Source organism: Narcine bancroftii, chromosome 4 (genome assembly GCF_036971445.1).
Source record: "Narcine bancroftii isolate sNarBan1 chromosome 4, sNarBan1.hap1, whole genome shotgun sequence".
NCBI classification, from domain to species: Eukaryota; Metazoa; Chordata; class Chondrichthyes; order Torpediniformes; family Narcinidae; genus Narcine; species Narcine bancroftii.
Genome location: NC_091472.1, coordinates 267,901,986 through 268,046,164, shown reverse-complemented (window position 1 = coordinate 268,046,164; position 144,179 = coordinate 267,901,986). Strand labels below are relative to the sequence as shown.

At 39.8% G+C, this 144,179-nt stretch overlaps 1 long non-coding RNA gene across 8 annotated transcripts; it reads right to left on the bottom strand.

Moving 5' to 3' along the window:
• Positions 1 to 46,502: 46,502 nt before the first annotated feature.
• On the bottom strand, positions 46,503 to 117,274 carry LOC138761951 (uncharacterized). Of its 8 annotated transcripts, XR_011356647.1 has the most exons (4): positions 116,994 to 117,274; positions 116,527 to 116,608; positions 52,002 to 52,202; positions 46,503 to 48,655 (listed from the first exon to the last, which is right to left on the bottom strand). It is a non-coding gene; the product is annotated as an uncharacterized lncRNA (long non-coding RNA). The 8 variants fall into 8 exon arrangements; XR_011356645.1 differs by lacking the exon at positions 46,503 to 48,655 and having other exon boundaries at positions 48,688 to 52,202; positions 116,994 to 117,268; XR_011356649.1 differs by lacking the exons at positions 46,503 to 48,655; positions 52,002 to 52,202 and adding an exon at positions 70,689 to 70,811 and having other exon boundaries at positions 116,994 to 117,269.
• Between the last annotated feature and the right edge of the window lie 26,905 nt (positions 117,275 to 144,179).

Here is a 144,179-nt window from a genome sequence, read left to right as displayed (position 1 = left end):
AATGATATGCCATCATCATCAACAATCAGAATTAGAATTTATTGTCATGAACAAGTCACAAAATTCATTGTTTTATGACCACATCACCGTTCACACATTCACATACACAATCTTACAACAATAAATAAAAATAATAATGCTCAAAAAGTAAGTCACTGGCTTTGGTTCATTGATTATTCAGGAATCTGATGGCAGCGGGGTAGAATCTGTCCTTGTGCCAATGTGTGCTCGTTTTTAGGCTCCTGTACCTTTTTTCCAATGGTAGGAGAGTAAAGAGGACATGGCCTGGTTGGTGGATGTCCTAAAGGATAGAGGGTGCTTTATTAAGGAACTGTCTCATGTAGATGTCCTCGATAGAGTGGTCTGGTCTCTGTGATGTTGCAGGCCGAGTTAACAACCATCTGGAGTTTTTCCTTTTCCCTGAGTTTTGGCACCTCCCATGCCAGGCAGTGATGCAACCAGTCAAAATGCTATCCATGGTACACCTGTAGAAGTTTTCAAGAGTCTTTGGCGACATGCTAAATCTCATCAAACTACTCACAAAGTATAACGGCTTGTGAGCCTTCTTTGTGATTGCATCGACATGGAGGCTCCAGGACAGATCCTTGGGGATGTTGACACCTAGGAATTTGAAGTTCTTGGCCCTCTCTACTACTGAGCCCTCAAATGTAGTCTATAGCTGGATGATTTATTGAAAACTTTAATTGTGATTGTAATGAGATGTCAGTGTTGAATTTCTCAGCAAAAGGAGGTGTAAGACTCTCCTTCCATCTGATAGCCTATAGATCATCCTTGGTTAAGGCATTGTACCTGTTTAGCCTCCAAATCAGGGTCATGTGAAGGCATAAATTGCTGATGGTGGATAGTTTTTATAAGCAGATTCTACAAAGTGTTATTTATGGTTGTAAAGCTAAAGATGTTGGGCAGATGAATCTGCTGATCAATGACCATGCTTACCCATCCAGTATGGACACTGCACCTGAAGAAGGCAACGGGAAACCACTTCAATATTTTTCCCCTTGTTTAATATGAACTCAACATCGACTACAGTTTCAGCTCAAAGATGGAGCCTTCACCGAAGGAGAACAGGGGAGGCAACAACTACAGTTTGGAGGGTGGAGAGATCGTGATGGATGGAGAGACATGATCACCCATGCCGAACGGCGAGAGACCTAAATGAATGAAGATGTTGTGAATCACATTAATGCCAGAAGGATGACCTTTATAAAAAGAGGAACATTACATTTTGCTTAAGGTAAAATGATGTCCATTGGCATACAGTGAAGGATTGAACTTTCTATTTTTTATCCCCTTCTGAAGATGGTGATCAGTGCTGGAACACGATTGATTTCCAACAGCTCTCCATTTGGAAACTCACCAAAGATCACTCCCTTCAGACGATGTCAGGAGACTTGATAATTATCCCAAATATGAGCATCCAGCAGGAGGTCCTTTATCTCTATGCTCTGCAGAAATAGATTTTGAAAAAAATGCCAGCCACTTCACTTCACACTACTAACTTCTGAATAGGCCTCTTCTATAGACATTTAAGTAGTTAAAAAGAGCTAATAATACCTATTTTCGGTGATTGCTTGAAATGCCTAAGAACAAAAGCAGAATGAATTCATCAGCACGACCAACATCTGTGTTTGATTGGCACAGGCTGCCATTTGGTATGCTTTCCATGTCCCCCACCTGATAGTTATCTCGAATTGTACATTGTACAGATGGTTTTGTATACAATAAAGGAAAGCTTTGTCGAAGCAGCCGTGCCTCTGAAGCCATGCTGCACTATGACTGAGTAATGTTGCAGAGGGATAAATACTTCTGGCAACCAGCTGTCCTATTTACAATGCCACAGTTGGCAGGCTACAGCAATAAATATTGGCTTGCCTTTTGAGACCATAGGTTTTAATTCTCACTCATGTTTGGTGACTGGTCTGTGCAGAAAGTCTGTCTTGGCCTCATGAAATGTCTGGAAATGAGTCTATGATTGACACAGGGATTAAATATCTCTCTGAATTTTAAACCAATTACTCATGTAACTTGTATTGCCCATATTTAACTCGGACTTTTCTTTCCAACCAAAAGCATACAATACATCTTTGTTTCATTTCAGCCTCTATTACATATTTCAACTCAATGTTGAATCAATTAATTCTCATTGTAAATTAAACAACTAGAACCCTCAATCTCATGAGTAAAATGAGATTTCATTCTGGGTCTCATCACAAGCACTTTTCATGAACCAAGGCCAGATGAGAAATTGCCATGTTAATTGTTCAACATTCACCCAGCAATTATGAAGCAGCACAAGTCAATATGCCAAGTCTGATTGAAAAGCTCTTTGGGCTGATTCTATGGAATTGACTTGGCAGCATTTTAATTGGACACTGAGGAAGAATACAACAAACAAAGCAAATTCAACAATGGTCTTCATGACTCCACTTCCCTGTGTGCCAGCATCAGTAATTGGAAGGAGATTTTGGCAGAGTGATCGGGGCAAAGCCAATCCTCGTGGAGATTTAGTCTATTGACCGAACAGGTCAGAAAATAATTGCATTTCAGGGTGAAAGACCTTCACGCTACACAACCCATTTCTTTTAAATCCTTCCATTTGCTTTTCAATACTTTTATAGCGCTGATAGAAAAAGCATAATTGGTAACAACATGAATAGCCAGACCCCTTTTAAATTGGATTTATAAAGGAAAATAAAATACTCTGATCACTTTAAAGATAATTCCAGATTTGCTTGAAATTTTTAACATGATTATGATGCACATTGTTCCGATGGCTTTTTTCTTCCATAGTAATTTTTGGATAACTGCTTTACATTGAAACATTACTGATAATTGAAAGTATCTCCCATTCATTTACACGGTCCTGCTTTTCTCAAAAGAACAGGTCACATGAGTGAATCCAGATTAACGTAATACAATTGAGTGTTTCTAGCAAGGTGGAACTCATCTACTGTTGGATGTATTAAATATATTATAAGATTTGTCATTGAACCATTTCTGAAATATATCCATTGCCATCAATGGACTGAATGCCAGGAATTCAACGTGCATAAGTCATTGTATTATGTACTTAGTGTATGTGCCAAGGATAATTTTTTTCTTTGCCTTTTATAGTACTGTTCCTTATGTCTCTTTTTTTTTATTTTAGAAGTTAAATGAAACCTTGTTTGGCTTTACACACAACAGTTTAGGCAGAAAGAGGCATCACAATTTTTTTTAATAGGAGTTTCCCGAGTGCAAATTGCCTACCTTTTCTTCAACATGAAAACATTGACTACACTTCAAAAGTTTTAAACGGACTGCAATGTGCATTGAGTGCAGTGAAGTTGTAAAAAGAAATATATTTTTATTCAAAAATAACAAAAAATCTAGGAAATTATAGTCTAGCAAGTCTCAAATCAGTGGGAGGGAAACTGTGGGAGAGGATAATTGGTGATAAGATTTATGCACATTTGGAAATATCATTAAGATTGGTCAGATTATAAACAGTCAGCAAGACATTGTGTGGAGCAGGTCATGTCTTACAAATTTGATTGAGTTTTTTGTGGAGATGAGAAAGGTGGTTGATGAGGGGAGACAGTGGCTGGTGTCCATAGTGTAGAGGCATTTGACAAGGTATCTCATAGTAGGCTGATTCAGATGATACATCTGCATAGTATCTACAGTAAATTGGGAGTTTGGTTGGTCCATAAAAGAATGTGCATAGCTGTAGAAGGGTGGCAAGTCAAACAGTGTCCTTTATGTAGCAAGAGCAAGGATACATAACCAATGTTTCGGACTGGAGCCCTTCATCAAAGTATGAGAAAATGCTGACAATCATCCAAACAAAAGGGTTGGGGGGGGGGAAGGAGAAGAGAAGAGAAGGAGGGGACAATATAAATGAAGGGGAGGAGGATGGTAGAGCTGTGTGTGTGAAAGAACTGGAATGACAGAAAAGGAGGGGGATAAAAGGAAAGCAGGTTTAATAAAAAGCAGTTATGTCAATGTTCATGCCATGTGGTTGGAGGGTGCCCAAATGGAAAATAAGGTGTTCCTCCTGCGGGTGGTCAGGATGCAGGTAGGGTGTCTACAAAATTTTGTTATTTTCTTTCTGTGATGTTGGTGATGGGATCTCTGTGTGTGATTTATATTAATGACCTGGATGTGGTGGCCTATCGAGAAATGAAATAGAATATAAATCAGTTACAGATATGGGCTCAGAAATGGCAGACAGTATGAGGTGTTGTAATTAGGAAGGTCAAATATAAGGGGACAGTATATATAAATAACAGGACTTGTAAAAGCATTAATAAACCAAAGGATCTGGGGTTTTGCACAATAGATCTTTGAGTTAAGGTGGGAAAGCATTGTGTACAAAATTAATTAATTGTCTATGTGAGGCAAAGACTAAGATATAGAAGCAAAATCATATTAATCAAGCATTCAGAACAATTTGAAAGTTGTGGCCTCTTTGCAAGTATGTATGGCTTCAGAACTCTGAATTCCCTCAGTAAAAGCAGATAACTTTACAAAATCGGCAGATGGTGTTAAAATCAAAGCTCACTGGCACAGGAACTCAATGCAAACCTTAATTGGAGGAAATGGATTCGCTCCCGAAATTCCTTGCACTGCACATTTTTGTTTTCAGAGATCAGGAGCTTCCTCATAAGAGAAGTGAGGAGTCTGGAGCACAACATGTGTGCCTGCTGCCAACGAACGAGTCGCTCAATCCACCAGCATTATCTCCTTGTTATCTTAGACTCATAGCATGAGGCTTAGGCCCTGATCCCATTGCAAGGGAAAGACATACTGTTCGACTGAGGCCTGATCGTATAATGTGAAAGGATATTGGCTTATGGACTTCTGAACTACTTTGGGATATCTTGAGGCACCATATTAAAGCAAAATTAATTCAGAAAATGCTGGCAGCATTCAGCATGTCAGGTGGAATCCGTGGAGAATGAAACAGGGTCAGATAAAATGGAAGGAAAAGAGGCAGCAAATACAGAAGTCTGTGAGAACATTGAAGGCAAGACCAATTGATTTCAGATTTATTGTCACAGTAAATACATGACATCACATACAACTCTGAGATTCTTTTTCTGCAAGCTATGCAGAATTACCATTTATTGGTAGTGCAAAATAAAACTACACGCAGCGTAAAGAGTAAAGAACTCTGAACAGATAACAAATGTAAACAAACTGTGCAATACAGAGAGAATTTTTAAAAAATCAATAAAGTGCTCAAGTAAGAGTCCTTAAAAAAGTCCCTGATTGAGTTTGTTGATCAGGACTCTGATGGTGAAGGAGTAGCAGCTGTTCCTGGTGGTACGAGTCTTGTGGCACCTATACTTCTTTCCTGATGCCAACAGCGAGAACAGAACATGTGATGGGTGGTGTGGATCCTTGATAATTTCAGCTGCTCTCCAACAGCAGTGCTCCCTGTAGGTGTTCTCAATAGTGGAGAGGATTTTGCCTGTGATGTCCTGGGCTGTGTCCACTACCTTTTGCAGGGCAGCACATTTTCCACTACATATCTGTAATTTTCCAGGGTTTCCAATGTCATACCAAATCTCCGCAAACTCTTGAGAAATTAAAGGCAATGACGTGCCTTCTTCACGATGCCTTCAGTATGTTAAGTTCAGGAAAGATCATCCGATATAGTGACTCCCAAGAACTTAAATTTGCCCACCCTCTCCACTTCTGAATCCCGAATGATCATTGGATTGTATACCTCTGGCTTTCCCTTCCTGAAATCAACAATCAGCTCCTTAGTTTTTGTTGACATTGAGTGCAAGATTGTTATTGGTGCACCATTCAGCCAAGTTTTAAATCTCCCTCCTATATGCTGACACATCACCTTTATTTATACAACCCACTATAGAGGTATCATCGGCAAATTTGTAGATGGTGTTACTGTCATACTGAGCCACACAGTTGTAGGTGTAAAGTGAGTAGAGCAGGTGGCTAAGAACACAGCACTGACGTGACCCAGTACTGATGGAGATTGTGGAGGAGATGTTCATACCAATCATCACTGATTGTGGTCTGAAGGTGAGGAAATCAAGGTTCCAATTACACAATGGGGTGTTGAGTCCCAGGTCTTGGAGTTTGCTTTTCAGTTTTGAGAGGATGATGGTGTTAAATGCTGAAGTGTAGTCGATAAAAAGCATTCTGATGAATGCTGTCCAAGTGTTCCAGGGCTTTGTGTAGACGTAATGAGATGGCATCATTATAAACCTGTTGCTACAATAGGTGAACCGTCTCTGTTCCGACAGGAGCTGAAATGCTTCAACATCAGCCCTTCAAAACACTTCATCCTGCTGATGGAAGTGCCACTGGCTGAAGTCGTTATGACAGGTTACTGCACCCTTCTTGGGATCTGTAATGATTGATGTCTGCTTGAAACAGGTGCGTACCACACCCTGCCAGAGTGAGATATTGAAGATACCCGTGAATACCTTGGTAAATTACTCAGCGCAGATTGAATATCATATCTCGTGATTGAGAAGGGTGTGAAAAACTGGTGTATTTAAATGTGACTGGGGAGAGGTAAAGATAAGACAAATACTGATGAAATTGTCAATAGAAGTGTTAAAAATGTTAAGTCTTTAGAGCAATAATGCAGACAAGAATTGTAGTTTGAGTGCTAAGTCTTCGCACGTTTTTGAAAATAATCTACTAATCAGAGAGAGTGTGCAATGGCTGACACAGTGCTACACAGATGTTGTGTAGAATCTTTGTGACTGATATTTTCTGTGGAATTTGAGCAGAAACAATTTGACACAGAGCACTTCACACTATTAAGACAGGTCTCAGGCTACCATACAAACTGATATCAACTGGTTGCTGTCTCAATAGTATGGACAAATGGAAATATAAATATACTGTGGTAATATAATATAAAAGGTATGTTAATGGACAAATAATCCATAAAATATCTGTTCAAATCTCACCATTTCAGATTGAGAATAAATTCATAAGAGCCTCAATACATAAGAAATGAGAGCAGGAGTTGGCCATCTGTCTCATCGAGCCTATTCTACCATTCAACGATATCGTGGCTGATTTGGCTGTGGATTCAGCTCCACTTACCCGCTTGCTACCCATAATCTTAATTCCCTTACTGTGCAAGAGAATCTGTGTCTGTGTCTTAAATACATTCAGTGAGACTGTCCCTTCTGTTTCATTGAGCAGAGAATTCTACAGATACTGGGAGAAGCAGTTTCTCCTTATCTCTGACTTAAATCTGTTTCCTCCCCCCCAAATCTTGCTGCTCTATCCCCTAGATCTACTGTCTTTTGCAGTAGAAATAACCTCTTTACTTCCATCTAAGAATATAGCTGATTGTTGATTTCAGGAAGGGAAAGCCAGAGGTATACAATCCAATGATCATTCGGGATTCAGAAGTGGAGAGGGTGGGCAAATTTAAGTTCTTGGGAGTCACTATATCGGATGATCTTTCCTGAACTTAACATACTGAAGGCATCGTGAAGAAGGCACCAGCCATACAGTCCCTTTTAATCAATTCCTTTCATAATTTTATGTTTATATCACATCCTCCCTCCAGAAGGATGACAAGGGACTTTATAAAAACATATAGAATTATGAGTGTAATCCAACAAATGTAGTCCAATGAAGGACCACACAAGATGGCATAATGGCAGCGATCAGGACCAGTGTTTGAATCACACGCTGTCTGGAAGGAGTTTGTACATTCTCCCCATGTCCTTGGGGGTTCCATTTTTTCCCCACCATTCAAGACGTACTGGGGGTGTAGATTAATTGGGTGTAAATTGAGTGGCATGGACTCGGGCTGAAATGTCCTGTTTCTGGGTTGTAGGTCTAAATTTAAAAAAAATAAAAACATTGCATTTGCCTTCTTAATTACTTGCAGCACCTATAATTAAACATTTTTTTGCTTTGTGTACAAACACTCCCAGGTTTCTTTCCACACACATGCTGTGATTTTTCATAATATAAATCATTGATTAATTTACTCCGTTATTTTCCAAAGTGTATGATTTCACTTTCACCATTGTTGATCTCGATCTTCCAGACCATTGCCCACTCATTAAGCTATCCATATCTCTCTGGATCCTCTAAACAATTGTTTTTTTCTACTCAATTAAGTGACACCAGCAAATGAACAAGTGATACACTTGGACCCTCCTCCAAAAATGAGCAGTTGATTCCTGCAGCACCAGCCATTAACAGCCAACCAGAGAAACAGCTATTTATCCTCAATCATTGAAATGAATGTTGAAAATGTAAATAAAAATGAATTTGAGAATGTATTTAACTCTGTACGTAATTTGGGGATAGAGTTATTTTATTTATTCATTTACAGCCATTTATTATCCATCCCTGATTTCTCTGTTGAACTGAAGAGGCATTTTATAGTTAACCATATTGGTCAACAATATATTCACAAGAATATACGAGCCACACCATGTAAGGATGGCAGTTTTTCTTCCATGAAGGGAATTTATTTTGAGAGCATGGTAATGGGCCTTTTTGGCCCAAGCCATCAACAAACACCTATGTGAGCAATGAACCTACTAGCCCTGCATGTCTTTGGGATGTGGGAGGAAACCAGAGCACCCAGAGGAAACTCACACAGACATGGGAAGAACAAACAAACTCTTTACAGACAGCACCGTATTTGAACCCCTGTCGCTGGCATTGTAATGGGGTTGTGCTAGCCAGTGCACAAACACAGACTGGATAACTGCATTGCACAGCTCCCTGTTGCCTTTTATTCTCTATCCCACTGCTGCTTGTTTGTAAACCATGTCCATCATAGGCTTGAGGAACAGTATGTTATGCTGTAGCCTTTACAACATTGGTAGGTTGAAACAAAGAAAATCTACAGATGCTGTGATGCTAGTTAATACACAAAAGTGCTGGAGAAACTCAGCAGGTGCATGACAAAGGGCTCAGGCCTGAAATATTAGTTATATATCTTTGCCTCCTATGGATGCTACTGCATCTACTGAGTTTCTCCAGCACTTTTTGGTGATAGCTTGCTTTCTCTGTCTATATCAGAACTAGCCATTTCTGTTGTAAGTCAATCATCTGTAATATTGGTTCAGTTTCTCTCTCAGGATATTTACATATTATCACAAGGTTAGTTATGTATTTTGCAGACATTATTCTGGCAGCCATCAATAAGGTTTTATATTTCTTCAAGCATTGTTGTTTTTTATTGTTATTGCTGCTTAATTCAAGGTTATCAGAGATTTTAAAAAATGAAGCATCCACAGGGGTCCACATAATTATAGATGTTCTTCCTAAATTTCTCCTAATTGGTGCATCATTGCCTCATTGGACCATGCAGACAATAAGATGAACGCTTTACACATAGGAAATTTATTTATTGCTGCTTTGTATGTAGGAAGTCTGACCATCTGCAGATTTCTTGAATTTTCTCCAATTGTGTTTTCACTTTGGCAGCATTGTCCTTGGTGAAAACCATTCAAGAGAAAGATCAGCAAGTCCACAATTGAAAAATAAATATATTCCCCAATCTTTAAAAGAATCCTTTGTGAATTCAACAGATCTTGTGCTTTCATGCAGCCGTTGCCTTGGCAACTGAAAAGACTTGGACTCTGCACAACACAGCTTGTTAGGTATTAAATTTGATGCTGTCTGGAAATAAACAATAAAGAATAGGTACATCGTCTGCAAAATTTAGTTCATAAAATGAATATCAGGTCATGATAAAATGAATAGTTTAATTAATTAGTTTTCTTTGACTAATTCAAAATGCTAATTGCTTTCAGGATTACAATTCTGCTGAATTTAGTTGACCACAAATATCCAAATCCAATAAGGTCAGTAAAAATTAAGCCTTGTAGATTGAACTACAAAGGGACAACTACACCTTGTCAAGCATATGATAAATTACACTGGACAGCAAAATTTTTCAATAGGTTGCTTCTTGAAAAAAAATGGGGGATTGTGATAGACAACTTCAACCTGAACACAAATAAAATGCACAAAATATTAGCCTGGCAACTTAAAACAGAACAAGCTAAAAGAACTGTATTGGCATCAAGGAAAAAGGACAAACAAATTACATATAATCCAATGGAGATTAATGAGAACTTTAAGGAATTTTATGAACAATTATACCAAACTGAGAACGAGGAGAAAGTAGACAAAATAGAAGAGGTTTTAGCTAAAATTGAACTGCCAAAATTGCAAGAGGAGCAAAACAAGTTGATAAAACCATTTGAAATAGAGAAAATAGAGAAAATAAAAAAAAGCTGCCGAACAATAAAACGCCTGGAGTGAATGGATTCCCAATAGAATTCTATAAAACATTTAAAGAGTTATTAATTCCTCCTCTCCTGGAAGTAATGAACCAGATAGAATAAACACAAAACTTGCCAGATTCATGTAAAACAGCAATAATTATAGTAATACCAAAGATGGGGAAGGATCCACTAACACCAGCATCATATAGACCAATATCTCTACTTAATTCAGATTATAAGATAATAGCAAAACTATTAGCAAACAGATTGGCCGACTGTGTACCAAAAATAGTAAAACTAGATCAAACTGGATTTATTAAGAAAAGACGAACAGCAGATAATGTCTGTAAGTTCATTAATTTAATTCATGCAGTTCAAGGAAATAAGATATCATCAGTGGCAGTAGCTTTAGACGCAGAAAAAGTGTTTGACAGGATAGAATGGAGTTATTTATTCAAAGTATTACAGAGGTTCAACCCCAACAATGAAGACGCTGTTTACATCCGGTACCGCACGGATGGCAGTCTCTTCAATCTGAGGCGCCTGCAAGCTCACACCAAGACACAAGAGAAACTTGTTCGTGAACTACTCTTTGCAGATGATGCCGCTTTAGTTGCCCATTCAGAGCCAGCTCTTCAGCGCTTGACGTCCTGCTTTGCGGAAACTGCCAAAATGTTTGGCCTGGAAGTCAGCCTGAAGAAAACTGAGGTCCTCCATCAGCCAGCTCCCCACCATGACTACCAGCCCCCCCACATCTCCATCGGGCACACAAAACTCAAAACGGTCAACCAGTTTACCTATCTCGGCTGCACCATTTCATCAGATGCAAGGATCGACAATGAGATAGACAACAGACTCGCCAAGGCAAATAGCGCCTTTGGAAGACTACACAAAAGAGTCTGGAAAAACAACCAACTGAAAAACCTCACAAAGATAAGCGTATACAGAGCCGTTGTCATACCCACACTCCTGTTCGGCTCCGAATCATGGGTCCTCTACCGGCACCACCTACGGCTCCTAGAACGCTTCCACCAGCGTTGTCTCCGCTCCATCCTCAACATCCATTGGAGCGCTCACACCCCTAACGTCGAAGTACTCGAGATGGCAGAGGTCGACAGCATCGAGTCCACGCTGCTGAAGATCCAGCTGCGCTGGATGGGTCACGTCTCCAGAATGGAGGACCATCGCCTTCCCAAGATCGTATTATATGGCGAGCTCTCCACTGGCCACCGTGACAGAGGTGCACCAAAGAAAAGGTACAAGGACTGCCTAAAGAAATCTCTTGGTGCCTGCCACATTGACCACCGCCAGTGGGCTGATAACGCCTCAAACCGTGCATCTTGGCGCCTCACAGTTTGGCGGGCAGCAGCCTCCTTTGAAGAAGACCGCAGAGCCTACCTCACTGACAAAAGGCAAAGGAGGAAAAACCCAACACCCAACCCCAACCAACCAATTTTCCCTTGCAACCGCTGCAATCGTGTCTGCCTGTCCCGCATCGGACTGGTCAGCCACAAACGAGCCTGCAGCTGACGTGGACTTTTTACCCCCTCCATAAATCTTTGTCCGCGAAGCCAAGCCAAAGAAAAAGAAGAAAAAAAGATTACAGAGGTTCAACCTACCAGAAAAATATATTAATTGGATTCTTCTTCTTTGGCTTGGCTTCGCGGACGAAGATTTATGGAGGGGGTAAAAGTCCACGTCAGCTGCAGGCTCGTTTGTGGCTGACAAGTCCGATGCGGGATAGGCAGACATGGTTGCAGCGGCTGCAGGGGAAAATTGGTTGGTTGGGGTTGGGTGTTGGGTTTTTCCTCCTTTGCCTTTTGTCAGTGAGGTGGGCTCTGCGGTCTTCTTCAAAGGAGGTTGCTGCCTGCCAAACTGTGAGGCGCCAAGATGCACGGTTTGAGGCGATATCAGCCCACTGACGGTGGTCAATGTGGCAGGCACCAAGAGATTTCTTTAGGCAGTCCTTGTACCTTTTCTTTGGTGCACCTCTGTCACGGTGGCCAGTGGAGAGCTCGCCATATAACACGATCTTGGGAAGGCGATGGTCCTCCATTCTGGAGACGTGACCCACCCAGCACAGCTGGATCTTCAGCAGCGTGGACTCGATGCTGTCGACCTCCGCCATCTCGAGTACTTCGACGTTAGGGATGAAAGCGCTCCAATGGATGTTGAGGATGGAGCGGAGACAACGCTGGTGGAAGCGTTCTAGGAGCCGTAGGTGATGCCGGTAGAGGACCCATGATTCGGAGCTGAACAGGAGTGTGGGTATGACAACGGCTCTGTATACGCTTATCTTTGAGGTTTTTCAGTTGGTTGTTTTTCCAGATTCTTTTGTGTAGTCTTCCAAAGGCGCTATTTGCCTTGGCGAGTCTGTTGTCTATCTCATTGTCGATCCTTACATCTGATGAAATGGTGCAGCCGAGATAGGTAAACTGGTTGACCGTTTTGAGTTTTGTGTGCCCGATGGAGATGTGGGGGGGGGGGGGGGGGGCTGGTAGTCATGGTGGGGAGCTGGCTGATGGAGGACCTCAGTTTTCTTCAGGTTGACTTCCAGGCCAAACATTTTGGCAGTTTCCGCAAAGCAGGACGTCAAGCGCTGAAGAGCTGGCTCTGAATGGGCAACTAAAGCGGCATCGTCTGCAAAGAGTAGTTCACGGACAAGTTTCTCTTGTGTCTTGGTGTGAGCTTACAGGCGCCTCAGATTGAAGAGACTGCCATCCGTGCGGTACCGGATGTAAACAGCGTCTTCACTGTTGACGTCTTTCATGGCTTGGTTCAGCATCATGCTGAAGAAGATTGAAAAGAGGGTTGGTGCGAGAACACAGCCTTGCTTCACGCCATTGTTAATGGAGAAGGGTTCAGAGAGCTCATTGCTGTATCTGACCCGACCTTGTTGGTTTTCATGCAGTTGGATAATCATGTTGAAGAACTTTGGGGGACATCCGATGCGTTCTAGTATTTGTCAAAGCCCTTTCCTGCTCACGGTGTCGAAGGCTTTGGTGAGGTCAACAAAGGTGATGTAGAGTCCTTTGTTTTGTTCTCTGCACTTTTCTTGGAGCTGTCTGAGGACAAAGACCATGTCAGTAGTTCCTCTGTTTGCGCGAAAGCCGCACTGTGATTCTGGGAGAATATTCTCGGCGACACTAGGTATTATTCTATTTAGTAGAATCCTAACGAAGATTTTGCCTGCAATGGAGAGCAGCGTGATTCCCCTGTAATTTGAGCAGTCTGATTTCTCGCCTTTGTTTTTGTACAGGGTGATGATGGTGGCATCACGAAGGTCCTGAGGCAGTTTTTCAAGCTTAATTGGATGAAACCATTATATAATGGACCATTGGCGAAGGTGACAGTAAATGGATATGTATCGAACCAATTTAAATTAAGTAGGTCAATGAGGTAGGGATGTCCACTATCTCCCTCACTGTTCGCTTTAGCAATAGAACCATTGGCAGATCTGATAAGAACAGAAAATAAAATAAAAGGGATAAAAATAAAGGAGAAAGAATATAAAATCAGTTTATTTGCAGATGACATCATAGTATATTTAACAGAACCAGAAATATCAATAAAAGAACTACGTAAGAATTTGAAGGAATATGGAGAAATATGGGGGTACAAGATCAACACAAATAAAAGTGAAGCGATCCCAATGAGTAATGGGGATTACACAGAATTTAAAAAAGAATCACCATTTAAATTGCAAACACAAGCAATCTGATACCTAGGTATTAGATTAGATAATAATTTAAGATACCTATACAAATAAAATTATCAACCATTAATGAAGAAATTACAGGAAGACTTAGAACATTGGAAAGAATTGCCACAAACATTGATGAGGGAGGGTAAATTGCATTAAAATGAACGTCTTCCTAAGGATACAATACCTATTTCAATCATTACCAATTCCCTTAACAGAGAAATTCTTCAATGAACTAAAGAGAATAATAAGGAAATTTTTATGGAAAGAGGGGAAACCGAGGATAGCATTAGATAAATTAACAGAGTGGTACAAACAAGGTGGTTTGCAGTTACCAAACTTTAAAAATTATAATAGAGCAGCACAATTAAGGTATTTATCAGATTTTTATCAGACAAGGGAAAAACCAAATTGGACTAAGATAGAGCTAGATAAAATAGGGGAGAAGGTACCGGAACATACACTTTATAAGTGGAATGAAAAACTGGTTCAATATAAAAGTTCACCAGTACTGCATCATTTACTCAATATATGGAAGAAGATTTATTTAGAAAGGAAAAAAAAAACAAATTACCAACTACCAAAATTATTATTGATACAAAATCAACTAATCCCTTTCACAATAGATAACCTTTCTTTTATAGAATGGGAGAGAAATGGAATTAAAAGAATAGAAAATTGTTTTTTGGGAAATAATTTATTATAATTTGAACAAATGAAGTACAAATATGGAATAACTCACGGTACAATGCTTGCATACCATCAACTGAGAGTCTACTTAAAGGACAAATTGGGAAGCAGACTGAGATTATCAGAAGGAAGCAGCTTTGAATATGTGATTAGAGAAACAACGATAATAAAAAGATTTATAACAAACACGGACATCAAGCTGCAAGAGAAGGAAAATGATGAAATAAGCTATAAACCCAAACAAAAGTGGGAAAAAAGATTTAAACATAAAGATAAAAAATGAAATATGGGAAAAGTTATGCTCTGGAACTATGAAGAATATAATAAACATGAGGTTACACATGATACAATATAATTGGTTACATAGGTTATATATCATGCCCCAAAAGTTAAAACAAAATGGGATCCAACATTATCAGATAGATGTTTTTGCTGTAAGAAGGAAATGGAAACAAGAGTACATGCCATTTGGGCATGTGAGAAAGTGAAAAATTTTTGGGAAGATCTAAATCAGGTATTAAACAAAATCACAAAAAATAACATACCAAAAATCCAGAGATCTTTCTTCTAAGTAATATAAGAAGTAAAGAATTAGGCCTCAAACTGGATGAAGCGCAAAAAAGATTTATTATGATAGCCTTAGCTGTAGCAAAAAAATGTATAATGTCAACTTGGAAATCAGAAGAGAGCCTGAGAGTACAGCAAGGGTACAAGGAAATGAATAAATGTATTTCATTGGAAAAAATAACATATAATTAAAAAAATAAAGTCACATTATTCGAAAAAATTTGGGAACCGTACATGGAACACAACAGAGAGGTCTTGCCTCGGACCTCCACCCCCTAAAATGATAAGAAGACAAGACAACTTGATCCAGTGTGCAAAAGTAGATGACACGACACAATTTTCTTGTTTATTTTCATTGTGTGATGACATTGTTTAATGGTTTTATTGTATTGTATATGTTGAATGTTAAATGGGTTTGGAGGGGGGTGGGAAGGGGGGAGGGAAGGTAGGGGGAAGAAAAGGGGAGTAAATGCCGCTGTGTATATTTAAGAGGGAAATGTTTGTATGTATTTTGATTGATATGGTTCACAGTGTGAAAAATTTAAAAAATTTAAAAAAAACCTGAACACAAATATAATTTCAGATTTTCTCTATCACATAGGAAGTTGGAGAAACATCAAATTAGCTTTTATTTTAGCATGTTTAATTGCATAATGATGCTGACACATTGCATTAGTTCAATTGATCTGAAAATGTTTTACTGTTGATTTTCATTTATCAGTGTCCAACAATAGTTGGCCAGCATTGATGGATTCCACTTGCCTTGAATCCACATTTCCATCTTTGCCATGTCATGGTGAAATCTTCACCTTGTTCATTGTTAGGCCTTTTCGTAGTTGGCCTCTGCACGGAGGCTGGCTAAAAGCTGAATGAAAAGGTATTTCTTACCTTTTCATGCAGGCCCAGGAAAACCTGCTCCGATGTCCCATTTCAGCTTGGAGGCAGCTGGGGTGTTGATGGCCAACTTTATTACCCATAATTCTCTAATGCAGCTAAAACAGCTCTGCATTTCCCAAAATGGTTCCAGCTGCATGGGGGATTATGAGTAGGGTAGGTGGCCATTGCTCTGCCGCGTATTGAGCCACTGGTGCTGACAAGTGACCCCAAAGGCCCTGTGAGGTGTCGGATGCCGGAGCGGCTGGCGGAGTTGTCATAGCCTGCCCCGACCACCCCCCGATGGCCTGGCTCCTGCTGCTCTTCCGGCCCACACTAGCCACCCCTGCCCTGAAGGTGTCATGGAGGGAGAGGGGTGAGTGAGTGGGAGAGAGAAAATTGAGATGGGTCACAGATTGATGGCATCATCATGACATCATCAGCCCATCCCTAGCCAGCCACTTGCTGCGGCATTACATTCATGCTGGGCTCCGCCACTGACTCTTTCCCCGAGAGGGATTGCAGTCGGCGCATTGGAGCCGGCCAGGGCACAATCATGGAGGCAAATCTCCTGAAATAAGGGAGGAAAATCTCTGCCTTTATACTCGGGCTTTTTGACTGTATGAAAGGGCCTACTGACGGCACCAAATCAGTAAGGAAGAATTCCAAGTGCGAATACAGAAAATGAATGTTGCACTTTGTGGTTTTTTTAAAACTTAAAATATGACAGGAAATCACAAAAGTAGGCTATATCTAAAAAAATGGTATGCAATAGGAAGATCTTGTGGTGATTTTCATGATCAGCAGCCAAAAATCCATAAAATGCACCCAAAAATATTCAAGAAGCAAAATCTTCATTGTCCAATGTTATGGTATTAACACAGCAAAGCTCAAAAATACCCGAATGAAAATCAAAGGAAATCAGATCTTTCTTGTATCACCTGAGTCCTAAATTTGACAGTCTTTAATTTATCCAAAATAATAATGTTAAAATGGTGAAATTGGTAAGAAGCAGGGCCATATGAATGGATGGAACCTGATATAAGGAACATGCCATGAAGAATGTGGCTGTACAGGAGTCAAGATGAGCTACATGCTCATACTTTTCCATCCTTATAGTGCTCTCCATTCCAGCTATGTACAGGACAGAAAGGAACAATTTAAATGTGATCTCTCTCAGGGAACAGAGGGGATGCTGTAAGTCATTGGTTGTCACAGGTTTCACAGTAATTTAAATTATGGAAGAGGCCACAAAGTCCATGAAATTCATGCCTGTGAGGAGCAGGTTTTTAAGATTTATCCCAATTCTCAAACATTGCTTTCTGGGATTCAAAATATTACATTGAAATAGAAGCTAGAGTGGCCATTCAGCTCTTCAAATCAGTTCTGCCATTCAATTAACTCACACTTTGTCTTTTACCTCAGTGTCACAATGTTGCATGAATCAAATATCCCTTGATCCCTTTGATTTCCAAAATTCTATTAATCTCTGTTTTGACCTTGCACAGAGACTGGGCTTCTGGAGCCCTCCTGGATACAGGATTCCACACATACGAACTTGAGTAAAACTTTTGACAAAGTCCCACATTGGAGATTGGTCAAGAAAGTTCAGTCATTCAGTATCCAAGATAAGTTTGTAAATTGATTAGGCATGGGTATTGCAGGAGAAGATAGAAAGTGGTAGCAGATGATAGCTTCTCTAACAGGAGGCCTGTGGCTCAGGGATTGGGTCCATTGTTGTTTGTCATCTATAATGCAGTAAACTGAATCTGCGAAATTGCAGATGGCACTAAGATTGGGAGTGCAGCGGACGACAAGGTTCAGCAGACTGAGTGCAGGTACTCAACAAAGTGATCCTTCAAGAAATCTGCATATACTGGGGTCCAGTACAGTACACAGGCCTCCCAATAGCTAACCACTTCAATTCCACACCCTATTACCACATTGACATATCTGTCCAAAAGTGTTTCTTGATTCACTGACTTGACTTAGAGGGGCTGCAGATTACATTACCGATAGACAAGATGTTAACAACAGCCAGATAGGGTTTTTTTAATTCAAAAATTGGACTCTGGTCCACATCTGGTCCTGGTAGCTGTTGAGAAAAATAATTGTCAACATTCATCTATATTTGCCTGGCCTATTGAATGGTGCTTTTTGCAATACTCAGCATTACTCAATCTGCTTATGCAGAAGTATAATACAGTAATCATTATAGGGTATTGTTTCAATACAAAACAGGCAACTTTCCATTACAAATAGTATCCTGCAAAGATACAGCAAACAGAGAAGTTGGAGGGACAAAGCAAGGCATCAAGGGAGGGAAATGGGCAGTAAACATTTTGAGGCAGGGTCCTCTTTCTCATAAAAACTTTATAAACTCAAAACATTGATTGTCCATTTCTCTCCATTGATGTTTCCTGATCTGCTGAGTCCTATGAGATTCTCTTTGTTTGCTCAAAATTCTACCATCTGCAGATCTTGATTTTCTGTTCAGGACTATTTGGGATAGTCAACATGGCGTTGTGTGGTAGGTTGTGTTTAACCAATCTTGTAGAGTTTTTCGAGGAGTTTACAGGAAAGTTGATGAAGGAAAGGCTGTGGATGTTGCCTATGTGGATTTTGGCAAGGCCTTTAAGAAGGTTCCACATGGGAGATTAGTCAGGAACGTTCAGATGCTTGGTATTCATGGTGAGGTAGTAAATTTGATTCAACAATGGCTATACTGGAGAAGCCAGAGAGTAGTAGTGGATGATTGCTTTTCAGACTGGAGGCCTATAGCTAGTGGTGTCCCTCATGGATTGGTGATGGGGCCATTGCAGTTTGTCATCTATATCAGTGATCTGCATGTTAATGTGCTAAATTAGATCAGCAAGTTTGCAGATGACACAAAGATTGGAGGTGTTGTGGACAGTGAGGAAGGCTTTCAAAGTTTAAAGCGGGATCTGGACCAGCTGTAAAAATGGGATGAAAAATGGCAGATGGAATTTAATGTAGATGCATGTGAAGTGTGGCATTTTAGAAAAACAAACCAAGAAAGAACATGGTAGGGCACTGTGGAATGCAGTAGAACAGAGTGAGCTGAGAATACAGGTACATAGTTCCCTGAAAGTCACACCACTTGTAAGTAGGGTGGTATAGAGAGCTTTTGGCATATTGTCCTTCATAAATTAATGTATTGAGTACAGGAGTTGGGATGTTATGGTATAAAGTTGTACAATACATTGGTGAGGTGAAATTTGGAGTATTGTGTACTCTGACAATAATTCTGAACTCTGAATCTGAAATTTGTGTTCTCTACGCTTTTTAAATTGAAACACACAAGATTTTATGATCATTGACAGGGAGCATTAATTCCCAGAACATTCCACTGGTTTCTGTAAACATGCTTCATTGCATTTAAGTAAGGAATTACTTATCTGATCATCTGATCATCACGAGGTCTCATTATGATGTAATCATCATCATCACGCGGTCTCATCTGATCATCACGAGGTCTCATTATGATGTAATCATCATCATCACGAGGTCTCACTATGATGTAATCATCATCATCACGAGGTCTCATTATGATGTAATCATCATCATCACGCGGTCTCATCTGATCATCACGGGGTTCTCATTATGATGTAATCATCATCATCACGAAGTCTCATTATGATGTAATCATCATCATCACGAGGTCTCATCTGTCCTGATCAGCATTTGTGATGAAGAATCATCTTAAGCAAATAAAACAGAATCAATATTTCAAGTTACTAATACAATGCCCCCTCTTCATATACTCACAAGCTCAAGAAAACTTGCTGTTTATGATCTATTGATATCTTTAGTTCTTAGGACATTTAGGTGATATCCTATTGACAAAAGTATTTCTTCTATCATTTACTCTATGAGAGCAATTGGTTAAAGGACAAATCTGCTCATTTTGAAGAGGGCTATAAATATGGCAAATGTTTCCAATATCTTGCAAGTAAAATAAGACACTGGGAGACATAACATATTGAATTATATTTATCATTTATCAATATTTCTTTAATGCAGGTAACAGCACTTGAAAACTGAATATTGCAGAATGATGGAAGACACCATGAACAGTTACGAATGAAATGTTGAAGAGTGCATCACATTATTAGAGGAACAGTTTGTATTTACATACTACAACAGAACTAAAATATACAAAGGTACGTCAAAGAAATATTATTGGATAAAATGATATTCTACCACCAGATCACCAATTCTTTCATAAAATGGAGCAAAGACACTGCAACATGAATGGTTAGAGAGATAAACCAGGCCTCAGAGCTGAAGCATGCATGTTAATAGGAGTGTGAAAAAAATGAAGTTCTGAGTTTCAGAGGGTTGTGGAGCCAAAGATAACCTAGAGATGGTGGATATACTGTCATTTTTCCTTTCTAAATCTCATTAGTAAACTACTTCTATTGTTTATATCATGCATCCTCTTCTCCACTTCTGTTTGTTTCACACTGACACTAATCTCCCACACTGCACAAAACTCAGTAATTAATTCTGGGGTCTATCAATTCAATTACCAGTGTTTTCAATGCTATGCAAATACAGTTTGGTTATTTTTCAAAGAGCAATATGATTTATCCAGTTTGGGTTTGATCATGTGACTCCATTGGATAAGTAGTTTGTCAATTGTCCAACTGGACTTTTTAATGGGTAATTTCTGATGGACAGTATTTTCTGTATTGAGTATAGTTATTAATCAGTAAGCATAATTAACAGCCTTCATACACATAAGTCATAATTTCAAGGAGCATAGATTGAAAGTTACAGTATAAAGAAGGTTATCTGATAATTTTATCGCCACAGTTAATGTAACACTATTACAGCACCAGCTACCTAAGTACAGATCTGCTGCTGTCTGTCGTGATTTTATACGTTCTTCCCGCGTCAGTGTGGGTTTCCTCTGGGTGCCCATGTTTCCTCCCGCCATCCAAAATTAATATACAGGGTTTGTAGGTTAATTGGTGTATTTTGGCGGCATGGGTCAGAGGGCCCGTTATTCTGCTGTATCTCATAATTAAAACAAAAATGAAATTATAAAAATATATGTGCACGCTGAAAATGCAAGGACTGTGTCCCAGTGGAAGAAAGTGTGATATAAGTGAAACAACTTGTGTATTAAATATCAATAGTTCTGCATGGTAGTTTCTTTTATAACTGTCAGCATACTCAAGATTCCTCACAAACAAATGCAGAACTCTTCCCAACTCTCCTGGCAAGAGCTCATCCAGCAACTTGTCAATTGTGTTCAGTTGTTGAGCTTCATAAGGACTCTGATGGGTCCTGAATGGATAGTTATGAGGTCAAATACTGGGGAATATGTCTGGTAAACCTATATAAGACTAGGTGGTTTGTCTGCAGAGGATAGGTTATGAAGAAGAGAGGTAAGTTTCAAGTCTTTTAGATTTTGTTTTTAATTGTTAATTGTATTAAGACCCTAAGACTATGAGACAGGTACAGATATAGACTATTCAGCCCATCAAGTCTGCTCCACTATTTAGCCATGAGCTGACCCATTTTCCCATTCAGCTCCACTGCCCAGCCTTCTCCCCATAACTCTTGATGAAAGGGTTAATTAAGAACCTATCAATTTCTGTCTTAAATACACCCGATGATGTGGCCTCCACAACTGCCTGTGCCAACAACTTCCACTGATCTACCACCTTCTGCTTGAATAAATTTCTCTGGGTCTCTGTTTTAAATGGACGTCCTTCAATTCTGAAATTCTGTCCTCTTGTCCTATATTCTCCCACTATGGGAGTCTTAAGCATCTTCTTATGTTTTTAGTACTTGTTTTTTTTTAAATTTTATCAAATTTAAAACATTATTCAAATGGAATTATCTTTTATTTTTTGAATATTTCTAAATGTTTGGATGTCAGAGACATTCACAAACATTTAATTCCTTGACAGCCAGATGAGATGGCGACATACCTTAAGCAGCCAGGGTTATGGCATATCTGGGCTCCCTCACTTTTTTTCAAGAAGTTCCTGCTTAAAGGTCTACTTCAGGAAAAGATAAGTGTAATTTGAAGAGGAGAGCTGAGTGAGGTTGCTTCATCACTGCCAGGAATATCCAAAGCATGAGTTAAAATATAAAATAAGACACAGATAAACTTAAAAAAGTAAAGCATCTTTATATCGACAATTTATTCATCTGAAAATATGGACATAAATGTTTGCATGAGATTTATTTGAAGGCAGTGTTGATAAGTCTGGACAATGAAGATTTTGCTTCTTGGACACTTTTGGATGTATTTTATGGATTTTGGGCTGCTGACCACAAAAATCACCTTAAATTTTTCCAATCACATACTGTTTTTTAGATACAACTTATTTTTGTGATTTCCTGTCATATTTTTAACATGTTTCAAGGATAAAAACTTATTAAGTGCAATATGTCATTGATAATTCATTTTCTGCATTTGCATTTGACTTATTCCTCCATGATCGCGGGGCAGTCAGTGACAAACACAGTGTAAGGTTTCACCAGGGCATTGGGACCATGGAAAAGCTGTATCAGGGCAACTGAAATCCATCAATGCTGTCCGACTATTGTTGGACACTGACACGAGAGGCATTAGATGCTGAATGCAAATGAAAATCAGCGGCAAATCATTTTTAGGTCTTGAGAACTAGCGCAATGTGCGATCATTATGTGATTAAATATACTAAATTCAATAAAAATTCATTTCATGTATCTCCAACTTACTACATGATGCAGCAAATCTGAAACTCGCTTTGTGTTCAGCTTGAAGTTGTCTATCATAATCCCTAATTCATTTTCAGGAAGCAAACCTTTTGAAAAAATGTTGTTGTTCAGTGTAATCAGACATAAAACACACAATATCACACTCAGCAGAAAGAGATCAGTCAGGTAAGAAATAACTGATAACCTTCTAATTATTTCCAACATTTACAATATATTTGTTAGTGAAACTATGTTGCTTGCCATCTATAAAAGCAGGTTTGCAGGCAAACCAGCATCAACTAGCAGCAGGAGTGAAAAGCCAATGCAATGCACAGTATACCTTGCAATTAAAAATTATGTCCAGCAATTTCAGCAGGGGGTGTGACTCCCAAACACAATCAAATAGGATAACAAAGTAAGTGAATGAATGAGAGTTTATTATACACATAAGTGCATTGTTTTTGCTTGCTGCAGCTACACAAATAGATTACAAATATCCACAAACAATAAATTCCTTCACAAAATCATGTCACAAGAAAAATATTGGACAGCAGACTGTGTAATTCACAGTTTTAATACATTACAGATTAATAGTTAATGTTTAAAAAATATTTTCTTACTGAAAATCCATATTTTTTTATCATTTTGATTTCAATGGGATGGTACTGGGGTGAAAACACCTTTTCAATCTCATCCACTTTTTCACAGCCCATTCACAGAGGGTCTAAATTGGTGAATAGAATAGCAAAGCACGTGCAGTTAATTCACATTTTCTCTCTGCAAAATAACCATTTTAAAGCTTTGTCTGCCCTTATACATAAATATTACTGCAGGTACAATTCCATTTACAACTGACACTCATGCAGATAAAATAATTACAGGGCCTGATGGAGCAGAAAGATGTATAACCTATTGAGTTACATGACAAGATGTTGGAAGACTAAATATTCAGGTTATCCTCATATTTACTCAGGATAGTTCAGTCTATTGACTGCTGGTTTGGTCTAATTTATTTTTTTTTTTTGCATTACCTTGAGTTAAAATGGGAGTTTAATCCTAGTTGTTTAATATTTCTTTAAAAAATGCATACATCCATTTTATATTAATTTTTGTCCCAAGGGAATTATTTATTCAATAACGTTGATGCGAGAAGCACCCCGCCACATGAGTACCCATGGAAAACATGAACAGTTCTATCATCGAAACTGATTTTGCCTTGTTATCCAAAGTGCTCCAGTTTCTGGTTGCTGCTTGCTACCAGTTTCTAATAGATATGCATTTTCTTTTTCATAGGTATTTGAGAGCTATCAGACTCTTGAACAGAACTCATTAGTGAAAAATGATACCTTGCACTGTTTAACTGTACTCTTTACCTCTATACCATGCATTTTTCAGTCATTGTTACATAATCCTCTGCACTTTTGTTTGTATCCTTTCTTGACTTGTTCGGCTGTGTTTAACATTGACATGCTTAGTGTGATAGTACAGATCTATCACCAATGTACATAGTGTATATAGTTACTGTATCTAGACTGTGCTTACAGCGATTGGCTGAGAGCTAAGCCACGCCTATTGACTGGGCCTTAAAGGGTTGTGTCCCTAGCCAGGTCGGATCATTCTGGACTGGTTGGCCACCTGTGAAGAGCTCCTGTCTTTTGCTAATAAAAGCCTTGGTTCGAATCAACAAGTCTTTGATTCTTTCAACGAGCTCTACACTTAGATAGCACATAAGATTTTTTTTTTCTGTGTTCATGACAATAAGCAATTCAATGTATTTATCCACTTTCAAAGAAGCCCGAGATTTGGCATATTGTTGAAAGCTCTATCGAACTTCTAGAGATGTACTGTGGAAAGTATGCCAACTGGTTGTATCAAAACCTGGTTTGGGAGTTTGAATGCATAGAAACACAGAAGGCTGCGGAAGTTGAAAACATAGCCAGGTCTGTCACAGGCTCCAACCTGCTATCCATTGAAGACACTACGTGAGGTGTTGCCACAAAAAGGCAGCCAACATCATAAAAGTTCTCCATTATCCTGGTCATAACCTCTTCTTGCTGCTACCTTCAGGAAGTAGGTGCAGAAGACAGAAGTCCAGCATCTACAAGTTCAAGAATAGTTTTTTTCCAAAGGTTGTCAGGCTTTGAACCTCCCATAAATCTAATTAAAAAGTACCCCAACACCATAAGAAAACTTATCTACACTATTGACACATCCCATTTCTTTCTTGCTCTGCTATGATTGTGAATATTTATTATCCATCTTTTATATTTGTTATCTCTTTCCACACAATATTTAACAAACTATTGCAGTTGGGTTTTCTTTACAATGCAGCTGTCTGGCTGCAGCAAGTAAGAATTTCAGCCATATGTACATTGTAGGTTTGTGTACAGTAATATGTATAAGTAAAATTCAATTCAGTTCAATTCACCAGTTTTAAATTGCCATGTGCTTATCCATAAGCTGATCTGCAATGAGATAAACTTTCCTGCAATTGGAAGTTTAGAAGATATAAGAAATCACTTTTGATCTCTGATACAAATTTAATAGCCTGCCATTATCTCCATCCCCATCTTTGGCATCTGTCTAAAGATGGCAAAATTGGTGCAACATTCAACCCCAGGATAAAGTTTGGGCCGCTGCTAAGGTCACTTATTTTCACCTTTGTGGCATCACTCAACTCAATCTTCATCACAATACCACTCCTGCTGGAACATTCATCCACACTTAATTCTCTGAGACTTAATTATTCCAAGCCATTCCTGCTGGCCCCTGTCACATTACTGTTTGTAAAGTAGCTTTTCAAGATTGGTTATGAACTACTGTCAATGAACTGGCTCTTGGTACACCATTAAGTATTGACACCCATTCAATAATGTTGAAATTCTCATCCTATGTTTTCAAATCTCTCTTCCCTTTCTCTGTTCTTGTCTTCCTCATCTCTGTACCTCCCCATCTCTACACTTATCTTCCCCATCTTTGGACTGCACTTCCATTTCTCTACATCCCTCCCCATCTCTGTCCTTCCCTCCTCCATTCCTGTCCTTCACTTCCCCATCTGTGTCCTTCCCTTCCCCATCTGTGTCCTTCCCTTCCCCATCTGTGTCCTTCCCTTCCCCATCTGTGTCCTTCCCTTCCCCATCTGTGTCCTTCCCTTCCCCATCTGTGTCCTTCCCTTCCCCATCTCTGTCCTTCCCTTCCCCATCTCTGTCCTTCCCTCCTCCATTCCTGTCCTTCACTTCCCCATCTGTGTCCTTCCCTTCCCCATCTGTGTCCTTCACTTCCCCATCTGTGTCCTTCCCTTCCCCATCTCTGTCCTTCCCTTCCCCATCTCTATCCTTCCCTTCCTCATCTCTGTCCTTTCCTTCCCCATCTCTGTCCTTCCCTTCCCCATCTCTGTCCTTCCCTTCCCTATCTCTGTCCTTCCCTTCCCCATCTCTGTCCTTCCCTTCCCCATCTCTGTCCTTCCCTTCCCCATCTCTGTCCTTCCCTTCCCCATCACTGTCCTTCCCTTCCCCATCACTGTCCTTCCCTTCCCCATCACTGTCCTTCCCTTCCCCATCACTGTCCTTCCCTTCCCCATCACTGTCCTTCCCTTCCCCATCACTGTCCTTCCCTTCCCCATCACTGTCCTTCCCTTCCCCATCACTGTCCTTCCTTTCCCCATCTCTATTCTTCCCTTCCCTAAATCTGTACATCCCCTCCCTATCTCTGTACCTCTCTTCCCTAAACCTGTGAGTCCCTTCCCTATCTTTGTACTTCTCTTCCCTATCTCTGGTACTTCAATTCCAGTCATGTGATCATGCTTGCATTTTTTTTAAAAAATCACTTGTGCGTGTAAATGCCTTGTCCTTTCCCCTTTATTCCCCATAAAGGCTGTTATGCCACAACCTTGCCTCCAGTTCGAGTGTGGGTCAATGTGAGCCAACAACTCAAGGGATGCTGTCCATCTTTAGCTAATAAAAGCCTTCAGTTCCAGTAACTTCAATCTTTTGGTTAATTGATAGAACATTATTTTATTAGCTAGATTTTGATTTCTTGGAGCACTGTCCTGCCAAGAATGCCACCTGCACCAACTGCTGGAAACAAGGGGCAATTTGTGAAGGTCTGTAAGTCAAAGCAAAGCTCCAAGCCCAGCAGCGCTGCGTGCAAATGGGGATCGCCACTTCCAGAGAACACGCACGCTATTGAGACCACCGACCGCTATGACATCATGTCTGTCTTCTCCCTTGTCACTTCCGGCAATGACGTCACCTCCACTTTCTCCTTCTCTTCCGGTGAACGAAGACAGGACCAAGTGCGAGTCATGGGGGCTGCCATCATGACTCTCATAAAGGCTCTGAACAACCTGTTCACATCATTTTCAGATACCCCTGCTATGTCCACAGAGGCAGGGGTTCGTCCTTCATGAGCAATGAGCTGCACCAATTTCTGCTGTCCAAGGGCATTGCCTCTAGAAGTACTACCAGCTATAACCCGAAAGGGAACGGCCAGGTTGTGGTGAATCTCTGCTAAGCTGTCTGTCTTCCCTTCGGCTAGCCTTGCTGTACTATCATTGGGTGTACATTATCTCTACTGTTAAAGACACTCCCCTTGGGTATAACTGTGTTTACACCCATTGTCTTTCATTATTGTACCGTTAGTTTCTGCTAATAAAAGCCATGATTATAGTTTGACCATATTGTCTTTGTCTACTTCATCAATTGGTACTTCACAGGTGGAGCAGGAGAACGGCACGGTCTAGAAGGCAGTTCTACTGACCTTAAAGTCCAAGGGTCTCCCCATCCCCCACTGGCAAGTGGCCCTCCCGTGAGGCCTTCAACGCCATCTGGTCACTCCTGTGTACGGCCACCAATGAGACACCTCATGAGAGACCCTTTGCTTTCCCCAGGGGATTGGCATCAGGAACCACCCTACCAATCTGGCTGACATCCCTGGGCCAGCACTACTGCAAAAACATGTAAGGACCCAATAGTCAAGAGGGTCAGGCTGCTCCATGCCAACACATTTGGGACCTGGCATGCACGGGAGCATCTGGACCCTCCCCCTTCAGTCAACAGTCAAGTCCCACTACCCCCCCAGTTTTCAAGGCCTCAGATCCCTACCCCCACCTCCTCGGCCAACCCTGCAACTGTTACAGACGCGCCTATCCCCCCACCTCAGCCAAGCATCCTGGCCAGGCCGACCGAGAAGGAACAGCCCGAACCGATGGGGGCCACCACACCACCGGGGGTACGTCAGTCACAATGCCAAAGGAGGCTGCCAGTCAGACTGAACTTATGAGGGCGCCTGACTGTACCACACCCCCACCGGGACTTCTTTTTTAAAAGAGGAGGTGAATGTTGTGAAACCACTTGTGCATGTAAATACCTTGACCTCATATGTTTGACCCTGCTCTCATTGGCCAGCTCGTGACTCCTCCCCTTTATTCCCCATAAAGCCTGTCATGCCTCAACCCTGCCCCCAGTTTGATTCTGGGTCACTGTGAGCCAGCAACTCAAGGGATATGGTCCATCTCTAGTTAATAAAAGCCTTCAGTTCTAGAACTTCAGTCTTTTGGTTCATTGATCCACCATTAGTGGATGCTTCAACTGCCAGAGCCCTATTTTCTTAATTTCCCTCCTTTGACCTGTTCACTTCCTTTTTCTCCCTCTTCCTTTAAGCTACTTCTTGACATCTTTGACCACAGTTTTCAGCTTCTCTTTGTGTGGATAGACATCTACTTTTATGTGATCATGCTTTGATAATATATAGGACAGGTTTATGTTCTCCAGTTGAGCACTGAATCTGTAAAGGTCTTCAAAGTTATGAAAAGGCTTGGTAGGTGACCCACAGACAATGAAGAGAGCCAATAATAAATCTAATCTCAACAACTGGTTGGTGTTAGGAGATTAAAAGGAAAGTGGAGGGAAATTGAACCAGAACTTGCCAATGATGCCACGGAGGGAGATTGAAAACTTCACTGACTGGTGTACCAACAACAACCTTACATTCAAAATCACCAAAACTGAGGAGCTGATTATTGACTTCAGGAAGGGAAAACCATAGGTATGCAATCCAGTGATCATTAGGGGAATCAGAAGTGGAGAGGGTTAGCAAATTTAATTTCTTGGGAGTCACTATCTCAAATGATCTTTCCTAGAGCCAACACACTAATGGCATCGTGAAGAGAGCACATCAGTGCCTCTACTTCTTCAGGAGTTTGTGGAGGTTTGGCATGACATCAGAAACCCTGGCAAATTACTTCAGATGTATGGTGCTAAGTGCACTGACTGGCTGCATCATGGTCTGGTATGGGGATTCCAATGCCCCTAAGTGTAAAGATCTCCAAAAGCTAATGGATACAGCCAGGCAAAACCCTCCCAACTATCAAGAACATCCACAGGGAATGTGCCATTGGAGAACAGGAGTGCACACTCTGTTCTCGCTGCTGCCATCAGGAAAGAGATATAGGAGCTACAAGTCTCACACCACCAGGTTCAGGAACAGCTGCTACACCTCCACCATCAGTCTCCTCAATGACAAACTAAATCAGGGACCCATTTAAGGACTCTTACTTGTGCACTTTATTCTCTCTGTATTGAAATTGAATGATTTTTAAAAAAACTTGGACATACTGCACAGTAAAGGCCATTTTGTACCACAAGTCTGTGCACAAGTCTTACACCAAATTAATCTACACCCCCAGTACGTTGTGAACGGTGGGAGGAAACTGGATCCCCGGGGAAAACCCCTACAGACATAGGAAGAACATACAGACTCCTTCAACCAGCGTGGGATTCGAATCCTGGTCCTGATCGCTGGTGCAGTAAAAGCATTGCGCTAACCCCTCTGCCAACCGTGCCGCCCCAAATTGCACAGTCCATTTGTTTACATTCATTATTTGTTTACAGTTCTTTATTTGTTTACATGTATGTTTATGCTGTGTACAGGATTTTTTTTTGCAGTACCAATAATTGGAAATGCTGCCCCCACTGCAGGTAAAAAAAATTACGGTTGTATGTGATGTCATGTATGCACTCTGGCAATAAATATGAAAATATGACTCGGCAACTGGTGAGTGTCAGGAGTTATACTTTGTTTCAAGGGAGTTTAAAGGTAAGTGGAGTGACAATTGGTTGGAGTGTGGGCTACAGACAGAGCCTGTAGCATGTTAAAAAGGGAAGCTCGTCGAGAATCCAGGGTGCGAGTGGCCCATTGTACGAATGGGATTTAGAGATTGTGGCTCAAGAGATTCAGCGACCAGAGTCTGAGGACGTACAACAGGTAAGATCAGGTAGCATCTTTGCATTGTAACAGAGTAGGCCATGGAAATGGCAACTAGGGCAGTAAAATGCTCTGATTGCAGGGTATGGGAAATCTGAGGGAGCACAAGTGTCCCTGCTGACTACACCTGCAAGAAACGTATCCAACTACAGCTGCTTACAGACTGTTTTGAGGAATTGGAGCTGGAGCTGGATGAACTCCCAATCATTTGGGAGGTAAAGTGGGTGATAGACAGGAGCTATAAGGAAATAATTGCACTCAAAAGTCAAGAGGCAGGTAACTGGGTGACTTCAGTTCAAAGCACCCCTGTGACCATTCCGCTCAACAATAAGTATACCATATTGGATACCATTGGAGGCGGATTGATATACCAGGTACAGGTCATAAGATGTTTTCATGCTGGTCCTCTGCTTCAAGGCCGGCTGCAGAGGTGGATAAAAATTTTAAACTTACCTGTTCATAACTGTTCCAATGTTGCTTTTATGCAGAGCGGCACCTTTGTACGTCGTCCGGAGCCACTGTAGGCACGGTGACTGTTGCCGTGGCACTGCCTGTCATAAATACGTATTAAGCCACTGGCACTGATGAGCAGCTCTGAAGGCCAAAGCACCCACTGAGGTGCCACACCAGCCGCCTACTGTAGATCTCCACACTGGTCACCCTTGCCTTGACGACCCCCTTTGGCCACCCCTGCCCTGACAGCCCCTATCAGCTGACGCTGGCCTGACAGCTCTCGCTGGCCACCCCTGACCTGTCGGCTCCCACCGTCTACCCCTGCCCTAATGGCTCCTGCCAGCCCCCCCTCCACTGATGGCCCCTCTATCTTGACAGCTCCCCATCGCACCCCCTGGCCTGATGGCCCCTGCCTGAAGGGGTCATGGAGAGAGAGGGTTGAGTGAGATAGATTGTGAGCTGACAACATCACTGCAATGTCATTTGCCCACCCCTACCCAGCTGCTTGCAGCGGCATTACATTCATGCAGGGTGACGGAGTGCAATGCTCCGCCACTGACTCTTTCCCCAAGAGGGATTGCAGTTGGCACCTCAGAGCTGGCCAGGGCACATTCATGGAGGTAAATCTCCTGACGTTGAAGGTAGAGAATCTCTTCCTTTACACTCATGTTTTTTGACTGTATGAAAGGACCTAGTGCAGTCAGGTCTCTGGTACAGAGTCTGTTTCTGGCCCTTTGGCTAGGGAGGGAACAAGAGGAGAGCTGTAGGGATCAGGAATTTGATATATAGTTTTGTGAACAAGATGGAGACCACTGGGAGGTATGTTGCCTCCCAGGTGCCAAGGTCAGGGACATCTCAGATCGAGTCCATAGCATTCTGAAGTGCCAGGGTGAGCAGCCAGATGTTGTGATCCACGTTGGTATCAGTGATATAGTTCAGAGTAGGAATGAGGTCCTGAATATTAGGGAGTGAGGAAGGAAGCTGTAAAGCAAGACCTCAAGGGTTGTAATCTCAGGGTTACTAACTATGTCACACACCAATGAGGGTAGGAGTAGTAAGTTGTGATCTAATGCTTGGCTGGAATTGTTGCAGGTTCAGTTTTCTTCATCATTGGGATCTAATCTGTACAAAAAGGATGAGCTGTATCTGAACTTAAGGGGGGACCAATATCTTGGTGGGTAGGTTTGGGGAGTCTTTAAATGTTTGTCAGGGGAGGGTATCCAGAACTAAAGAAAGGACTTAGGAGAGCAAGAAAGGGGCATGAGAAGGCCTTAACAAGTAGAATTAAGGAAAACCCTATGGCGTTCTATGCATACATGAAGAACAGAAGGAAGACAAATGTGAAGTTAGCGCTGCGTAAGAATAAAGGAAACAACATGTGCTTGGAGGTGGAGGATATTGCGGAGATCCTCAATGAATACTTTGCTTCAATATTCACTAGAGAAAAGGACATTGGTCAAGTTGAAGTCAGAATAGAAGAAGCTCATGTGCTGGACCATGTTGAGATAAGACAGATGAAGTGCTGGATCTTTTTAAAAACATTAGGATTGATCTCCCCAGGGTCAGACACGATATACCTTAAGTTGCTGTGGGAAGGGAGGGAGACGATAGCTAGAGTATTGGCTATGATTCTTGAGTCCTCAAGGGAAGGAGCTGGAGGATTGGAGAATGGCAAATGTGGTCCCCTGGTTTAATAAATATAATAGGGAGAATCCTGGAAATTATAGACCAGTGAGGCTTACGTTGGTGATAGGCAAACTATTGGAGAGGATTCTTTACATTGGACAGGATTTATGAACATTTAGAGAAGTACAGTCTTCTCAGGGAATGTTGGCACAACTTTGTGAGGGGAAGGACGTGCCCCAAGAACTTAATTGAGTTTTTTGAGGAGCTAACAAAAGAAATTGATGAAGGTAGGGTAATAGATGTGGTGTTTGTGGATTTCACTAATGCATTTGACAAGGTCCCCTGGGAGACTCTTTCAGAAAGTCATGAAGCTCAATTTTGCTAAAAATGATCTAATTTCCATGCACCTACTGTCAGTAAAAATCAGCTTACAGGTATTAACAAAGGTCAAATGAGTGATTTTCTGTTGTCAAGGATTTAATTTGCATTTCACATGTTTCACCTCTCTAGGTGGTTTTAAATGACTGTGTGAGAACATAGAATGCAATGCACGATGTTAGTAACAATTCATAGATGATGTAAAAAGAGTGCAAATGTTGGGAGCGTGCCCTGAAAGTAGAAAGGTGAGCTGAGACCCTTTGCTTACACAAAGTGGGAGGTCCTGATGAGTCGTGTGTGTCCTAAATTGCCAAATATGCAAGAAGTTGGTTAAAGTAAAATAAAGACAGTTGATAGAAATCTGCTACAAAAGCACATAAAACTGGAAGTGGTCAGCAAGTCAGATTGTGTCAATAGGGAGACAATCGGAGCAGAGCAGAACTCAGCAAAGCAATTCTCTCTTTCACCCTGAGCTTTCTCTTTTTGCCTTGTGTTGAGTCAATGATTTTCATCGTCAATGTCAATCAACAGCTCCTCATTTTGTGCTAGAACTGGCCATTTCTGAAGACAGTTCATCAACATCTCTGCTTAATTCAAGTTCTTTGCAGACGCTGTCTGATCTGTGGGCAATTCTATTATTTTCACATTTCTCTGAATCAGCAGTATTTTGTGTAGCACATTTCCCAAGTGCTTTATTTTTCCCTGGCAGCTCTGTCCTCCTTCTATTTACACTCCCAGACAATTTTATTTCTTTGCTCTGCTCAGCTGCCAATAACAACTTCTCTACCATTCACTTACTCTTGGTACCCATCCTATTGGAGATATTCTCTTTTTTCCTTCAGTCCCTTCCTCTTCTCAGCTCCCCAAAACACGGTCAATTTCTAGCTTGAGTGAGAAATGAGAAGCTGGCGGGACACAGCAGGTCAAGCAGCATCCATGAAGAGATCAGCGAAAAAGATACCCACCCTGAAACATTGATTGACCATTTCTCTCCACAGATGCTGCCCGGCCTGCTGTGTCCATTCAGTTTCTCATGGTTTATTTGTGATTCCACCATCTATAATTTTTACATTTCACAATTTCCAGCTTATTCCACCCCCAATGGAATGTAATCAATCTGTATTTCTCACTCAATTTTTCTGCCAAAAATGGCATCTTGATGAAGGGTTGCAGCCCGATATATTGACCATTCTTGCTCTTCCACTGTTGCAGCTTGACCTGCTGCATTCCTCCAGTGGCTGCTTTTTGATGTTATACAGTGTAGAGTTGGAGTTATGTCCAGTATGCAAAGTTGGGGCTGCATTCCATCGTCTGCCAAGCCTATTCGTCCCATGTGTCTGATTCCAAACTGTTTCCTTGACTTTTCATCTCCATCCAACCACACTTCTTGGTTAGAAATGGAATTGAATCAACTGTGTTGGGAATTTTAGGGTTGTTTTTAACCCTTTTCCTTTTCTAAATGGATAGATAATGAGGCACAGGCTGAAAATATGGGCACAATTTAGAGAATATTGTGGTTTTTGTTTCATATTTTGCCAGTCCTATTATATGTAATCATCTTTTTCACCCTTCTTTGTTAAATACAGATTTTAATGATTGGTATAGATGAGGTATTGAAAGTTTTAAAGATCTTTGCATTCGAGATAATTTTACTTCTTTTGAACAATTGATATCGAAATTTAAACAACCTAGCAGCCATTTTTTTCAGTTTTTTACAAGTCAGACATTTCGTTCAGTCCAAGTTCTCTGATTTTCCACATTCTTCATTTGTTTTTTTGACTTACAACTTTCTCAGAGAGGCTCATTTTCAATTATTTATAATAATTTTATGGACTTAAGAATAGATGCGCTAGTTAAGATCAAGAAGGATTGGGAACTTGATCTGAACTTTTTATTCTCAGTTGAGGATTGGGACACAACTCTTAATTTATTAATGAGTCCTCCTTCTGTGCACGTCATTGTTTGCTGCAATTCAAAGTGTTGCACAGAGTAAATATATCTAAAGTTAAATTGTCTCAATTTATAGAGTACATATATCTAAAGTTAAATTGTCTCAATTTATAGAGTACATATATCTAATGTTAAATTGTCTCAATTTTATTCTGATTTTGATCCATTGTTTGATGTATAAAATCTTTAAGGCTTCATTGATCCATATATTTTGGGTTTTCCCTAGTTTATAAAAATTTGGAAAAAAAAACATTTTTAAGATCAAATTGGAACCATGTCCTTTAATTGATTTATTTATCTTTTCTCAAGTGGACATATTATTGACTTCAACTCAAAAGCAAATTTTAGCTTTTACTTCTCTGATAGCGACTCATATTCAATAGTTACATGATATTATGCCTTACCTAAGTTTAGAGAAAAATCAGATACAATTTAAAAAATGTAAAATTTAATTTTCATAAGACATGGGGCCCTTTCATGGATTACTAACACAATTAAAATAATTAAGGTCTTTGGATGCTCCGGAGATGCGCTGTCTGGCTTCTGGAGGTCAAAATTCGATTCGTATGTTTACTATTTATATCATTTAACCTTGTTTAGAGGGAGGGGTTGATTATAAGGTTTTTTTCTAGAGTTACATTAGATAAATGTGTATTTAATTGAGAAATGTGAACATTGATGATATTATAGAAGATGAAGATAATATCTGAGACCCATAAATTCCCTTTTTTCATAAGGGACTTTTACTTTAAAATAAAGTATATTTTTGTCTCAGGTTTTTATTGTTTTTACTCTTCTCCTCTACTGGGGGGTTATCTTTTCTTTTTTCCTCTTTTCAATATTATCTTTAGATATATTATGAAGAATGTGTTAACTGTTAATTCAATCCAATCCGAGATTTAAAGTTGGATAAGATTAAGTTAAGAAAAGAATTATGGTTACATTTTCAATTTACAATTTATGAATCTTATGTATATGATATGGTTTATGTCATTTACTAGATTATTATGTGTATAGGTTTTTTTAAAATTAAACAATAAGAATATTTTAAAAAGAAAGACTTTGCATCCCCACCCAACAGTTCCATTTTCTCCACATACTTAATCCCATACTTACCCATCCTCTTCCTATTCCCCAATATCCGCTTCTAAGTTCAAAAGCCGTGAAGAATTTCTCATTGTACACAAACAAACAAGTCTTTGTTTACTAGTTGCTCTTTTATAAATGTTAGGGTCGATGTCCTGGTCGCAAGTTATGACACACGATTGCTTTAATCACCTTACAGCTTGCACAATTTTCTTTTCCTTTGGGAGTTATACTGAAGATCACTTATCTGATGTCACCATTCTTTTGGTACTTGCTGAAGGTGAATATCATTTTCAGTCCAGGAACAGAGTTAGCCTAAAAAAGCCTTTTCTTCCTTTCTAATTGCTGCAAAAAAAAAATTGGCTAGGGTGGGATTAGTGTAAAATTGGGTGATTAATGGTGGACAACGACTCAGTGATTCAAAGGTGCTGATTCGAATGCAATGTATTATTAGGCACTTTGGGTTTAACTGCCAGAATTACTTTTGTTGTGAAGTGCCATGAGATGGTAAAAACACCAAATGCCTGATATAAATAAAGCCTGCATTGCCACATTTATGAATAATATAGGTCAGTTGATCAGCAAAGAAAATCACTGCCAGCATCTGTTATCCATTTCATATTATTTTAATTTAGCACTTGACATGTCCATGACAGTACAACACCTGCCTTAGTATTACATGGTGGGACTTTTTAGTTCTTTGTGGGTTGGTGGTCAACACATGGTTTATAAACGTAGCCTGGAGCAAGATCTCCAGCAATGATCTCTGATTAGCAAATCCCCTGAAAGCAAGGTCAAAATCGTGAACACAAACAGTTGCACGTGTAACTGACACAGTCCATCGCCATGTGACACAGTGCACTGAAGTCCAGAATGCACACTTTAAATAAACACGCTGATTAGCGGGCTGCCTGGTAAGTGCCTTCTATTGCATTCTGTATGCCCAGAAGTGTGGAGGATCTGAAGGGAATGTGAAGCTCATGTTTCATTCACTAGTTCATCCATCACAACAGAAGTAGAATATAATAGTATGGAACACAGAGAGAAAAAAAAACTTTTAAGAGTGGAACTTGTTAATGCATGAGCCCTGGAGCCCAAAATGATCTCTAATTGCCCTGTAATTGTATTTCCTTGACTTTTATCTCTCCAGGAGCTATCACTTCTATAATTGTAAGTGAATTCTTTTGATGGTTATTGTTAAAACTGGAGTAAGCATTCGTGTCATTGTCGCTGCCTGTCACATGTTCAAGTGTCTACTGAGATATGAAGCAATGTCAGTTGCATATCTTGGGTAAGCACTCTGCAGTGAATATCAAAGGCTGCCACAATTGTATTGATTATGCTTATCAGATTATGGCAAGGTTACGTGCAATTAATCCATCAAGATTCTGTTCAATTAGCTGCAAGCAGTGCAAAAGTACTTTTTCTTCTTCACTCAGCTCTATTCTGGGCCTGCTGTGACAAATATCCTTATAAATCAGAAAAAATTAAAAGGAAGCAGTTTTTTATTTGACTTATAAATGGTTAGATTTGTTCTGCCTATCTTCTATGACCCTTTGATGTTTTTGAATGTCAGAAAAAGCCTTGTGGGGAACTTAATTATATTATTAAAAAAAAGAGGCACCTGGCCTTGACAGTTCTGAATACATTATTCATCACAAAGCCATGGCTGTGGTTTTTAATATCCAAGTGCATAATTTCCTAAGGTAAAGTTGTTGGCATTCAAATTAATTGACAGAATAATTCCATGAAATGTAGAGAAGACAGGACAAAGATGAATTCCATTGTAACATTATCCCAATTTTTATCTTGTCTAATTGTGCATGATAGGATCAAAATATTATAAGACTCTTGACAATAAGGAATAACAACAACATGTCCAACATTTGGTATAATTCCTATGGGTTAGGTTTAAACTTTAAAGGGCAAACAATATGTGATTTCAATTTCACTGGGCTGTTAGCCTTCAGACTCAGATCATTTCTCTTTGCCATTCTTGATGATGCTGCCTTTTGTGGGACATTGCGTCGTCGCTGTGCTATCACAGTAAATTGGCCTGCAACCTTTGTGCCCCATTTGTGCTATTCTCAAATCTCTTGGGAAACAATTGATTAAGATTTTGTATTCTTGAGCTGTCAGGTAACAATGCTGTTAAGTTCATCGTTATCATTCTGTCTAAAATAGGTTGAAATCTCCAAAGAAAAAGAACATCTAAATCAGGTCTACTCATTTTAGATTCACAAGGTTTATGATTTTTTTTCAACTGTAGTTGCATTAGACTTTAAACCAAGGCCCTGTCTACGCATTGTAAGATAACATACAAGGTCCCACAACACTTTATGAAGAAGACTATGAGAAGGCTGGCCAATATATGACAGGCACCATAAAAAAGATAATCTACTCCTATTCTATTGAGAGTTTGTTCTGTGCAAATGGCATGCAGTGTTTCCTGATATTACTAGAGAAACTATATTTAATTAGTTGTAAGATGCTTTTTACATTCCAAACTTATGAAAACGTTACATTAGTACCTCTCAATTCTTTCTTTTTTAATGTTGTGTTACATTCAAATTATGTTTGCATGAAGTCAGCAAGCTATTTGACAATGGAAATTTCACAATTTACTTCGCACTCAATGTGTGCAATTGGAAAATTACAGTAGAAATACAGTCATTGTGATCAGAATACGAGGCTAGTTTTCAAATAGACTGAAGGTACGGTGGATCATTCTCATTACCTCGAGGAACCACAAAATAAAACACCTAGATGTTGGGATAGCAAATGGCAGCAAATTGAATTTAATATAGATCATTGTCAAGTAACTCTAATAAAGTTTAAAAAAATCTCGATTTTTGCAGAATCATAATTAAGTAAGATTTTCATAAAATTACATATAAGAAAATAATATCAAATATTTTACTCTATAAAAGCATGCAGTTGTATACTTTGGTCAGACAATGCTTGCGGAAAGGAGGAACCTGATTATGTGATTGGATCACAAAATGATGCAATTTGTAGATGAATGCTACAAGTCTACCCAGGCAAGGCCCCTCAAATCCTCCTTCACTACATTGATGGCTACGTTGGTGCTGTCTCATGTACCCATGATAAACTCGTTGACTTCAACTTTGCTACCAATTTCCACTCCAAACTCAAATTCACTTGGTCCATCTCTAGCAACACTCTCCCTTTTCTCGATCTCTCTGTTGCCATCTCAGGAGACAAACTCTCAACGTACACCTTCTATAAACCCACCAACTCCCACAGCTACCTTGACCCGACCTTTTCCCACCCAGTCCTCTGTAAGGATTCTATTCCATTCTCTCAACTCCCCCATCTCTATCGCATCGGCACCCAGGATGAGGACTTCCATGCCAGATCATCAAAGATGTCCTCCTTCTTCAAACAACATGGCTCCATTTGCACTCTCACCTCCTCCTTCAGCACCATCCGGGGCCCCAAACAGTCCTTCCAAGAGAAGCAACATTTCACTTGTGAATCTGAAGAGATCATCTACTGCATCCAGTGCTCCTGCTGTGGTCTCCTCAATCTGGGAGATCACTTTGTTGAGCATCTCAGCTCTGTCTGCCTTTATAGCAAGGCTCTCCCAGTGGCCACCCATTTCAACTCTTCATCCCATCCCCTTGCCAATATGTCTGTTCATGGTCAGACTGAGACAACCTGTAAATTGGAGGAACCATACCTCATCTTCTGACTGGGCACCCTCCAACTGGATGGTATCAATATTGACCTCTGACTTTCATTAAACAACCCCCACCCCCTTGCTTCCCCATGGTCTCTCCATTCCCTGTCTCCTTTCACACAGACATGATAAATTTTACCTAATCCCTTATCACATTCAATTAACACCTTTTGTTGGTCTGGATTCCTCTCCCATTGTTTGAATTCTGAGTCTTTCTGATATATCCTGCTTCTGCCTTTCTGATTTTTCCTTGAAGAAGGGCTCAGGCCCCAAATATCAGCCTCTCCTTTAGATGCTGTGAAGAGCAGCTGAGTTCCTCCAGCATTTTGGTGTTTTTACTACAATCGCAGCATCTGCAGCCGATCGTGTTTTTCTCAGTGTGTATCTTAATGCTAATAGGGTAACGTTTGTCACATGGGAGAAGACTATTCAGTGAATGGTTAAGTCAGATTGCGGTGGAATATACAAACCCATGCATTTGTATATTTGGACAGTTCCTTGATCCTCTATAGAGGTGACTGACCCCCCTCCAGGCCTGTATAATGAATAAAGAGAAGTGGCTAAAGAAGAATCTGACTCTTTCAGTCTTCAAGGAGAGTAATCTGCCAGAATCTGGATCGAGGATCGACACCAATTCTGCACAGGGAACTCTATTTCTGAAATCCTGTAGGATGCATTCCATCAGGAAATAGGGGACTTTAAGCCCATTTGTTTGCTCAATAATGTTTGGGATTGCAGCAAGGTCTTCACTTCCCACAACAGCTCTCTTTGGCATATTAGAGGTGTTCTCTACTGTGAAGACTGACACAAAATAGTCATTCAAATCCTTGGCCATTTCAGCATTACCCAATATTAATTTCCCCTTCTCATCTTCCAAGGGACCCAAGTTTAGATTGTCTTTCTTTGTGGATTTCCATCCCCTTGCCACACTAGTTTAAAACCCCCCTCTAATAGCGCTAGCAAACAGTACTCCTGGGACATTGATCCCAGTTCTGCTTGCATGTAGATTGTTTGGTTTGTTTAGGTCCTACTTACCCCAGAACTAGTTCCAATGGTCCAGGATCCTGAAACCCACCCTCCTGCACCATTGCTCAAGCTACCTATTCATGCAAACTATCCTGTATTCCTAATCTGACAAACACTTTACATAATTAGCAATCTGAATATTACTACATTTGAGGTCTTACTTTTTAATTTATCTCCTAGCTCCCTAAATTCAGTTTGCAGGACCCCATCCTCCTTTTTCACCTGTTTAATGGGATCTACATGCTCCATGTCAACTGGCCATTCTCTCTTCCTATTCAGAATGCCCTGCAGCTGTTCCAAGGCATCACTGACCCTTGTACCTGGGAGGAAACACACCAACAAACAGCTCCACTTGCATAGAAGCTCCTGTCTATTCCCTTTACCATGAAGCCCTCTAGCACTACAGCTCTGCCACTCTTTTTCCTGCCCTAATGTGCAGCAGACCTACCCAGGGTTACACAATCTTGTCCACTGCTGCCTTCCCCTGATGTACCTCCCCCAAAAATATCCAAAGCATTTTGAAGGGAAATGACCTGCACTATCTTCCTGCCATTACTCTCAAAAAATGGAGTCCCAGAATGTTCAGTATTTCCTGAATGATAGGTACTCTTATACATCTTAGATACATAATAATATGGACATCTTTCCCAAACACAAAACCCTTGGACCTGGCTGAACCTTTATAAAAGATATTCAAATCTAAAATGTTGCTCTCAGATATCCTGCTTCAGGCAGAAAGAATTTTAAAAAAGGACCATTGTGTTGTGCATGCTAACATGTTGAGCTTTAACCTGCCGGTAATTATATTAACATCAAGAATAAAGTTCAGTGCTAAAATAATAGCTGCTGGGGGTTAACATCAGATACGTTTGAATGTGTTTCTTTTGGACCTCCTATCATGATCACTGAACTCAAATAATAGGTCATTATTCTGGAATGTGCAATTTGGATTAGATGATGAAAAGCAATGGATAATGTTTATTTCCATCTGGAGGCTGCAGCTGAGGAAGTTTCATGGAAGGAGGCTAAAAGTCAACTTCAAAAGAATTAATAAGCTTGATACAGTATATATAAAAAAATATTGTGGATCTAGAGAAAGAGGAATTGCTGGAAATACCCAACAGATTAAGCAGCATCTGTGAAATGGAATCAGTTCATGACCTTTCACTAGGATTGAAAAGTTCAAAATGCTATGGGTTTAATCAACAACAGAGGCTCAAGTTGCAAAAGCCCAAACGTATGCAAATTAGAGAATGACCTCTGAGCGATAGTTTATGATCAATGAGGTCATTGTCAGCTGGTATTTTCATAGATGTCGTTCTGAACACCTTAATACAGGAAATATGTGAGTGAAGCAAAAGGGAACCTTTTAATCAGAGGTTATTTTTAGATTTCAGATTGATTGTCAGAGCTCTCCACTGGCCACCGTGACAGAGGTGCACCAAAGAAAAGGTACAAGGACTGCCTAAAGAAATCTCTTGGTGCCTGCCACATTGACCACCGCCAGTGGGCTGATAACGCCTCAAACCGTGCATCTTGGCGCCTCACAGTTTGGCGGGCAGCAACCTCCTTTGAAGAAGACCGCAGAGCCCACCTCACTGACAAAAGGCAAAGGAGGAAAAACCCAACACCCAACCCCAACCAACCAATTTTCCCCTGCAACCGCTGCAACCGTGTCTGCCTGTCCCGCATCGGACTTGTCAGCCACAAACGAGCCTGCAGCTGACGTGGACTTTTTACCCCCTCCATAAATCTTCGTCCGCGAAGCCAAGCCAAAGAGAGATTTTTAGATTTCAGATTGATTGTCAGAGTACATACGCAGCATCACATTCAACCCTGATATTCTATTTCCTGCGGGCAAGACAGAATTATCACTTACTGGTAGTGCAAAAAAACTGTACTCAACATGCACATGTGAACAAATAAAGAAATGTAAACAACTGAATGTGTAATACAGAGGAAAAAAAAACAATAAAGTGCAAAAGTAAGAGCCCTTAAATGAGTCCCTGATTGAGTTTGTCTTTGAGGAGTCTGATGGTGGAGGGGTAGCAGCTGTTCCTGATCCTGGTGGTGCGAGTCTCTTTCCTGATGGCAGCAGCGAGAACAGAGGGCGTGTGGGGGTGGATCCTTGATGATTTCTGCTGCTCTCCGACACCAGTGCTCCATGTAAATGTTCTTGATGGCGGAAAAGTTTTGCCTGTGAAATACTGGGCTATGTCCACTGCCTTTTGCAGGTCTTTATGCTCAGGAATATTGGTGTCCTCATTCCAGACCATGATGCAGCTGGTCAGCACACTTTCCACCACATATCTGTAGAAATTTTCCAGTGTTTCTGATGTCGTACCAAACCTCCACAAACTTCTGAAGAAGTAGAGGATTTGACGTGGTTTCTTCATGATGCCTTTAGCGCGTTGGGTCCAGGAAAGATCCTCTGAGATAATATCACCCAAAACTCAACATCTCTACCTCTGATTTCCCAATGATGAGTGGTTCGTACACTTGGTGTTTCCCTTCCTGACATCATTAATCAGCCCCTTAGTTTTGGTAACATTGAGTGAAAGGTTGTTGTGGTGCACCATTCAGCCCAATCTTGAATCTCCCTCCTGTATACTGACTCATCCGCCCGGGGTTTGAGACTCATGTCTCCATTCTGGAAGGAGAAGCAAAGTCTAAATAGGAGAGATTGCCAAGGTGGGAATCTTAATGTCTTGCTTATTTTTAGTAATGGCTGCAGGGTGAAATGTCACCAAGAGTGCACAACCACCTTGGTGTGCTTCACTGAGACAGCTTGTAAAGCCCTTGGGAAGTTCTCACAGGTTAACACATCACTGTGTGACTGCGTGGCTCATTTTATCACAAGCACAGAAGTATGCCTCTTGTGTCAGATATAAACTTTGCTAACAACCTGCGCTCTGCATATCCATGGATTTGTACATGGTGCCATGTAGCCGGGAGTCATTGGGTGAGATTGTCTGACATTCTGTTTCTCCCAGCTGGAAAAGGACTCACACAAGAGATGAGGCCAAATGCAGGCTGATAGGTATCACCCATCAACTTTCCATGAAAGAGTGCCACAAGCCAATTAGGATAGAGGGATGCAATTATCAAATCAAATTGCAAGGGGTATAAATGATGTTGCACATATGTAACTGTTATGCATAGATAAGAATGCACCTGTTGAATGTTCAGAGAACACTTACCCAGAGGGAGGCCCTAGAGACTGACTTGACTATCTGTAAAATGCCAGAAATTGTTTGAAATCTGTCTTTCTGATTGAGAATTAAGGTCTGTGCAACCTGATAAGAACATTTTCAAAAATATGCATAATTCAGTCCTCCAAAATTCAGTCCATGAATATTTAAAAAACTTACTGGTAAGTCCCTGAAACATGACCATACTCTAATAACAAGTTGGCTACAGCAGTGAAAAATCTGCAGCTTTTTTTGAAACACATTTTAAAGCTTGACATATCACTTATATATTCTTAATTTGCTCTTCATGTTTAAAAGGCATTGAAACAATTGATGAAAAATTTGGAAAAAAATTGAACGCTTTCTATAATAAACTACAGCCAAAGCACTCAGCAAAGCTCCAGTGATGCAGTCATGACCATTAATCTTTCAACAAAGATATCATTATTCAATGTGTCATAAGTGTCCCCTGTGATTCGCTTAGTTGTTGAGAATGTAGAATTATGAAATAAAACTACTCTGCTAAAGACAAGAGGATCTCCAATGACACACTGTCCTTTCAGTTTTATGATATATTGGCTTGCAGAAAAAAACACCTCTTGTACCACATATTGCCATTATGTTATTGGGATCCTTGATTTCAGATGAACAGTGAAATTTCTTGTGATCAACTTGGACATTAATTCAATAATTGCTTGTGCATTCCTGGGGAAACCAAGTCAATAACCACAGAAATTGTATTATTCTTTTTGTTTAAGGGCCAAGGTGGAGGGGAAAGGATGATGAGGGAGGCATTTAACGATGAAAAATGGAAAGGAGGTGTTTGGCATAATATTGGCAGCAGTTGAAGGAATAATATATTGGGGATAATTGTAAACTGGATTCTTGTCAAGTTGGATGAATAAACTTCTGATAGAAGAGTTTGACTTGAAATATGAACTTTCTTTTTCTAGAGTTTGGTCCGAACCTGTTGATTTTTTTTCCCAATGTTTTTAGTTTTTTTGAATGAGAGAAAGGCCCTTGTTATGGCGGAAGGACAAAGCTTAAAGTACTGAAGGATCATTGAATTGAAAGCCACTGTTTTTGGCTTCATGGATGCTGGCCAATCTTCTTGTAATTTCCAGGCCTTCCTGTTTTTAAGTGAATTCTTGTGGAAGTCCTAAGAGCAGCAGGACACAAAGGTTAAGAAAAGACCTTCTTGAAAGTGGTTGCAGGATCTGGCATGGTTGCAGAATTACATTACAGGAATGAATCCAGAGGTGTGTGATCATTGTTAAAGGATTTCCAGGCTGTTCAAATCCTGGGGAAATATGGAGGAAGTGCTGGAAAAGAGTGGAGGAGATTGTAAGGGCTTTAACAGTGCAGATAGGCTTGGTTCCAAAAACATGATTTGCTTGGGAGCCATATATATAATTTTTCATGTTAGCATTAATCTTATTGAGAACCAGTCCAAAGGTGGTTAAAATTTTTTAAACGAGGAAATTTAGTAGTATGAAAGGAATTCCTATCCTGACATTGTTGGGGCTTGATTAAGCGGGTTCTTTACCTAAAGAACCATAAAACAGGTAAACCTCCAAAGTTGAACACAGCTGTACAAAAATTAGTCAAATAACGAAGAAGATTTTTGGAATATTTGCCTTCATTGAGCAGGGTACTAAGTACAAAAATTAGGACTTCATGATTCAGGCTGTACAAAACGTGTGTGACCACACTTGGAGCACTGTGAGCAGTTCTGGTTGCCTAACTGCAAGAAGAATAAGTTGAAAGGAGTACAGACGATGTTCAGCTGGATGTTGCTGGGAGTGGAGGACTTAAGTTGGAGGGAGAGATTGGATAGGATGTGTCTTATTCTCTGGAGTGTACAAGGCTAAAGAAGTTAATAAAATCATCAGTGAATGATCAGTATTTTTTTTCTAGGGTAGTTAACTTTTTAACTAGAGGGCAGAGATTTGAGATGAGGGAGAAAGATTTAAGAAGGACCTCTGGGTAACTTTTTCAGTCTGTATCTGGAATTAACTCCCAGATAGGAGAGGGTGCAATGATAACATTCAAAATACATTTGGACAGGTGTATGGAAAGCATGGGATCAGAAGAATATGGATCAAATGAGACACCCATAATGCCATCTGGGTGGAATGAACAGGTGAAGCCAATGACAAAGGGTCTGTTCCATCCTCTAAGCATTCCAATGTGTACCATAATGAACTGATTGTGAATAATTTGTAATAAATAGTATCTCTAAAAATGAATGCAGTTGTTGAAATAAACTTAAAGAATATTTAACACTGCTAAAGCTACTTTGTAAACAGTTGCAAGCTTTGAATTAACTTCCCTTGTTGGGGAAGTTGGTGATGATGAAATGGGAAAAATATGGCTAAAAATATTCTATCTCTTTTAATCAGGGTAGCTCAAGTTATCCCTATTGAAGAAGCAACAGGGCAGCACAGTAGTCGTAAAAAATAGTGGGAGCAATTCAAGGTGTTTTAAAATCTGATGTCCCCTGTTTTACTAAGTATGTATGTACAATGAAAAAGTATAAAATTGTACTCACAATTATTGCTACATAGCCATCACATCTATGAGCTCTTTATTTTGTGTTTGTCTGGGTTATCGTTTTGTTAGATCTCTGCATTCTTTGCTAAATGCTTAATTATTTATTTCCAATTGCACTTGATAATATCACTTAGTATTACTTGAAATTCCTTAATTAAAAACACATTTTCATTACTTTTCCAAGAATACTCTGGGTTATTCCCATTAGTATTTAAAGCCTTGAATAATCTTCACCATTGATTGCCTTAAATGGTATCATAACTCCAGGCTTCAAATATCTTCATATTAATGATGATACTGTTCATTGGAAGTTGAAGCATAAATTGGAAGGGGAGAACTGCCCGGAAAAGTTACTTGGTAAAGATATGCTACAATATCATGATTACACAAAGAAAATTTATTTTCAACAATTCAAAGTGAAGCAAACCTTTTACTTCAGACATTCATAATATTTTGCCAGTAATGAATATCACGACAGACTTTCCATCATGCATAATTTGTAATACTGGTAATCAGCATTTTATTTTCCCCTCACTGCAAGTGTGAAATATTTTTGAATGAGTTTAATCTTTCTTGCCAGAGCCAATTTAAAGATCCTTCAAAAATTAAAGCTTGGGGATATAATTTGCTGTTTTAGATCAAACAAATATTATGTAAAACAGATTGCTTTTAATCTTCTTGTACAGATGGGTAAATTCCATATTCATGAAACTATATTTCTTAAATGTAATTTAGCAGATTCTTTTGTCATAAAGAGGCATTTTTTTATGCAATATATCAAAAAGATCAAGGCTTTATAAGCTTTAAAACTTTTTCCATTTATTTAACAATAATAAACAATTTCCCTTAACTCTTTCAGGCTTCTTTATAATATTTATATCTGTAAACTGCCAGGGAATATGCTATATTTGAGATGTATCATATGATTACATCTTATAACACTGTTATAGACTGATAATTATTAATAACAATTTACTTTGCTTAATGCTTCATGTCGTAATGGTTAAATGAGTAATGTATTCTGCCTGGAGGTCAGTCAGCCAGGATCTTTTTCTGGGACTCCTGCTTTTTGTGATTTTTAAAAAATAAATGACCTGGATGAAGAAGTGGGAGGATGGTTTAATAAATTTTCAGATGACATGAAGGTGGATAGTGTTGAAGTTGTCATAGGTTACAAAAGAATATAGACAAGATGCAGAGTTGAGCTGAAAATGGCAAATAGAGTTCAATCTAGATAATTATGAAGTGCTGCGTTTTGGAAGATTGAATTTGAAAATTCGTACGTGGTTAATGGGAGAATTTTTAACATTGTGGAAGAACAGAGGGACATTGGGGACCAAATCCATAGATCTTGCAAGGTTGCCACACAGGTTGATAAGGTAGTTGAGAAGGCATATGGTATGCTGGCTTAATTAGCTGGAGGATTAAGTACAAGAGCCGTAAGGTGATGTTGCAGCTCTATAAAACTCTGGTTAGAACAAACTTGAAATATTGTGTTCAATTCTGGTCACCTCATTCAAGAAGGATGTAGAAGCTTTGGAAAGGATGCAATAGGATCTTGCCTGGATTGTAGAACTTGTCTTGTGGGGCAATGTTAACAGACCTCAGGTTTTCTGTTTGGAGCAATGAAGGATGAGAGGTGACTTAATAGAAGTGGACAAGATTATGAGCATTAGTCAAGACCTTTTTTATGGTGCAACAATTGCAAATACCAGAGGTTGTCTGATTAAAGTGAGGGGAGGAATGTTTAGGGTAGCGTCAGAGGTAAGTTTTTACAGAATTTAGTGGAATGCATTGTGGTAATGGAGACTGATACATTGAGGACATTTAAAAGACTCTCAGACAGAAAAATGGGGGGTTGTGGGTGTGAGGTAGGGAAGGGTTTGATTATTGAGTAAGTTTACATAGGTTGGCATGACATCATGAGCCAAAGGACCTGCACTATGCTATAATGTTCTAATTCTAAAGTAACATGATACTTTGTTCTTAGATGAGTTTAACTAAATCCACAATGTGGCAAATTAGGGAATGGGAAAATGAAGTCGCAGGATATTGACAGTAAAATTGGATGAGTTTGCAAATTACTTGAAGCATAACAAAATAAAAGGCATTTTTCAAAATTGCAATAAGATAATACCAATGCTGATGGAGATTGTGGAAGAGTTGCTCTTGACAGTCTTCACTAATTGGGTTCTGGAGATGAGGAAATCCAATTTCCATTTACACAGTTGGGTATTGAGGTCCAAGTCCAAGACTGCTGAACTGCAGTCAATAAACAGCATCCTGATATTTGCTTCTTTGCTGACCAGGTGTTGCAGGGTTTTGTATAGACCCATAGATTTGTTGCTGCAGTAAGCAAATTGAAATGGATCCATGTCACTGCTCAGACAGAAGCTAATACGCTTCACAGTAGTATCTTCTAGGGCACAGGTACAATTGAGGCCAGTTTGAAACTATGCTCTGTTGGAGAGAGATATTGACGATATCCGTGAACACATTGGCAAGTTTCTCAGCACAGCTTTTCAGTACTCAGCCGGGTACTCCATCCATACTAGATGCTTTTCTTGAATTCACTTTCCTGAAGGCGTGTCAAAATCTTGGTTTAAGGCTGAGAAGCAAGAGGGGAAAATAGGCAGCAAGACAGGAGGGAATAATGGATGATAGATAACCAAGGAGGTGAAGGATGACAGTCAGATGGATGCAAATGGGATGGAGTTGGGAGATGGTGACAGATATGTATGAGCTGCTCCAGGAGCTTGATTGATTGGTATAAGTTCCAGCATTGGCAGATTGATTCCACTGCCAGGGTGAGACTAGCACTTAGGTTCAGCAGAATTGATTTAAGACAGAGATAGAGGAACAGTTTTTCCCAGACGGTAATAAATCTGTGGAATTCTGTGCCTGACGAAGCAATGGGGCCTGCTTCATTACATTTATTTAAGATACAGATAGATTTGGTGATTAGGGGAATTGAAGGTTATGGAACCAGTGAGCAAGTGGAGATGAATTCCCAAGCAGATCAGCCAAAACTTATTGAATGGCAGAGCAATCCTAACAGACCAGCCGATCTACTCCTGGTCTTATTTCTTGTGTCCTCTGTGTCCCCAGTACTCTTTCTCACTAGTACAGGTCAATAATCTTCAAAATATTCAAAAACTCTGACCCACCATCCTTGGAGGGAGAATGTTTCAAAGGCTCACAGACTTTCAAGAGAAAATATTTTAACTTGTCTGTTTTAAATAAGCTGTGCTATTTTTAAAGGGAGTTCCCTTGATCTGGATTTTGCCTCAATGCCTATGTTGACAAAGATCCAGCAAATACAACCTTGGCAAATAGGAAATCAATTGTTATTTAAATGGTGAAAGATTGCAGCATGCTGTTATGCAGAAGGATTTGGGAGAGTTTGTGTATGAATAACTAAAAGGCTGGTTTCCAGGTGCCACAGACAATCAAAAGACAACTAGCATGTTGGCCTTCAATGCTAGAAGGATGAAATGTAATAGCAGAGAGGTTGTTCCGCTGGGAGTTAGAAAAATGAGAGAGAATCCTATAGAAACCTAAAATTATGAAAGGAATAGATAAGATAAAGGTGTATTTTTTTTTAACCGGGTGGTTGTGAACAAGGGTACATAGACTCATGATTCGGGGAACTAGATTTAGGACAGACATAAGGAAACACTGATTTTCCCAGAGAGCGATGAATATGCAGAATTCTCTTCCCAAGGAGTGGAGGATGCCTCATTGGTTAGATACATTTTTGCATTGTTGGGGAATTAAAGTTTATGGGGGGGGGGGGGGGGGATAAAGCGAAGAAATATAACAAATCCATAGCCACATCAACCACAATATTGTAAATTGGTGAAGCATGGCCTACTCTTGCTCCTATTCCTTGTGCTCCCGTAACGTGTCGAAGCTTCTACCCACCCTGTCCATCATTAATTATCAATCTGGTAAACTTGCCCTGACCAGCTTCCAGTCTATTTACATCCTTAAAATATGAGAGTGATATTATTCCAGATTATGGTCTCGCTGCTGCTTTGTGTAAATAAAACATAACACTGACGTTAGCATTTAATTCCCAAAGCAATAAAGAATACAATTCTATCAGTGTTCCTGATTATTGCATATTAGCCTTTTGCAATCATTGATCAGAGATTCCTCTGCATCTTTGAGTTCTTCAACACTTTCAGTTTAGATAATATGCTCTTTAATTTTTTACTGGCAACAAGGATATTTTGCATATGCCAATGTTATAATTTATTTGCTGGATCATCCCCTACCTTTATATCCCTTTGAAGCATCTATATTATTTTTCACAACTTATCTTAGCGCTTTTATGGCTTCATCTAATTGTCTTATATAAATGTTGAACAAAAATAGGCTGAGGCCTCAGTACTGATCTCCGTCACCCAATACTTATGCATCTCTTCAGACAAGAAATAAACCCATTAATTCCTATTCACTCATCCCTTCTTTCTTGTTGGGTACACAATATTTTATCCATGCTGATCTGCTATGTCTGAAAATATTAATTTTGCTATTTTCCACAAGACTCTTTGGTGTGTCACTTTAACTTTTCAATATCTAAGCATTGTGCATCAACTAGTTCCACCGCACTTCTTATTGGAGATTTTGAAGTTTGTCAAATAATGATTTTTTCCTTTCACAGAATCACACTGATTACCTGGAATTTTAAAAATTCTGTAACTTCATTTTTTTTGCAGCTTTGAATTTGTTTCCGTCAATAGGTGTTAAGTTAGCTGGCCTGGATTTTTCTGGTTTTGATTCCCTCTTTATTGAATATATGAGCTTTTCTTCCAACCCTTGAAAAGTTCCTCAAATGGAAGGAATCTTTTCCAAATTAAAAGCAACAAATCATCTTCTGCACAATCTATTTGGTTTAAGAGCCTCAGGTGAAAGCCTCCAAGAGAAAAGAGCTGGGGACCAATAATTAGTTCATTGCCTCTACCAACGGAGACATGACAATGAAGCAGAAGGGAGCACTGTACCAGTGGAGGAAAGGAAAGGGGTGAAGGGTGTATTGAATACTGCTTCTCAGTTGCAATTGCAATAGAATCCGCTGACTGAAAATGGGATCAATTGCTGATTAAATCTAAAAGGAGATTGGCGGATCTGAGAGGACAACTGAATGAAGAGGCTTCTGACAGGAAAACTAAGCACATTAGGGAATCAAAGAGAGTTGATAGATGTTAAAATAGAAATCTTCCAAAACATTAAATGAAGTGCAATGAAAACTGCCAGAGCAGTTTAAGAAAGGGGGAGATTCAAACTAGAGGACATGGTTTAAGATTGAAGGGGGAAAATTATAAGGGGAACATGAGGGGAAATTTCTTTACGCAGAGGGTGGTGGGGATGTGGAATGAGCTTCCGGCAGACGTGGTCGAGGCGGGATCATTGGTTACATTTAAGGAAAGACTGGATCGTTACATGGACAGGAGGGGACTAGAGGGGTATGGACCAGGTGCTTGTCAGTGGGACTAGGAGGGTGGGGATTTGCTACGGCATGGACTAGTAGGGCCGAACTGGCCTGTTCTGTGCTGTAAGTGGTTATATGGTTATATGGTTATATGGTAAAGAGGTCTGTTCATTTGTCACCACCCTAGCAATCGGATTCATATACAAGGCCTTAACCCAACCAATGTGAATCAGCGGAAAGAACAAATCGCATTGGCATCAAACTTCAAACAGCAAATTGTCGAAAAATCAAGGCAGGTTAGATGAATTGTTTTTCTTTGTTTGCAATCATGAAAACAACTGGCCTGATTACACACTCTGTGCCCACACAGAATTTACATTTGTTGCCAGTTTCCATCCTGCCCTTGTATTTATGTGGACCACCTGTGACTCCTTTCTTTCCTTGATCTTCTTTGTCTCCAGCTTATCAGAAAATAACAGATGACTGACACCTTTTACCATCCTAGAGACTTGCGTACCTACTATGACTGCTCATTCTCTTGTCCTGCCTCCTCAAAGGTTGGCATTCCTTTTTCCTCGGTTTCAAATATCTCTTGTATTTATTCCTATGATGACACCTTCCACTCTTGGTCCCTCTGAAATGTTCCCTTTCATGAAACCTGGGTTCTCTCTTCCAAAAAGAACAATGGACAACATTTTTTTCTCATAAGATTTGCTTCCTGAAAAAAAAATTTGGGATTATGATAAGTCAACTTCAAGCTGAACACAAAGATAATTTCAGATTTGTTGTATTACATAGGAAGTTGGAGAAACATTTAGTTAACACATAATGATGCTAACACATTGCATCAGTTCAACAGAATTAAAAATGTTTTGCCACTTATTTTTCTTTGCACTCAGCATCTGATGCCTTTCATGTCAGTCTCCACAATAATCGACCAGCATTGATGGATTCCAATGACCCTGATACCGCTTTTCCATCGTCGCAATGTCCTGGTGAAACCTTTCACCATGTTGGTCACTGACAGCACCAAGATCACCAGGGAAAAAGTCCAAGTCCGAATGCAAAAAATGAATTTTCAATGACATGTTGCACTTCATGGTTTTGTCTGCTTGAAATAGACTTAAAGTATGAAATGAAATCACAAAAAAAGGCACATAATAGGAACATTTTAAGGTGATTTTTGTGATCAACAGTCCAAATCTATAAAATACACCCAAAAGTGTTCAGGAAGCAAAATCTTAATTGTCCAGTGGAATCAATTATAATTGTAATTACTGTAAGGATGGCAATGTTGCCCAACATCATGACTCCAGTGATCCAAGATTGATCCTGATCTCTTGTGTGGAGTTTGCATGTTCTCCTTATGGTCGTGTAGTCATGTAAATTTCTCCTGGGTGATCAGGTCTCCTTCCACATCCTAAAGATGTGCTGGCTGGTTAGCCATTGTCAGTTTCTCTTGTAGGTGGATGGTTGGAGAATGGAGAGAAGGTCAATGGGGATATGAGAGAGGTAGATTTCTCATAAATAAGTGAGGGAATGGGATTGATGAGCAGTGAAACATGAAAGAACTGAATGGAGTGAAAAACAAGAGATCTGGATGCTGCAAGACCAGCTGAGTTCCTATAACATTTCTGTTTTTTGGTGGGATTGCTGAGACTGCTTTAAGAGATTTATTTGCCAATGGTTTCCTTCTTTGTCTTAGGAACCTATAAGAACCAGGAGATACAATGGTGCTATAAGACAACTTTTAAATTGCTCCTGGTTTGTCAATGAGTGGTAGAATACAGGGCGTATTGACGGCAATATGGGGAGGATAAAATGAGTTAGGGTGGGATCATGGTAAGAACGGACAATTGGTAGCTGGTGCAGATACAGTGGGTGAAGTGGCATGCAGTGCTCTTCAGTGACTCCATGAGAAGTCAGCTGAAGCTGAGGTGTTACAAAGGCATTCCACGAGACAGTGCAGGAAAGATCATTGGTATAATCAAGTAAAAGGTCAAATATTTTTGTCCACTCAGACAAACTGATCTGGTACAGGAACTTGTCTTCAACAGTTGCTGAGACATTATAATGATGGAGACTGGCCTTGTCAGTTGTGTGATTAATTAGAGGGAAGCTGATGGGCCCAATATGCAGGGAGGACAATGAAGAAAGAAGTTATAGAAGCAACAGAGAAACTGCTGGTGGAACTCAGCTTCTGTGGAGGTAGAGGGATAGCTGATGTTTCGGGTCAAGGCCTTGCGATAGGACTGAGAATAGAAGGAAGGTGGCAAATGTGAAGAGGTGTGGGACAGGAGCTGGCAGGTGATAATGGAACCAGGTGACGTGGGTGATGATTGGCAGATGGAGCCAGGTAGGGGTAGGGGAGGTTGGAGGTCGTGAAGAGATTAAAGGTGTTAAGTGGAGACCACAAAGGGCAGTAGATTCTGGAATTTGGACAGAAGAAAGGTGATAAATGAAACCAGACAAGAGAGGGATGATGACCTGTTAGAATCAATGGGGGAGGCGACAGGAGACCCACTGAGTAAAGCGCAGCTAAACTTACCTCTGTGCATTCTGGGGTGGCTAATGAAACCAGTGTAAGCACAGCAGGCACTTTCACAGATGGGACAGGAGGTGCCTGACCACTCCCCCACCCCCTAAATGTCAGACATCAATGAATATTCGCAGTCCTTTAAAATGTGGATAAAGACCAGAAAGATTGGTTTGATGTAGATGACCAAGAGGCTAGGAAGCCATCTAACTCTAAGATGAGTTATTGAGAGTGTGATAAGGGCCATAGGTGAGCCAGGAACCATGGGGTTAGCTGTGCAATTGAAATCGGGGACTGGTAATGCTCTGTGTATGGAGGAGCTGTGTGGTTGGGTGTGTGGCAGGAGATGAAGATGGGTATGATTGGGAATGTGGCTGGAGATAGGGATGTGTGCAGTTGGGAGTATGACCACAGGTGGGGACTGGTCTAGATAAGTGTGTGTCTGAAGACAAAGACCAGTATGGAGCTAGTGTGACTGATCTGTGGTTAGGTGTGAACATGCGGTCATGCCTAGTAAGTTGGTTAATATAAATATTACCTGTCATTTGTAAATCAGAATTTATTGTCATGAACAGGTCATAAAATGTGTTGTTTTGTGGCAGCATAAATTACAATTAAAACATATAAATAAATTAGTGCAAATGAAGAGAAAATTAGGTAGTGTCTGTGGTTCATTGTCCATTCAGAATCTAATGGCAGAGGGAAGGAAGCCATTTTTTGTACCATTGAGGGTTTGTTTTCAGACTCCTATACCTCCTTCTTCATGGTAGCAGTGTGAAGAGGGCGTGACGTGGCTGGAGGGAGGATGAGGCTGTTTTCTTAAGACATCACCTCTTGTAGATGTCCTCAATGGAGAGATGACTGATACCCATGATGCCACTAGCCGAGTTCACAACTCTGTTGTCTTTATGTGTTTATGTTTACCTGTTTACAGAGGTGCTTCACATCTTCTCTTTAAAAGAGGGAAACAAAACACATCTTCTCTTTAAAAGAGGGAAACAATGTTTAACTTAAGTGGATTGCTGCTACCTAAAGAAGCTGTTTCACTTGATTATATCTTGTAAGTGTTGTTGTCATTCTGGCTGTGAACAACAAAGGTTATTTTACTTCTTGCTTCATGCCTCAAGTGAGTACATGATCTTGACAGGTAATTCAAGAAGAACCCACAGAACACCACATTTATTATATATTCTTCAGTTCCCAGGTCATTTAGCTGAGTATAATGTTTGAACATCTACATTGAATGGTCATTTCCTCTTTGTGCTGGGTGACAATGGACAAGTTTGCTATGCTGAGTGGTATGCAGGTCAGCAAGAACCAATGAAGGGACGAATGAGATGAGCCAATAACCCAGAAGAGACTGGCATGGAAACAAATGGAATCTGACTCAGTGTTGACATGGAATTCAATGAAGTGTGACTGATTGACTATCAGTACAGGTTCAATTATGGCAGACCTGACTTATTGATAGAGAATGTTAAAAAAAATAGCTGCTCTATATATTAACCATCTCTCATCTCTCTCTCTGTTTCTGTCTGTCTGTCTCTCTCTCTCTCTCTCTCTTTCTCTCTCCCTCTCTCTCTCTCTCTCTCTCTCTCTCCCCCCCCCCACCCCATTTCTCTTCTGTTTAGGCTGGATAGAATGTGCATTTGATCCGTGTGTGCATTGATTTTGTATCCCTTAATTATTTTTTGCTAGAGGGATATTTATTGAAGAATTTCATCAAACCAGATCTGTATTTCTGTGAAAGAATCTAAACTGGATGAACCCTAGATGGTCCAATGTTTAAGGAATAAGTCTCGTTGGAAAATAAATTCCTACACAATATTGGAAGGCTGGATTCTGCATTTATCAGCAACTATTTAATGAGCTGAAATTCCCTTATGTTTTAATATTGACTTTTTAAAATATTTTTGATATTTGTACAATAGAAAAAATGAACACAATATGTACTATAGATCTAATAAAAAATCCCATAGTGAGTGATTATTATATAAAAATTCAGAAGCACAAACTTAATGTTACAATAAAATCTAACAAAGAAAAAAAAGCAAATACAAAAAAAGGATAAATTCTAAACCCCATCCCCTAAGTAAGATTGAAGTTTGACATTTAAAAAAAAATTCAAGTGGCATAATCCTAGAGAGCGAGAGAGAGAGAGCACCATGCCAAAATTCCAAATCAACACTAACTCTTGAGGTTATGATAGTAGTCTATAAATGAGCCCCATATTTGATCATTGAATTAATGTCAGCATATCTAATGTTTTCCAAATTTAAACAAAGCCATTGTGCAGGTGTAGGTGAAACGTTGACTCTTTTAAATGTCAAATGCAGTTTTGATTGAGTAACATTAGTCTCTCAGTAATTTCAGATAATTCCCTCTCTATTACCCTTTGAGAAGACCAGAAAAAATGAAAATAAATTTATTTTGTGTCTTTGTCCTCTGAATATCACAAAAATTTGGTAGATGATAAAATTGTAGTGTTACCATGTAATTGGATATGGAGTCATGTTGGATCATAAAAGTTGGCATATTTCTTTCCCTGAAGGGTGTTAGTAAATCAAACATTGACAATTTTGACTTTTTATGTTCATCCTTACTGATACCAGATGTTTATCTTACCATTATTTACTTTCCCAAATTTAAGTTGTTCAACTTCTTTGGAGGGATCAAACTCATGTCAATAATTTAGGCAACAATGTGCTGCAGAAACTCAGCAGGTCATGAGACATCCAGAGGAAGTCAAGGGTAACCAATATTTCGGGCGAAGGGCTCACACCCGAAATGTTGGCTGCCCTTTACTTTCTGTGCATGCTGTGTGACCTGCTGACTTTCTCCAGCACATTTGTGTATTGCACTCTACCCCAGCATCTGCAGATTTTCTTTGCTTAACAGAAACAATTTAGAACACTGGATATTAACGGCACAGCTAAGCTACTATTCAAGATTCCTTTATTGTCATGTATAGGAAATACACTTTCCCCTGTAAAGACGCACAAAGAGTCACCACTATCAAGACAAAAAAAGTGAAACAAAAGGGAGTCCCTTCAAAGACAATGACTGTCCATGGATCTGACCACTTCTTCTGATGTTGGTGCCTCCTGTCCATAGCTGATAGCCTCCTCTCCATTCCAGTTGTGAGCATGACACATCCTGGTCCACCCTACTCAGCCCCTGGTTCTGAACCCTCAATGTAATTAAAAAAATGTCAGCCCCTGAGCCCTGCTCACCATCGACATCCTCACAAATTGCAGTCCCAACACCTGGTTCCTCACCTACACCTTGGTGTATGTCCTTCAGGTACCAATTCCTGCACTGGTCCACTGCTGCAGTCTTCTACCCTGTAGTGTTGAGCCCTCTCCCAGACTTCTCCCTTTGGGAGTGAGGGTTTTCTCCTGCTCTGGTGCCCTGCGCTGGTCTGCTGCTCCCTGGAACCCACACACTCAAGGTCTGGGTGCCGCCATTTTTGGCATCCACATAAAAGAAAACGCTACCATTACCATTCCAGTTGAAATGGATAAATATTGGGAGAATTAGGTAAAACAGATCTTATTTGAAATACTGAAGAATTCATATTCAGTAACATTCCAGGATCTTTGGAGACTTTTATGCACATTTCATAAGTAGGTGCTAATTGAAATGATGTCATGAAATGGCATCTGTTGTAAAAATGCTTATTGGAAGATTGGTATTGACAAGGACACATAAATCAATAACAGGGATGATTTTTTTTCAAAATTTTTGGGTACCTTTACATTGATCTTGGAAAAGAAATTGTAACTTGGGTTAAAGTCTAGTTCTACAGGGTGATTCCAAAAGTACATCTCTCCCTTATTATTGCAAAGTCAATCTAGTCTATCATGTACCAATCTCTGATTGCAAGTTTGCTTTCCCAAATATTAGGGATAGGCTTCTCTTGTCCTCCAGGGAATATAGAAACCGAGTGCCAAATGCATCTGGTTTTTTTGAATGACGTGAACCTACTCTGGAAATTGTGGATAGATTTCAACACTGCCTCCCTAAACCACCCTTAAGAGGAAGATGGGTCACTAATACTTGCATGAGTACTGGTGAGCTTAAGGAGGTTCAAACACATCTTTGGCTAAACCCCAGGGAGGCAGAAAAAAAGGTGAAACACAAGTTATTAATGTTATCTAGAGCTATACTATGCATATAGGGAGAGAGATAGTACCTCTGAAAGGCTATTTCAGCACATGGGAATGACTCTTCAACACCTCCTATTGCTGGGACTCACTTCCTGTCACAACATAGCCTGATGAATGGAACCTATGTTTTAGAGATCTGCAGTGTGAGGAAACAATTTCAAGGGAGTTGGTGGGATCCTTTAAATCCTTGCTCCTATGGAAAACCAGCATAGCATAAACAGAAAGAAACTGCTGGGATAAGATGCCATGACCCTGGTGTCTCCTGGATGGTGAGAGGTGAAAGGGGTATGGGATGATCAGTGATGGCTTCCAGAGCTCCTGAGGGTACCATATCCTTAACAGAGACTGTGTCTTCATGCCCATCAGCATATGCCACATAGGCACATTGGGGGTTGGCTTGGAAGAGATGGACCCTTTCGACCAATGAGTCAGACTTATTACTCCTCACATTTCCAGAGTTGGACTGGCCCAGTGGATGTCAGTCATGCTGTCAGCCTGGACCCTGTAGTGGACTTCCTAGGAAAGGAAAACATACGTACATATGATGTGGCATTGGTGGCCATACATAGGAGTGACCTTATTGAGTGGAGTGACTAAGGGAGGACCTCTTGCCAATGGAAAACAGAAAGGCCTCTAGATTGCAGGGCAAGGAGGATGACCTTCAAGACTGTGGCATTCTCCTTTTCCACCTGCCCGTTCCCTCCATATGTTGTAGCTGGTGATCCTCTTATGACGATGCCTCTGACCAGCAGGTACTGGCGCAGCTCATCACTCATAAAGGAGGGTCCTCAATCACTATGAATATAGCTGGGGAACCCAAACAGGGTGAAGAGAGTACATAGGGCCTTTATGACTGTGGCAGCTGTCGTATCTGGGAAGGGGATGGCAAATGGAAAACGCAAATACTCGTCAATGATGTTGATGAAGTACTCATTGCTGTATGCATAGTTGCATGCAGGGATCATTCATGGAGGGGTGTCTCTACCGCATGGCATTCTGGGAAGTCAGGTCCATCATTGCTTTTTCCAACAGTCTTTATAAATTGTGCAGTATATTGCTACGTTTCCCATGCTGTTTAAAAATTGTCCACTATTGCTATTTATTTCCTCTTTCTCTCTCTCTCTCTTTCCCATGCTGTGACTTTCCCACGGCAAAATTTATACCTTCATTTTAATCTTCCTTCAAGTTCCTACATTCACACAAAAACTTGGGTCATTTCAATCCCTCAGTGCAATTGCCCGTTTCACACTTGCATGATTGCAACACCAGCATCTGCAGACATTGGGGATTGTACTCGGGGTTGAGGCAAACAATCCCCAGAGTGAGATTACATCATCAGACACCGGCGTTGAGCTGCTTTTGCTTTCACACGAGACAATTTAAAGGCCGATTCGCTGTTAATTCCTGGGATCACTTGCAAGTGTGAAAGGGGCTATTAAAAGTCCAGTCCCAGTAGCCCGACATTGCAGAGCTGCAACATCAATGGGATTTTGAAGTCTTTGTAGTCCATGCCCTGCATGGTGAGGGTCACTATGCAGTAGTCATTGTAGTCCATGTCCTGCATGGTCAGGGTCACTACGCAGTAGCTGTGGACATCAGCCATGTAGGATTTTGAGACCAAAGAGAACTTTTGTCTTACTGGCCTTACCACGAGGGAGTAGCGCTGCACGTCAGGTGGATGAAGCTCTCCATGCTTCCACTATCAAACAGAAAATTCATCACGTGGCTGGTTACCTGAATGTTCATCATGGACCTGATGAGTTGATGAGGACTACCTTAATCCAACGTGATGGAGGCCATTATCAAATCTCTGCTTGTTAATGCAGCGGAGCATTCGTGTGTTCATTTGGGAGATGGCAGAGTCCAAGATGGAGGCCTCCATAGCTCGCACGTGGTGCTGCTGAGCCTCGAAGATGGCACCCAAGATGGTAGCCCCCACAACTCGCACATGGTGCTGCTGGGTCTCGAAGATGGTGCCCAAGATGGCAGCCCCCTCGACTTGCTGTTGGTTCCTGGGGTTGACGGCATCCAAGATGGTGGCCCCCATGATCCACACGTGGCACTGGTGGGCAGAGGTGGTTTGGATCTACACACCTTTGCATATTGCCCCTTCTTCCTGCAACTGGAGAAAATCGCATCTTTCACTGGCAGCATTTCCTCCGAGTGCTTGCCCAGGCCGCAAAAGTAGCACTTCAGGTGCTCATGAGTACAGCGGCCATGGTCGGGTTGCTGATGGGACATGGTGATGGTGGCATTTTGTGCTCGTGGAGTACGCTGCCGCATTTGGATCACCGATGGGACATGATATTGGCTGCACATCCCAAGTTGGCGGCACCTGGGGCAACCACAAGGCAGCTGTGTTGTCAGCTGAATAGGCTTCCATATTATGTAGGGCCACCTCTAGAGTGCCTGCCAATTTGACTGCCTACTGTAAGTTGAGCTCATCTTGCTCTAACGATCTCTATTGGATGTAATTGGACCTGATGCATGCGACATAGGCATCTCTAATCAGGTCCTCTGTGTTCTCCGTGGTCATCAATGCCTTATATTTTCAGGCCTATCCAAGGGTTCACAAGGCCTGCAGGTACTCGGTGCTCATTTCCCTGGGTTGCTGTTTTCAGGTCACCAGGAGATGTGAATAGGCTCTTCCCCTTGAGGATAGGAAAGATTGGAACTAAGGGTCATAAGTTAAGGGTTAGGGGGCAAAACTTTAGAAGTAATGTAAGAGAAAGCTTCTTCACTCAGAGAGTGGTGGCTGAGTGGAATGACCTTCCAGAAGAGGTGGTTGCAGCAGGGTCAATTTTGTCAGTTAAGTGGAGGTTGGATGAGTCAATGGATGTGAGGGGGTTGGAGGGTTATGGGCAGGGAGCAGGTAGGTGGAACTAGTGGAGTTTCACTTAAATCGGTGCAGACTTGAAGGGTCAATATGGCCTGTTTCCATACTGTAATTGTTATATGGTTATATGGTCTTACTAAGACCTCATTTACCTTTCTCAGGTACTGGCCTTTCAAGATGTCCATCACCTCCAGATACGACACGGCATACCTGATCTTTGAGTACATCAGGGGCTCGACCCGAGAGTGCAGTATCTGTAGTTTATCATTCTCTGACCGAGCAATAGCCGACAATGCCTGCAGGAACGCCTCGAAGCAGCGCAGCTAGAGTTCGAAGTTGGGAGCAGTCTCAGATGATTGAGGATTAATTTCCAACTTCTCTGGTTTCAGGATCTGCTCCGTTGTCAAAATTTATTGTGAATAAAATTGATGCACCATCTATAACTCCAAAAGACTGGAAGTTATGCATAACTAATAGGCTTTTATTCACAATAGAATGGAGACACATGCATGCTGGTCGACTTCCCCGTCTTGGGGAGGGGGCTGTGGAATAGTCACCTTCATTCTGGAGTCTGTGGGTGGAGCCACAGGTACAGTCAGCTAGTGAGTGTGCCCCAATAGATCAATATACAGACAGTGGTTTAACACAATAGGGAAGGTAAATAAGTTGGGGCAGTGTGTTGGCACTGTTGTGAAGTGCATTCAAGAACCTGATGGCTTCCAGAAAGAAAGCCTCTTTCATTCTGTTCATGCTTGATTTCCTAAGAACTTGAAGCAATTCCCTACTCTTTGAACTTCAGACCCATAATGTGGACAGGTGCCCACATTCTATAAACAACTGTCTAAAGTAGGTGTCCTGTGTACACATGTTTTCCAGGGCTGAGCGGAAACTTAGAAAGATGGCACCTGCTGTGGATCTGTTTAGCTGGTAGACAAATTAAAATGGGTCAAGACGGGTGGGTAGGTTAGAGTTTATGTGAACCATGCCCAGCTCCTTGAAGCACTTCATGATGGTGGATGTTAAAACCACCAGTCAGCAGTCATTTCGACCTATTATTGTACTGTATTGGCATCATGATGGTCTTCTTGAAACACGTGGGAACTTAGACCTGTTATTAGGAAAGATGAGAGATCACTATTAGGATCCCAATGGCAAGTCTGAGGGGAGCAGAATTGACTTCCCTAACAGGATCATTCCTGCAGAAGGTCAATCAGTAGGTGGGTGCAACCATTTGTCGTAAAAAAACAGAAAATACTGGAAACAGTCCAGAAACATCTGTGACAGAGAAACAAACTTAATATTTCAGGTTGGAGCCAATCTGGTGAAGGATCCTTGGTCTGAAATGTTCTCTTTGTTCATCTTTTGGATGACGTTGTCTGTCCTGCTGAGAAATTTCTATTTTTATTTCAGAATTCCAGCATCTGAATTTTTTTTATTGCTTTTCTTTTACTGTTTGCAATAAAAACTTGTAGGTCAAGATAGAGTGGGAATGTTAAGATTTTGCTAGGGCATATTGCAGGAATATTTCACTGTGAGAAGAGTTGACCTCAATGCCGTGCTGCTGGGCAAATTGCAGCCCTTTTGTGATCAGCTGAATAATATCATCACATAGTCAAGGCCATCAATATTCTTTCATCCAGCTTTATGCTGCATCTAAATGTCAGGAATTTGAGGAACAGAAATTTTATGTGACATTTAGACAAAGTTCAACCCTGTATACAATGCAGGTCATGCAAAGAGACGTCAGACTGATTTATTCTTTTGCCTCATGCTGTCAAATCCATTTTCTAATCATCCAGTAGGAAAATGAAAGGTGGATGCTTTCATAGGTTCACTGACCTTCATTGACCTTTGTCCCAATATTACATCACAAAAATGTGTCCAAGATGGTGGCACGGCTGTAGCCCTCAACAGCCTCTCCGGACTAGGTGCTACTGGAACCTCCCCTAACCCCGCCTCCACCAAGAAGGGGCCATGCTCAATCCTTGAGCTGACGAGGATGAGATTGGAACACAGGGAGTTGGACATTGAAATTTGGGGAATGCCAAGCAAAAGCAGACCTCTGAAAGAGGCTGAAAAGTCTACGGACCCGAAGAGTGAGGCGACGGAGCTTACATTGCGAACTCGAAAAGCTGAGGGGATCAAGGCATCCGCTGGAGCGTTGTGGTCTTCAGTATCAGAATTGATGTTGCCTGTTGCCGGGAATCATAAAGGCGGCGTGGCGCAGTTGGAGGAGGTGTCCCAAGGTTTCTGGAGTGGCAGAGTCGTGGGCCCAGTTTGGGGGTTCTGAAGATGCATGTCCAGGAACACTGAAGCCTCGTAGGGGAGATGCCGTGGCTTTGACCTCGAGAGACAGTGAACTGTGAGAGTAGTTTTCCCTTTAAAAAAGACAGTTTAACATCTAGAGTCCAGCAGATGCCAGGAAACCTGGTGAATGGTCTCTAGTGGACATTTTAACACCTAAAGACATAATTCAACTTGTCTCTTCTGTAACCATGGGCACATCCTCTGAAAAATCAATGTATTGTGGCACTGTTTATTATATTCATTTTAAGTAATTGGAGATGTGTTTGTGTGTAAGAGAGATAGTTTAATTTTGTGATATGTCACTGTCATGTGGGGATATAGTAGTGGCTAAGGGTTGAGATGATGGTGCAGCAGTCGCTCGCAGTGGCCTCTTGGAACCTGGTGCTTCTGTTCCTACACTGTTCGTTGTTATGTTATTTCAATGTAGGGCCGCGGATTCGGGGAAACATCTCATTTTTTTCTTAAAGTGACAAATAAAGCTACTACTACTACTAAAAAGATACCTGCTTGAGCTGATGAGTGAACAGTAGATGATGTAGGAGAAGATCAATATCCAAAGTAAGCAGGGATTAAAAAGGTTAGTGAAGTGAATGTTGTGCTTGGTTTTGGATGAAACTAACTATATTTACATAAGACAGGAGCAGAATTAGGCTAATGGCCCATTGTTTTTTCCACCATTCAAATAATGTATTTTTTTCTTTTAACCCCATTTTTCTGCTTTCTCCCCATCTTTTTGAAGACCAGTATAAACCCTTGAGGAAAGCACTGGTTGATTAGGGAGTTAACATGGATATAAGGGAAGGTCATGTCTGACTCACAATTGACTCTCCTTGTAACCAAATCAAGAACTTAATGCTGACAGAGCCTTTGTAGCCCACATGGATTGCTTTTGATGTATTAGACCAGGGCTTCCCAAACTTTTTAGCTCACAAAACCCTTTTGGGGAGCACTCGGAAAATGTGGAACCCCAATAATCAATAACATCAATTACAGTTTAAAAGACCTGGTATATACACAAGCATAGTAAGAAAGTAAATAAACTCATCAGTAGCAGATTAACTACCACCCGAGCACTTGGGTGAGCTTTAGTAAGGACCCCATTGACCTTGCCTGTCGCAGGCCAAGCTTACCCCCGGCGTTCATGTTCCCAGCTGCAACTCGATTGCCGCTAACACCCCTTGCCCACCCCCGCTGACTCTTGCTACCCAGTGAGGGCCTGGCCATCTGGGTGTCACTCGCTACTGGCCTCTCATTTAGTTGTACCTGCCATCGGTCAAGACACTGGTGGCTACGCACTCCTCCTATTGTCCACTTACCACAGGTGCCCCTTCCTCGCACACATTGTAAATCTTCATGCCGCTGCCACCAGCTCCCAGAAACCACCGTGTGCATCATCTCAACGACGGCACGGTGCCAATTTTGGCCCACAGTCGCAGGCCTCACCTGTGAGAGTCAGGGTGTTGGATAAAACCACGCATGCTCCCTAACACACTTCCGAGTTGCAACTGCACCTTCGGCTCCTTCAGCGGAGATAAGGTGCAATCTCGCCATGTGGTTTCTGAGTATTTCGGAAATTGTTCACAGTGCTGTTTGGTGTTTCTTGAGTCTGGTTTGGCACCACCTCTCCCTTCCCCTCCTACGGCTGCCATCTTGTCTTCCCCCAGAAGCAAACTGAATTAAAGGCAGAGGTAAAAAGTAATTTAAGAAAAAAGTAGATCGTTATAATTCCCTGTCATTTCTTCTGTCGAACCCTTATGCCTTTCCACGGAACCCCTGGCTTCCGCAAAACCCAGTTTGGGAACCGCTGTGCAAAACTAATCAAATTCAAAAGAAGTGATAGTTATTGGGATCCAAGATTGTAAGTGAATTTTCGAACGATTTTGCCAGTTGTATAATAGTTCTTTCTGAGATTCAGACCTCATTGGTGGTTTTCCAACAGTGTTCTATTTTCAGATCCTTCTTTATAATTCATAGTAATGATTTACACCATAGCACAAATAGGCTATTCAGCCAATTTTGTCTGCCCCACCATTCTATCATGAGCTGATCCATTTTCTCACTCATTCTCATTGCCCATATCGCTACTCATTCTCCTAATGTGCCCAAGTCCTTCTTCAGCCTCCATGTTTCTTCAACACTACCTGCTCCTCCACCTACCTTTGTAGCATCTGAAAACTTGGCCACAAAGCCATTAATTCCATCATCTAAATAATTGATATACAGTACAACATAAAAAGAAGTGGTCCTGTACTAAAAAAATAGGCTTGACAGTCAAAAATGGCAGAGTACATAATGGTGATGAGGTAGGTGTGTGATTTAATGAGGATATAGACATTCTGATTAATTGTTCGTGCCAAAGGTTTAGATGGGGCAGAATTTGTTAAGTGTCACAGTACGTTGCCAGGCTGACTAGGGGAATGCCACATTAGATCTAGTATTAAGTAATGAATTGGGTCAGGTAGTGGGTGAACATTTGGGGGACAGTTACCACCACTCCCTGGCCTTTAATATTGTCATGAACAAATCATGAAATTCAGTGTTTGCAGTAGCAGTGCAATGTAAATATTCATATAAACCACTTTTACAACAATACATTAAAAAAACAACATAGTGCACACAAAGAAAGACTCTGTCTTTGGTTCATTGAATATTCAGGAATCTGATGACAGTGGGAAAGAAGCGGTCTTTGTTCTGCTGAGTGCTTGTTTTAAGGCTCCTGTACCTCTTTTGCCGATGGTAGCAGGGTGAAGAGGGCATGGCCTGTGTGGTTATGTGGTGGTGGGGGGGGGGGGTCTTTGAGGATAGAGACTGCCTTTTTAAGACATTGTCTCTAGTGGATGTCCTCGATGGAGTGAAGTCTGGTGCCTGTGATATCGCAGGCTGAGTTAACAGCCCTCTGGAGTTTACCCTTGTCCTGACAGTTGGCTCCTCCGTACCAGGCAGTGATGCCACCAGCCAGAATGCTCTCCACTGTACACCTGTAGAAGTTTTTTGGGAGTCTTCAGTGACATACTGAATCTCTTCAAACATCCCATAAAGTATTGCTGTTGGCGAGTCTTCTTTGTGGTTGTGACAAGGATAGAGTCAGACAGAAAAATATTTAATTGGGAGAGGGCAAATTATGGGGCTATAAGACTAGAACTTGCAGGTGTGAATTAAGATGACATTTTTACAGGAAAATGTACTATGGAGATGAGGTCAATATTTAAGGATATCTTGCATGGTGTAAGGCAGGGGTTCCCAACCTGGGGTACATATACCCCCAGTGGTACATTTGCATTTTTCAGGGGGTACATTGGGTCTGAGAAAATAACCACTACTGTACAATACATGTTATTGTAATCTGCAGTCAGATTGCACAATGCCGTGTTTTTTTTTTATCCTTAATTTTTAGGGGTACGCGGGAACCTATAAAAATTCCAAAGGGGTACAGAGGAACAAAAAGGTTGGGAACCCCTGATGTAAGGGAATAATTTGTTCCAGTGAGGCAGAGAAAGAATGGTAGTGTGAAGGAACTATGGTTGACAAGAAAGGTCTAAAATCTAGTCACGTAGAAGAAGGCAGCACACATGAGATATAGGCAACAAGGATCAGATAGGTCTCGAGGAATATCGGTAGCAAGAAAGGAATTTAAGAGGGGGCTGAGGAGAGCAAGAAGGGGGCATAAGAAGGCCTTGCCAAGTAAAGTTAAGGAAAACCCTAAGGCATTCTTCACTTATGTAAAGACCAGAAAAGTGACAGGAGTGAAGGTAGGACTGATTAGAGATAAAGGTGGGAAGATGTGCCTGGAGGCTGTGGAAGTGGGTGAGGTCCTCAATGAATACTTCCCTTCAGTATTCACCAAGGAGAGGGATCTTGATGACAGTGAGGGCAGTATGGGTGGGGTTAATGTTCTAGAGCATGTTGATATTAAGAGAGAGGTGTGCTGGAGCATTTAAAATGCATTAGGATGGATACATCCCCGGAGTCTGACGGAATATTCCCCAGGCTACTCCATAAGGTGAGGGAAGAAATTGCTGAGCCTCTGGCTAGGATCTTTGTGTCTTTGTTATCCATGGGAATGGTCCCAGAGGATTGGAGTATGGCAGATATTGTCCCCTTGTTCAAAAAAGGTAGCAGGGAATGTCCAGACCAGTGAGCCTTATGTCTGCAGTGGGCAAGAGGTTGGAGAGGATTCTTAGAGATAGGATCTATGGGCATTTCGAGAATATTGGTCTGATCAGGAATAGTCAGCATGGCTTTGTGAAGGGCGGATTATGTGTCACAAGTCTGATAGAGCTCTTTGAGGAGGTTACCAGTCATATTTTTCAGGTTAGTGTGATGGATGTGGTCTACATGGATTTTAGTAAAGCATTTAAAAGGTTCCACATGGTAGGCTTATTCAGAAAGTCAGAAGGCATGGGATCCAGGGAAGCTTGGCTATGTGGATTCAGAATTTGCTTGCCTATATTTGGATGGAGGGCTATGACTAGTGGTGTCCCACAAGGAGCGGTTCTGGGACCTCTGCTTTTCATGATTTTTATTAACAACTTGGATGACTGTATAGAGGGCTAGGTTGGCAAGGTTGGTGGTGTTGTGGAAGATTGCAGAGGGATATTGAAAGGATCCAGAGCTGGGCTGAGAAGTGGAAGATGAAGTTCAATCCGGAGAAGTGTGAGGTGGTAAACTTTGGAAGGACAAACTCCAAGGCAGAGTACAAAGTTAATGGCAGAATTCTTGGTAGTGTGGAAGATCAGAGGGACCTGGGGGTCCATGTCCACAGATCTCTGAAAGTTGCCTCGCAGGAAGACAGGGTTGTTAAGAAATCTTATGGGGTGTTAGCTTTCATAAGTTGAGGGATTGAGTTTAAGAGCCATGAGGTAATGATGCACCTCTACAAAATACTGGTTAGACCTTAGTTGGAGTACTGAGCCCAGGTCACCTCATTATAGGAAAAACGTGGAATGTTGGAAAGGTTGCAGAGGAGATTTACCAGGATGCTGAGAGTATGCATTATGAACAGAGATTAAGCGAGCTAGGGCTTTACTCTTTGGAGAGAAGGAGGATGAGAGGAGACAAGATATTCTTCTGTGTGGATTGTCATCTTGTTGTGATGGAGAAGATTGTGTGGTGCTGTGATCCCGAGAGCGATGCCATCTGGAGCTATGCTCCTGGTAGGGTCACCCATGGTGGTTGGGTTGAGGGTGAGGTCCCTGACAAAGAACGATCCAGCTAAGACCTCAACGGTGGAACAGGCAGATGAAATTACTCTGAACTCAATGGCTGTGAAGGTGGATGAAGGCCACAACAAATCCATCAGCTCAAATTGTGATTTCCATGCCATTGGAATTCATTGATTGATTTGTGAAGGATCGTGTGCTTCTGGAAGTGCAACATCAAGTACACATTAAATAAATACATGCACAGGCATCTTCGCTCTGTGGATCAATGGAACGAAGGTGATCATCCTTGACTACGAGGGGTAAACATGATGATACAAGATATTAAATGGAACAGATAGTGGACAGCCTACACCTCCTTCCCAAGGCACCACAAGAGGGCATGGCTTTAAGGTAATGGGTGGGAAGTTCAAGGGATTTTTGAGGAAGGTGTTTTACCCAGAGAGTGGTTGGCACATGGAATGCACTAGCTGAGTCAATGGTGGAGGCAGGTACATTGGTGAATTCAAGAGATTACTAGACAAGCATATGGGTTATGTGGGACGCAAGATCTAAAGGTCAGCACAACATTGGGAGCTGAGGACCTGCACTGTCCTGTGATGTTCTATGTTCTGTAACCTTTAACACCATAAAACTTTGGAAAACATTACCTTTTATATCATTCAATCTGACTTGATGGGCATGTATAATTGTGGAGATAAAGTGCATCAACAGAACTGTTAGTGGCAGATGCTCTTTCAATGTTTGTTATTGCAAAAAGTTTGGGATATATTCAACTTCAAAGATTTCATGCCAAAATCGGCATGATCCGTGGTATTTGAAACGCTATTTGAAGTACGAGATTCAGAAATTTAATATTACATTTAAATCCATTGATCCAGTTAATGGTTGAACCCTGAAAGTGACTGTAGAGTGAAAATAAGATGATGAATTAGATTGGCAGATGTGTAGGTAATTGACAATAGGAACACAATTAACGAGCTAAACAATTTAGAGCTTTCTACTTATAATGTTATTGCATAGTAAAAGTGTGCCGATCCTAGGAGTGTCTGAAGTGAAGGAGTAGCTGTAGAGCTCGTCAAAAGAACCAAAGACTTGTTGATCCAAACCAAGGCTTTTATTAGCAAAAGACAGGAGCTCCTCACAGGTGGCCGACCAGTCCGGAATGAATATGACTGGCTAGGGACACAACCCTTTAAGGCCCAGACAGTAGGCATGGCTAAGCTCTCAGCCAATCACTGTAAGCACAGTCATTACACTCTAGATACTGTAACTATATACATTGGTGATAGGTCTGTACTATCACAGTAGCACATATCAAATCTAGTATTAAATCTAAAGCATCCACGACGTAAACACAGAACATTTTGCCTTCTTTGATGTGGTTGTCGGACTGAAATGGAACTTCTAGCTCTTGGGTAAAAATCTATTTGTTTCACTAATATCCTTTGGGAAAGAAAATCTGTCATCTATCTTAGATGTGGCTTGTATGTGATAGTGTTTGAGTGGAATAGCAATAGTCAATTAATTGCAGCTGTCCAGAAAAAGTGATCCAAAGCAAAAAGTTAGCATCTGTAATAAAACAATGAAAATTCCATCTATTTAACTAATTCCTTTAGGAAAAAGAAATCTAGAACATGTTATACTTATGCCACCATATGGTTGACACCTAACTGCCTAGTGGTTTGTGTAAGAGCTTAACAAGCTACTTGCTTCAAGAATAATCTGGAAATACAAGAATTACTTGTTTTATTCAAACACAGTAAGTGTCTTTTAATAATAGTGTGATATTCGCCACAATAATCTCAAATATTGGCCCAAACATGTTTTGCATGCACTTAAGAGAGAAGCAACAAAAATAAAGGAACAGAAAGTCATCTGACCCTTCAAGCTTACTCTGCCAGAAGTCAAAGAGTTGCAGTGCATGCAATCAGGCCCTTTGAATCACCAAGTCTGCACCAACCATCATGCACTCATTTAAACTAATGCTGCAGTAACCCCATTTTATTTTCCATACATTCTCAACAACTCTCCTCAAATCTATTGACTTGCTGACACAGTAGAATAAATTTACTGTGTACAGTTAGCCTTGGGATGTATGAGGAAAGTGGAGCACTGGGGGAAACCCACTTGATTACAGAGAAAATTTCCAAAGTCAACAGCGGTGGTCAGATTTGAACTCAGGTCATAGAAACTGTGGGACAACTTCAAACTCGAAAGAACAACTTTATTTGAAGCAGAAAAATCAAATACACACACATACAGAGACTTGTCTTCTTCGTCTGTTGTTTCGTCTCTTACACACATTAAGGCCTTCAAGCTATATACAAGGCAGACAGGAAGGAAAGAAGACGGACAGGATATAAACCCCTCTCAGCCTCATTTTAAAAAACATTTCACATTACACTTCTCCCCCATTAGAATTAAGCATGTCCCAAATATAAAGAACAATGGTATAATTTAGCTTGCAAACTCATAAAATTTAATAACATCTCAGCAACACTTTAATAATATAAAAACATCTAAAAACCGTGGCATATTCCCATTCAGTGTACTAAAAAAAAACTCCAATCAAAGATTTAGTCTGTCAGAAGGTTTGCTAGTGCACTGTGATCTGGCCATTATCAGTGACCAGAGTGCCAAGCAACTCCTGGACTGCAAGCACTCGCTTGAGATTGTCTATGGTTGAATGGGCTGTAATATTGCCCATGATATGAGCTTCTACCCATTTGGAATTCGCATCCACCATTACTAGAAATATCTGCCCCATAAAAGGGCCAGAAAAATCCAAATGCAGTCTGGCCTTTCCCAGGGGTGCAAAGGAGCTGTTGGTGGCATTTTCTGATTGATCTACATAGTGTGCATGATTTCACCTTGTCCTCCTGATCCTGATCCATTCTTGGCCACCAGACTTACCATCTTGCAAGGCTTTTCATTCAAGATACCCCTGGATGAGTCACATGAACTTCCTCCACAATCTTTGAATGGCCAGGGGGAGGCACAATGACCCCCACCCCCCAGAAAATGCAGCCATCCTGCAGACTCAATTGTTCCTCTCCTTCCAGGATAATGGGCCATCCTTGTAAAAGGAAAGTCTTGACTTGAGTCAGGACGGTGTCCCTCTCTGTCCACTGCTTTATCTGAGTCACCTTTACAGGTGTCTCCGACAGCCTTTCCAATGAAAACACTGTCTCAGGAGGCACATATGTAGTATCCGGTGTCTCTGGTAAAGGTAGACAACTCAGCTCGGTGTTTTCATTATCCCCATCTGCTCTGTACACAATAGACTGATGACATGAGAGCCTAACACTATATCCTAGCTGAGGCTAGTGGTGGGATGCATCTGGTCTCACTGAACAGGCTCATCAGTAGTTAATGATCTGTATAAATTGTGAATGAACATCATAGAGGTTCTGATGGAACTATTTGACCACAAAATCACTGGCCAGACCTTCTTTGTCAAGTTGTGAATATCCCTTCTCAGCAGCTGTTGGGATATGTGAAACAAAACCAATGGGCTTCTCTACACAGTCATCCATTATATGAGAGGGAACTACTTCATAAGGCAAGGCATCACATGAAAGGATGATCTCTTTATCTGTGTCATAGTGGATCAGCAGCTTCACTGAGTGAAGGAGTTCTTTCATGTCCTTGAAAACTTTCTCCTGCTCTTCACTCCTCTGCCACTTGGTGCTATTCTGCAACAGCTTGTACAGTGGGGCCAAAACCCTTGAAAGATCAGGAAGAAACTTGCCATAATAATTCACCATGCCCAAAAATGATCTAAGTTCCATGACGCCTTGGAGCCTCCTTGATAGCTCTCACTTTGTACTCCACTGGGAAGATGCCTTCAGGTGTGATCTTGTGTCCCAGGCAGGTCGCACTCAGTGCCAGGAACACATATTTTCTGCATTTTAATCGCAGCCCTGCAACTTGTCCCAAGTTAGCCAGATGCTCCACCTCCATGGCCCCGATGATCAAAATATCATCCAGATATACTGCTACATGCAAAATCCTCTGCAGCAAGGTGGCCATTGTCCTTTGGAAAATGGTGGGGCTGGATGCCACTCCAAACACCAGGCAATTGTATTTAAATAATCCCTTATGCATGCTAATTATGACGTACTCCTTTGAATCCTCGTCAAGCAGCAGCTGTTGGTAAGTGTGGCTCATGTCTAACTTTGTGAATAGCTTACCCCTGACAGGATTGCAAACAGGTCATCCATCCCTAGCAATGGGTCCACTTAGAGACCTGATTCACCATAAGCTTATTGTCCCCACATATCACCATTTTGTCTGCCTTCAAAACTGGAACAATGGGTGCCGCCCACCTTGAAAACTGGACGGACTCAATGATGCCCAACTGCTGTAAATGTTTCAGCTCCTTCTTGACCTTGTTTTTCATGTCATAGGGCACCACCTTGGACTTAAAATAAAACGTGGTGTGGCCTCAGGGTTAACATTGAGTTTCACTGTCACGCCCTTCAATGTGCCCAACTCATCCCTGAAAAGATCACTGTACAGTTGCAGAATGTCCTCCGCTGTGTGTGCATACTTAATTTCATGCCAGTGGAGCTGGATTTTATGAAGCCAATCACAGCTCATAAAGACTGGGCCAGTGACCTTTAGCTATCACTAGTCTGGCTTCTGCCTTCTGACCCTCAGTTGAGAGATCTACATATAACATCCCTAAATGAGGTATGGGCTGCCCTGAGTTTGAACTTTACATAGAGTCCCCCTCCACACCAAAAACATTCCACCTGCTTTGTCTGTATACCAATTTCCCTCCTGACTCGGTACACTGCCGCTTACTGCGACCACCAAACCAACCCCCCCGCCCCTACCCTGATATCCTTTCTGGATATCCTTAGCATTATTAGCAGCCATCTCCATGCCTTGGGCAATTTCTAGAGCTTTCTTGAAAGTCAGTGGTGGGGGTTTCCCCCAACAAGCATTATTGTATGGCATCATTATTAATGCTACATACCAAACTTTCACAGAGCGTGACATCCAATACTGCCTCGAAATCACAATGGTCCGATAGCAGCTGAAGCTCAGCCACAAAATTGGCCATAGTCTGCGCTGGCTTCCTGGAAAGGCTGTGAAACTTAAATCATTGGACCATCACAGAAGGTTTCGGATTGTGATGGTTCCCCTTGAGCTTGACCAGTTCATGAAATGGAATTTCCCCCAGTTTCCATGGTGTGGTTAATTTCCTTATCAACTTATAAGTTCACCTAAAATGCCATTGATTAACCATCTTCCTTTCTTAAAACAAAAGTAACTTACTTTTAACTAACATGTTTTCTTTGTATAACACTGCAATTTTAACTTTAACACAAAGTATTTACATTTTCATTAATATCAACATTGTTAACATTTTTAAAACTTGTTTTGTGTGTTCACATTTACAAACACTAAAACTTGAAGAGTGAATAAGATAGTACTATTTAATTCTATAACAGGAGTCTTTAAATTTGCTCAGTGAGTCTCTTAGGAGGATTTACATCTCTTGATGATCTCCTGATTGATTGTCCTTGAATCTGAGTTGTTGCCTCAGACGGAGTTTTCTCAGATGTGCATTTAGGTTGTTCGACAGTATCTGCCTTTCCAACTACTGTGGCTGGTCCCATTTGAAGATCTTGATGATTTCTTCGCAGAACAGCACCTTCATTTGTCCGAATGGTGTATGATCTTGGTTGGACTTCACTAAGGACAGTTCCCTTCCAAGTCCATAAGTTTGTTTTGTTTTTTAGCCTTACTTGGCCACCAGTGTAGAGTTCAGGTAGCTTTTTTGTTCCTCTGTCAAAGCAATACTTTTGCTTTTCTTTCTGTTGTTCTTTGAACTTCCTCACATTCTCCCCCTCTCTTGTTTTTAGGAGGTTCTCCATAATGGGTAAGTTTGATCTTGGCCTACGTTCCATAAGGAGTTGTGCTAATGACATACCATACTCGAGCGGCATTGTGCGGTATATTAGCATGCTCTGGTAGAAGTCTGTTCCACTGTATTTTGCCTTGTACATCAGTCTTTTCATTGTCTGTACTGATTTTTCCACTAGACCCTTGGACTGTGGAAAATGAGGACTTGACATGGTGTGTACAAAGTCCCACTCTTTAGTAAACTGTTGGAACTTTAAATTGCAAAACTGGAGTCCATTGTCTGTGAAGACCTCGCTTGCTGTGCCATGTCTGGAGAATATGGCTTTTATACCTGTTATTATAGCACCTGCAGTGGTGGTGTTCAGTCTACACACCTCTGGATACAGAGAGTAATACTCTGTGACTACAAGATAGTCCTTCCTTTGACATTCGAATAGGTCAGCACCTACCTTCTTGTAAGGTCAGTATGGTGTTGAGTGTGGCTTTAGTTGTTCTGCGGGATTGCTTGCTTGATATTTCTGGCATATTGTACAGTTTGACACTTCATTTGTTACATCATTGTTGATTCTTGGCCAGTACATCACCTCTTGTGCTCTTTTCTTACACTTTTTGATTCCGAGATGTCCTCCATGGATCCTTTTTAGCATCTCTTTTCTCAGACTCTTTGGGATAAGGATTTTGCTTCCTTTGTAGATGATAGTTCCTCCCTGCACTGATAGTTCTGCCCTGCAGTTCCAGTACTCTGCAATGTCAGGTGAGCAATTCTGCTTCATGTTGGGCCATCCATCCAAGATGTTTTTTTCTCAGTTGTCTCAGTGCTTCATCTTTGTTTGTCTCTGACTTTATGAGCTCCATTTTTGCATCTAATATGGGCAGTTCACATGTGATCATGTCCACGAAGGCATTCACATCTTCATCCATTTTGGTGTTTGCGGACTCTCTGGTGCCAACAGCTCTAGACAACATGTCTGCTGTGTACATTAGATTACCCGGAGTGTACGCCACATTCAGTGTATAGCGTGGCAGCCTAATCATCATTCTTTGTATTCTAAGTGGACATTCATTTAATGACTTTTGGAACAATGCAATCAAAGGCTTATGGTCAGTCTCTACACAGGTTGCTTATCCTGACACAAACTGATGAAATCTTTCACAGGCATATGTGATGCTGACCAGCTCCTTTTCAATTTGAGCAGATTGCGTCTCCGCGTCTGTCATTGAGCATGATGCTTACACAATGGGCTGCCAGTCATCATATTTTTGCAGAACTGCACAGAGCCCACTATGTGATGTATCTGATGATATCTTGATTGGTCTCGCTGGGTCGTAAAACCTCAGAACTGGTTCCTCTGTGAGCAGTTTCTTTTGTTCACTCCATGACTTTTCATGGTCATGATCCTACTCCCATTCAATGTTCTTTTCTGTTCTTCTTCTCAATGGAGCCATCTTTTTTGAGGGGTTGGATATGAATTTATACATATAGTTGACCATTCCATTAAACCTCTGTACGTCCTTTTTGCATTGTGGCCTTGGCATGTTCCAAATGGCAGACACCTTTCTGAGATCTGGTCTGATGCCCTCACTGCCAATAATATCTCCTACACATATTAGTTATGTCACCCCGAGCTGGCATTTCTCTCTATTCAACTTCAGGTTTGATTTTCTTGTTGCTTCAAGCACTTTCCTTAGTCTCTCATCCTGCTCCATTCTCATGATACCCCATATTTTGATATCATCCATTGAGGTATCAACTCCATCCAGGTGTCCATAGACCATATTGATAGTTTTGTCATACACTTCAGGAGCTAAGGCAATTCTGAATGGTAACCTTAGGAATCTGTATCTGCCAAATAGACTATTGAACGCGCACAGTCTTGAACTTGCTTCATCCAATTTTAACTGCCAAAATCCTAATGATGCATCTAACTTGCTGAAAAAACTTTGCATTTGCAAACTGTGTCATGATTTCTTCACGTATTGGAAGGTTATAGTGTTCTCTCTTTATTGCTCTATTTAGATTTCTTGGATCCAGGCATATTCTAAGCTATCCATTCTTTTTGTTCACAATGACAAGTGAACTCACCCACCCCGTTGGCTCATCTATCTGCTGAATCATGTTCAGGCTTTCCATCCTGTCCAACTCTGCTTTTAATTGCTTTTGAAGTGCAAATGGAACTTTTCTGCATGGATGTGTTATTGGTGGCACACGTTTATCCACTCTGATCATGTGTTCTGGAAGGCAGCCTAGACCCTGAAATAGTATTCTTGCATGAGTTCATCATAGACTGCCTCTCCTTTGCTTTCCACAACGAGGATTCTTTTTACCATGTTCAGTTTCTCACAGGCTGTTAAACCTTATATGGCCTATATGTCCTTTGGTGCCATGATGAATGCTAGCATATGTTCTTTGTCCTTGTGTTTCACTTTGACCATGCATTCTCCTTGCACTGGTATATCAGTATCTGAATATCCTGTCACCTTCACTTTTGTTCCATACATCTTTGGTCTTGGTCTAATCTTCTTAAAATCTGTCTCTGATATTACATTAATTTGTGCTCCAGTATCCAATTTAACTGAAATGTTTATGTCATTCACTTTTAATCTCAACATCCAGTCTCTGTTTTCTTTCTTATTTTCAGTCACAACATCTACATAGAATTCCTCTATCTCCCTTTCATCTATTGCATGAACTTTGCTTTGTTGCACTTGGTTCTTACAGCAATGGACATAATGGTTGCTTTTGTTGTACATATTGCATGTTTTACCATACGCTGGACACTTTTTTGGTAGGAGTTGTGTACCATATCGACAAAATGGCTTTCAATTGTTTTTCATTTTTATTTGTTGGCCACCCCTCTCTTTCCACTTTGACACACTTTTTGTTAAACAGTTTCTGTCTGTTCTTGTTCACTGCATCCACTATGCAATTAGTTTCATTGAACAGCTCTTTTGCCTGCAATTTTGCAGTTTCTGTAGTCCTACAGAGTGCTATGGCTTTTTCCAGGTCTAGATTTTGCTCTCTTAGCAGTCTTTCCCTTAGACTATTATCTGGAATACCAAACACAAGTCTGTCTTTTATCAGTGAGTCAGTCAGTCCACCAAATTCACACATTTTGCTTTTGTTTTTCAATTCAGTCACATACTGATCAATACTTTCTTCAGTTTTCTATACACATGTGAAGAATCTATGCCTCTCAAATGTAATGTTATGTTTAGGTATGCAGTATGCCTCAAACTGTTCCATTATTTTTTCCAATTTCATTTTTTTCTCCTTCAGCAGCAAAAGTGAAGTTATTATACACCTCTAGTGCTTCATCACCCATGACATGTAAGAAAATTGATGCTTTCACTTTATCACTTTTCTCGTCAAATCTGACTGCCACTAAATACAATCCAAAATGGTTTTTAAATTTGTTCCAATTTTCAGCCACATTACCTGTAAACTGAAGTTTCGCTGGTGGATGTAATTCTTCCATTTTTCTTTTTGTTAGCTTCCCTTCATTTATCAGTTGCTGACTTTAGATTTTACCTTTTAAAGTATTTCCTTTTAATTTCCTTCATCCGACTTCTGACACCATGTTTTATTTTGTATTCATGTGTGTGAGTTCGTAGATGACACATGGATGAAGGAAAAGGTTCTTTACTTTAAAGTTATTGTAAACAGCACCATGAGGCAGGCCATGAAGGTGCAAGCCTCCATCTCTGATATTGTATACTGTGTGTCAGCCCCCTGCTGGCAGCCAAGTCTAATCAAACAGTAGCTATAATTCAGAACTTGCTAGTGGCCATGCAAACATGATCACTATCATTACACCAACCATACTCTGGCCAATCCTCATTTCCTTCCACAAATTCACCAATAATTCCAAGCGAAGCCATCCAAATGCACAGCTCTGCTTCAAAATGGGTCAACACTTCCAGAAAACTGGTTCACCTGGTTGCCAAAAATATTTGGCAACTTTCTACTTTGAGAAAGAACCATTCGACCACTTAGCATGGCCTCTAAGCTATATACAAGGTGCACAGGAAGTAAAGAAGGTAGATAGAAAGTAAATCTCACTCTGCCTCACTTTAAAAACAGTTCACATTACAACAGGAACTGTGAGTGAACAGCTCTAGTAGTTGAACCACCTCCATGATTCATCATGATCATGTCCAATCTGCATAAGTCCTAATCTCCTCTACTGTGCCAGTTCCTTCACAACCCTCAATTCCCTAATCTGCAAATATATTGATTTCCTCTTTAAATATCACAACTGCCACAGTGAAGAATTACAATGACTCATTACCCACTGTGAGAAGACCTCCTTGATTCAAAGCCTCACCTAACACACATCACCACCAACACTGGAGTGCTCCAATGATGGTCTTTTTGCCTGATTTTATGTTCAATTCTCTGATGTGTGATTCAGACTTACAATCCAATGCTTCAAAAGTGAGAGGGTTACCACTGTGAAAGCACAAGGCTTTAACATGCAGGTGGCACCTGCATAATTCATCCATGCAGAATGTGTCCAGCCCATCACACTGAATTATGCTGTGATTGTCCATCCTGGCTATAAAAGGAGACATTAAAACCTCTCATTATCTTGTTTTAGGACCCTTTTGGGAATATGGACTCTGCTAATATCTGGGTTACAATCTAATTTCAAGCATGAATCATTTAACCTCTTGAGTCCTCTGCATTGTCTACATAGCAACCATGCTGCCAGATTTCATGGCAACCTATTGAAGGATGAAAGACATCTCCTTCAAATATCACTCATGACTGTTGTCAGGAACTGATGCAAACTCAGAATGGCAATAGCAGACATCCAAGCAGCAGAATTATTCCTGAGCAGCTTAGAAAGAAAGCAAATGTCTGAAATATTTGAAAATTTTAAAGGTGAAACTCACTACCTGAGTGAGAAAAAGTTGTTATAGAAGAATGATGTAACACCTCAGGCACAATATATATATCTAAGTGTTTAATAATTAATTCCATGCAAGGAAAGGTTAAATAAACCAAACAAGCCTTGTGAAGATATGTTCTTCGGTCTTTCTAATCAGAGGGTAATTTTGACAAGTTCTATAGCATACTCATTTGGGATGATATATTGCTGACTTTCATCCATGAAGAAAGGACCTTTTGAGTTCAAATTAAAGTTTATTGTCACATTATAGCTGGTGCAGTGAGAAAGGTTCTTTCTCAAGCAGTCTGGCAAATTGACTCTAATCTTCATACAGATGTACAAAGTAGAAGAGCAAGAGTGGAATTACAGAGTATAGTGTTACAGAAAAGATCAGTTAGTACTTAGCAGGGAGAGCATGATATCACTGTTGGAAGGTTAATTCAGGAGCTTGATGGATGCAGGGACAAAATTGTATTTAAACCTATTAGTGCATGATTTCACACTCGTCAACATGTGCCCCGATTGGGGGGTGGGTGGGGGTGGGGGGGTGGAGGGGAAGAGAGTATATCCAGGATAGGATGGGTCCGTTTTATATTGGCTTCCTTTCCCAGGCAGCAGAAGTTGATGGAGGGGAGGAAGGTTTGTGTGATGTTTTGAATGGTATCCACCACCTTCTGCAGTTTCTTCCAATCTTGGACAGAGCAGATTCCATATCGTGCATCCAGCTACAATGCTGTCACTAGTTCTCCTGAAGAAGTTGCAAAGGGACATGCTGAACTTCCTAAGCCTTCTGAGGAAGTAAAGGCTTTGTCATGCTTTCCAGATCATTGCATTGACATAGAACAAGCAGCTAATAATATCTAAAGAGTTCTTGTTCATTATTTTGAGCAGAGTCTATGAGTTACATAGACATAAGGTAAGTCTTAGTCTTGGAGTATATGCACAAGAAAACCATGCCCACGGTAACTGTCAACTTCCCATATATACGAATCTGATTTACCTTCACTTGGTCTGTAGCTGTCTATGTCTTAATAATTCAAGTTTTTGTTGAGATACTTTTGAATGTGAGAAATGAAACCCAAAATGTGTTTTGGATTTCAATGGCCTTCAGATCCCTTCTAAATCTCTATCACTTACCTTAAACCTGTGTCCTCTAATTTTAGACACTTCTGCTACACTGAAAATTTTCATCCTACCTTGCTTATCTAAGCCCCTCATAATTTTGTCTACTTTTACTGTGAAACCCTGGTTTTATATGCCCTGATTTAATGCGAATTCGGATATAATGCGACTCGGGTGTCGGGCTCCTGGCAGGAGCTGGGATCTTGGGGTCCTGGTTTGATTTAAAATGCATATAGAATAGCTGGGTTGTTCCAAATAAAAGAGAAATGGAAATGATGTAGATATGCAAATTAAACAGGGAAATACAGTGAAACCCTAATTTAGTGCAACCCTGTTTCTTTCATGATGAGATTTTATGGATCCCAACGGTCGTGTTATAACAGGATTTCACTGTATCAGGTTCTCCTTCAGCCTCTTATACGCCATAGAGAAAAATAACACATCCTCATAATTAAAACAGTTCATCCAAGGCAATGTACTAGAGAATATCATCTGTAACCTCGCCAGTGAAATCACATCTTTCTTATGGAGTGGTGTATAGAACTGTACGCTGTCCTCCAGCTGTGATTTAACTAGCCCTTCAATTTGGAATCTCAGAAACTTAGGTATCTGCCTTGCACAATGCTGGCAAGACTAGAAAAAATATCCAAGGCTGAATCTGGCTGGAGTATCGCATTGTTTAAGCATGATCTCTTGTTGCTTGCCATTTATTGCCTAAGTTTTAAACTTCAGCAAATAATATCCTTTCATCTTTTCTGCACCAACTAGAATGGAGATTCTTCTATTTACCATTCTTTTAATCATGGTTTAATCTATTCCTTTATCTTTCAGGGAGTAGTTATATCTATCATTGTTCTTGTTTATTGTTCAGCGATCATATTCACCATTCTCTCTTTCACCCACGTTTATATTTCTCTTACTTTGCTTTTAAATTCATTGGTATCTCTTCAAATTAATTTATTTGGTGAATCACCAATGATCCTTAGTCTACAGATGCAATGTGTTGGCATAAAATGGAAACCATTTGTTTATTTTCTTTAACATTGTGTGGTTGTTTTGTGCTTCTCTTTATTCCTTGATATCCTTTACTGAATTTAAGTAATATTAAGTAATAATGATATTTAATAATTATATTACTCCTATTTGCTTTCTTCAATGCTCACCCAGATGATATAGTCAAGAGGAGGTAATGAAGAATATATTGGAGCAAAATAAAATTTCTGAACAATCACAGAGAGATGAAAAGGACTGTATCAAGAGAAGCATGGCAGTGACAAAGGTATTGTCAAATAGAATAAGTAGTGAAAACAATAGCAGAACAGTTGCAGTATTCCTAAAGTTTCTTGAAATCTAATGCAATCTCCATTTAAGCCAAACTTTGGACTTGTATCCTGATAACGTTTTAATATTTTGGAAGGATGTGGTTAATTAAGCTGAATGGTCAACTTTACAAAGGTACCTTCTCATATTATTAAAGACTTGCTGGATATTTTCTTTATTTTTATTAAGGTTTAAAATAATACAAAAATAAACAGTACAATTATATAATGAATTTCAAATTACAAGAAAAAGAAAGAAAAAACCCATAAATTCAAAACCCCTTTCATTATACAAGGTTGTAAAACAAAACTAACATGTGGGTATCAAGTGATGACAACCTGGAAACAGACAGCACAGCACTGAAGGGTAAGGCAACCCTAAAACTTTAGATTTTGGTAATGGTCTATAAAAGGGCCCTATGTCTTTATGAAATTAGTATTTGAATCTTTAATAACGTCTATTTTTTTTTCTAAACTTAAACAAGACATAACATCATTTAACCATTATTGTCTGATCTTCGAAGCTAAGCAGTACTTGGAGGGTAGACTGCCTAGGAACACCAGACGCTGTAGGTTTCTGTGAGGGAAACTGGACAAAGTGGTAGACAAAAGATAAAGAATTTTCATGTATGTTACATTCTAAATGTAGGATTACGTGACAATAATGGAACCTTTACCTTTTGTATGTGTGTATGTGGAATATTATCATTCCATTTAATCAAAATTAAATGTCTGGCTATCAATGAAGTAGAAGATAAAATTTGATTTTGAGTTGAAGTCAATAAAATGTTATCATTTTGAAATGATTCAAAAATATACAATTAATAGGCAAGGTTCCAACTTAATCTTAAAAATCATCAATAATGTTTCAAAAATATATTTCCAAAATTTTTCTAAACTAGGATAAGTCCAAAACATGTGAATCAAAAAAGCCTCAGCAATTTTACATTTGTTACATGGAGGGTTTATATCAGAGTGAAAACGAGATAATTTAACTTTAGACATATGTACTCTATGGAGCCCTTAAAATTGCAATAAGCAATATTGTGCACAAAGAGAAGTAGTATTAATCAAATTACAAATGGTATTCCCAAACGTCATCAGAAAATGAAAGATTCAGAAAAAGAAAGATATTTTTACATTAGATTTCCATGTTCTTGTTGGAGACTGTACACCATTCATTTGCAGAAACTGCCAGTCCAGGAATGAGAATCATTTGTATGAAGCTTAAAGTAGGACATTTCTATTAAGATTCATTTGTTATCAAGGTAAAAATAACATCATTAACTATATGGATATGCCTTGGAAGTATTTTACACAGAGGGTGGTAGATGCATGAACTTTATTCCCTGGAGCATAGAAGAATGAGGTTATACAAAATTATGATGGGCATAGATAGAGTAAATTCAAGGAGGCTTTATCCACTGAGTTTAGGGAGACACAAACCAGGGGACCTGGGTTAAGGGTGAAAGGGAAGGAGTTTAGGCAGAACCTTAGTGGGAAGTTCTTTACACAGAGAGTGGTGGGAGTATGGAGGGAGCTGCCAGCTGAAGTGGTAAATGCGAGGTTAATTTTAACATTTTATAAACATTTGGAAAGGTATGGAGGGATATGGGATGGGTGCAGGCCAGTGGGATTAGGCAGAATAATAGTTTGGCAAAGGCTAGAAGATCTGTAGGGCCTGTTTACTGTGCTGCAATGCTCTATGGTTATATGGTTCTAGAGGGATATGGGTCCAAATGCAGGTAGGTGGGACTAATGATGTTGGGACATTTTGGTCAGCTTGGGGAAGTTAGGCCAAAGGGCCTGTTTCCATTTTCCATGGTTCTATGACGCTATATCTATCACCATAGCCTTGTTTTTCTCAATACGCTGCATCTCTGCTGTTGTCACCAGTCAATTCACTTGATCCTCTGAACAAGATTTTGGATATTCCATTCAAGTGGAATATTGTGTACAAATTTAACAGCTGATTGTAAATAATTAACTTTTATGTTCCATCAGTGTAACGAGACAGCAGTTTTCGAAGGTTTTTAACAACCATTTGACAAGACAAGGGAAATTCCTTCTACACCTGTGACAAAAAACAACTTGATAACAATTTGAAGGCTCATTTTACATTCCATCTGACTTTAAATTGAATTTGGCTCAAGTCCCACTTGCAGTATTAAGCAACAATTTACTTTGCACAAAAGTGCTGGAGACACTTAGCATCCACAGTCAACGTTTTGGGTTGCAAGTCTCTCACCATCCTCAGAGATAGTGGTTAACCAGAGATGATATGATAACCCACAAACACAATGGGATGAGCCTGCAAAGGTGAATGCCTGCTCCCTGGGCAGATCAACAACATGAGATTAGAAGGCTTGCTGTTGGAAATAATTCTGTGAGCAGCTTCATTCTGGCTTCATCTTGTTCCCACGTTCACTCAGACCATATTACTGGACTGATTGCAGCTGTGTGTGTAGTTTGCCAAGCAGCCCTGCCAAATAATTGTGCTACTTTGGCTGGAAGCTTCAAGAAATTTGAATTTAAAACTATTGTGTCAGCATCTGTTCCAGCCTTTGTAAAAGAATCAATCTTTTCTGTTTCAAAATTAATTCTTTATCTCAGGACTGGTTCAAAATGGCTTTCTCTTTAGGGCTGGATACTTGGAGACCTGTGGGTAAGTGGGCTGTACAAAAAAAGATTTCACCTTCTTTTTAAACTCTATGTTGATTTCAGTGATGTCAATTAGTTACATTTTTCATATCAAGTATTTTAAATGAACTAAAAGCTTTATTCTCAGTTTGTCAAGTTATAAAGTGAGAATTAAAAAAAAATCCAAGAACTAAAATGTTATAAAAATAGTTTTCATATTCCTCTATTTCTTGAGGCAATTTTTAGTATTGATATAAAAATTGTATGTAAAGCTTTTATTTTCTACACTTTTTCTGCAGTAGATATGTGGAACACATATTTAGTTATTAATTTTAGATCTGGGACTGATAATTTTTTTGTAAACTATATAGATCAGCCATCTTCACAGTGAATTGCAGAGCAAGCTTGATATATTGGTTGTTCCTGCAATCTAAACATATTAGTTCCACTGTTCACAAGTCCAGAGAAAAATAGTGCTTTCATTGAAGAAAAGTTTGGGTATCAATTTACAATAACAAAATTGATGTGTTAGAAAGTCAGTCAAGATTCAGTCAACAAATAACTCAAAGAAAATCATAATATAGTCTCGAGAAAATGTGCTTGCATGGATTCATTCTGTCTGGGTCCAATAAGTTGTACTGTCTGTGCTCGGGTTCCCAGAGGTTAATCAAAGCCTGTTTGAAAACATCAGGCACAAAGTAGGAAATCCACCATCTGCCCAAGGCACCAATATTTTTGCAAAGTTAAACCAGAGGAAAATTTATCAATTTTTCATAAAGCACTGGATGCCAAGTCAGAGATATTTTGTCCATAAAAAAGAGCAAAATTCTGGAATACCTGTATTTCAAAGATGCATACAGAAGGATACTCTTTATTAACTACAGTTTGGTATTCAACACAATCACCCTCTCAAAACTGATCAGCAAACACCAAGACCTGGACCTCATTAGCCCACTGTGTTATTGGATCTTGAATTTCCCCATCTCCAGACCCAAATCAGTGACGATTGGTAAGAGCATCTCCTCCACAATCTCCATCAGTACTGGAGCATCACAGGTTGCATACTTACCCCCTGCTTTACTCTCTTTATACCTATGACTGTGTTGCTCAGTACGATGACAAAACCATCTAGAAATTTGCTGACGACAACACAGTTGTGGGTAGTATAAAAAATGGCAATGAATCAGCATAAAGGAGGGAGAATGAAAACTTGGTGGAATGGTGTACTAGCAATAACCTTGCACACAACGTCACCAGAACTAAGGGGCTGACTGTGGAGTTTAGGTGGAGAAAACCAGAGGTGTATAATCCAGTGATCATTGGGGAAATCAGAGTTGGAGAGGGTGAGAAAATGTAAATTCCTTGGAGCAACTATCTCGGAGGATCTTTCCTGGACCTAATAATGTCATCGTGAAGAGGCATGTCAGTGACTCTACTTCCTCAGGAGTTTGCAGAGGTTTGGCATGACAATAGACACTTTGGTAAACTTCCTCAGATGTGTAATGGAAACTGGCTGCATCATGGTCTGGTATGGAGGCCCCAACACCTCTGAGTGAAAAGCCTTGTAAAATGTGGTGGATACACCCCAGTGCATCACAGGTAAAACTCTCCCATCTCTGAGAAAATCTATGTGGACACTTCCATTGGTGAGCAGCAGCAATCATCAAGGATCCATACCACCCTGGACATGCTCTGTTCTTGCTGTTGTCATCAACAAAAGGTATAGGTGCCACAAGACTCATACCACCAGGTTCAGGTACAGTTGTTAACCTTCCACTATCAAACTTCTAAACAAAGAATTTAATCAGAAACTCACTTAAGAGCTTTTATTTTTCACATTATTACTGAATTTTTTTTACTATATTGCAATCAGTTTGTTTACATTTCCTTATTTGTGTACATTCTTTTGCACTACCAATAATAGAAAATATTGCAGGAAATGGAATCTCAAGGTTGTATATGTCATGCATGTTCTCTGACAATAAATCTGAAATTTGAACTTTGCACTTTGAATTGATGAGACAGTTAATAGTCAATCATATTTTTGGGTTTGGAGTAACCTGAAAGCTAAGGATGGCAGATTTTCTGCCTTGTCAGGCATTAGTGAATAGATGTAATTTTTGGACAGCAGAATGTCGAGACTATTACTGAGATTTGCCTCTATTTTTTTAAAAATCCAGACTTAATTAATTATTTGAGTTTGAATTCTGAAGGTGAAGTTTGGACTCTTGCCTTTGGATTAATGTCCCAGATCTTTAAATGTTCATCCAATAACTTCAACCATAATGTTATTGTGCCCCATATGTATCAGTGCCCTTTAGTAGGTTTTGCACTCAAAAGATCCTTCATCCAGAGAATGTTTGAAATCTGGAATGTGCTGCCTGAGTGGACAGTGAAGGCAGGTACTCACAAAACTTCTCAAAAGCGTATAGTTAAAAACATATGAAATGCCAAGGAATAGAAGCAATGCATCAGGTGTTACTCAACAAGGAATAGAAGCAATGCATCAGGTGCTACTCAACAAGGAATAGAAGCAATGCATCAGGTGCTACTCAACAAGGAATAGAAGCAATGCATCAGGTGCTGCTCAACAAGATTCATATAGATCAATAATGAATGGTGAACATTGACACAGTGGACTTAAGGATCTGTCTCTGAGTCATGTGACTATATGACTCTGCATGGATACATTTTGTCTGCATTCACCCTATCAAACACCAATGTTATTTTGAAGACTTCTAGAGGATCATCCCTCAACCAAGAATAAAGCAACCTAGCTCATCCTAGCTCATGGATTCCCGCTTGATATTTATTCCTCAAGTTTTAGTAATCAACCGGACAAATATTTTCTGCATCCTTTCCAGTTTCCCTATACTATATTCAAATCATTTCAACCAGAACCTATTTTGTAACATCTGATGTAAGTTTATCATAACTTTCTAGAGTTAAACAGAAAGTCTGCAGATGCTGGAGTTGTAGTGCAATACACAAACATGCAAGAGAAACTCAGCAGGTCATGCAGCATCTATAGGAATTTTAAGGTAACCTTCATCACTTCATAGCTTCCTTTTTTATAGTTCATGATACTATATGAACTATATAGTATAGTTCCATATAAGCATTGGTTCAAGATGGATAAGTATAAATTAAATGAAAACATTAAGAAGGCAATAATTAAATGTAATGTTAAATTTTGATATGAGAAGAAGCATTATACACTAGAGGGAGCAATTCCAAAATAGATCCAAAATAGATTAAGAAAGATTTTGGATATATGAGCAAAAATCATTGAAAGTGGTAGGGTTAATTGAGAAAAGCAAGAGTAATTTAAAGGGCACAGGTCAAAATTCAGGACCAATGTGTTCCCATTGGGAAGAATGTCAAGGATGGAAATGTTCAGCAACCTTGGATAATGAGAGTTGTTGTAAGTTTCGTCAAAAAGAAAGTGGAATCATATATAAGCTTTAGGAAGCTGAAATCTGAGAAGGGCCCTTGATGACCATAAAGGAACTGGAAAGAACTTGAATGCAATCAGAAAGGCTGAAATGAGCCATGAAATGACCTTGCTGAGTAGGATTAAAGAGAATCCCAAAGCATTATATACATACATTAAAAGCACGAGGATGACTTTAAGTTGTACTTAAAGACAAAGGAAGGGATAAATCTCCTCTGGAGCCAGAAGAAATGGGAAAGGTACTAAATGAGTATTTTGCATGAGTGTTTGCTAAGGAGAGGGAATGAAAGAGAACAAGATCAGTAAGGCGAATGCTGATATTATCAGGGCATCTTAGTATCAAGAATGATGAGGTTTTGCGTCTCTTGAAGAACATGATGTCCCCAGGCGATGATGAAATCTATCCCAGGTTATTCAAAGAAGCAAGAGAAGGGATTGTGGGAGCCTTGATAGAGATCATTATTTCCTCTCTAGCCACAAGAGGACTGGATATCTCATTATAGGCTGGTGAACTCTGCATCAGTTGGGATACTATTGGAGAAGGTTCTTAGGGATAGGATTTGTTTGCACTTGGAAAAGAATAGGTTTAAAAATTTTTTTATTTAATTTTGCACTCTGAGTCATATCAATAACAACATCCACAAATAATTAACAATATATACATAGTGACATTTTTCCCCCACTTCCTTTCTCCCCTTCCCCACCCTCATCAATAATCAATAAATGATAAAAACACTTAAAACAAAGAAATAACCAAAAAAAGGGGAAAAAATGTATCGTCTACTTTCACATATTTAAATCTTATTGTGCTCATAATTATGTTGTTTTACAAGAATAGGTTTATTAGAGATAGTCAATGTAGCTTTGACAAGACCAGGTCATGTCTTATGAATTGTCAGAGGGGAGCTAATAGTTAATTGCATTTTTCAGAGATGGGGAAAGCACATCTAACCCTAAGTAAGGATGTTGGACCTCCAACCCTGCAGGATATAACTGAAACATTCAGCTTTTTACAAACACCCAATTGTTTCATGGTCACCTTTGGTGAAACTGTCTTTTAATTTTATATTTATTCAGTGATTTAAATCTACATTCATTAACTGTTGTGCTGGGAATTAAACATGCTCCAAAATCAATAATCCAGTAACATGACTAAACTATTGTTCCCTCCTCCACAACCCCCCCCCCCCCCCAGCCCCCCACAGAGAGCTGGTGTCAGAATGTCAAACACCTTGGCCCAACCTAAACTTCTCGCAAATATTTCTTCTAAAATACAAATTTATTTCAGATTACAAGGTGCAACCTGAAATAATTCTTACCAGATCAAAGGTGGAGAGTTTGAGTTCAACGTAAAGATAAACATGTGAATAAGAAGCAGACACATGAAAAACAAAGTTTGTTTATGAATCTCATAGACTTTCCTTGGCGAGAGGACTGTAACTCGGGGGAGTATTTATAATTCTGGATCATAAATCATTTCTGATGTATGAACATTGGCCAAATAATTTCTTTTTATACAATGATGAACATGTGGTTTGAAACATAACAACCAAATACACCCAGATATATACTCTTGTATTATCCTGAAGGTGACTTTAAGAGTTGTTTTGCTCCTTTGTTTAACTCTCTGTAGTGGGTGGAAGGCAACACAAAATTGGTCATACACCGAGAATGCACTCTTTTTTTCAATTGAACTATGTTTCAATGTTTGCTCACACACTATGATGCTAAATGATACCTTGATCAATACAAATAGAAGCCACAATTATCTCCCAGTTTGTACGGTAATTCTGAAGCCACTACTTGAATATGTTCATTTCGATGACTGATGTCGGAAATGAAAGCAATTGGGTCTGTGTTCTTCACCATAGAAGTTGCAGTGTGTATCAAGGAGAAAGGTTTTCATATTATTAAACAAGTAATTTCCAATCAAGAATCCACCACAGATGTCTTCCATGTGTTAAGGGAACTTGTTAGTTTAATCAAAATACAGATGGTGGATAGTTCCATCATTCAGCAAAAAATTATAATAGACTAATTGTTTCGAATGCTTGTTTTTATATGTGTTCTTACTACTTCACTACTGCACTACTTCCTAGTTTTACATACCTGGAGTGCAATGGGCAATCTGGGCATATTAACATTATGCTAGTGTATTGTATATTTACCAGATGATAGGTGGGCTCCAAAGGAGTAAATGAAAGGAGAGGTTATTCAAGTGAGAGCCACATTCTCTGGTCTTTAAAAAGTTAATGGGAGATTTGATTAAAACTTTCAAGGTACACTAGGAACTAAAGAGGAAATAGAAAGTTATTTATACATTTGAGGATTGGTGTAAAATCTAAGATTGGAGTTAGGCCTTCAAGGAGGAAAGTTAGGAAACATTCCAGCACACAGAGGAAGGTAGAAATTTGGACTTTGCAGTTGCCAATTGATAATTGTCACCTCAGCCTAGCCGCAGACGAGGTGAGGAGAACTCTTTTCAAGGTAAACCCACACAAGGCAGCGGGACCAAACAACCTACCTGGTCAGGTACTGAATGTTTGCGCAGAACAACTGATGGAGGTTCTTACAAACATTTTCAATCTTCACTGCAGCAATCCATCGTCACCGCGAGTTTCAAGACAGCCACCATTATCCCGGTACCAAAGAGGGCAATAGTAACAGGCTGACTGTGGCACTGACTTCCACCATTATGAAATGCTTTGAACATCTGTGATGTAATGCATTAAAGGGCACCTCCCAGAGATGCTGAACCCATTTCAGTTCACCTATAGATGAAACTATTCCATTGATGATGTTATAGCTTTGTCCCTCTATTCTTTCTGACCTATCAGGAGATGTTGCACATGTTCATCGACTTCAGCTCCATATTTAATATGATCATTACCCATAGGCTGGTGGAGAAGCTGTCCTCGCAGAGACTCAACACGCCTCCCTGTAAATGGATTCCCACGGAAAGACCACAGTCTGTCCATGTCAACAGGAGAATGTCAACCACCATTATGCTAAGCACTGGAGCACCTCACGGCTGGATGCTCAGCCCACTCCTTTTCAGGCTACTGACCCTCACATGCAATACCAGATCTGGCTCCAACAGTATCATCGTTTGTAGATGACACCACAGTAGTTGGCTACAACAATGAGACATACTGCAGAGAAGCAGTGGAAAAAAATTGTAACAAGCTGTGAGAATAACAACTTGAGCCTCAATAATGACATGGCAAAGGAGATGATTGTGGACCTCAGGAGAACCATGAATTCCACCCTCCATTGTACAATAATAACTCGGTAGTGGATGGAGTAGAGAGCACCATGTTTGTCCAAATAACCTATCCTGGGCACACAACATCTCATTTGTCAGGAAGGCACAACAGCGACTGCACTTTCTGAGATGACTGAGGCAGTCAAAGCTTCCAGCCAACATCCTGTCAACTTTCTACGTGAGCTCTATCGAGAGCATCCAGGCCAGCTGCATCATTGTGTGATACGGCTGCTGTAAATAATTGGATCGGAGGTCCAAAATAGTGGCAGAGTGATGACTGGGGTCACTCTGACTCCTATCGACATGGTCTACTAGGATCATTGTCTGAAGAGGATGTGCAAAAATGTTGAAGACCTCCACCACCCTGCATACTGCACCTTTCAATACTCCTGTCGGGAAAGAGAAACAAGAATATCAGAGCGACAGCTGAGAAACACCTTCTTCTCACGGGCAGTGAGTCTCCTGAAAAACTGAATGAACTGCTCATACTATTTATTCAATAGTATCACTTTTTGGTATGTGTGTTATGTTGGTTTGTGTATTTGCGTGTTTTTACACTGAGCACTGGAGACCGCTGTTTCATCAGGTTGTACTTGTATAATTTGAAGATAATAAACTTGAACTTGAACTAATTTTAAATCTGAAATTTTGTTAATAGAGATAATAATGAATATGAGAGAAAGTGGGTAAATAGACATAAGAAGCTAAGAAATAAAAACAGAAGGGCATTTGGCCCATCAAACCTGCTCTGCTATTCAACAAGGTTGGTTTAATTGTTATTCTACATGAATACATCTTCCATCAAGAGTTTGTTTGAAAATTATTAGTGTGGCTAATTCTAATAATACTTTTGCTCTGTACATCAACAATGTTTTTTTCCATTGCTCCTATTTCAAATTTATCAAAAGGCAGATTTCTATCCTAAGGTATGTTTGACCCATGTCTGCTGTTTTGGATATGTATATTTGTTTATTTAATTACTGGGCTCTTGTGGGAGTCTCCACATCAGTTTTTAAGTACAGATTGTACAACAACAGTGAAAATGAAGCACATTAAGAATGGTGCCAACCCTCCAAGATACAGTCTGCAGGAACTAATAACAGACCTCCTGGAGGTTACTTTCAACAACCCTGGAGAAATGTTGCATGGACACTAAAAACTGTAACTAATTCGTTAACTGCAAACTGCTTCTTTTTCAGTGAGCTGCCAAATTTTCCCAATCTGCTGTGATATTGTAAAATCATTTTATTTCAATTAACAAATGATGCCAAAATTGCATTGAAATCTTTCATTCTTGGAGTTATCACTGCCAGGAAATGTGATGCATCTGAAGTATAGTAGATGTCAATATGTGCCAATTTGGAAAACATGATTATACATTTGTAAGCACTTAAGTCAAGAGAGACTGCTAGGGAGATGCAAGTGAAAGAATGGTGGATATCAAGTCATAAATATTCCCTTACTTAGCTCATGTAAAGTTGGCTCACCGCTTGGAAATTGCATGATTTTTGGATGCCTGTTGATTTAAAACATATTTGTGACGAGAAGAAAATATTTTAGTGAGTTTCTTGCTTCATTCCTGCAATGCCTGGTTATTCCAAATCAATTGAACTCTGTTTGATTTGGTGCATTTGGTGATATTCTGTTCACTGGCAGAGTCCGCAAGCATCGAATCCACGCTGCTGAAGACCCAACTGCGCTGGGTGGGTCACGTCTCCAGAATGGAGGACCATCGCTTTCCCAAGATCGTGTTCTATGGCGAGCTCTCCACTGGCCACCGAGAGAGGTGCACCAAAGAAGAGGTACAAGGACTGCTTAAAGAAATCTCTTGGTGCCTAGCACATGGACCACTGCCAGTGGGCTGATCTCGCCTCCAACCGTGCATCTTGGCGCCTCACAGTTCGGCGGGCAGCAACCTCCTTTGAAGAAGACCGCAGAGCCCACCTCACTGACAAAAGACAAAGGAGGAAAAACCCAACACTCAACCCCAACCAACCAATTTTCCCTTGCAACCGCTGCAACCGTGCCTGCCTGTCCCGCATCGGACTTGTCAGTCACCAACGAGCCTGCAGCAGACGTGGACATACCCCTTCATAAATCTTTATCCGCGAAGCCAAGGCAAAGAAAAAAAATCAATAAAAAATAAAATCAGAGGGGTTTCTTTATAAAGCAGTTGAGTCAAGTTTACACTCAAAATGCAAATTGTAAATCCCTTCAACTGTGTGCAACTTTAAATGACATCTTACATTGCATGTGGAGAGGTGCATGTAAATGGCAATTAAGATTCACACTGACTTAATGCAATATTTGCTATAACACCACATTTAACCTCAAAATTGGAGATTTCCTTTGAAATGGATTAGGCAATGACTTTTGTGGGTCTGGAGCAGATGGGGTGTAGAATTATTGGTGAGAGATGTGTAGGTTAAAGCAAAGCAGTGGTGATTGGAATTTTCTTCAACCAGCTAACAGTCTATTGGTTAATACAAATTCAATTTGCAAACTGAATGGTTTGTTTTAGAGTTCATGCCCCACTTCAATAGATGCCAGTATTATGAAGTTGAGAAATAGGTTCTCCCCCAAAATGGGACATTTAGAGCTTGACTCCTTAACTTTTGCACTTTTGATTCAAGATGAGTTAATAGTGAAAGTAAATTTAAAAAGAATCACAAATGCAGCAGTTAATCTGCTGATATATTTTGGAATGAGTTTCATTCTAATGCTGTCACTAAACAATTTGGTGCACGTCTCCAAATTCCCATCAAAAGCACAATTTCTCTGGAAGCATTCATTGTTCAGTTCCCAAACAGAAAAGATTAGTCCTTTGAGCTATTGGAATTGTTGAAAGTGGGTGCATGTACTGTTATATCTTGTGCAAACAATGAAATCAGTGTTCTGAAGTAAGAGGCATAAACTTAGAGTTTTTGTGCAATACTTCAGGTGAAAAGGAATTATGCCACTTACTTTCTCAAAAGATTTGTCTCAGGGAATGATCCATATGAGTAATGGAATGTCATTTTGCCAACAACAATCTGTAGCAGAGAGAGTAATGAAGGAGGCAACTGTTTTCAAGCGAATATAGCGTGTGTAGGCAACACAATTCAGATTATATTACATTCAGTGAGAAAGCATGCGCTGTTGTAATTTTATTGTAAGTGCCGTAACTGATTAAACAATAATTATAACAATTTATTCAGAGACATTTGTGAAATAAAATATAAATTTAATTTAACATTTTATGACCTTGTAAGCAACTTTCTGTGGAAAGTAATGGAAGCAGGAAGCATGTGTACATAACCTTAGCTCTTTGCGTTGTTCAATCTACTGTATGAATACATGGCCTATTATTATCCAAATGAATCATTGAGTCTTTCTCATGGAGTAACTAATTAAAATGTAAAATGCCTAATGTTATTTAAATGTATTCAGAATTATCAGATTGCTCTGATCTTACCTTTCATAAAACTCATCTTGGTATTTCACTGCTTATGGACATACATATTCATATAGTCCCAATAGTCATTAGTATGGCTGTTCAGTTCTATGTAAAAATTCAGAAATGGGGTTTAGGCAGAAATGAATAATTAAATTATTACTGTGGGCTGTTTTATTAATGGTTCTGGTAACCAGATACACCCCAAGGCAATTTTTAGATTTTAGAACTTTGCCAGTAATGTCATACTCGTTCTTTAAAATGACGCCTCTCCGCTCCCATTCTGTCAGTTGTGAAACTGTTTGAGGATGTAAAACCGTAAGGATGTTCGTCTTTTCGTAAGGGTGCTACATAAATATCCGAAGGGTTGTCATCATGGTGATGACAACGTTATGGATGATGATTGCTCTTCCAGGTGTCATGACAAATTTTGTCTGAAATTGAATTAATTAATGAAAGTTAAGAGATAACATTCTCAACGATTTGGTGATTAAGACCAATTCTCTTTGCTTGGTAAAAAAAATTATGACTATTAACTCAAGCACTAAAAGAAGCAATATAATTCTAAATGAAGGAGCGATTTTTCAATTGAAAATTAAAATATGAAGATTATGATGAGCTATACAAAGAGGAGAAGGTATTCTCAAAGACCCCTGGGGGCCACAGAGTGAAATCCTAAATATTTTTTTATGTAGTCGGCAAGAGAGAAGTACAGAAGAAACCAACTAAACTTGACGGCTTCACAGAGAAGGGGGCTCATAAGCTTTGAGCAGGGTCCTAAGGGGCCGATAGCCAAAAAAAGGTTGAAAATGGCAGGTCTACACTATATGGTGATTTCATTTTATACTTGGTTGCCCATCAGGGAAGATCTCTTGTAGTGTATGTAGTATTTCTATTGTACTAATTTATCTTTTTATTCCACAGAAGAAATCTTGTACTGTTGACCAATCACTATTATTCAAAAAAGCATGTTGATGGAAAGTGAAATATGCCTAGGGACAGTTGTGCTCAGTGAAAAGTCACTTGCATTCTTTTCTGCACACTCAATTCCATTGACTATCATGTAAATATTGAGGTGAACACAAACAATGGCTGATATTCCAATGTATTTATTTATATGAACCAAAGATTTCCCCCATTCTTCTCCCTCCCCCATCCTATGCATAATAAATTTAAAATCCATCAATACTAAATATGTTAAAGGATCAAAACGAGGGAAAAAGTGAACTTCTGGTGAGAACATTTTGATAGGAAAAGAAGAACAGTTGGATCTTGAAATAATTTTTACTTTGACTGGTTTCCATTTACCTAGATCATAATGCTAAGGTCTGGAAGCTGACAATTATTTCTACCCACTGCATTAATACTGCAAACTATGAGCTCACTCCTAGCTGTGTCAGTATATGGGGACTCATATATATTCTGATTACATGGTATTTCTCTTCATAGCTGCATTTAATTGGTATCACAACTTTGACTCTCACTTTGTTTTTGTTTGGGTTGACACACAGCTGCAAGGTATCAATATTCCGGATTCCAGTTGGTCAAGCACCTTATTTCACCTACCAGAAAATTTCAACATGGGGCTGATGTACCATCTCTCACAATCTTACTGCTTCATTTTTTAACAAGCTGATAAAGGTGGCAGAATGTGGAGAACACTACATGAGGTACAATTCCTTTTGCAGTTTTTAGTGAAGCAAGTTTATCTATTTCCTATCACTCAAAGTCTTTATGTGAAGTAAATGTTGATGTAGTCTGATAAATGCCATTCTCATGATAGATGACAACTTCAGGCAAAATAGATATCATATTATTTTTTGTTATATGCAGATTTAAATATGAATAGAATGTTCCTGACATGGTATCCAAAAATGGAGTGGCAGAATTAATTCAAGGTCTAAAAGGTTAACAGTTGTTCTTCATTTGGATGAGTTTTATTTTCTGTAGCATACAAATGAAGTAGATTTTTGAAAGCACCAGTTGTTGTGATTTGTGCTACAAAACATAAGATTCACAGAATTCAGTTATACAACTTTAAAGTTTTCTGTGTTCCTGATGTGTACACAGGGCTCTCATCAAAACTCAAATGTGACTGAAATGTACCATTGCATAAACTAAAAATAGATGGGCTATTTCCATAGTTTGATGGGTCTTTCTAATTTAATTAAAATTTAAAAAAATTAATACGATGCTAAGAGATCAAACGTAATAAGCTGGTTTATTGCTGCCCATATAATGAGCTTCTATTCATTTTTGAAACTGATGCATTCATTAAATTACACTTCTTTTGAGATTGCAAATCTCAAACATTAAAACTCCCACGTGTGAATGAAAAAGAAAATCTCTTGGCACTCTTTAAAGGAGGTAAGAGAACTTCCCATTGGTGAGTTTGAAAACTGCACGACCAGATTCAAGGACAGTTTCTTCCTCACTGTTACCAGATCATTAAACAAACCTCTCCGTTGCACAATGATGCTGTCCATGTACACGTTCAATTGGATTTTTTGTCTGTATCTCTGTGCTCTGCACATTTTTTTAAAGTATTGTTTGACTTGCCTCGATAATATGCAAAATAAAATTTTCACTATTTTGGTGCAGAGGACAATAAGCAATTCAATTAAAACATTGTTGATTTTCAATGGATTAAGACGTAAAGGGGGAATTTACTTATTTTGTTTGGGTAAAATAATTTCAATTTAGAAAAATGTTGAGTTAAATTTTATTCTTTATAAATGTCTGAAAAATTATTAAAAAATTAATCAGACCTACTGTCAAAACGAAGTGTCGGGATATCATGACCAGCTAAGTGTTTAGAAGATGAGGCTTCCTTGCTACACCTGTGGAGTCCCTGCTACCAGATTGCTGAAACTCAATATGTTCCAAACCAATGAGTTTGCACCTCCATGCCATCACCAAGTAAATGCAGTGCAAATCACAGACTGTGATTCCAGGTAAAGTGATCCAATCTGGAATATCAGATTATTATCTCCTATCTGGATGATTATTCTGTGCATTAATTGGCTTTTATGTGTCCAACATTACAAAGGTGACTACAAATCACTGACCTGTGAGATTTTTTTTTAACATTCTAAGTGTCTGAGTGGTGCTGCAAAAGATTCCTCCTTATAATTGAACAGCAAAATATTGTGGCTTCTGAAGTGTTATCATCAAAGCCTTACATGTCTCACATGCTCCCTTTACTAAACATTTGTTCTATGAATGTTGCATTTTTTCTTTTACTTAAATAACAAGATATGGACGTAGGAGTAAGCATTATGACCCCTTGACCTTGTCTGACATTCAGTAAGATAACTAAATCCAAGTTTTCTGGATTTCCAAGCCCTCAAAATCACAAATCAGCTCAACTTTGCAAGTGCTCATTGACTAAGTATCCGCATGAAATAGCAGCTTCTCTCTGCCCAAAGAAATTCTTCTAAATCCTTGTTCTATAACCCCAAACCCCAAACCCCAAACCATGGACCTGTGCTATAAGATATCCAGCTAGAGGTTACAGCAATGATCTTGACAGTTCCTCTCAGAGTTTTAGAAGCCTCAATATAATGCTGTAACTTTTTGATTATTCAATTTAATTCCAAATTTATGAAAACCTGATGCAATTTAAATATTTAAATATTATAATATTTAAATATTAGAAAATCAGACAGGACAATGATAGATTATTTTGCCTTACTGAATATAAATTGGGCATAAAATGCTTATACCATTGTTGTCCTGGTGAGAAATGAATGCAGATGTATCGTCTGGTCTTAAAACAAATGTATGTTTTTGTTGGGGATGAAAATGATTTTGTGTGGTAGAATAATAGAGTTAAGAATTAATTAGCATCCAGTTTTGCATCCTACCAGAATTAATTTCTCTTTGAATTTGATTGAAACATGAAGCCATGATATAAAAATATGGGAGATAGGACATGTTAAAGATTTTTTTGGTTCAAAGCAGCTCAATAAGAAATCAGTTTAAGGATCATACTGAGGAATCAGAACTGATGATTGAGAGAGGCCAATCTCAAAGACTTGGATCTGAAGAGTTTGCATGATTGTGCAAGACTCCAGCTGCTGTGAAGGTTTCTTTTATGTTTGCTTTCTCTTAGTCTGTGGTTCAGGCTTCACAAAATAATTTTGCCAATCACTTTTGACCTACATCTGGTTCTGTTTTCTTAACTGGCAAAATTCCATGGTTAGGGATAAGACATTCTTGCCTTCAAAACTACATTTGTTACATAAACCTAAATATAAGCAAAAAGAGATTTTCCAAATCTTCTACCAAGAAGTTGACAGAAAGCAGATACGTCAGAACACCACTGCCTGTAAGTTCTCCTGATTTGATAATGTATTGCAGGACTTCATTGCACTGTCTAAATTCCAACCCAACAGCAATATCAGAGTACCTTCACAAGAGAACTTTACTGATTCAAGAAAATCCTCCATTCCCAATTTGAGATTGGCAATATATGCTTCTTTTTCAATATTTTTATAGATTTTATCAAATGAATGTTCCATAGGTACATAATAATAAAATAAAATATTAACAAATCTCATGTAGCAATGCAAATAATACTGAGACCTATGCTTTATTAAAAAGAAAGATAAAAATAAAACCTCTATACTAATGACATAATTAAATCCCCTCCTGATACACTCTATCAATGACTCCAAAGCAGTAGAGGGAGGAGCCATAGGCTTTATTACACTTTAGACTTGTAGCTGGCCCGATTTCATGTGCTTGACTGAGGACAGAGAGAGGGAGGTTGACCTTATTTCCAGGGTCACAAGGGGAGGAGCTTCCAGGGAGCAAGTCACCAGTGGGGGATGGGCCAGCTACCCATTGACAGCCATATATATCACCACATTCACCCCCTCTTTTAAGACAAAACCCCGCTGGGTTAAAAATCCTAGAGGCTCGGTCGGTCAGATCGTCTCATTTGCTTCTGTGACCAGTTCCACTGGTGGTAAAATGGTTGGCTCCATTGCTGGTCATGTGTCTTGAGGCTGGGGAAGGAGGGCTGGCTCTGTAGGAGGTAGGGCTTGGCTCTATGTGGGGGTAGTCGTGGTGGTCGGAGTAGCTAGAGCAAGGTCCAGAGTGTGTGGCATGGTGGGTGAGGGTGAGTCATTGACCTGCACCGAGTACTTGACAGAAGCAGTATGGATGTAGGTAGGACCTGGGTTGAAGAGGGTGAAGAGAGGGCAGGGGTCTGCAGCATGTCCCATGTCCTGGACGGGGAAGGTGTCCTCATGGCCATCTGGGTACACCACGTAGGCATACTGAGGGTTTGCGTGCAGGAGTTGCACCTCTTTGACCAATGGGTCAGGTTTATGACCCCTCGCATGTTTCCGCAGGAGGATGGGTCCCGGGGATGAGAGCCAGAGTGGTAGTGTGGTTCCATTCGTCACTTTCGTGAGGAAGGAAAACATGTGTTCATGTATTAGTAGTGGTGCACAGCAGAGATCAGATGACATGGAGTGCTTCCAGCAGGACTTCCTGCCAATGGGACACCACCAGACCCTTGGATTTGAGACCCATGAGGATAGCTTTCCAAACTGTGGCGTTTTCTCTCTCTACCTGTCCATTCCCCCAGGGATGCATGTGGCGTTGCTTGGCAGGGAAGGCTTTGACTTATATACTCTCTCTCTTTTTTTTTATATATATACTCTCTCATATTGACCTTTCTTTCCACATCCCAGGCAGGTGGCTTCTCTTGCCGGGCAGCATCACTGGGGTGCTTCTGTTGGCCACAGAAGTATCACTTCATGTGCTTGGCTGTGGCTTTGGCGGTGGTGGGGTCAGGGCCCTGTACAGAAGTGGTCGGTAATGTAGTGTCCAAAAATGGCTGTGTCTGCGTAGAGGGCCCGTTGCTGGCAGCGATAAATTCAGCATGGCTGTGGGCTGAATCTAGAGTCTTAGTGAGTTGGAGGCCTCTGCAACAGCATCCTGTCTTCCTCTAGCAGTTGCTGGCAGATGTAGTCGGACCTCATACCAGCCACACAGGCATCCTGGATCAGCTCTTCCATATACTGGTCTGTTGATACTGGGGCAGGGATATTGCCCCTACATTCTTGCCCAAGATCATCCAGGGCCCAAAATAAATTGTGCGGAGACTCACCAGGTTGCTGTTTTCTCAAGGCCAGGAGGTACGATGAGTAGACTTCATTTATGCATAGTCTGTAGAGGTTGCAGAGCTTGGTCGTGGCAGCAGGGTAAGTCATGCAGCCTCTGATCAACACATACACACAGCGGCCGATCCTCGCTTGCAGTAGCTTGAGTTTCTTCTCGTCAGAGTCCATGAGGACCTCAGAAGCTTTCAGGAAGTCTGTGAAGCACTTGATCCACTGCTTGAACAGCTCTGGGGTTCCGAGCAGTTATGGGTCAAGGTTTAGCTTTTCAGGTCATAAAAGCTTGTCCATCCTGTGTGGAAGACTTAAAGTATAATAAATTGATACGTTCTATCAATGACTCCAAAGCCGTAGAGTGAGGAACAATAGACTTTATTATGCTTTAGACTTGTAGCTGGCCCGATTCCAAGTTTCGACCTTTATTCCAGGGTCACAAGGGGAGGAATTACCAGGGAGCAAGTCACCAGTGGGGGACAGGCCAGCTACCCTTTGACAGTCATATGTGCATATACTTGTATCACCACACCTCTCCGATCAGAGGCTGCTGACTAAAACAAACCGTCCACTACTAATAGTAAAAAAAAGTAAACATTAGGTTCAAAAATCAAAAACTAGTTAAATTTACCAATTTTGAAAATAATTAAGAATAGAACCCCAAAAAGAAACAAAGTTAAGATTCATTTAATTCATGGAACATCTAAATTTTTCTTAATTACCATCACGTCGGACAACCATTGATTAAGACTGGGAGGGACAGCATCTTTCCATCTCATTAAAATGGCCATTCTTGCAATAAAGGAGGTGAGGCAATGATGTGGGATTGTGAAGCAGTCAGAATTAAGCCAGATGGCCTATTCATTCAAAAGAGAGCAATAAAAGGATTTGGAGTCAAATTAATATTAAGAATTAAAGATAAGGCACGAAATACCCCTTCCCAAAAATTAGAAAGAGAAAAACAACCAAACGATATGGAACAGTGTACCTTCTTCAGTAATACATTTATAACATTTAGAAGAGATATTATAATAGAATTTAGCCAATTGAACCTTGGACTAGTGGGTCTTGTGTACTGCCTTAAATTATAATAATGACTGTCTAGTTCTAGTACAAAGAGGGAATTAATGCACTCATTTCAGAATAGAATTCCATGTAGTTTTGGAAAATGGCTGTAGAAAATCTTGTTCTCACAGTTTTTAAAAAAAATTCTGTCCAGGGATTAATCCCAAGAATTTAGATGTAATTCGTAAAGATCAGATACCACCTTTATAATTAGGTTGAAAATTATAAATCATCCCTATCATATTAGGTTCTAGGTCTTCGGGGAGCTTCAAAAGTAAAGAATTTAAAAAGCTCCTAACCTGTAAATAGCAAACAAAAATATATGCTGACCTAGCTAGCTTTGCTCATGGTACCCACATTCTGTAAAATGAATGTTTCAACAAAACAGAAATCATACATTATTTGAGCCATTGAAGTTAAAGATTGGTGCATGTTGGACGAGAGAGATTCTTGTTTGCCTCATTCTCCACTTTGCGATATGAAGCATTACGAACAGAATACATTAAAACCCCTTTAATCCAGAATTCAAGCAACTGGCAGCCTCAAACAACTGGCAAAAACAGATTTCAGATTTCTTGACAGAGTACATACATGGCATCACATATAACCCTGAGATTCATTTTTCTGTAGGCGAGGCAGAATTACCACTTATTGGTAGTCCCAAAAGACCACACAGTGTATGCATATAAACAAATAAAGAACTGTAAACAGATAATTCATGTAAACAAATTGAGTTTCAATACAGAGGAAAAAAAAACAATAAAATGGACAAGAGTCCTTAAGTGAGTTCCTGATTGAGTTTGTTGTTGAAGAGTCTGATGGAGAGGAGTAGCAGCTGCTCCTGAGCCTAGTGGTGCAAGTCTTGTGGCACCTCTACCTCCTTCCTGATAGTAGCAATGAGAACAAAGCACATGATGGATGGTGGGGACCTTCGATTGCTGCTGCTCTCTGATGGCAATGTTCCCTGAAGATGTTCTTGATAGAGGGGAGGGTTTTGCCTGTGATGTCCTAGACTGTGTCCACTACCTTTTGCAAGGTTTTACACTCAGATATATTGGTGTCTCCATATCAGACTGTGATGCATCCTGTCACCAAACATCAACAAATTCCTGAGGAAGTAGAGTGCTGACATGCTTTCTACATCATACCATTAGTGTGTTGGGTCCAGGAAAGATCCTCCGAAATAGAAGCCCTTTTCCCACCGGCATCCCAGTTAATTGGCTGTGCACTGTCGTAGGATGGGAAGCCCTTTGTGCTGTTTCCACTGGACCACCCTTAACTGGGACAGTGACTGCTTTTCCACTGAACATATGTATCCCTGGGGATCAGAATGTCCTACCTTCAACTGGAAACAGGTGACTTCCTGCTGCCCCTTTTCCACTGGTTTTATCAGCACGCTGGTGTCAGCAAAAACTGGGGATATGAGTAGGGGTAAAGGTTGTTAATTCCCAGCGTGAAATTAGATAATTGATGCCAGCATTTGGACAATGTTCCTTTTTCACTAGACCCTGTCCCAGTAAATTCCCAGTTAATTCCTGGGACAGGGTGTCAGTGGAAAAGGGGCTAGAGACTCCAAAAAGCTTAAATTTGCTCACCCTCTCCACCTCTAATTCATCAATGATCACTGGATTGTCTACCTCTGGCTTTCCTTTGCTGAAGTCAAGAATCAGCTCCTTCATTTTGGTGACATTGAGTACAAGGTTGTGGCTGGTGCCCCATTCACCCAAGTTTTCAATCTCCCTCCTATATGCTGACTCATTACCTTTCTTTATACTACCCACAACTGTGGAATCATCGGCAACTTTGTAGATGGTATACATAGCTGTAGGTGTAAAGTGAGTAGAGCAGGGGGCTAAGAACGCAGCCCTGTGGTTCTCTGGTACTGATGGAAATTGTGGAGGAGACGTTCTTAACAATCCTCACTGAGGTGAGGAAATCCATGATCCAATTACACAGTGGGGTGTTGAGTCCCAAGTCTTAGAGTTTGCTGATCAGTTTTGAGGGGATGATGGCATTAAATGCCAAAGTGTAGTCCACGCTGCTGAAGATCCAGCTGCGCTGGGTGGGTCACATCTCCAGAATGGAGGACCATCGCCTTCCCAAGATCGTGTTATATGGCGAGCTTTCCACTGGCCACCGTGACAGAGGTGCACCAAAGAAGAGGTACAAGGACTGCCTAAAGAAATCTCTTGGTGCCTGCCACATTGACCACTGCCAGTGGGCTGATATCACCTCAAACCGTACATCTTGGTGCCTCACAGTTCGGTGGGCAGCAACCTCCTTTGAAGAAGACCGCAGAGCCCACCTCACTGACAAAAGACAAAGGAGGAAAAACCCAACACCCAACCCCAACCAACCAATTTTCCCCTGCAACCGCTGCAACCGTGTCTGCCTGTCCGGCTTCGGACTTGTCAGCCACAAACGAGCCTGCAGCTGACGTGGACATTTACCCTCTCCATAAATCTTCGTCCGCGAAGCCAAGCCAAAGAAGAAAAGTTGATAAAGAGCATCATTATGGATTCTTACTGTCCTGGTTTTCCAGTGCTGTGTGTAGACCCAGCGACATGTCATCGGCTGTAGACCAGTTGCTACAATAAACTAACTCAAACACATCCATGTCACTGCTCAGACAGGTGCTGATATGTTTCAACATCAGCCTTTCAAAACACTTCATCACTGTTGATATAAGTGCTACTGGTCATTAAGGTAGGTGACTACACTCTTCTTCGGCACCGATATGATTGGTATTGTTAATATCTTACCCCAGCGGGTATGGTATCCACCTGTTTCAAACAGTAGGCCAACACAGATCTTTAATACTTTGTCCAGGTCAGATGCTTTCCTCAGATTCACACTCCTGAAGACAACATGCACGTCATCCGCAGATACGGACAGCATTGAATCATCAAGGGACGTGGGGGTGCAGAGGATGGTTCTTTGCTGTTACTGTTATCAAATAGGGCATAGAAGGCATTAAGTTCCTCTGGGAGTAAAGCTTTGGCATCTGCTACTCCATCAGATTTGGCTTTGTAGCAGCTTATGGCATTTTGGATTTACCACAGCTGTCAGGTGTCCCTTGTTGTTTCCATTTTCATCCAGAATCTCCATTTCGTCCGGGAGATAACTTTTTGCAGGTCGTACCTGCTCCTTCTGTATTGATCTGGATCTCCAGATTTAAATGCCTGTGATCTGGCCTTCAGCAGGTTCTGGATTTCATTGTTCATTCAGGGCTTCAGTTTGGGGAAAACCCTAAAAGATTTTGTGGGGATACTTACAATTGCTGAAAATAAAAGAGTAAAAAATACAGAAGTTTAAAATTGGCGTGCCTCGCTGTTAGTTTGCCGATTATGCAACACACAACCTCAAGCAACCACAAAATACACATATCTGGCATCTACCAATCCCTCAGGTTTGTAAGGAGATAGCATATATGTGTAGTAAACATAAGATGATGATTGTAGGAGATTTTAACTTTCCACATATTGACTGGGATGCCCATACTGTAAAAGGTCTGGATGGGTTGGAGTTTGTCAAATGTGTTTAGAAAAGTTTTCTAAATCAATACATAGAAGAACTGACTAGAGAGGGGGCAGTATTGGATCTCCTTTGAGGGAATGAGATAGGTCAGGAGACTAAGGTTTGTGCCAGGGAACACTTTGGGTCTAGTGATCATAATACTATTAATTTTAGGATAATTATGGAGACAGATAGGGCTGGGCCTCATGTTGAGATTCTTGATTGGAAGGAGATGCAAAAGGATTTAGAAGGTGTGGATTGGGTTAATTTATTTTCTGGAAAGGATGCAACAGATAAATGGAGGATATTCAAATGGAAATTTGAGAGTACAGTCAGTATGTCTTTGAGGATTAAAGGAAAGGTTAGGAAATATAGGGAGCTTGGTGTTCAAGGGATATTGGGAATTTGGTTTGGAGGAAGAGGGATGTGTACAACAGGTATAGACAGCAGGGAATAGATGAGATGGTTGAGGAATATAAGGGGTGTGAGTAAAAAATTAGAAAGGCTAAAAGGAGATATGAGGCTGCTTGGGCAAGCAAGGTAAAAAAATAAATCCAAAGGGTTTTCCTCTGGTACATTAAAAGTAAAAAAAATAGTGAAGGATAAAATTGGGCCCCTTGAGGATTAGAGGGGTAGGTTATGTGAGGAGTCAGAAAAGATGGGAGGAACTTTAAATAACCTTTTTTCTTCAGTATTCACTAAGGAAAGGAATATTGAGTCAGGTGATGTAAGGAAAAGTGGTAGTGAAGCCATGGAAAATATACAGATTAATGAGGAGATAGTACTAGCTATTTTAAAGTGGATAAATCTCTTGGTTCTGTCAAGCTATTCCCTAGGACCTTGAGGAAGGTTAGTGTTCAAATAGTGGGGGCTCTGACAGAAATATTTAAAATGTCATTAGCCGCATGGAAGGTGCCGGAGAATTGGCAAGTAGTTCTTGTTGTTCCACTGTTTTAAAAATTCTCTAAAAGTAAACCTGGTAATTATAGGCCTGTGAGTCTGACGTCAGCAGCATTAATGGAGAGTGTTCGTAGAGATGGTATATACAATTATTTGGAAAAAATAGGGGTTGATTAGGAGTAGTCAACACGGTTTTGTGCATGGTAGATCATGTTTAACAAATCTTATAAAGTTTTTTGAGGAAGTTACTAAGAAGGTTGATGAGGGGAAGGCTGTGGATGTTGTCTATATGGACTTTAGTAAGGAACATAAGAGGTTAGTTAGGAAGTTTCAATCATTAGTTATTAATGTTGAAGTAGTGAAATGGATTCAATGATGTTTGGATGGGAGATGCTAGAGAGAAGTGCTAGAAAATTGTTTGTCAAACTGGAGGCCGGTGACTAGTGGAGTTCTTCAGGGATTGCTGCTGAGTCCATTGTGGTTTGTCTTATATATTAATGATCTGAATGATAAGGTGAGAAATTGGATTAGTAAGTATGTAGATGATACTAAGATTGGTGGGGGTGTGGGCAGTTAAAAAGGTTTTCAAAACTTGCAGTGGAATATAGGCTGGTTAGAAGAGTGGGCTGAAAGATGGCAGGTGGAGTTTTAATACTGATAAGTGTGAGGTGCTATATTTTGGCAGGACTAATCAGCATAGATCATACATGTTAAACGGTAGACAACTAAGGAGTGCAGTAGAACAAAGGGATTTAGGAATTCTGGTACATAATTCCCTGAAAGTGGAGTCACATGTAGATAGGGTGGTGAAGAAAGCTTTTGATATGTTGACCTTCATAAATCAGAGTTTTGAGTACAGAAGTTGGGATGTCATGTTGAAGTTGTATAAGACATTGGTCAGCCTACATTCAGAGTATTGTGTGCAGTTTTGGTTGCTGAATTATAGGAAGGATATCAACAAAATAGAGAGAGTGCAGAGAGAAGATGTACAAGAAAGTCACCTAGGTTTCAGGGTTTGAGTTAAAGGGAAAGGTTAAACAGGCATAGAAGATTGAGGGGTGATTTGATAGAGGTATTTAAAATGATGAGGGGGACAGAGAGAGTAAATGTGGATAGGGTTTTTTTTCCATTGAGAATTGGGGGAGATTCAAGGGGACATGGATTGAGATTGAAGGGGAAAAGTTTAGGGGAAAAAAGAGGAGGAATTTCTTCACTCAGAGGCTGGTGGGAGTGCGGAATGAGCTTCTAGCCAAAATGGTAGATGTGGGCTCAATTTTAATATTTAAGGAAAAGTTGGATAGGTATGTGGATAAGAGAGGTATGGAAGGTTATGGGCTGGTTGCAGGTCAATGAGACTAGATGGGAGAAGATGTTCACCATAGACTAGAAGGGCTGAACTGGCCTGTTTCTGTGCTGTAATTGCATTATGGTTATATAAGTACCAGATACCAGGGGTTTTACTGTATCTGGATTCATGCACGTTGAGCTGATTGGGTTTTTTGATCTCTAACTTTGCCTAAACTTTTTTACTCCAATATACTATATGAAGTTCTATGTTAAGGTTCGTCCTGAGGAATCAGAACTAATAATGTGAAGTTCTGTTTTCATGTTCCTTCCTGAATGTTTTTGAAAGGGAGGTTAAAAACTCATAGTGAATGTGCTTGACATAAAAAGAAATTTGAAGGCCAGCAAATCACATTTCTAATAAATTAGAATCATGTGTAATTAATTGACCTAGTCACTGTTGTTTTAATTTTGATAACCATCTGGGCACACGTAATCTACAGCTACTAATGTGGAGGGATGCCAAAGTGGTTCATGATCAGAGACAGCTCTTTGGTTCATTCATGGGTATTTTGGTAGCAACCATCTTTGACTGAAAGAAGGAATATAAGTTTGCATTATATCAGAATCAGAAACATAATTTATTGTCATGAACGTCACAAAATGTATTGTTTTGTGGCAGCATCACAGGTGCAAAATTTTTATAAATTACATTAAAAACATTAAATTAGTGCAAAAGAAGAGAAAGTGAGGTCATGTCGGTGGTTCATTGTCCATTCATAAATCTGATGGCATTGGGAGGGAAGCTGTTTTTGTTCCATTTGAGTGCTCATCATCAGGCTCCTATACCTCCTTCCTGATGGTAGCACTGAGAAGAAGGTATGGCCTGGGTGGTGCGTGTCCTTGACGATAGAGGCTGGTCACTTGAGACACTGTCTCTTGTAGATGTCCTTCATGAAGTGAAGACTAATGCCCATGATGGTGCTGGCCAATTTCAGAACTCTCTGTAAGTCTTTTCCTCTCCCATGCATTAGCACCACCATTCCAGTCAGAATGCTGTGCACCTGTAGAAATTTGCAAGAGTCTTTGGTCATATACTATATCTCCTCAAACTCCTCATAAAGTATAGCCTCTGGCAAGTTTTCTTCATGATTGCATTGAGATGGATGCCCCAGGACAGATCCTTGGAGATGCTAACATCCAGGAATTTGAAACTCTTAAGACTATCCATTGCTGTCCTCTCGATGAAGACTGCTTTGTGTTCTCCTGATATCCCCCTTCCTAAAATCCATAATCAGTTCCTTAGTTTTGTTAATGTTGAGTGGAAAGTTGCTGTTGTGACACCACTCAGTCAGGTGATCTATATCACTCCTGTCCTCTTCTTCATTGCCATCTTTGATTCTGCTGATGACTGCAAATTTGTAGATGGTGTAGATCAGCAACTGTATCATTTGACATTTAATTTAGTGCCTTTCATTTGGAAAATATTCCATCCTGTCCATGGGAATATAACTAGTCAGTGGTGAAAATGACAAGTTTTCAGGTTGATGACTATGGGCTTGGGCTGGACAAATTTTAAAGAGAGAAATGAAAAGAGTAAGTTTAGATGTAACAGCTGGAAATGTATCCACTGATGGTAGTACAATGGAAGGGGTTGCAGTAAAGGATGGGGGGGGGGGGGGGCGAGGGGTGGAATGGGTGACATTTTTGGTGGAATACAGATCTATGAAAAGACTGTAAAGTTGGGGAGTGTTACTCTGTCCCATTTATTTTTGCTTCATCAAATTAAGTTATAGTGCATTCAGCTGTTTTGTTTAATTCAGTGCTGATCACTGCACAATATTATTATTTACATTTGCCTAATTAGTGACCTAATTTGGGTGACACAGTTAGTGTAGCAGTTAGCGCAATGCTATTACAACACTAGTGACCCAGGTTCAAATCCGGCGCTGTCTCCCAGGACATCACAGGCAAAACCCTCACCACCAGCGAGAACATCTATGGCAAACACTGCTGTCAGAGAGCAGCAGCAATCATCAAGGATCTACACCACGCAGCACCCACTCTGTTCTCGCTGCTACCATCAGGAAGGAGGTATAGGCACCACAAGACTCGCACCACCAGGTTCAGGAACAGCTGCTATCCCTCCACCTTCAGACTCCTCAACAATAAATTCAATCAGGGACTGATTTAAGGATTTTACTTTTGCATTTTATTTTTTCTCTCTCTGTATTGAACAGTCAGTTTGTTTATGTTCATTATCTGTTTATATGTATATGCTGCAGAGTCTTTTTGCACTGCCAATGAGTGGTAATTACTCCTCACCCACAGGAAAATGAATCCCAGGGTTGTATGTGATGTAATGTATGTACTCTGACAATAAATCTGAATCTGAAATCTTTATGGAGTTTGTATGTTCTTTCCTGCGTGGGTTTCCTCTAGATACTCTAGTTTCCCCCCACCCCTCAAAAACATACTGGATTGGTCGGTTAACTGGTGTATTTGGGGGGGCACAGGCAGTGGGCCGCAAGAGCCTGTAACCGCACTGTACATTGAAGAAAAATTATCCCATCTCTTCTTTTTTTGTTAGCAAAGTTTTGGTTCCTGCCAATGTGTTACTCCAGTGCTAACAGTTCTTTCTTTGCACAGAAAATCCAAACGCATGAGATCAATTGCTTCCTTTTTATCAACCCTGTTCATTGCCTGCTCAAAGAAATAAATCAATGTTTCTCTGTGGAATATATCTTCATGAAGAATTATGAATTATATACCCAGATGTCTTCCATTTCATCTCCATTAAATTCTAATGTATATTCAGAGTTAACTTTGACTAATTTTGTAATTGCATGTAAGATTTTCACTTTGAAATTCCATCTTATTTTGATCATTGATTCACAGGAGGGTTCTTTACTCTGAAGAACAAACCTAGTTTGTCCCAACTTTTCCTCATGGTTACCTTGTCTTCTTGTCAGTGCCAGAGATCTTTACATTGTGAGTAGGTGAGTGTCTCCTCTTCTCCTCAGTGACTGCTGAGAAACCAGACTGGCACATGGAGAAATAATGTCAAACAAACTGATAGCAGCTTAGAGTGGAGTGACATGTGAAGCCTGGTGTTATGCTCCAGAGAAATATTACAGATGCAAAGTATTTTGATGAGAAACAAGAAGAGGTAAAAAATAGAACCTGAGGAGATTTCAGTGAAGGCAGAGATGGAAAGAAGGGTTATCAGTAAATATTCTTAGTTCTTGCATCACTGTTTGGAGCAGAGTGAAGTAAAGACAGTACAACTCATATGAGCAATGGTGCAAAGTGGTTGGGAGAGGATGGCCATTTTATAGAGCTGAGAGGTCAAGAAGGGTGATAAGTTACAAACGGGTGGCTTGTGAAAAAAGGTAGATCGAAGATAAAAAAACAAGATTTTTTGAAATGGAAGTCCTTCAATGGCATCCAACCTGGTTTATGAACACCTGCAAACAAGATGGTCCATTACAAAAATCATACTCCAGATGGAACAGAAAGTGGTTGATGAGGAAGATTAAGAATTTTTGAGGTGTTTCACTTTGTTTACTGTTTATAAAAGGTTTATATGTACGTCCAATGCATGGTATTCATGTTCTCAATACCACCTTAAATATGGCTTCTCCTATATGAATTTACCTGCACAAGAGACTTCCAGGAGTCAGTGGAGATGTTGGAAACTTTGAGTGCATTCTCAAATCATTCCCTCTGTCTGTCTGGTAATCTCCTGACATAATGCAGAATAAACCATCAGGTTCAGGAACATGTTTTCAGGGATGCTAAAAGCAGCCCTACCTAATGAAGTTACTTCACTGTAACTAGGGTCTCAGTTCTCGATGCGTTGGCTCAAGAGGGAGCACTGACATTGCTTTATATATCCTTCCATTTAATTTGTGGAATTTTACAGAGGCGGGTTGATGGCATCTCTCTAGTGCCTTTGTCAATTATCCAGATCTCGAAATCAGCCATCCAATTAATCATGAATTTTAGACCATGTCTGAGTTCTTCCTCTTCAAATAACATTTACATCAGTCAATCAAAGGTTGGTGTTGAGAAGGTGAATTTCATCAATGAAGTGTGCATTCTCCAGGAACTGATTCCCAAAATATGGAAAGTAGCCCACGATGCCAGCAAAGAAATAATCTCCTTTTCGTTGACCTCAGTCAATTTGACAGGAAATTTTAAAAAAGTTATCTTTGTCCTCCTGGGCTATGGAGAAGAGAGCATGTTATGAACCAGTGATACTTCTTCAGGCAATGTCAGTGTGCGTATCTATCCTGTTTTACATGGGCAACAAGAAAAGGCAAGTTTAAGTTCTCTTGTGATGCAAGAAGAAAGGTAAAAGAGTCACAAGAATCATTAAACACATCTTTTTGTCTGAGATAACATTTTCACTTTGGAAATGTAATTGCAACATTTCAAATATGTGAGTGATTTTACAGATTACTAAATTGAATTATTTAATCTAAAATCTTGTGTACATAGCTATATTTTTAAAAGCAAGAATCATAGATAGTAGTTGCCATAGGAACACTTTTTGCCTGGTTGAACAGGTTCTTGGCTCTAACCTTCTGACTGTGCTTCAGTGGGATATCCGACTGGCTGATAATTCAAAGCATCTGGACCAGTCTAAGGCTTAGCAATTGTAGCAGGAGCCTTTGCGTAATCTCTCTCTTTTCCCTTACTTGGGTAAAACTCATGCCTGAACATTTTTTTTCTATTTGTTGGGCAAAATATAATTTTCACGGTGCAGTACCGAAAGCCGACAGCTCCCAGCAGATAAGACTGTGTTTTTTAAATGTTCGTGAACTAAATTTTTGGGTTGAATCTTAGCTTCCAAAAGCAAATGCATTGGAAACATTTCAGAGGTTTTTTTAAAAAAATGTGAAGTAGGAGAATAATCAAACCTGCTTACACCCTATCGTAACAATTGCTGGATAAGGACAGATAATTGCCCATAACCTCAGAGGAGGTTCACAAAGATGATAGCGGAAATGAAAGGACCATTGTACGAGGAGGTTTTGACTGCTCTTGGCCTGTATTATTGGAATTTAGGAGAATGGGGGGATGGGAGGGAATCTCAATGAAACATTTTGAATGATAAATGGTGTGGACAGAGTAGATGTAGAAAGGTTGTTTCCCACGGTGGGAGAGTCTCGGACAAGAAATGCATAGGAATTTCTTCAGAGAAAGTGCAGTTAATCTGTGGAATTTGTTGCCAGAAGTGGTTGTGGAGGCCAGGTCATTGCATGTATTTAAGACAGAGATTGATAGGTTCTTGATTAGCCAGAGCATCAAAGGTTAAGGGGAGAAGGCCAGGCAGTGAGGCTGAGTAGGGAAATGGATCAGCTCATGACTAACTGGCGGGGTAGACTTGATAGGCTAGATAGCCTATTTCTGTTCCTATGTCTTATGGTCTTTTGGACTTATATAGTTAATTAATTAAATATTATAAAAAGATGCTTGTTTTTGTTTTATTTGCACTATTTTTATTCACAGGAATTATGTTCTTAAATCTTGAATAAACCTGGATTTAAAAGGAGCCGTAACGGGTCAGGCAGAATTGATGGGAGAAGGGGGGTGGGGTGGGAGGGGGTGGGGTGAGTCAATTGATTTTTTGAAACAAGATCCTGCATCTGGACTGATGGAATAAAGGAGAGAAAGCCAGTACAATTGCCTTCTCCCCATGTGCATAATTACCCCCCCCCCCCCCCCTAAACTACCATATGCTGTCCTATGACCACCTCCCAGTAGGACTGTTCCCTGTAATCCTCCCCCACCACATCTTGGCACAAAACATCTCACACACTACCTTCCTCCCCAAATACATCTGCCTTTGTTTATGAGCCAAGATTCTTCTCTGGCCTGCCTGTCAACCTGACAGAATTGTATTTTAAAGTAAACATAAGAAGGGCAGAATCATTGAGATACTTGTTCTCCCACCGGGGTCCAATCAGTAAACTAAATCCTAGCTAACATTTTTCAAGTGAGTTCAAAGGGAACATATGATTGTACAAGACTCCTGATGGTGTAAGCAATGTAAATGGTTAAGGCAATAAACGTAGCTTCATCCCGCAACATTTTGCTGACTTTTCAAAATGCCAGTCATGAATGAGGTAGTTTTTTTTTCATTTTTGTCTACTATAATCAGCCTGTTGCATTATATTACATTATTTGGATAAATAATGCCTGCCATTCCTGATGATATAATGATACCTGCTGTCAGGCATTGCATGTGGATGTGCAGTTGAATGTTTTAGAATTATATATTTGGAATACACTCAGTTGAAATGGGTGATCGCATGCCATTCTAATAATGAGAAATACACAGGTAATATGTTCACTTCAAAGATATTGGAAGCAGTCTACATATATTGCAGTTACTTTACAGAAATTATTTTGTGCAATTGTATTCATAGTGAAAGAAAAGTGACTTGCTTTTACCTGAGCAGGTTGCAAATAAACACACTAGGTTCGGTGAACCACATTTCCCAGATGGGAAAAGCTCTGTCATGGCAATGAGTGAAATACCCACTTTGTTTATTAATGATTCAAGAGAAAGTTGGCTGGGATAATTGAACTGCATTGCTTATTATCAAGTGTAGCAAAATGCAGTAAGAAAAACTTTGTTTTGCATGTGATTCAGACAGTCAGCCAATTCTTAACTACTGCAGGTAGTCCTAAAGATAGAGTCATAGAGCATAGAACTAGGCTCTTCATTCCAAATGCCTACACTGACCCAAATGCTCCATCCACACAAGTCCACCTATCCTATATTAGCATACATGAGTGAGATTGAAAACTTGGCTGAATGGTGTACTAACAACAACCACTTATTCAATGTCACCAAAGCCAAGGAGCTGATTGTAGATTTTAGGAAGGGAAAAGCAGAGGTGTATGATCCAGTGATCATTGGGGGATCAGAGAAGGTGAGTACTTGAAGTGACTTGGAGGACCTTTCCTGGACCTAATATACTAATGTTATCATCAACAAAGCATGTCAGCACCTCTACATCCTCAGGAGTTTGCTGAGGTTCAATATGACATTGAAAGCATTGGCAAACTTCTACAGATCTGCAGTGAAAAGTTTGCTGACCAGCTGCAACACAACCTGGTATGTGGGCACCAATACGTCTGAGTCGAAAGATAGTAGACACAACCCAGTACATCACAGGCAAAACTCTTTCCACTATCCAGAAAATCTATGTGGAACACTGTTGCAGAGAGCAGCAGCAATTATCAAGGGTCCACACCACCCAGAACATGGTCTGTTTTCACTTCTGACATCAAGAAAGAGATATAAGTGCCACAAGATGTACCACTAGGTTCAGGAACTGTTGCTACCCCTCCACCATCAGACTTAAGATTCAGATTTCAGATTTATTGTCAGAATACACACATGACTACATAACATCACATACAACCCTGAGATTCTTTTTCCTGCTGGCGAGGCAGAATTACCACTTATTGGTAGTGCATTAAAAACTGTACTCAATGTTCACATGTAAACAAATAAAGAAATGTAAACAAATTGTGCAATGCAGAGATAACAGTCCAGTGAGGCATCAGTGTTAAGGATGGTCATGGAGGAGGTTTTGTTATCATCAATCCTCACAGAAAGTCGAGTGTCCAGTTGCTGAGGGGGTGGAATGTCTTGTACTTTGGAGATGGAGTTGTTTGGGACTATAGTGGTTAAGGTGGATCTGTAGTCAATAAATAGGAGTCTGACATAAAGTGTACTTGCTATCCAAGCGTCTGCGGGCTACATGCAATCTAAGAGAGATAGTGTCAACCATGAACCTGTTGCGAAGAAAGGAAATTTGTAGTTCCTTGAGACAGTCTGGGAGGCTGTAGTTAATTTGGACAATGACCAGCTTTTCAATGCACTTTATAATGACTCTTTGTGGAGTGCTGAGGTATCATTAAAATGTATCTAAATCTCTGTAAAAGGAGGTGGTTGATTGGTGCTAGAGCCATACACATGTATTAGCTGTTTGACACTGAGTAGAGAGAAATGTGAAAGTCTGCAGATGCTGTGATTGCAGTAAAAACACAGAAATGCTGGAGGAACTCAACATATCTCATAGCGTTCATAGGAGGGTACACGAGATACTCAATCCCAAATACTGGGCATAAGCTCTTTTACAAGCAATCTCTGTGTAAGGGATGGAATAGGAGCAAGTCACCGGATAGTTAAACCAAAGGCATGAGTTCAAATCCTAGCAAGGCAGCTAAGGATCTGTGATCTGATCAATTAAATGAAAATTTGGAATACAAATAAATTAATCTCACTAATACAATTTAAAAAACCCATTCTTATAAATTCACCCATGCCATGCAAGGAGGGAAATCACCAGTCCTTACTTAGTCTGGCTGAAGTACGACTTCAGACCTACCAAGGTGATCCCCTGTTAATGACCCTCAGAATCAGCTTACTTAAGGATGAGAAATAACTGGCCTGGCATAATGCTCATATCCAATGAATGAATTAAAGTCACTCACAAAGCCAACACAGAAATACAGAGTTTAAATTGGAGACCATTTAACCCTCTTATTGAAATTTGCACAAATAAAAATTTGTAAAAAAAAACAATAATTCCTTTAAAGAAAGAATGAGTGAAAACTTTTTGGTGGCATTGATTTTAATTACTTAATATTGGTATGCTAAAGGGCTGAAATCTCCTGCCATTTAGTTATAAATGGTTCTCAATAAATCATGTGATGTCATGTCATAACTATCCTCATCTGTATTTCGATCTGACGTTATTTGTTAATGTATATATTCTGGTATGATTTTAAATTACGTTGCTGCAATGGGATACAGACAGGAAATCCCAGTATGCCATGCAGGGGTTCAAAAATGAGTCTGTTCAAGGTAATATCAAGTATCCTATGACTTAGTACAAATATAAAACTGCTCTTGACTGCACCAGCATCATATTTCCAGTGACTTATCTATCTTTCTTTTCCTTTCCCCAGCAATGATTGGCAGGTTAGTGTTAATTAGTTCAAAATTAAGTCCGTTTTGTTCTCCATGCATCAGTCCCTTGGGGACTGGATTAAAATTTACTATAATCATTTGTCTTAGAAGCAGCATATATGAAATAAAGAAAACTTACATGCCATCTGTCTCAGTCAGGTTTGGATTCTGTTACGTTTCAATCTGTTGGATCACCAACGAGACCCCCAGTATGTTGTCGCCTCAACCAGCAGCAACAAAAGATGCAATTGAAAAGGGTTAAATTTTAACTCTAAATTTATTAATGACTATTAACAATATAACATCTTAACCCAATTGACCCCACTATAGTATCCTATAACAAATATAGATATCATATCTTCATAGACAGTGTGCATGTAAAAAATAACCCAGACCAAAATAATAATCAAAAAGAGAAAAAATTCCTCAACCCGCACCCCCCCACCCCGATCAGTGAATCAAGAAAGTCAGTACAAAAAACACAGTCGACAGAATTCAATCCCAAAGCTCAATGTCCAACTTCATTTTCCCCAACTGAATAACAAAAGGATGACGTATTGAACGTTGGAGAGAGAAACTTCATATGTGGAATTGCCGTAAGCTTACATATCCTTTTCCAAGGCCTCCTGAGATGACTTCCCTTGGTTCTCAATTTGTGGTTTGTAACCATTATCTTCTGAGGCATATGCCCTTCACACAGCTCTCCTGGTTGGTCTCCGCTGCTCGAATTGCTGCAGTTCTGCTGCACCAACTGCCATTCTGAATGTTCCATTCTCTCTCTCCATCTGCTCAGTTCGACCCAGCAGAATTCTATCCTTTATGATGACAGTCCACAGTCCAAAAGGTCAGTCCATGGTCCATCATAATTCAGTCTTAATTTCCAGAACTGAAAGGACTCCATAAATGAAAAGATTCATGAGCTTTTGTTTAACAGTGAACTTTAATGCCTTATTACTTCAGATATTTAAAGACAAAGGAAGAAGTAGAAGTTTTATTCTCATAAGTGGATATCAGCCAGTCCCTCTTATCATCAATACCAATATAAAACATTGTGGAGAACTACAGGAACTAATAATCATGATAAGTACAGTATTTACAAATGCTCACATTTGATTTGATTTCATTTCATTTGATATTCACTTCTATTCTGCATGCAATTAACTTTAATGAGAATTTTAGAAACTTTAATTTTCTTCAGTCCAATCTGAAAATTATATCAAAGTAGAAGCAGAAACATTCCCATTTAGAATTACCATACATGCCAGTGTATAAGATGACCCATAACACGACCGCCTGAATTTCCACCTAAAATGTAGGTTTTGAGCTATACTCACAGTAAGACTACCCCAAGTCTTGAACTTACATCTGACCAGTGGACTGTTGTTATTATGCTAATTCACAATATTTTAAAAGCAAATTACTCAGTAAAGGTTGACATTTTTAGTTGCATATTTTAAAATAAATGACATTCAGCTCCTTTAATAGGCTATTTAAAGCCTGAACGGAGTCAATGGCAGTCGGACTGGGCAGATGGACCCAAGGGGGACTGCCGAGACTTTGCTGTTAAGGCTCGTATTTTATACTTGCTGTGGGAGAGTGCAGACACTTCACAGTCAAGGTTCGGATTTTTTATGGTGGATAAGACAACTCCTGGTTTTGGGGTGCCATTTCAATAATCAAGGACTATTTTACATGCCAGCATATATGGTAAAAGATAAGGTCAAAAAATAAAATTCCAGATTTCTCTATTAATGATGCAACATTTTGTTCATAATTTATCTTGTCACATATACATTTCCAAAGCACATTTGCAGTTTATGATTTTGTTTAAAATTTTGAAATTGGAAAAGGACATCAGGAAGAGAGATAATGTCCCGCAAAATGAATTTAAGGAGTTACGTGGTACTTAATAAATTAGGACTTCTGAGGTTGTAATGTCAGGCTTTCTCATCATGTCACGAGCTGGCAAAACAAGAAATGGAGATGGTAATACAGTTAGGTGTATTGTGATGGAATATTTGGGAATGTTTTTGGGAGATAAATTGGTAAAATTAGAGTAGGTTACATACACAAACTTTAAAACAGATCTTATTTGAAATATTGGATAATTCATATCCACAGCACTTTGCAGAGGAACTGTGAGGAATGCTATGCACATTTCACAAGTAAGTGCTAATTGAAATGATGTCATAGAACAAAGAAGTAGTAATCTTATGGGAGTGTATTATAGACCCCTAATAGTCAAAATAAATGAGCAGTAGGGAGTTCACAATTAGCTGTAAGAATCAAAGGCTTATAAGAGTAGGTAATTTCAACTTCCGTCATATTGACTGGGACTACCAAAGAGCAAAAGGCTTAGATTGGACAGAATTTGTTAAATGTGACCAGGAAAGACAGTTCAGCACAGGACCTCTTCAAAAATGAGGTAGAGAAAGTGATTGTTGTCAATGGGGGAGCGCATTGACACCAGTAAACACAATATTATTAATTGTAAATTAGTTATTGGGAAAAGTAGGACAGGTCCACAAATTAAAATACAAGATTGGGCCAAGTCTAGTCTTGATGGCATTGGACAGGAAATTGGAAAGTTTGACTGGGAGAGGCTGTTTGTGGGTAAAGAAATATTTGGTAACTGGGAGGCTTTTAAAAGCGAGAAAGGGAGAATTCAGGGACAGCACGTACTTGTTAGAGTGAAGGGCAACCTGTTTCATGAGAGCTATAGAGACTCTGGCCAAGAAAAAAAGAAAGTGTGTCAGGTATAAACGGATAGGATTAAGCAAATTCCACAGAGAATTAGGAGCATGATTAAGAGGGAAATCAGGCTGACAAAAAGAGGGCATGAATTGCTTTGGCAGATTAAGTAAAGGAGAAACCTTAGCAATTTTACAAGGATATTGAGAGCAAAAGGGTAACAAGGGAGAGACCAGGCCCATTGACGAATGAAGTTGGCATCAAGATTTGGAGCCACAACAAATGGGAGAGTTCTTAAATGAATAATTCTCATCTGCATTTGTAAATGCATGCTCGGACAGGTCTGGGATGGGTATGGAGGATATGCTCTGAATGCAGGTCAGGGGGACAAGGCAGAAAAATAGTTTGAAGAAACAAAAAAAAAGAGCTGATGGCTGTTTCTTTGCTGTAGTTTTCTATGGTACTATGGACGTTAAGCAATTAAAAAAAAATGAATTATGATGTCTTAAAACATACCCACATTTCACAAGAGGTAGTGCAAACAGTCTTCAAGCATCTTAAAGTGGATAGATCCCAGGTTTGACCAAATATTTCCAAGGACATTGCTTAAATTGATGGAAGATATTGAAGGGGCCCTAGAAGAGCCCCTTTAGTCATGGGTGAGGTACTTGGAAGTCTGAATTGCAGATAATGCTGTACTTTGAATCTTGAATCTTTAGTCAAGAAGGACCACAAGGACAAGCAGGAGAACTACAAGCCAGCGACTCTAACGCCAAAGGTAGAAAAGTTAATTGAGAGATTTATCAGGAACAAGATCCACCAGGATTTGGAAAGGCAATGACTCATTAGGGGTAGTCAGGATGGACTTGTGTGGGTGAAATCATGCCTTAGTGAGAATTTTGAAGAAGTGTCAAAGAGAATTAATGGGGACAGAGCATTTTGACATTATCCACATGGATTTTAGCAAGGCTTTTGAAAAGGTTCTGCATGGTATACTAGTCCAGAAGATTAGATAGTATGGGATCCAGGGTGAGTTAGCAAATTTGTCTTGGTGTTAGGAAGCAGATAGTGGTAGTGGTAGTGCAGAGTTGTTTTTCACACCTAAGGCCTGTGACCTGTGGTATTCTGCGAGGATTTGTGCTGGATCCACTTGTATTGTGAAGGGTCACGTGACAGCACTGCCTCCACCTAGTCGAATGACACACCACCTGCCAATCAAGGTTTGGCCCTACCCCACCCATTAGTACACACCTTGCCATTGACCAATCTAAATTTCTTTGTACTTGGCGTTAGGCCATTGGCCTTTGTAATCACCCTAGCCTTTCTGGCACTGAGCCATTGGCTATTGTAATCGGATTAACCTTGTTAGCACAGAGCCATTGTGACCCTGCTAATGACCTGGACCCCCCCCCCCCCAGGCCTCCAGCATAAAAGTGCCATGTGTGTTTTATTCTCCCTCTTTTCCATCTTGGGACCACCCTGATTCATTCCAGGCCTAGAACCATGGAAGGGTACTGGAGAAATTATTGGTAAGATGTGCACTGTTAATAGAGTTGGGAGCATTTAATTAGTATCCTTGGTAGCATAGAGTCATAATTATGAAATCAGATTGCGCATAATATCAGATCTGAGTCAAGGGGTGGTGGGGCCTCATATTGATTTTTCCTTAATTATTGTATGTACCCAGATTATTGTCTGTGTGTGTGTGTGTGTGTGTACTTTGTTCCCATGTGATTTTCCCATGTTGTTATTAATTGTACATGTGTGTTTCATTGCTGCTATTACTTTTCCCACACTTGCTATTAAACTGTGCGTGTTGTTTATTCCCCATGCGACTTTTTCCCATGCTCGCTGTTAAATTGTGAGCATTGATTCATTGCCACTACTAATTTTCCATGTTCTCCCCATGTGTGCGTGGATTTCTTCCAGGTCCTCCGATTTTCTTCCACACTTCAAAAATATTTTGGATTTATAGGTTCATTGGTGTATTTGGGCTGCACGGGCTTGTGGGCTAGAAGAGCCTGTTACTGTGTTATATCTCAAAAAAAACATTAAAAATTGATCTGAAACTACCCTTTACAATGATCAGGAAAAACAAAAAAATACATTCAATTCGTCGGCCTCGGTTCGATTTTACCCTCAGGTCACACAAGAAAATTCATTCTAACTCAATGCACCAGCTAATCCCCTTGTATTTATGTCACACAGTGATTTTTTCGCTCTATGATGGAAAGGATCTAAGAGGCATTTGACTGATACTGTTGCTATTATCCTTACAGTCATGGTTCTTTGAATTTCTTTGGAAATTTATCACTGAAAATGAATTAAAACCTGGACTGTCAATCCATAAAATATGTGCTAATGGCAACATTTTATTAACACTTGGAACAGATAGGACAAAGCCATTACGGTCAATTAAGGATGAAAGCACATACACATATTCTCAGGCTGATACAGCCTTTGTAATTATTATTGCTTATGCGTTTAAAATGACTATTTTATAGCCAGAGTTATGCATTGTTGCATGAGGGATGATCGCTTTCTTGGCATTCTCCGGCCACAGGCAAAAACCGCAGCAGATAAATTAATAAACTTTAAATCAGTATTCAGCAGTCTCGGGTAGATGTGTGCAGTGACCAGTTAAGTGTGCAATCCGGGACATATGCATTTGAAAACACTTGATTGTCAGCTATTTTTATCCAGAAGGAATTCTAAAAGCATAAAGGTTTCTCCGTACTTATGATCAACTTCCAGCTGATGAAAAATGTAATAATAAAAGTATAATAATTTTACATGGAGTGCATTAACATCTGAGTTGGCTTGAAGGGAAATACTTCACACAGCAATGTAAAAATAGTCCATGGTGTATGTGCTGATGTGGTGTTGGAAGTCATTTCAAAACAACTCTCAAAAGAAGGATTGGGTAAATGCAAGAAGAGCATCATGTTGTCATATGCAATGATTCTGTATGTTCAGAAAAGCTCCAACCAGCATTGAGATAATATCAACGGCTGCTGCTCCCTCTTACCGGTACGGAACTGAAATTTGGATCGGCAGTGTGTCTGGATCCTTACAACAATGAGTTTCAGCTTTAATGTTGAATTCCTTCAACTGACCATATTGATGCATGCTGTATCACCTTGTGTAGGTTTTCAACTGCCACTTGAACTGAAGTCCGAGACTTTACCTGCCATTTAAAATGCTGAATGCCTGGAACTGCCTACTTTAGGTGGCACAACCTAATTTCATAATTATTGACATTGGGAATACAATTTTTTCCACAATTTCTCCAGAGTCTGTTGTGATATAACAGCTGCGTGGCACTGCCATTTTACAACATTTTTCCTCTTGGGATTTCCAAAGCTATTGGAAAAAATAATAAAATGAAATCAGTGAGCAAAGATCAAGATTTCATACACAACTGCTGTACCCAACTAAAGAAAGGTGAAATTTCTCTTTGCTACTAACGGTGCTGTGCCTTTGTGACGACGAGCATAATATCAGATGTGACAAATTTGATTGACAGGTATCCCCTATCTCTTCTCCTTTTCTCTTTGTACATTATGAATGATTTGATGATAAGACCAGCGTAAGGTGTGATCCTCAGCAATACCTTGAGAAATCTATCTTAAGAATATTTAAGATTCAAGATTCCTTTAATGTCATGTACAGAACATGTAATATGACACAAAATTGCCTCCTGCCTGCCGTCATTAGTGTCACTTCGCACCCCTTGCAGTTTCCCAATTTCAGAGTATTTTTCTGAAGTAATCTATACATTTCTGAAATAAACTTATTAATACCTCCATTAGTTATTAATACTTCCAATTCATTCTGTTTACGTAAAGGTAAATTATGACCTAATTTTTTAATTAAAAAAAGCTCTTGATAATAAGCAAAAAGTGTATTATTTGGTGTATTAAATTTCTCTTTCATTCTTTTGCCATATATCACTGAATCGTACACTTCTGGTTTTCTCTTCCTGAAGTCAACAATCAGCTCCTTGATTTTAGTGACATTGAGTTCGTAGGCTGACTCATCAACCCTTTTTATCCAACCCACAGAGGATCCTGATTCCATGCATTGCTTTTCATTTTAATATTGTTGCATCAGTTACATATACACACATCACAAACCTATTAATTGTTCAAGGCAGTGGCTATTATATTTTAAGTGATTCAATGGGCACAAAGACATATTCTGCTATGTAATTTTCTTTGCTCATGACATTGTGTGGGTGGAAAGAATTGACCATAGATGCAAACAATTTGCATTTTAAATATTTGGACCTCTACTATTCAAGTAGTCAATATTTTATATCTATTATAATTCTCTCTGTTGACTCATCCATCAAATGTGATATTACTGATGTCAATTTAATTCCACATTTAAAAATCTGTTTTACTAAAAAATGCTCAGGTTATTATGGTGGATGTTACCAGCTGTAAGCAGATTTGATGTGTACCAGTGAAATACTGTTGTCGTTGGAAAAATAAAATTAAGCAAAAAGTAGAATCTATACCATTGTTGCCAATTGTCATCAAGTTACAAACATGGCACCTTCTGTGATTGAATTCTGGGGAAGAAAAAATATATTTGCTTTTTTTTTTGCACTGGATGGAGATGTAAAATGTGCAATGCTACCCTTAACTGTGTTAAAGAAAATCGTACAAGACTCAAAAAGCCATGTCCAATTCGAGCATATGGTGATCTCATCCTCCACTGGACATGTCTCAATTATATTCTCTGAGGACCAGAATTTGATTGAGAATGTCTGATCTTTCAGAACAATTAGTAAGTAGATAATTGAATGTTTAAAAAATGAACATCATGTTTTAAACATTCAAGCTCTGATATTTGAAATGAATTTATATGCTTCTGCAATGTATTTTTATTGTTTATTAAAACAATAAAATAATTATGTGTGTTTCTGCCTAACCAAAGCAATTTAACTATACTGTATTTAGCTGTCTCACATAGTTAGAGACAGCATTGATTGATAATTGCCAAATTTCCCAGGATTCTGGAAAGATCCCAGCAGATACAAACTGCAAATATTATGATGCTTCTATTCAAGAGAAAACAGGGAAGGCCTGTTAGCCTGATATCTATCAATGGGAAAGTTCTGGAATCAATTATGAGGCAGAACATTTTCCAAGTCATATGCAGTCAACATGATTTCATTAAAAGAAACTGGTATGTGGTGTCGTTACTGGAGGTTATAACATACTAGGTGTCTAAAAAGAAATTAGGAAGATCAGGATTTCCTCAAAGCACATGAAAAGGTTATGTAGATCAGAGTTTAGAGTATTAGTTAAGAATGAATAGGTACTAGAGAACAAAGCTTCGATAAATGGATCATTTTCAGGATGGCATACTATTACCAGCAGGGTACCACTGAAATCAGTCCTCATTGCATACAATATGAACTAATGTTGAAGATTAAGTGACAGAGCGCTTTGCAGGCAAATGTATTGACACAAATAAAATAAAAAATAAAACAGAAAATCGAATATGATCTATTTTAAGTAAAAGTGTATTGAATAATTTTACCGATAGTTTATAAGAAAGATTTGAGTTCCATTTTCATTTGTCCTTAAGAATATAAAATGAACAAGGAAATGTACAGATTGGAAAGACCATTTGGAATAATATGATCTGTTCCAATATTTAAGAAGTATTTGTTGTTGAAAAAAGAGTATGCAATATATGAGCCCATTCAGCCATTGAGTCCATTCTCCCATTCCATCAGGAGCTGATCCATTCTCCTACTCAGCCCCAGTCCCCTGCCTTCTCCCCCTAACCTTTGATACCTTGACTATTCAGATACCTATCAATCTTTCCCTTAAGTACACCCAATAATCTGGCCTCCACAGTTGCCCATGACTGTAAATTCCAGAGATTCATCACTCTCTGGTTAAAGAAATTCCTCCACATCTTAGTTTTAAATTGCACCTTTCAATCCTGAAGTTGTTCCCTCTTGTCTTTGACACCCCCACCCCACCACAATGAGAAACAACTTTGTCACATTTACTCTGATCAAGGCTTTTCAACATTCAAAATGCTGTTATAAGGCCCCCTCTCATTCTTTTGAACTGTAAGGAGTACAGCCCAAGAGCTGTCAAATATCCTTCATATGCTAACCCCTTTATTCCAGGAACCATTCTAGAAGTCTCTGAACCCTCTCCAATGCTAGCACATTCTTTCTTAAATAAGGAGCCAAAAATTCTACCCCGTGCACCAAGTGGCCATCATCAGTGCTTTATCAATCCTCAGCATCACATCCCTACTCTTGTATCCTATTCATCTAGATACAAATGCCAACATTATATTTGCCTTATTCACCTCCTGGTGGTTAACCCTTAGGGTATCCTGCACAAGGACTCTCAAGTCCCTTTGCATCTCTGAATTTTGAATTTTCTCCCCATCTAAATTATAGTCGGCCCTTTTATTCCTTCTACCAAAGTGCATGACTGTGCATCTTCCAACATCATATTTCATTTGTCTCTTTTCTCCTAATATATCTATTGGCAGCTTCTATCGATCCCCATCCTCTCTTCCCGAATCAGTCCTCAGACTGCAAACCTATTACTACCAAGAGTAGGAGGTACAATGCAACAGACCAAGATTTTATAAAGTCTGAGACATGACGTCTGCTCAACGAAGGTATCATCGAACCTAGCACCAGTCCATGGAAAGTGCAAGTGATAGTGGTAAAAGGGGAAAACAAGTCCAGGTTAGTAATTGACTATAGCCAAACTATTAATCGGTACTCATTCCCTCTCCCTCGAATTTTGGACATGGTGAATGATATTGAGCAGTATTGGGTCTATTCAACCATCAACCTGAAAGCTGCTTCTCTGTTTCCTCCTCACTACCTGCCCCTCCACCTATCTTTAGATAATCTGTAAATTAACCCATAAAGCCATTAATTCTGCAATCCAAATCATTAACATACAATATATAAAGTGGCCCCAACACTAAACCCTGTGGTACAACCATAATACCACTCTGTTTCCTGCCAATCAGCCAATGTTCTATCCATGCTAGTATATTTCCTGTCATTCTGTGGGCTCTCATTTTGTGAAGCAGCCTCATGAGTGATACCTTATCAAAGGCCTTTTGATAGTCCAAATAAACAACATATAGTTTTGTTACTACTGTAGTTTGCTATTGTTCATCATTCAGAGTGGAGATACATGTTTGTTTGCGTGCAATTCAAATGTGAGCAAATAATCAGTTTGCACCAGTGCCATTTTGCAAAAAAAAGCAAGGAGAAAAAGAAAGGGATGAAATTAAAGAAAGCAAGTCCCTAAAGAGACATTTATTGATTGAGGATGAGGTTATATCCACCAGTACAAGTCGCACTTTTCAATTGTGCCCCATCCCAACTCTCCAACACTCTGCAGCCTAGTGGAAGGCCTTGGGCCGCCATGTCTATCATACCTCGTACTCAGTCCATCGAAGCAGTAGGCCCTTTTCTGTCCCAGGAATTAACTGGGAATTTTTCCAGTGGAAAAAGCACATTGGCTGAATGCCAGTGTCAAATGGCATCATTTCATGCTGGGGATCAACCACCTCTCCCCCTATTCCTATCCCCGACATTTGCTGATGCTAGTGTGCTAATAAAACCAGTGGAAAAAGGACAGCAGAAGTCACCCATTTCCAATTGAAGGTAGAATAGTCTGATCCCTGGGGATGAGTGTGTTCAGTGGAAAAGCAATTGGTGTCCCAGTTAAGGGTGACCCAGTGGAAGCGACACAAATGGGTTCCAATTAACTGGGATGCCAGGGGATAGTGGGTGTTGTTACTTCTTCCTTTTCTTTCTTCCTTTTCCCAATTCAACTGATGCTAGCTTCAACCTCCACCCCATTTGCAATCAGTGTGATCCTCTGATAGACTTAGTGTGAGCTACCATCTTGGCCTCTGTCACAACCAACTACCAACTCATCCACAGCTGCCTTGATCGCCATCGCTGTTCAAACTGCTCCCCACATTACTGCCTCCCTATTTTGTCATGACTCCCCAGGCAGATCAGGTGAGAGTACTGATGTGGATGCCTCAGGTGTCGGAGCTGAGCCATGTCATGCTCTCTTGGCCCATCACTGCCACCTTGGACAGTTTTTGCATACTCCATGAAATGTTTATTACAATGAAATTTGAACTGCAGATCATCATTTGACCCTGATGCAGTGATGTAGGGAGAAGCATATTAAGGGGGTGGGGGGGGGGGGGGGAGGGCGAACGAGTGGCAGAGTATTCAATGAATGTGATATAAGCATGAGTTCTAGCAATAATAGGAGCAGGCTCCATTAATCCAAGTTGGCACCAATATGCTGGGAAATCAAAATAAGCAAGGCTTGAGAACAATAAAGGTGAGGTAGGGAGATTCGGAAAAAGGATACTCAACAATTGAAGAAAGACTGCAGAACATAGAAACAATTTAGATAAAAGTAAGTCATGGGCTATTTTAAGAATGAGATTTTAACAAAGTAAAAGAGGCAGTGTTGACTAAAATGACATCAGAAGGAAAACATAGTGCAGCTAAAGAGCACAATATCTAAATATGTAGGTGATTCACATCCAAATGTGTGAACTACTGTGTGTAATGATAACTTCAAGCATTTTCTAAAGTACTTACATTAAGCAAATTGGCCTATGGTTACCTGCCTTTTGCCTACATTGTTTTTTTAAACAGTGGTGTGATATTCGCTGCCTTGCAATCTACCAGGTCCTGCCCAGAGACTGGAGAATGTTGGTAAATTATAACAAATGCCTTCACTATAGCTTCTGCTATTTCTTTCAATATTCTGGGATGTATACTAACAGCACTGGGGTATCTTTAGACCCATCAGCTCTACCTCTTGAATGATGGTGATTGTATTGAGGACCTCCCATTGCATTGTTAACATCCTTTTGAAACAAATTAAAAAACCAATTACAACGACTGCAAAGGGAAAGGGAAAGAGATGAGTGAAAATAAACATGAGTCAATTACAATCAGATGATTTGGGAGCACATGCATCACAGAAAATTAACATTCAAGTACAGCAAGCATCTAAAAAAGCAAGAGGGTTAGAGAACCTCCAGACCACTAGAGAGAATTGGACACTAGTTTGTGGGAGCTTCGGTTGGATTTTAAATAGATGACTCCACATGGTCCTGAGTGAGTTCTGCTTTGGCTAATAAATATAGTTGTTTTAAAAGAACCCAAGTGTCTTTAGTACAATAAAAGGAACATCACAGTATGTTACTCTTTATTACAAAGGGATTAGAGTACAAGACTAAGACGGAGTAGGGAGGGTTTAGTACTTTACATCAAGGGCTGAATGGACTGCACAGTATTCTATGTTCTATGTTCTAAAGAAGTCTTAGGGTGAATATGTAGGACCTGATAAGACAACTAGACGTTGTTTAGGGTGGCCTGGTTGGCATAACGGTTAGTGCAATGCCTTTACAGTGCCAGCGATCGGGACCGGGGTTCGAATCTCATGCAGTCTGTCTATAAGGAGTTTCTACATTCTCCCCATGTCTGCGTGCATTTTCCCACAATTCAAAACCTACACAGGGGTGTAGGTTAATTGGATGTAAAATGGGTGGCATGGACTTGTAGGCTGAAATGGCCTGTTACTGTGCTGTGCATCTAAATTATAAATAAATTTGATAAGGAGATCAAAAATATATACAAATTAATAAAAGTTTATTAGATTCACCCCTAGGAAGAGGTAATTGTCCTCTGAAGGGAGACTGATTAGAATAGGCCTGTAATCTCTTGATAATGATAAATTCTTAAGAGATTTGAAAGACTAGATGCTGGGAAAATGTTTAAATGTTTACACTGGCCAGGGATTCTTGAACAAGGCCCACTAATACAAATAGATGAATTGCTTTGCACTGATATAAGGAGAACTTTTTTCAAAGGGGAACTTCCAATTTTTAAAAATTTTTAAATTTTAAATTTAGATATACAGCGTGGTAACGGGCACTTTTGGCCCACAAGTCCATGCCACCCATTGTACACACCAATATCCTACACTCCTGGAACATTTTGAGCAGTGGAAGGAAACCGGAAACCCTGGAGAAAACCGATGCAGACATGGGAAAATGTACAAATTCCTTGCAGAGAGCACGGAATTTGAACCCGATCCCGGCCCCGATCACTGGCGCTGCAAAGACGTTGCTTCGTGCTGCCCTAATCATTCATTGAAATTCTCTGTCCCTGCACTGAATGCTCATTTTGTTGAGAATATTCAATGCAGCAATTAATATGTTTTTTGGATGATGAGCAAATCAAGAAATTCTGAAAGAGCAGTCAGGTGCAGTTGCACCAGTGTAGAGTTCTTCTTCATGCCCTGTCCCTTGGGATCATGGATGATTTGTTTCCTTGATAGTTGTGTGGATTTTGGTTATTAAAAGCTGCACAGTCTTGCAATACTGGGCAGCAGGCATTGAACAGCACAGGTGGGGGATTATCTACTGCTATCTATGCATAACTTCTGTATATTTCTAATGAACAGTCTCAAGGTTCTTACTACCACTTCAAATACTCCTATTTCACTTTGAGATGTAATGGACCAGCGACTCCCAGAAGACAGTGGGATATTGCAAAGATGCTTTGAGTAGAGTCTTAATATTTTTCTCTTTCTGCCTGGTAATCACTTTCTTTGACAGAGCATATCTACCATACTATTAAATGGATGGAATCTACATTGTGATTCAGGGAACAGCTCTTCAATCAATATGAAGAGGTAGTTGTGGATAGTTGTAGCTGTCTCCTTTCATGAAGATGGCCATGAATGCATCATCTCTGATGTCCTTTGGCAAATCCTTCTCTTTTTTGTTGTGGCTGATGAGGTTGTAGCATTTCAACAGATCTATGGTCTACTCCTCAGGCATTGTATGGGGTCATGAGTTCAAGTAAAGGATGGCATTCAAAGTATTCTTTGCAGCAGCCATTGACTGCCTCTCTGACCCCTATGAATTTTTCTCATTGGGGTAGGAACTTGGCTGTTTGGGCCATGAATGGCCTTTTTGGTGCACTCACACAAGTCATGTTTGTCAGTGACTTGTTGAGTCTCTTGTGTTCTTTCCACCTACCATCAGTTCCTTAGGTCAGTGTTTGGCTGGACCTCTCCCTTCAGGTGCCTGTGGAAAACATTTCCTTTTCCTTGATGCACAGAGAAATTTCTAATCCAAGAACACATTATGTTTGCAGTTAATTAAATCCCTGATATGGATATGACTTTATGTAATGTTAAAGCAAGCCTAATATACTGAATGGCTTCTTCCCACTCACTCTTGTGGTGAAGAAGGCCTTTGGCACACTTGCCTTTATTAATCAGGGCACTGAGTATCAGAAGAGCATGAAATATTACAAGACGTTGGAGAGTCTGCGCTTGGTGTATTGTGTGCAGTTCTGGTCACCCAGCTATAGGAAAGCTATCACTAATTTTGAAAGGGTGCAGAAAAGATTCATGAGTGTAACAGGGATTGGTGGGGCTTCAATTATAAAGAGAGGCTGGGACTTTTCTCCATAGAGCTTAGGAGGCTAAAGGGGGAGCTTAGATAGGTTTACAAAATCAAGAGAGACACAGCTAAGTAATCATTGCATTTTCACCCATGGAATGGGGAATCTAAAGACATAGATTTAAGGCGAAAAGACTAAATGACTTGTGGCACTGACCTCTATGATCTTTGAGTGATGGTAATGGAAGCTATCAGATTGCACATTGCAGTGATAGTGGACCCATTCCAGTTTGCCTACTGTCCACACGGGTCTACAGATGGTGCAATACCCTTGACTCTTCACTCCATCTTGATCTCAGAGGCTGGTATATAATCTGTCCTTGCTGGGACTCAACACCCATCGCTGTAAATGAATTCTGGATTTCTTGACCAAAGGGTGACAGTCAGTCCAGGTGGCAGCAAAACCTCACACTGAGCACTGGTGCACTTCTGAGGTATGCACTCAGCTGCTACTGTTCACAATGCTGACTCACATCTGTACTGCCAGGTTCATTTCTAGCAGAATCATCACTTCTGTGGATGATACAACAGTGGTTGGCCTTATCATCAACAATGATGAGTCAGCTTACAGAGAGGAAGTTGGAAGGCTCTGGTGCAATATACAGTAGTGCAATATAAAAACTGAGTCTCAACAAGACAAAGGAGATGACTGTGGACTTCAAGAGGACAAAGGCCAACCATTCTCCACTAGAGAGTAGAGAACATAAAGTTCCTTGGTGTGCATATAAAGGATGACCTATCCTGGACCCAAAACACCTCATCATTAGTCAGGAAGGTGTGGCAGTTCCTACATTTTCTAAGGAGGTGGAGGAAGGCAAAGCTACCTGGCCCCATCTTTACGACTTTTTACAGGAACATCATTGAATATATCCTATCTGTCTATATCATTGTATGGTATGGAAGCATGTTGGGCCAAAGAGCCTGTTACTGTACCTCGGAACTCTATGATTCTGTGGCTTCTGTTCTTCAACAGGTCAACTAGCTTATTATTTTATCACCTACACCACCTGAGTAAACCCATGCACTGGTTCACATTTCAATTTAAAATAAATACACCTTAGCATGTGGAAACTGTCTGTGTTAAATATGAATAAAACAGAGAGAGTCTGGACCACTAATCCCAGTTTATTCATTTGTTGAAATAGCTTTGCTGGAACATAAATAATCCATGATCTCTCCACGTCTTGTTACGCTTAAGTCAATTTCCAAACCAGAGAAGAAGCCCTGAAGCAACGTATTGCAAACTTTGGAAATGTGAAAGAAAGTAGAAAGTTCCTGGAAATATTCAGCATGTCAAGTAGGTTCTATTCAAAGAGAAATTGAGTCAATTTTTCAAGTCATAATCTTTGTTAAGAATATTTTCACTCCTACCAATTGTATTCATCCTTGATTGTACAGTTATAACCTAATTAGAGCAATCCTGAAAAGTCCTTGAGAAATTCAGCAGATCACACAGCATCTATGGGAAGTGAAGGGGAATCAACATTTCGAGCCTGAATCCTTCAGCCAAAATGTTGGCTACTCTTTACTTCCTCTTGATGCTTTAATTCCTGCTGAGTTTCTCCAGGAATTTTGTGTATTTCATTCAATCCAGCATCTGCAGACTTGTTTGTTTAACCATAACCTCATTAAGTCAACCTTCTGGTCATTACCACTCCCTGCATGATGCATCTTTCTTCAAAAATATGACCCGGGTGGATTTCATTTGTTCATTCATTCTTAAAGATTTCCAGATTGTTTAGTAGTCTACGCCAGGAGGAAGATAGCGAACAACACAATTAACATGAACATATATAGTCTATGTTTAATTAAAACAAATTTAAGGCTGTGAGGCAGCGCACATTGTCACGGCGAACCGAGCCTGCTTGTATCACCACGTGGCGGGGCAGCCATGGGGAAATGGTGTCGTCAGAGGTTGCTCTCTGACGCCAACATCCATCCAGCGTGCATCCTGGGCAGCGATTATGACGTCACAATGCACCAGATGACTGAGCTCCTGCTGTCCCTAAAGGGGCGCGCTGAATTTGAATAAAAACAGTCGTTAACGACCATTGGTGTGGGGTAGCAGTGATTTCCTTCAGCTCCTGCAACCACCACAGCAGTTTCAAATAAACTGTGTATAATTGACACTGCTCAGTCCATCAGTGCTAGTTTATGCAATTCAGCATTGATACAAAACTATGTGAATTGTCGCTGTATGGTTTTCCCTTCACCACAAATATTCTCAGAGAACATAATATCTTAGTTCCTAGTTAAGAAGGGAAGATATGATCTGGCTCTTCAATGATGCATTAAGGCTCCAAGTAATATGATCTGTTTTGTTCAGAACAGGATATTGAATAGGCAGAATTGTAGGCCAAAAGACTTGGCGGTATTGTCTATAGATTGTACTCATTCCATAGATAGATAAAGGAATATAGCATATTGCAGTCAGAAGATACTTTGTTAAAGAACCAAGTGGTTGATTTAACTGCTACCAGTCTAGTTTACTAATCTCTCGACATGGGATTCAGTAATTCATTTTATTTCCCCTGCCATTTGACCTTCAATATCCAGCATATAAATTAGACTTTTGCTTTTCCCATCTTTGGAACATGAAAGGTCGCTGCCGATGCTTGGATAAAAGTTGAGGGATTGAAGGGTTACCAAGGTTCTTCAAATTCCGGCAAGTTTGTCTGACTTGATAACCTTGCCTACTGTGGAACAGTTAGTAGAGATGTTGCTTCCTAACTCCAGTGAACAGGGTTCAGTCCTGACCTACGATGTTATCTCCATTGAGCTTCCATCCCTGTGCAATGTGGGTGTAAACTGGGTTTTACCCTGATGGCTATGGCCATGTGATAATAGTACTGGTTAAAGAGGAAGTGGTAGCCGGATACTTGACCACTTGTGCTGTCTCTTAAGGATTTCTTTTTTTTCTTTTTATCCTTTCATTTTTTTTGCAAAATGGTGCCAGAGCAGGGTGACTCTTTGCTAGCCATTTAATGACATGAAAAAGAAAGCCTTTCACTCTATTTTTGGTATAGGGGGCAAAAATAAATACATCTAAATCTCTAATTGTCCACGATGAATTGACCTGAGTGTGCAAATAAATGTTAGAATCCAGGGCAAGTGAATGCATATGAGGATAGAATGGGATGGAATGTCTTTCCTTATACAAGACTTAGAGTAATTCTCGAAACTGAAGAAACATTTGCACTTGAATACATTGTAAAATGCATTGGAATTATACCATCTCAAATGGGTTCTTTTTTTAAACTTTTTTATTTACCCCCCCCCCCCACATACTAATCTAACCCCTCCCACTAAACACTCAAATCGCCTGATACAAGTCTGTTACGATTCCTTGACATGTCACAATATAAAGAAAAATACCTGTGGGCATAGTCAACCACTTCCAAATGTATTATGACAGGGTAAACAATGAAGCAAGTGAATGATGAGGGAAGATTTCAAACAGGCTACTTTGTAAATGAACAATGGCTTTATATTGAACAATGAGTTGATCTGTAATTGAATAACAACTATTTGTGCTGTTCTTTTTCTGTTCATTTTGAGAAACATATGTACCAAGTGTACATTACTGGCTTTTATTAATGCTTCCAGCTGTTATACACAATTTCTATAATCTTCAATACAACTCTCACATTTTGTTGTTTTATATCAACTATTTCTACAATAACTAAAGTGAGCTGAATAAAATCTACAAGATAGACACAAGCTAGAGTGTTTGCCTGCAGCAAGTAAAACATAGATGGATCCTTAAATTACATTGGTGCACCCTGACACATTTTATGATAAATGGAGCAATGTTTCCTTAAAATAGCAGAGAGGGAACTATCCGAGCCACAAACATTCATAGATAGATGTCAAAGGTTAGAATCTAATTTAGCCATAACGTAAATTCATAATTAATTTTAAGGTGAACTGAGCTCCCATACTGCCATCTAGGAATAATTACTTTTGACCATTCCATACTCAGCAATGGTCTCAGGACCAAGTGAAGATAGCCAGATTTTCCAGAGAGTCAAGATTGGAAACATGGAGCTAAATTAATCATAACAAGTGTTTAGTATTCTGTGGCCTGGGCTGAAAATGCCATTATACCACTAATGTCAATCAGCAACTTTCCTGTAAGGACACTAATGGTATGTGGGCTCACAGTTCATCACGGGGCATTGGGACTTTTTACTCATTTAGATCCAAATAAATGAACAATGGCTTTATATTGAACAATAAGTTAATCTGTAATTGAATAACAACTATTTGTGCTGTTCTTTTTCTGTTCATTTTGAGAAACATATGTACTAAATGTACATTACTGGCGGTATTGTCTGCCACAATCCAAATCAGGAAAGTGGTCCTGGCATCCCAAATAATTGATAAAGAGTTTAATTCTATTCTTCAGGTACATGTCCATCAGTCATTTCACTCTATCGATTAGATAAATAAGACAGGTCCCGAATAAGAGCATCTCCTTCATTCTTTCAAATGAAGTACATCTCTCATTTTCTATTCCGGATGTATGGGTCATCCTTAGTTGGGTGAATGTGCAGAAGGAAGCTAGACCAGATGGCATTCCTGGTCGAATGATCAGTTGGCAGAGGTTAATGGATATTTTTAATCTTTCTTTGGTCAAGGCTGTTGTTCCAGCAAGTTTTAAAACTGCTGTAATCGTGCCTGTGCCAAAGTGCTCTACTGCTATGAGTCTGAATGACTACCGTCCTGTTACATTTACTCCCATCATCCAGAAATGTTTTGAGAGATTGGTTTTATCTCATCTGAAATCTTGTTTGTCTGCCACGATGGATCAACATCAATTCACCTCCCGTGCTAATAGGTCAACAGTGGATACCATTTCAACGCTGCTACAGTCTTCTATAACTCACCTGAACAGACTGAACTCTTATATAAAATTAACACTAAAACTTCAACACTGTTGTTCCATCAAAGCTGATAACCAAACTGTTCATATGGCATCAGCTTATCCCTTTGTAATTGGATTCTGGATTTCTGGGCAATATTTTCTCCTCCAGTATCGCCTTGAACTCCAGAATGGCCCAAGGTTGCATGCTGAGCCCCATTTTGTATTCCATCTTTACTTCCAATTGCTTCCTATGTACAACTCAAACTTAATTATAAAGTTCTCAGATGACACCACGATGGTAGGCCTGATCACAGGGGATGAAGAAACGGCCTATAGGAGTGAGGTTCAGCACCTAGCCTTGTGGTGTGCTGAGAGCAATTTGTTACTCAATACTCAGAAAACAAAAGAAATTATTATGGATTTTAGATGGGCGGGAAGTCACATTCAAGTCCCGATTTACATCAGTGGAGTGGTGGTGGAGCAGTTACAGAGCTTCAAACTCCTGGGGGTCCATATCTCTGATGATCTCACGTGGTCTTTGAATTCATCAATGTTGATCAAAAAGGCACAATAACGTCTTTATTTTTTGAGATGTATGAGGAAGTTACACCTCAGCCCCAGAATGCTGTTGGATTTCTACAGATGTACTATTGAGAGCGTGCTGACATGCAGTATTTCGGTGTGGTTTGGGAATTGTTCTGTACAGGATAGGAAGGCACTCCAATGGGTAGTGAAAACTGCCCAACGGATTGTTGGAATGAAATTGCCTCCCATGGACAGGGCGAGGAATATCATTAAAGATGCAACACCCTCTAACCATGAACTATTTACTCTCCTTCCATTGGAGCCTTCTCTTGAGTACTACCAGACTTAAAAAAGAGCTTTTTTCATGAAGCCGCCATAATGTTAAATACAAATTCAAGATGTTGAGCAGTGCTGCACTTATATTTTATAATCAGTAATCTTTTTTAACAATTTATTTTAGAATATTGTGGTTTTATTGAACATGGTTTATTGTGTCTATTTTTATTGTATGTATTTATTGTATTGTATTCTATTTTATATTCCGGTCGATGCTAATCATGTTTCATTAGCTGGTAAACCAGCATAATGACAATAAAGTGTATCACATCACATATTAATAATAGCAATATATTTTTACAGTAGATTAGTTTAGTTGCCTCTCATGAATAAAATACAAAGGGAACCAAAAATTATATTATATCATCCCAAATATTGGTGTGTTGAAAGTGGTTTGTGCGATGCATAATATCAAGTTCTCTCAGCCTCTGTGAATAAAACCTAGCTGGAGCTCGAAATTATGTTGTAGAATACAGATTTAATGGACATTTCATGTGCCAGTTCCTCTTTAAAAAAAAGTGACATTTTGGATAAAGATGTAGTGTAATTTATGGCCTAATTTCAGAGATGTAATCAATCGTGATTTTGTAATCTTTATTGAATAGAAACCCATTGCAGTGGTAAAATAAAATAAAAATGAATGGTGTGCTGTATGGTGAGTTGAGATTGGACTCATGAATCAGTATGTCAGAGAATTCGTTAATAACCTTCTGTAACATACCAGCAAAAAAGAAATACAAGGTGTTTCTTATAAACCAGTTACACCAATGAAAAACATTCCTTGCAGCAAGGCAGCAGAGAAGACTTTAATCCAATTAGTCAGGGGAAGATTTAAATGGGTCCAGAGATGAAAGGTCAATGTGCATAATCTGTTCAAAGGACTAGATGATATGAAAAAGACAGAGACAAGTGCTTCCAAATGGACAGGGTTTGGAGGAAGCAAGAAACAAAAGGAGCGATTAGGGTGTGACTCCAATCACTGAAATTTATGAACTCCCAGCAATGTAATTATGAACAAGTCCACATCATTTATACAGTGAATTTTATACATATAACAAGCCTAATTTGACAATTATCGTGGATAACTGGGTTAACGTATGTTCCTTTAGTAACTGGCCATCTTCTCAAATGACAGAATCAGAGCTCTCGTACTGAACAAGAATGAGGGAAACACAAAAAGTTCAGACATTGGGAATCTTCAACAAATAATGAGAAGCTTAAGGAACTGAGCGGGTCATGTGCAGCATTCATGGGTAGAAATGGTCAGTCAATGTTATGGCTCGAGGCCCTTTATCAAGACTGAAGTAGAAAGGAATGATGCCACTTGTATCAAGAGGAAAAGAAATGGTGATGGGGGAGAAGCTGGGGAAGGTCTGAGGCGAGGTATTGGACAGAAGTGAGAGGGATGGAGAAATTGGTAGAGGGTAGGTGCGGGGGGTGCTGAGAGTTAAAAAGAACAGTAAGATCATGAGTAGGTAAAGAAGAAAAATCAATAGCATGAATCCCTCTGCTAGTGCCATGACAGGCATGTTATATCAGCAGACCACGAGGGGTTGTAGACTCCAGTGGATCATCAGACTGGGCAAGGCAGCAGATGGGGAGATCACACTACCCTGCCCCCCAAACCACCCCACCCCCACTGGGAAGACTAGAAGACAACCCTACAAGGGAGGAGACCACCATATCAGACCAGTGAGGGGATCAGTGGCTGAAGAACTAACACAGGCCAGCTTGTGGGAACCAAATATCAGGACCAGGATTCAAGAGGGTGCTGAAGAGCACTGGGAGCTAAAGGCTTCCTGATTGTACCCAAGGATCAGATCTGGGAGGTCAGTGGCTGCTGGAGAGAAATCCACAGACACCCATTGTCTTTTGAGTGGATTCTCTTTTGCTCCTCTTTCTCTTATTGTTGGGAGCATGGGGCAATTCAAGTTGCACCCCTTTATGTGTCTTTACAGCAGGCCAAGGTGACTGAGTTTGATGCATTACTACATTTTGTATATCCGTACATGACAATAAAGGAATCTTAATTTTGAATCTTGATTCTACAGTTTCCAATGGCAGCTTGTTCCAGATACAGATCACCATGCTGAAAAAGTTGCCTTCAGGTCTCTCTCAAGTTAATCTTTCCTTCAAACTACCCCCTCAGTTCCAGAATCATGTTGAATTATTATGTTCAGTTCTGGTCACCTCATTATAGGAAAGATGTGGAAGCTATGGAGAGGGTGCAGACATTTACCTAGATGTTGCCTAGATTGGAAAACAAGTCTTATGAGGCAAGATTAGCAGAGCTGGGACTTTTCTCTTTGAAGTGTAGAAGGATGAGAAAAGACTTAATAGAGGCCTGTAAGATTATGAGAGGCATAGATAGGGTGAACAGCCAGCGCATTTTCCCCAGGGCAGGAATTACAAACACCAGAGGACATATATACAAAGTGAAGGGAGGGAAGTTTAGGGGAGACATCAGGGGTATAATTTAAACAATGGCACAACATTAGCCACTCTCCAGTCTTCCAGAACTTCACCTGCGAGTAAAGTTGATGTAAATATCTGAGAAAAGGCGTCAGCAATTTCTTCCCTAACTTTCCACAAGGTGCGAGGAAGCATTTAATCAAACCCTGTGCCTTTTGGAAAGATAGATTGAGAAGCAATGGCTTCTTGTTTGTTACTGGTGTTCACTAAGATTAGCTCTGTGGCAGATTAAATAGTGAGGAGAATGGTTTGAATGCCATTCTGGAGCTATATTGCACTTCCACCTCCAACAAACTTCCTGTGGAAGTGCAGGTAATCTACAGATCCTCAACCCAACTGTAAGCTTTTATCTGTATCCTGTGAAAAATATTTGGAACATCCCTTTGGGCAATAGCTAAAATCAGAATGGACTCAAAATGAGTTGATGAGTTGTTGGAAGGAAACATTGATTTAATAAAAAAAAGAGGAAGCTATGCTATTTTTAAAAATGAATTTAGTACCTTAATTTAGCAGTCAAAAGAGATCCTTTCATATTTCATGAACATTAAGGCATAAAAGATTGCTTCAAAGAATTAATCTCATAATAAAACAAATGGCCGTAATCCATCTTATTCAATGCTCTAAACTCAAATAGCATTATTGTTGAGGTTTTAAGCCATGAAAAGACCATAGCTTACTTTATATCTTAGGAATTTCCTGAATAAAGTGCTAAATTAGTTTTGTTTCAGCTTGGTTTAAATTGCAAACATCTGTCTTTACTATCCCAGGGGATCGGGAAGATATGTATTCAATTCTCATGAAACTAAACAGGAAATACATCTTTATTAGCTAGGATTCTTTACAAAGTGATGGAAATCATTTAGGAAAACTATAATACTGATAAAATGTCAGCATGCTAATAAAATGGTGCCAAGCCAGTGGGCTCCAAAATCTGTCCAAACTCAAACAGCGAAAATTAGTTGTTAAAGTGGTTAAACATGTTTCCAGTAGTGTAGATTTCTAAAGAAATGGAACAATGTCAAATATGCAACTGTCTGTTATTAACTGTGTCTCTGGTGCTTTAAACTTGAGGTGAAGTGAAGCAAATTAGAAAATAAGATGCTGGAAAACTAGACCAAAAGATGTTTTAACAGACTTTTAAAGGAAGGAAAAGATGTGGTGAGACAATAGGAACATGAGAGCTTAAAGCATTGCCACAATTGGAAAAACAAAAAGAGAGGATATAGCATAGAGGTTAGTATAACAATGTTACAGTGCCAGTGACCAGGGTTTGAATCCAGCGCTCTCTGGAAGGAATTTGTACATTCTCCCTCTGCCTGAATGGGTTTCCTCCCATCCTTCAAAACCTACCAGGTTTTGAGTCAGTTAGATGTAATTGGGCAGCATGGGCTCATGGGTGGAAAGGGCCTGTTACCATGCTGTATGTCTAAATTTGTGGAGGAGGTGAGGCGCGAAAGAGTGGTTAGTGGACAATTGGGGCATTGCAAAGGCAGGATCAGAGAAGGAACATTCTCTTGGAGACCCCTCGATAGAATCTTTCCAAACTCATAGTGTATATACTTTTAAGAACAAAGCTAACAGCAGGTGATTCAATACAATTTCAAGAAGTACATTAATATTGTTTATTTCAATATTTCCTTTCTTTTTCAATCATTTTATTGATTTTAATATACAATAAACAATGGACAGAGAGAATAAGGATACATAATTAAAAAGATTAAAATATATAACAATCAGTACACAATAATAGTATCTGCATCTCCCCATACACAATCAAAGAGAAAAAAGCAAAGAAAAAAAATTCACATTATAGTAAAACCCCTTGTACTAATCTAATAAAGAAGAGATTAAAAAAAAAACCCAGAAAGCCTTGGATCAGTGTTCATCAAACATAAGAAGCCTGGTCCTCATCCAAAAGAGAAACTTAATGGTATCAGGATGGGACAATAAATCAAAGAAAACATTAGAAATTATATCATACAAAAATATTATATGAATGGGAGCCACATTTCTTCAAATTTAATAGAGGGATCAAATGTAGCACTTCTAATTTTCTCTAAGTTAAAACAGGCCATGGTTTGAGAAAACCACAGTAGGCAGAATGGGGTCCTTCAATATTTCCTATCAGATATATATGATAAGGTTTCCAAGAGACTGCCTGTCAGTCATTATGAATGTAGCAACTTCTTTCCTTTATATTCACTTGGAGGATCAACAAATGTTGCTGTTGTTGAATATGACTCATTCAAACAAATCAATACTAAAGTTAAGTTGAGCTTTTCAATATTTACTAAATGATATTAAACATTGTTAATGTTGTTATATGATTTTTACAAGCCATTAAAATGTTGCTAGAGGTTCAATAGAAAAAAATGTAAGAACTTTTCTGACTCCTCGCAGAGCAAAAGAAACCAAACTGAGCTTCTTTATCTCTCCACCAAACTGTATGATCTTGGCTTAAAGATGTGGCTAGGAGATAGCATAACCACAAAACCACAAAGCCATAAACTGGTCTGCATGCGAGCATAAAATACATTTTAACCCTTACAATACCGGTCCCTATTTATTATGCTTTAAAATATTAATTACCATCATAAAGAAAAATAAAAGTCTATTATCAAAGCTTTCTGCCTCTTGCAAAGGCAGATTTTAGTAATTGGTCTGTTCAGAAAGCCAGTTTTAGTCTTGATCCAAACTTGATGTAGAAGTCCTATTTTGTCTTGAATGGTATCAACAATCTTCCCCATCAACTAGGAATTTTGCAGCGCTGAATTGTCTATAATGATCACGGCATCCCCGGGTGTGAAATTGTCACTCCTTCAAAACTCATCTTTTCCAGAACAAATCTGATATAAATTGTACCTGCTTCCACCTGCAGTGTGCATATATGTCTTCCTTCTGAAACTGCCCTGGTGGCAATGAAGGCTTAGTCTTAAGAAACAAAAGGTGATTCAGGGTAGGTGCTTCAAGATCATTTGGAGCTGTAGAAGTTTTAGTGATTGGATGACTGTTGAGGATACCTTTAACTTCATATAGATCTGTATGAATACCCTCCTCATTAAGATTCCAAACATTTAGGATGGAATTAAGAACCTTTCATACTGATCTCATCAATTTTTCCCATAGACCTCCATGGTGTGAGCCAGAAGATCCAATTGATTCCTTTCTGGAGTAGTTCATCATGAATCTGATCTTGATTCTAGTCCATAAGTGCTTTCTTCAATTCATGTTGAGTCCATATAAAATTAGTACCATTGTCAGATTGTAATGCTTTTTCCTGACTATGCCTGGCAATAAAACGCTGAAGGGCATTAATGGAGTTGATGTCAAATGATGGTGTGAATTGCTCTTCTGTCTATACATGTGAAAATAACACCATAGCATTTCACAACACTCCTTCCAATTTTTAGTCTAAAGGGTCCAAAATAATCAACTCCCACATATGTGAATGGAGGGTCATCAGGAGATACTCTGTCTAGTGGCAAATCTGCCATCTTCTGTTGTCCAGGAGGAGCATTTACATGCTGACACACTGACAAACAACACATTTTGACATAATTTTTCTGATTGACCCAGTGGCACCAGGAATCTAATATTTTTGGTGTAGATTGGATAACATATGGTTGTGACCACTATGGCCCACCTCTTTATGAATATTCCAAAGAATCAAATCAGAGATGTAAAGATACTTGGCCAGTATGACAGGATGTTTTCATCTCTTCTGGCACGGTTGCTCTGCTAAGTCGCTGCCCAATTCTTCGCACACCTTTCTGCAGAATGAGGTTGAGTTTACAAATTTAGCTTGTCCTTTTAATATTCATTCCCTTTTTCAGGCCTTAAATTTCATTGCAAATTTCTTCCTCTGGCAAAAAACAGATGATCTCCTTCTCAGCATTGACCAGTTCTTCAACTGTGAGACAACAACCGTTTTCTTGAGTCTCAAGATCTCCTGTCACTTTGTGTGATGGCTCTCTTTGATGGATGTTATCGGATTGAAATTGAGTTTTTTTTTTCTTTCTGCTTCGATTCAGAAGTAGTTTTTTAAAGTCTGAGCATCCATGCTTTTGCCTTTTTCAAATAATTCCAGGATGAGAAGTAATGGAATAAACGGGTAACTGAATCCACTTGTTCAGACATTATCTGAACAGGTTTTGCAGTCTTACTCCTTATTTAAGGGTCCTCTGGTAAGATTTGTTTTCCAATTTATCAGGATTTTGAGGCCACTCTGAGGCTTAAGAAGAAATTGAGGCCTGGACACCCAAATTTCTTTCTTTAGAAAAGACTTGACTTTCAAACCTCAGGAAGCCAGGTCAACAGGATGGTTAACTGTGTTAACTTATCTCCACTGTATTGGAAGTGAGACTTTATCCATTTCAGTGATTCTGTTAACCACAAAAGTTCAAAGCCTTGTGGTTTTATTGTGATGTATTTGAGCACAGTCAGTTAGTTCCATTTGCAACTTTCTTTTCAAAATTGTGTCCATTCTGCCCACCATCGTAGCAGCTGCCAACTCCATTCAAGGGATAGTGGCTGGTTTCATTGGAGCTACTCTGGTCTTTCCCATTGCAAATCCACAATGTACTTGATGCTGGTTATCATGTAGTAACAGTAACTAACAATGCTGTAACAATCTTCACATGCATCAGTAAAATATGTAAATTAGCAGATTTCACAGTTCCAAAATTTGAGAGGTTGAAGCATCTGCCAGTCTTGAAGTATTCCACTTTACAAAGATCCTGAATCAAACATGTCAACTCCTGTACAATGGAGTCTGGTATAATGTCATCCCAACCAATCCTTTTCTGACACAAATCTTGAAGGATCTTCTTGGCAGTCAGGAGAACTGGTGCCAATATTCCTAGGGGATCATATATCAAACTGACTGTTGATAGAATTCCCCTTCTTGTGAGAGGTTAGTCCTTAAAAATGATTTTGAGCTTAAAAACGTCACACTATTTTACACTTAACACCCTCTCCGCAGGAAGGTTGTCATGGAGTAAGTCCAGATTTTTCATCTCTTTTGCCCTACCTGCTGCAGGTATGACAGCCAATACATGACTGTCACATTTGTGGCCCGAAATGTGAAGTTAATAAAACATCAAACACAAGTTTTATCAGGTGAACTTCTCCGAGTCTTCTTATTTTCCAGTTTCCTTTGTTCTCCTGCTTGTGCTCTTATCTCTCTCTCATACCACGTGACTTCTGGTATATCTCATACATATTCATTATCATGACAGCCTTCCTTTAATCAGAAATAAACTTTACCTTCACTTACCAATATCTCTCAGAAACTTACAAACATCATAACTAATGGTAATACTATAACTCAACTACATAAAATTTACTTTCTACAGCACTCATACATGCACTTTATG